The sequence below is a fragment of the Pseudochaenichthys georgianus genome, chromosome 5 (assembly GCF_902827115.2).
Source record: "Pseudochaenichthys georgianus chromosome 5, fPseGeo1.2, whole genome shotgun sequence".
In the NCBI taxonomy this organism is placed as follows: Eukaryota; Metazoa; Chordata; class Actinopteri; order Perciformes; family Channichthyidae; genus Pseudochaenichthys; species Pseudochaenichthys georgianus.
Genome location: NC_047507.1, coordinates 4,973,823 through 5,118,001, shown reverse-complemented (window position 1 = coordinate 5,118,001; position 144,179 = coordinate 4,973,823). Strand labels below are relative to the sequence as shown.

Sequence of the window (144,179 nt, the reverse complement as noted above, 5' to 3'; positions counted from 1 at the left end):
TTGGCCTTTCTTCTTCCCCTGTAGAATGTAATGGTGGTAAGCTGTGTGCACCCAACCTCAGAGTAAGTGTGTTCTCCAAATGTAACACTTTTAGGAATAAACTAAATAAGTCAAAACGTTTTATGTGTTCCAATGGATTAAGAGTTTAGTTTGTTCTCAATTTGTTGTACAGGAAAAATGGATGCAGCGCTGTCAGCAGAATGAATGGAGTGATGCTTCCTGGGAACACATCTGCTTTTACAGAGAGGTTTGGGACAGATTTAGATCCTTGAATAAACAGAAATCCGAGATATTACTTTTGTTTATTTTTTGTATTCCTTTTTGCGTGTTTTCCCTAGGAAAGTGAACGGTCCTGGAACTCCCCGACCGCTGAACCGACCAAAGTTGTCTCTGGCCAACTCACTATCAGCTAACGGCCTGCCAGACAGCACGGACAACAAAGACCTCGACACAGAGCACGAAGACGACAAAGACTCCAGGTATTTAAGCATCTACACCAGCTCAAATCTCATCACCCTGTTCCACATATGTGACCCGCTCTATCGAAATCAGTCGGAAGTCGCAACGGCTCGTTAAAAAATAACCGTGGATTTGCGTAAAATTTGATTGATAAACAAAGTCTTATTTCCAAAATCACACGATAAATACTTTTTTGAAGATGACAGCTCGCCACTCTGCTGTTCCGCAGCGCTGCTTCCCCTCCCTCGGGCTGAAATTACGAATGTAAGGCGTATAGTAATCATAGATAACACGGCAGGTTCAGTGACAGTTTGTTTTTCATCGCCTCCCACGCTGGGATTTGAAATCAGATGAAAACAAACTTCAGAAGGTTCGGTTTGCATTCACACGGGCGAAATTCAAACGGACTATAAACTTTAAACACAAGTCATGTGCTCGGAAATGCTGTTCAACCATTGGTCAGACATTAAGGGGGTAAAAATGCAAATCCCGGCAATTTCTACCGGAGCCTCGGCAGGTTATTTTCATGCTGCTGTTAATCTGGAGAGCATATCAACAGATTCTAGCAACGCCGCATATGATTATATAATCAGACAACGTGCGATTAAAAAACATTGTAACACATGTGACCTGCTCTATCAAAATCAGTCGCATTGACCCGAAGACACATTTTGAGTTGTATACACTGCTGGAAAGAGGAGATTCCTAGCTTTCTAATGATATCAGGAAAAAACCCTCACGAGAAACACCGGCTGTTGTTGTGCCTGCTGTGACGCCAAGTTACTCCGTTCTCCGCTTGTAATTATGCCGAAGCTTCAAAGTTGTATTTATCATCTGAATTTGCCGAAACAAGTTTAATATTCTGAAAGCCAAGACTTTGTTTAATTTAAATCAGATGAAAACAAACTGTAACGGACCCTGCCGTGTTATCTATGATCACTATACGCCTTCCATTCATAATGTCAGCGGAGGGAGGGGGGGCGGCGCTGCGGAACAGCAGAGTGGCGAGGGAGAGCTGTCATCTTCCCTTTACAATCTTCAAACAAGTATTTATCGTGTGATTTTGGAAATAAAAGTTTCATATTCTGAAAGCCAAGACTTTCTTTATTTAAAATTAAACAAAACACCCGAACCCCGAAAAACTATTTTTTTACGCAAATCCACGTTTATTTTTAAATGAGCCGTTGCGACTTCCGACTGATTTCGATGGCGCGGGTCACATATCACCGACGGCAGGTGGCTCTGACTTTTATGTATAGTTTTTTGTTTGATAGTTGTTTTTACTTTACACGACACTTCATTCTGCTTCACTCTTTCGCTAACGATTTCGAAGACACCCGCGTTCTTGTGACACGTAAATACTGCGCTTCCTATGTTTTGGTGCGGACTGCGTTCACACCAGCGATGAACCGCTCCAGAGTTCACTAGCAAGCGCTCCGAGAGCACCTCTTTTAGGCGGACCAGCGTCCGGTTGTTTAGTTCACTTCAGAAGTCTCGGGCTGCGTTCACACCGACCCAAACGAACCGCACCAAGCGGCTAAACGCACCCGGGTTCGATTCAACCGGACTATATAAGGCTGGTGTGAACGCAACCTTAAACTTGTTTCGGCAAATTCAGATGATAAATACAACGTTGTATACACACACACACTCGTGAGCTTCCCCCAGACCACTAATCCAAACGAAAATATCTTCCCTTCGTAATATTTGTATCATTTGCTCCGCTAATAATCAATCAGATCGATGGGCCTTTTTCTCAAAATGTTGACTCGGTGACAGTCATTATATAATGTGACATATTTTGCTTAATGTTTGGAGAACAAAAAGAATCGTGATATCATCAGAAAGCTAGGACTCTCCTCTTTCCAACAGTGCACACAACCCAAAACGTGTCTTCAGGTCACATGTAGCCTCTGCAAGAATCACATGTGTGTCGCCCATTTCTCGCTCTTCCAGTGAGGTGTCGGCGTCGGGATCCCTGCCGAGCTCGGTGAAGAACAAACACCCCGAAGAAGCGGAGGAGGACATGGAGGCCGAGCAACAGGAAGTGAAAAGACTTAAGTTCAGCAAGGACGACGAGGAAGAGGAAGACGAGGAGGACGAAGAGGACGAGCAGGAGGCGGACACACTGAGGCCTTTACACGCCACCTGCCAATCGAAAGAGGCAGAAGCCATGGTGCAGGAGGAAGACGAAGAGGACAAGGCCGGCTACAGGAAGGACAAGGAGGCTTCCAGCAGTGCTGCTCCTCCAGAGGACCAAGGTAGGCTGGTTTGCTTTTGACGAGTGTTTTTTACTTTATTATTTGCCCTGTTTGTTTGTTTGTTTGCTCACCATGTAAAGTGGTCTTGGGTCCCTTGAAAGGCGCTATACAAATGTAATCTATTATTATTATTATTATTAGTTGGTTTGTGTTTGTTTTCTTGGCTACCAAGGGGAAAATTGGCGTATTTGTAGTTTATGATTTACACGGGGGAGAAAAGAAGCTTAATTCTAGGGATGCTCCGATCGAGTGGGCGGGGCCTATGGGGATCTTCCATTTAAAGTAGGGCTGTCAAACGATTAACATTTTTAATCGGATTAATAACAGCTTAAAAATTAATTAATCTTGATTAATCACCATTCGAACTGTCTAAAATATGCCATTTCTTTCTGTATATTGTTGAGAATGGAAAGATAAATGAAAGAAGGCGGATTTATCCATTTAACATACATATGTTTATTATAAAAAAAAATCTGCGTGTCAAAATGAAAGACAACCCACACACCTATCAATCATCAAACCGTGGGGTCTTAATTCATTACGTGTTGATTTCTATCAACGGGGGAGTACTTCAGGAAAGTCGACAGAGGGGGAGGGGGGGGCGCGCTAGTGGAGTACTTCGTGACCACAGAGTGTGAACGTTGTGATCAGCTGTTTTAGCGCAGTTCTCCAGTGAAGGGGGGAGTCTCCCTCCGCAGCCGGTTGGCGTAGTTTTGGCACAGTTCCGTTGTACAGACCGACGTTAACAGCAGCCTGTCTGTGCACACGGAGACCGACTCTGTCGTCCGGTGATCGAACCGCCTTCTGGAAAAGCTTCACAAGTACGTCGGTACGCAAATGCGCTTTGTGACACAAGTGACGGTACGCATTTCAGATTGCATAACCTGTGTACCAGTTATGTGAAACCTGTACTACAGCAAAAGTATTCTCCGTCGGGACTTCCTGCAACAACACCACGCCGTTATCTTGATTCTGATTGGCCAGAAGACATTATCAAAGATGTTCTATTGAGAAGACGATCACTACGTGACAAAAGTTTTCAAAACCGTTTCTGGTCTTCGGTATTTCCAGACAAGCGGCTGAAATCAATCTGACTAACTGCTGTCTGTGCAATTTACTCCGCGAGTTGGCAGACTTTATTTTGCTTACTTTAACATCATTTTTCATGGTGGGGCTAAGCCATTTCTTGGTATGGGTGTAGCCTACCCCAGCCATACCCTGGCGCTGCCACTGGTGGCACGTATGGGGCGGGCCATTCTGCACATGCGTTAAATATTTTAACGCAATTAATTCAAAAAATTAATTACCGCCGTTAACGCGATAATTTTGACAGCATTAATTTAAAGTGATGTTTAAATCTCAGTTAATGCGTCTCATTCACTTTCACAAACAACGACCAACATAATTATTACATTCAAATGAAGTATATTATTCAAGTTTACATTAACTTGGGATAATAACACGGAGAAATGAGCGGAAGCGTTCTCTTTTCCTCTCTCTCTCTCTCTCTCTCTCTCTCTCTCCTGACAGCCTGTCAGTATCGTCTCATGCAGCTCACTGATCCAGTAATGAGTGACCCCCCCGACAGTGAAGAATAAACATGTATAACTAGTTATTCCAGAGGTAGATAAAATAGCTAAGTGTGTTAGTTCTAACGCTTAGTGTGTGTTCTGCTCCGCTCACGTTGCATACCGCTGTTTTACTGTCATTTTCGGACATCTTCAAATACTGCCAGACTGGTGAAGCCATTTTGGCGAGCTTGTTTTTTACGTCATGTGATCGGCTCTCCTGATCGGCCTTTATAGAGAGCACCGATCGATCGGAGCATCCCTCCTTAATTCAATCCCACAGGTATGGAAGGCAGACTGGACTAATAATGCAATTGCTGTTTTCTTTTGGCTGCGTATGACAGTCATTTTCCAGTTATTAGATACAGCACTATTTCCTCCACCCAATTAGGGCTGCACAATTAATATGAATGGTATTCAAATCACCATATGGACCAGTGCGATATCCAAATGGCAAGTAAGAATGTAAAAATAAGATATTTAAAGATAAAAAGTCAAGTAAATACAAATGATTGTTTATTACAGATGCTCATAAAACCACAAGACATATTGATTTTATTTAAATGATTGTTAATATCCTTGTAGGTTAAGTCAGTGCTGACTATATAATGTTTTTATCCTTTTTGTTATCTGAATAACGGCTCTAACTTTTGTGAATCCTTTTCTGAGTTTTATCCAAAGTAGTTTTATTGCGGTTTCGGTGACTGTTTTGATACTAGTACACGTTTGCAGACAGTTTTTTTTTGGACTGAATCGAAGGACGAGTAGTGACTATATTGGCATTTTCATATTGTGGCGACATATTACAGACAAAGAAAGTCTCTGCCGCTCTCATACTTAAAATGTGTCTCTAAGCTCCCGTTCAGGACGGGCTCTTCCCAGCCAGAGCTTTACGCTTACGTTTCCTAAAGCTCAGTTAATTTCTCCATCAAAACGAGCACAATTTGGTTATTCTTCTCTTGAAGGACAATGTTCAAAAGAACAGCAAAGAGGTTCATTAAGTCTTTCTCATAGTCTATGCAGGAGGAGATGGCTCCATAAGGCATGATTTGCAATCCTATTAAACATGAGATTGTATAAAAAGTTAACCAGTTTGTGGAAAAAATACATTCAGGTGGACTTCATTAAAAAAACTAACGTTGGCCATCTTCAAACTTCAAAGATGTTATATGTTAAGTGGCTTATTGTTATCAGTCATGTTATCTCTGTCATATAATTGACTTAAAATACCTATAATGTATAAAGCTTCTTGCAGTAGTGAAAGGAAGCATTGAGTCCATTTTGTAAGCTTTCGTGAGTAAATGTAAAAAGCTCTGTAAAAGAAACTTTTATGGAATACTTCCCCCCCCCCCATATAACCTCTGTTCCTCTCAAAATATCACTTTAAAATCTCCCGCCTCTCAACAGGACAAGTCTTTGAGGGGATGATGTGTCTCTTTTGAGTAGTGTTTGGTTCTTGAAGTTTGCTGGCCGACAAGAAAACCACTCATCCATCTTCAATCATGAAACTGTCAAAGATTTGGGTAATTTTAGTCTGAAGACCAGGTTGTCTAAATATGCGTTTGAACGTGTCTTTGTTCCTCTCGCAAGCCTCCCCTATGTACAAAGAAAAAAAGCTCCGATGACTTTTAAGTAAATGAGGGCAACATTCACCAACGCCAACAATCTCCCGCATCTCAGCGGCATAAATCACAGATTATAATTTGTAGGGGATGATGTGTTCTTTTTGAAGAGTGTTTGGTTCTTGAAGTTTTCTGGCCGACAAGAAAACCCCTCATCCCTCCGTCAATCATAAAGCTGTCTGGAAGAGTGGTTCCCAACCTTTTTCAACTCGGGGCCACTTAAGAATCTACATTCAACATTAAACAATACGGAGGCTAAATATTGATTGGTCAATTCAGAACATGTGACACGTTGCAGGGCTCGACATTAAAGAATGTCAACCACTTCTTGGCCTTTTGTTGCAATCAGTGGCAACCGGTTTTTAACTTAAAGAAATAAGAACAGCTAAATGTGCACTCCAAAATAGATCAATGTTAAATATTTGTTGTGTTAAGAGTGATATTTAATTATTGTTGTGACCAGTCGGAACCTGATACTTAAGTTGCACGAGCCTAAAGCGAAATATATATGTACATTATGCTCTGTTGTGCATTCACTTCCGGTAAAGGTTCCTTCAAAATAAGAGTCCCGATCTTATTACTACCAAAATAAAAGTGCTAAACGAAACTTTACCATAGGAAAATATTGGCATACAAATATAATCTCTTCTATAAAAAGGTTTTAAAACACATTTTAAATATAGTTAGACATATTAAAGGTAATTTACAGCATTAATAATTCATATCTAATTCTTAACTGTGAATGGTTTTCATGTATTTAACATTAGACATGTATTAGTCTGGCCAATGACAGAACCACAATCAAGACTTCAATGCTGAAGGGCCAGTGGATCTATGGTGGGGGTCAGCAGCACAAAGGTCAAGAAAACCCACATTTGAAAGGGAGACAACGGATGACCAAGAAACTAGTGACTTGCTCAATTCCTTTGTGAGGGATCTGTGAAGAACATGACAACGGCTGCACTACTGGTGTTTAGTATACCAGCATTGAGGGTGGACAAGTTTCCTACCACATGAAACATTTTCATTATTAAGTTGATGTATAACTGTATAGTAGCTTAAAATATAAGGTGACTAAAAATGGCAACCGTATTTTCAGTTTTGGCAACCAAAAGCTGATGCCTGGCAACCACTTTTAAAAGTTAGCGTTGAGCCCTGCGTTGTTAATCCAGTAGTACAGACCACTGTCAAGGACTGTACTGCCCGTTGCTAAGGAGGATCACAGGTTGGGAACCGCTGGTCTAGAAAGATAAGTCTGAAGACCATGTTGTCTAAATATCATTTGAACGTGTCTCCCCACAGAACCCAGTAGCAGCACGCAGGCCGAGGCGTGTTCGGGCTCCGGTGCGGAGGCGGAGCAGGCGGAGAGGGAGGTGCCGTGCGGCTCCCAGGAGGAGGGCAACGACATGGATCAGACGGAGCAGCAGGCGCCGGTCCTGGAGGGTCCGGAGAGCAGCAGGGACAGCGAGGAGAGCAGCAGCGACCCGGTGAGCAGCAGCAGCAGCGGGAGCAGCAGCAGCTGCAGCATAGAGGAGGGGGCGGACGCAGCCAGAGAAGACGTAGCCCCCTCCAGCAGTACCTCCGAACCCCCTACAGAGGGCGCCATGGAAAGTGCCACCTTGAACACTGGGACCACAGAGGAGCCCATGGAGCAGGACTAAACTCAACCCCCCCCCCCCCCAAATCCCCCTTCTCTACCTGCAGCCATGTGTGACCATAAACCAGCTTGTCCTTGATTCCAGCTTGACTGTCACTGGGAGCGAGGAGAACTGCACCTCGTACACAAAACGCCTCGTCCCGCTTTCTTTTTTTGGACACTCCTCCGAAAATACCTGGCATTGATGTTGGCATACAAATACAATTTTTTTCATTTGAAGTTTTATTTCTTAACTGGAATATTTTATTGATCTGTTTTTAAGTTGTCGTTAAAAAGGGGTTGGTTTCCGCAGCCTTGAGATTCTTGGCTGGGTTCTTCCTGTTTCTTTGTGTTCAGAAGTGGTCCGGTTTCTTTTCTAATACCACTCCAGTTATTTGGACATTGACGGGATTTGTAGTCGACGTTTTGTACCCTTTAAGCCCAGTGTACCACTACCAGGGTCCGAACAGCCATACCAGCCCCTGGTTATTTATAAAAACGTTACGAGCTACCGCCACCATTTCTGTTCCTGACTGAAGCTCATGTAAAAATGTGATTTGAAGGTAAACCCCCACCGTCACTGTATATTGTTACTCCACCATGTTCCACCGAGGATGTTGACAACATGCATTGTTTTTAAAATAATTTCTACATCCTTATAAGATGGATTTTTTTTTTCATTGTGTCCTTATAATATTATTTTTTGCAATGATACACTACCAATCCAACTAACAATACAATGGCCATGCTACAAGGCATCTTCTGTAAAATTATATATTTTGGATGCATAAAAACCCACCATAATTTATAAAAATAATTTAAATTAGTTCATTTTCGGAGTACGTTTTTGTTTCGTCTGCCAGTTGTAGTTTACAAAAACCAGCTGTAAGTACAAAGACGCTTTCTTTGTAACGTGATGTCACCATGTTGTTTCACCGGCCGATATCCAGAGCAGTTTCTGGTTCCAGTTCTACACCTGTTTTCTGCAGCTGTACTTTTTGATATTTAGAATTTTAAATTTCTGTAAAGTAGATTTTTGTAGATTGTAATACGGTATGTGTTCACTGCCTTTGTGAAACCATATATAATTGTATAATTTCTGTGTATACTCTGAATGCTTTTGCTTTCAGTGCGGTATTCAGAAAACAGCAATAAATGTTAACATTTTTATGCGTGGTGGTCTCGCTTACTTTCACACACGGCATCTTACTAGTTCTGTGTAAGGTGCGGATGGTAAATGTGGTTTAGGGTTATCTTTTTGATTTTTCTCTACCGCTATTTGGGAAATATATTGAACATAAGAGTCCATAATTATCAGCAAGTGTTTCGTAGTATGCATTCTGCTTTTTCAAAGCATATCTTGTCAAAATTCACTTCTTTAGTGCAGTGTGAATTTTGACGAGGTGTCCCCTGAAGCTGAATAATTAATACATATCTTAAGACTGGAAACGGGAGCTTAAGGGCTGCTATGCTTTATTCCAATAAAAACCTCACGAGTGGGCAATTTTCTTACATAGTGATATTTGATAACATAATTTGTTTGTATTGACTCTTTGTCCTAAAATCCCAGAAATCAAACAGTAATTATATAATCGTACTAGTTTGCTATCTGTAGCTGGTGTCTTTCCCATGATCTTTAACTTTCTTGGAAATGTAGCAATGGTTACAAATTGCACAATGGTTTACCTGCTGAAGTGAAGTTCACAGGTTACTTCATAAAGACTGAGATACTCAATATGAATAAATATAAGAAAAACGCATACTTATATACATTCATATAATCGCACAGGGCTGCTGTTCCCTCACAGCACGTGACTACAGCCCCTGCTAACTAGCTAACTAGCAGCGTTAATAATGGCAATACTGTTCAATTAGCCAAATATAAAATTGACTGGCTTCTTTAAAACCGCTGTATAGTGGTACGTGTATGTGATAGTTAAATAAACCCATATGAGAAGTGTTGGTACTCTGTAAGTACAGAAGCTCACACATTGTGACACAGCAATAGTTTCACAGCATTATAACTACACTATAAGTTAGTGTTTGATGTATTATGGAAATGAGATGCTTCAAAAATGCTACTGTACTTGTTAAGTCCAATTCACGTGCAAAACGGTCTCGGAGTTGTCTGAAGTCTCTGAGAAGCAGAGATGTTCACAGCACACATGTTGTCTTGTCATAGTGGGACAGGCACAGGTGTTACTAATCACACTAACGATGGCGCTGTACTATTCTTATTCTCCAACATACACAACACCAGGACTCTGAAATCAAAGCAGCTTAATTATTTACACCTGTGCTTTTCTACTGTGATGTGTCAAAATGTCCTCTGTGAAAAAAGCCTTTTGTCATCCCCGGAAAAGCGGTAGCTATCGCTCCTGTCCATTTCACGTCATTAGATATTTTCCAAAGCAGGCATTTTAGGTTGTCATAGTAGAAAGAGCACAGCTGTAATTCATCACATGAAAAAGGACTGCATTTAGCTTAGCTTGATCCAGGGTGCTAGTAGGCCTACTGTGCATGCTAACTTAAAGGTGGGGTAGGTACATTTGAGAAACCGGCTCGAGATCGCTAGAATTTGAAAATACACAACCGGAGAAAATCTGCCACTTCCTCTCAGAGCCCCTCCTCCAACACACACGAACGCGCACATGACCAATGAGGGCACGAGATAAGTTTGTGCCCCGATGGAAGGCTGACAGGCAGGTAGGCCATTGGTTGTACTTTTTACAGTATTACGGCTTCTATAGATGAATTTTTTTAATGGATTTTTTGTCAAAGCACTTAAGATACGTAAGTTTCAGAAACCGGCTCGAGATACACTTTTTGTTATATTCCATGGAATGCTCTTAACATCCCGATAGCAATGAATATCTGAAGTGCTTTGACAAAAAATCCATAAAAAAAATTGTAGAAGCCGTAATACTGTAAAAAGTACAACCAATCCGTTTAGCCGGGCCGGCCCGGAGATTTTCTCCGGTTGTGTATTTTCAAATTCTAGCGATCTCGAGCCGGTTTCTCAAACTTGCCTACCCCACCTTTAATGAAGCTGAGCCAATTTAAATTATTAGACCTGTGTTTGACAGGTTGTATTAATTAAAAGCGTGTTGCTATTAGCTATCTCCTCCATATGCACAATGTTTCCGAAAATAGAAATAGTGACACAAAACATATGTTGTAATGGAAAAAAAAACGTTACAATTTCTTTCAGCAGCATCTGACTTGTCAGAAGGCAAAGGAATCATTTGTAACAAGAAGTGTCTGGCAAACATATTCTGTGGAGGCGCACCATCTGTTATTAAATACACTCTTAAAGCCTTCCTCACAGCACTTTTTTCTGATGTGTGACACACTTAGGGAAAGCACAGATGTTACTAATAATGAAATAAAAGCAGCTGAGTTTATTTAAGTCATCATTAATGTTGTCATTGACACCTCTGCTTTTCCCTAATGTGACATGTGCTGTCTCTCTGGCCCAGGCTCTCTCCCCGCCGCACCGGGTTTAGAAGACTTGTCTCCAGGGAAACAAATGCTAGGTCAGGAGGGATATTAAAAGCAGCTTAACACACAATGACTTTAAATCTGACCCTAGCTTTATGAGTGGCAGATGATACGGACAGAGGAGGGTGGTGGCTTTAAAGGTGGGGTAGGTACATTTGAGAAACCGGCTCGAGATCGCTAGAATTTGAAAATACACAACCGGAGAAAATCTGCCACTCGCGCACATGACCAATGAGGGCACGATATAAGTTTGTGCCCCGATGGAAGGCTGACAGGCAGGTAGGCCATCCAGTTACTTTAGCCGGGCCGGCTCAGATGATTGGTAGGTCTTTTTACAGTATTACGGCTTCTACAGATGACATTTTTTATGGATTTTTTGTCAAAGCACTTCAGATATTCATTGCTATCGGGATGTTAAGAGCATTCCATGGAATATAACAACAAGTGTATCTCGAGCCGGTTTCTGAAACTTACCTACCCCACCTTTAATGTATTACAGACAGTTATACACAATCTTAGTTTCACCTTACTTTTATGTAATTACTACGATTTTAGGTTTTCTTATGGTCCCCTAAATGATGTCTTCGCTGCCTACTGTGTGTGCAGCTGCGGGGAACAGGACTCTATTACCAGGGGATAACATTTTAGGAAAGTAAATGCACCAGTCCGTCAGATGCTCTGTGAGGAAACGCTGCCTCGAGCCTCCCTGAGCAGCAAGAAATGAAATCAAAATGAAAGAAAACACTGCAGGGCTTTTTCTTGAAAGAGCGGCAGCACCACTTTTCTTTGCATTTTAATCAAAATTATGACAGAAATGTAGGAAAGTAGATGTTGGTATATAAGTCCTATAGATTGGCTGGAATTGTAAGTAGGTATTGCATAAACTGATATATCGTTTTAAGTCATCTGTTGTTGCAAAGGAAGTCGTTATAAATATATAATAGCTGCGCTGAGTAGAGTGAAGCCTTTGATCAAGCTAGTCAGTATATAATATAACTATGAATTAAACTCTTCTGACCCCCGTAGAGTCCTCTCATGAACCAATGGGGGCCTCTGGACTACGGTTAAACCCACTGGGCAGCTGCCTGTAGTTATAGATGGGTTTCTTGCTCACCAGAGAATAACTTTTTAATGGGTCTGTGCAGGGCAGTGCATACCACATGTAAAGTAATTGTCTCGAGTCATGGTGTACAGGGTGAGCACTGCAGTGTTGGACACACTTGGTGGCATTGACAGGATTAAGGGGAGAAATACATCAAGTGTTAAGAAAGTCATTATAACATTGGAAGAGTTGCTGTCTTAGTGCAAGAGTGTCAGTTGACAGATTTGAGCATCGAGGAGACACTAAAGGCGACTATGGGAATAATTTTAACTTAACAATATCTACATGAAACTGCCTTTTATTAAGACAGTCATTTGTTGTATTGCACGTTTTTTGAGACATGTTTAAATATGCATATGTGGTATTTATCTAATGAGAACTTCTGGTGAACTTAGTAGAAATGTAGGGAAAGCAAATATAAAAATTGTAAAATAAACACTATAATTGGTCTTCCTTTTAATTGCTGCAGGGAGAAGGAAGCAACATAGCCCAACATCTAAAAATAGACCAATGCATGAGGTAACAACATTGGTAGATACAAAGTGTATGATTGATGAAGCTGCAGCAGCATCTGGACCAGCCCTCACGTCTCCTGAGACAAGGTCACGCAATCTCCATGTCATCCAATAGAGGGTACTGTTTAGTTTCTGAGTCAGACCCAGCACCCTCTGCCCGGCCTGAAATCAGAATTCACTCCGAGTCCTGCTGCTGCTGCCAGTGTGACACATCCTCCTTAATACACCACATTGAATCGCCTGAAAACACACACACACACACACACACACACACACACACACACACACACACACACACACACACACACACACACACACACACACACACACACACACACACACACACACACACACACACACACACACACACACACACACACACACACACACACACACACACACACACACACACACACACACACACACACACACACCCTCGCTTGTGTGATTTTGTATTTGCGGTAGAGCACCTACAGCCGGTGACAGAATGCCATCACCGGTTTTATCTTCTTTGTCCAAAATCCAGTTCAGAATTGGTTGCTCCCGCTCAGATGAACCTGCCAATCATTTTGATTTCCCCCTCTTCAGAAACCATAATCGTAGGGGTGGAACGTACATGCAGTGTTATCATTTCAAGGTACTTATTTACATATCCTGCCACTTTATGCATCCGACTACATCTCAGAGAGACATTTTATATTTACTTTTTAAATCAAAATCAAACTCAACTAACCCTAACCCTAACCCTAACCCTAACCCTAGTCGAGTCAGTTGTAGACAAACTAGCTAAACGTTGCTCCAAATTGACAAATTACAACATTTAACAGGTCTTATAGGTATTCGTAGTGATAAAAACGGGATATTATTATGTTCTTGGGGTTAGTGTTAGGGTAAGGGTTAGATTCTTTGATACTTTAGGTACGTATTGCTGATAATATTTCTGTTAGACACGTCAGATCAACTCAGATCAGCATTTTTCTTTTTGAACATTTTTCAGAATGACATGCTGCTTGTAAATACTAGCGCAGGGGTGTCAAACTCAATTTCATCGCGGGCCACATCAGCATTATGGTTGCACTCAAAGGGCCGGTTGTAACTATATAAATATACATATATAAATACATAATATATATGAAATAATGTGTTATATTATATTATTGCCTCGGCATTGGATTATTATTGGATAGGGTAATAACTTCATAATTAACTATGTCTAAAAGCAGAAGTCGAGGGCAAACAATTGAAAGTCTCTTCATGTCACAACATGCGATGCATTGTGGGACATGTAGTTTATGGGCAACGTGCTTCTGTAAAATAAAATAAGCTAACCTTTATTAATCTCTGTGGGGAAATGCAGTAGTTTAACAGCAACAGGGTGAGATTGAAACACAGGACAGCACAGATTCACACAGATTAATAAAATTAAGGATAAATCAAAGATAAGAAAAGATAAATAAATAACTATAAAATAAGAAATGAATTCAAATGAACATAGATATACTGTAAAGTACTATGTAACCGTATAATAAACGTATTATAATATTCTTTGCAAGCTCTTGCGGGCCACATAAAATGAAGTCGCGGGCTGGATTTGGCCCCCGGGCCTTGAGTTTGACACCCCTGTACTAGCACATTACCTTACAGTGAGTTCCTACTCACGTGGTATTTGTTGTGACGATAAACAAGGGGAGATATTCTCTACATTGCATACTAGGTTATTTAGGGTTAGCAGAAACAGATCCAGGATCAGGTGTTGGTGTCAATGCCCAGGTTACATTATCTGGCAAACAGCAAACGGTCTGAGACACTCGCTGTTCAGTGTGTTGGCAGACTTTGAGAAGGTCGAGTGGGGAAACATTTATCTTCAAGAGAAACCAAGCGCTTCTAAAAACGGAGGCCACAGGGAGGCTCCACCCCAGGAGGCCTGCAGGCAGACTTCATAAGACTTCTTAAGCAAAGTGGTGATGGTGAGAAATACCACCTGATGTTCTGGAAATGGTCAGTGGTTGAAAAAAGGTACAGATTGAATTATGCTGACGTTCAGGCTCCAGTGGGTTTGAGAAGCGGATTTTAAAATGCGGCTCAGTGTGGAGGCGGCGAGCTCAGCGGGCTCCGACCTCAGGTGGCTGCTGTTTGAGTTTCCACTTCTCTGGCAGCGGGGCATCATCACGCACGGAGAGAGAAACTGTACGGGGGGGAGACTGCTTTGATTCAGCACTTGTATTTGTGTCGCTGACTATAGACGGCCTCCTTCGGATCGCCTTCAAGTCCTGTCAAGAATGTTGGGGAATTTGAAGACATCACACATTACATAACGTGTGGTCGGCAGTAACATCTTGGCTGTTAGAGTCTGGCTGGGGGATCAGAGCGGTGTTAAGAGATCTGAAAGCTAAGTGCGAGTTGACTCCCACTGAAGCACTTCACCTTATGTTTCACAGATATGAACCTTGGCCTCACAGATACTTGAAGATATACTTTCCAGTTAATTGGAAACAAGCTAGCGAAAAACACTTCAAAGACAAGATGACCTCAGATGCCTCATATCCAAGACTGTGAACATGTATTCTGATGCAATTACACACATCGTTTTAGGCCCTCTAAATAATCAGGCTCATGGTCAGAGGTGGGAGAAGTACTCAGATCTTGTACTTGAGTAAAAGTAGAAGTACCAGAGCGTAGGAATACTCTTTCACAAGTAAAAGTACTGCATTCCAAATGTTACTCAAGTAAAAGTACAAAAGTATTTTCATCAAATATAATAATAATAATTCCTTGCATTTATTATAGCGCTTTTTCCAGTGCTCAAAGCGCTTTACAGATACACATTACACAGATATGTTTTATACATGCAATGGTCACTGTGGACAATACCCACAGGAGCAAGTTCAGGTGAAGTGTCTTGCCCAAGGACACACCGGCTTTACAGACGCAGCAGCGGCGACCCCTTGATCTGATGATCATTGCACAGCGTCACACCGTCCATCTTCACGCCTCGAAGTCATCGAGGCGCTTTTACAAGTACACATTGGTATTATACATGTACTGTGGACAATACCCACGGGAGCAAATCCGGGTGAAGTGTCTTGCCCAAGGACACAACGGCCTGACGCAGTGGCGGCGGGAGCGGGTTTCGAACTGGAGTTCCCCAGCACTCCCCCTTGATCTGATGATCGGATGCACAGACCACTGCGCCACCCGTCCCTACGATATATAGTTAAAGTACCAAAAGTAAAAGTAGTCATCGTGCAGATTGGTCCATTTCAGAATAATATGATATGTTTTATAATTATTATTCATTAATTTCAAAACAAAAGTCTTTAACACGGGGATTATGTCCTGCAAAAAGAATAATCCTAATGAACAGGAAGGTGGTAATAATCCCCATCTTTACTAAATGTATCGCTAATCTTATTTGTATTTTTCTCTGCATCTGTAATGAAATATATGTGTGTGTCTTAATTACATACTGCTCTTCCGTGTATTCTGTGTATCCCTAAGGAGATCAAAAATATACCGTGAAGCCAGGTCACATGACAGGGGCCTGCTGCCATGGGTCATATGGGCTTTTTGTTGCAAGAATAGAACCTTGAATGGAACTTCTCCGAAGCCGAAGCAGAGATGAGGTGAAATAAGGTTGAATTAGCTTTGTCGTGGCAGATGTTTGAATTTAGCTGTCGACTGCCTTTTTAAGTCGAAGGGCAATACTCTATCCAATTAGAAAGGAATGTGTTTATTTGTTTTTCTGCAACTACAAAGCCAAGAAGTCTCTTACTTACTTTATGGATGGCATTGTCAGGCAGTCTACCACCTTGGTCCAGACTGCAATATATCCACAACTAATGGATGGATACTATTGATAAGTTATACACATAGGTACACAGAGGATGCATCTTAAAGACTTAAATACGTGTTCCATAGTGCCATGAGTGGATTACAATTTCCACTTAATTATAACCAAACTCCAAAGACATTCCCCTGCTTCAGAAACACATCACCAGATTGAGATTGTTGACACACGGGACTAAGATGTTCATCTATCCGTCCACAAGCTAAATGTAACCTTTTGAATGCACTCAATTAGCAAAACAATAAAAGTTTAACCACATTTTTGCCACCATTTATTCTGCCTCACCGACAGCTTTATAAACATAAAAAGGTGTCCCAGGTCGTAGCGTTTAAAAAAAATGGCCCAATGACCTCAATGTTTACTATATTCCTGATGCTAAAACAATGACAACATTTTTATTTACGATCATACTCAAATATGCCTCTAAAACCAGACCACTAGTCTTTAGGTCACAGCCTTTTTGCAAGTTTACTACACTCTAATGAAGTACGCTAATTGACTTTACTCAGCATGTTGGCAGGTCCGTCTGCTTCCCCCAGCCACTCAGCCTAATGGCACTGAAGGGTCTTGTTTATAGCAGCCCATGCTTTTAGAGGCCATTTCCACAGATGCTGCATGCTCTTTGCGCCGGGTTGTAAAAAGTGTGAATGGGAGACTAATAAAGGTGCAATTATAGCAATTGAGTGTGCATGTGTCGATACCCGCTGGTGCAGGGTATTGTATTCTTTCTGTCCCCAGAGTCAGAACTAAACATGGAGAAGCAGCGTTCAGTTATTATGCTCCAAACATCTGGAACAAGCTCCCAGAAACCTGCAGGTCCGCTGCAACTCTGACTACTTTTAAATCCAGGCTGAAGACTTTTCTCTTTGTCGCTGCTTTTAATTGAACTATTCACATCTTAAACTACACTGTAACTTTTATCCATGTACTTTTTCTTTTAATGTTTATTTTATTAGCTTTTCTTTTTTAATGCTTAATGTCTTTCATTTTTTGTAAAGCACTTTGAATTGCCTTGTGTTGAAAAGTGCTATATAAATAAACTTGCCATGCCTTGCGCATCCTGCGGCTGAAGAGGCGGGTTGATGCTTGATGATGATGATAATGGATGTTTGGCCACACTGGGAGTCTGCGCTGATGCTACCTGTCCAAGCAGACAAATGGTCTTTCTTCAGGTCTGTGGTTCAAGCCGCACATCAACAATTACCATAATGTCCAGGGACGTTTCACACGGAGGGATTTAAAAAAAAACATCCATACGAACACATTCAAAGCTTCATTGCATTGCAACAAAAGCTGTTATACCTGTGGAATAACGGTCATGATGAGCTGGAATATTGTACAAGTTCATCTCAACTAAAACTATTATTTAGAAACCAAATCATTAATGGTTATGAGCCGGACCTGTGAAGTCATACTTGTTATTTCTTGTCATTGTAAAAGTTATTTCTTTACAACATGACGAATTTGACGCTGATGACGATGACCTAATGTTCTATTTAAAAAAATATGTAATCTAGGCGGGGTAGGACCAGAAACGGTTTTTAAGCTTCTTCTTGCCCCTGTTGAACATGACAAAGACTATTTGAGAATGTATTTATTTAAAAAACAAATGTTGCATCTCTTTGTTATAATTATTATTATATATATTTTAAAAAACGTTTTCTGACATGTTCAACAAATTGACTAATAAAGACATACATAAAGGAGAAAGTGACCAGGCTGGTAACTTGAACTCTTTACACCAAACACAATGCAGTTTATTTATTTGAGCCCCTCCAAAGCAGCTACGTGAAATGGACTCTTTCGAGGCGGACACTTAGGCGTATTGATTTGACTTTCAGCCGGGAGAACATAAAGTTGAAATGTAGCTTGTGAGAACGGATGGTTGAGAACGGCGGCCGCAGGAGGCAAGACAAACCGTGTGGCATGAGCTCCGTCCATTCACAGCCACAATAGAGCGTTTGTCACATTTAGAGCCGCTTGTTGTGTTTTAAATCAATAGGCAGGAAATAAGAGTTACTCACGGAGCCTGTCACACGGCGGAGGGGTTTGGAGAGTCCGGCTTTTTATGTGCGAAGGACATGAATTACCGGTGATACGTCATGGCACATCCATTATAAATGAACACTAAGGTTGAGATAGTAAATATTAAAAGGCTGACATCTAAATGGTTAGAATCAAGCATTTCTTAACTTGTGCCTTACCTCATGCTCCCGAGGGATATTACGACAGGCTAATGGTCAATAAAAGCCCCACCACACACACATACACATTTATGGTGGCAACAGACACACACATGCCTTTTTGGCTCTCACTCACACGCAGAATAAACACACATTTCTACATTTCTGTCCATCGATGAAGTGCTTAAAGTAGGCCTATCGTGTGTTAAGGTAAAGTGTGCTTTTGTGTGTCTTTCAATTACGCCTCGTCTCACGCTGAGATTGTAATTCCTCACTCCGCTGGTTCTCGGAGTGGAGCCCTTGGCGGGGATCCTTTGAAAATGAGGAGCAGTTTAATTTCACTTAATTAAGCATATTACATCGTTAACTCGTAGAACTCTCAGAGGTGCAGCTGCAGTCCTTTTCATTAACACCCTCAGATTAGGACAACAAAAATTCAACATTGTCAGTTTAAGGCAGTCAAGGCACTAAATACATTAAAGTTGTGTGTGTTTTAAACCTACATTTGGGCAAAACATTTTACACCAACCAACAAAATGTCTTACGGCCCGTCCACACTACAGCGTCGACAGCTTCAATCTGCCCATTCACTTTGAATGGGGTGACGTCACGTTGCCTCTCTTTTTTCGCCGAACTGAATTGTGGGTAGCAGAGCGGTCGGAGTAGCCAGTGCCAGCCAATCAAATCCCGTTTCGGAAAATCTGACAGCTCAAGCCGTAGCCAATCAAACCGCGTCTAAACTGGGAGATATCCCGCCGTTCATTTCTATATTTCAAAAAAAGTTGGAGGAGAAACTAATTATCGCCGGAGCAAATCACCCGGTTTTGTATGACCAGACCCTCTTCACCTACCGGGATACAAACCGGAGGAACCAGGCATGGAGGGAGGTGGCAGAGACAGTGGGTGAAACTGGTAGGTTTTCGCCTGTTTGGGGAGTTTATATATATATTGCTCCCATACAATCCCCGGGGGTTTTTGCTTTGTATGTCGGGGGCGGGAGATTCATGTGATTGGTTGTTGGCCGTGTTGCTTGAATAAAATCCCCAAGCTTCAGACACGCCCAGCTCCAAGCTATTTTTGAAGCTGCCGTGTGGACGCTCCGTTACTCAGCGTCCACACGGCGGCGTGCGTTGAAGCTTGCCGGCGGGCGTGTCTGAAGCTCGACCAACAACCAATCACATGAATCTCCCGCCCCGGACACACAAGCACGCGGTTTGATGGCTAGAGCTTGTACTGGCATATGATTTGATTGGCTGACGCTTCCGTCGAAGCTTCAAAAGTTGAACATTGCTCAACTTTTGAAGCGAGCCACGCTCCCACAATGCAGTTCGGCAAAGTGTGACGTCACCCCATTCAAAGTGAATGGGCAGAAGCGTTGAAGCTTCAACGCACGCCGCCGTGTGGACGGGCTGTATGGCTACGTTTTATCACTCTACCTACTATATAGTTGTGAGATTAAACCAAAAAACGAACAGAACAAAGGGAAATGGCAGCTCAATCATGTTCCCCAATTTATTATCCTCGTAATATGACTCGGTAACAAGATCTTTCAAAAGGTTTAACTCAATAATGTATGTTTTTTCGACTCATGTTGAAATGACCTTCAGTTGATTCTTTAGTCCGTACACCTAGAAACAACCTACGGATGTGCGGGGAAAAAATGTATATCTCTACAGTGAAATAACATACTTTTAACACTTACAACACATTTGAAACACCCTTCTCCTTCTATTTGTTGGGACATTTAAACTACTTTCAAAGCTTTTACCAATCTTTTACAATTTTAGTTTATATCAGCATAAAACACTGGTTCACAGGGAGGACCCAGGGGAAACATCCTCTAGCTAACTAGCTGCTGTATCCGAAACTCAAAAATATGCTTACCATCCCCTCTCGGCTTATTGCTTAAAAATGGTGTGCTATTTTGTTAATCCTGCACATACTGTACTAGACATGTTAAAACAAGATGTGTTTTCCACACCAAGTGACACGGTGAAACAACATCGCGGTGACTAGCGTTAAGCTAATCACGTGTTAGCTTCTTGTTGTCTTTAACTTGCAGCACTTTTGTAAGCTTATTCAATAGAGCTTTTCAAATTGGAGTAGCATGAGTTTTTTATTGCAATCTGCAAATTCAATATTAAAGTTTCTTATTTATGGGCCCATTACAAACATAAGCACGACTGGTTGTTAATGGTCTCTGTCTTACATTATCTGCCCCATTGGACACCATATGTGTCTTTACTGGAAAATGTGAAATTAACGTCCTGCTGTTGGGATGTGATAAGGACCCCCCCCCCCGCAAAAGTATTTCTCGGATAGTGACAAAGAGTGAACAGCTCTGTTAAACATTGAACTTCAAAATGTACACCCATGATGTCTTTTTGATCAAAGCTCAACGTCTGCAACCAAAACTCCAATCTGCTCATCTCATGGCGGTTTTCTTACAGTCATGCAGCCAGCCTGTTGTGACAGTGCTGAGCCTAACACTTAATGGCATTAGTGTTATCTACCGCTGCACTCTGCCCAGTCTTTGAACGAGAGATACGCTCTGCACAGGGTTGAGGTAAATCTCGTGGATCCAGTGGGAAATGTGGTGGCACAGAAGAACGACATTGCGTTTCTTTCTCTCCGTCTCTCCTTTCTTGTTCAGTTGCCGCCATCCTGCTGACTGAAGCCTATAATTTGGAATGTGTATAATGGATAAATTAGCTGTCAAACAATAAATCTGCGGGAAAAGCAGCCATAGAGGTTCATGCAATTTGACCCACTGTGAGAATAGTTGAGCAGAGAGGGACGAGCTGTGGGAGGACAAACTGCTGTGAGTTATAGCTCCGCTGGGTCATAAACAAAACACAAGGAAAGGGGCCTTTGAAGCTAACAAGACCACGCAAGGGTCAAATACGTAGCTAGAGACATTTATGTGTCTTTGGCATTCAAAGAGTTGGCTCGCATTTTGCGCTCATCTGGTGGAAAAAAATGTAAGAAGATGAGACGAAAACTTTTTCATATAGAAGGAAAAAGCGAAGTTCAAAGTGAAGTTCGGTGTGCAGAATCTCGCGTACAATATTTCATACAAAAAAAGGTATTTCTGAAGTAATTATGTGTAATTTTTGAAAGTCCATCCTGTCTAGTTAAGGGGAAGGAAGCGTCTCTTCCATCTGACCGGACACTTGCTGCCTTATTTCCTCGCCTGACCTTAAGTTAAAGTGCAGAGAAATGTCTGAAAGATAGGAGCATCAGCCCCCACAGGCCTGGCTCCAGACAATAATGGTGGCACCCTACACATGTTTCACACCACTGTGAAGGTCGCTCAGCGTTAATGGGGAATCTGAACTTTCAAATCACGATTGCTTCTTTGACTTTTAAGTTTGACACCTTGTTCTTTTCTTTTCTCCTTCTGAGACCTTGTGGCTTTTAGTTTCTTCACAATTCACCCAATACATAGTTGATATCCAAATACCTGCAGATGAATAACATTCCCATCATTCTCATATGTGGTCAAAGCCAGTGGCGAGCCGTGACTTTTATACCTAGGCCCTCTGACCCCCCCCCTTAGGAGAGGAGATATTACGTCTCAACGTATACTTCAGCGGAATATCAAAACAGCGGTCTGGGGTGAAACGCATCAATGACAGCGACCCTCTACCACACAAAATAACATCATTTATACCTACACCTATCATGACAGGGCACACACAGCCAAGTAGCACTTACAAATGAATTAAGTCGGCACGGCGGCCCGCATTGAAAATGACTTAGGCCTACCTTTGATGATCAAATCACTGAAACACAAAGTCCATCCTCCTGTTCTTTTGGATGAAGCACTTGCGGGTCATGCAGCTGATCCTTTGCCACTCCAGTTTATCATTGTAACTCAATCTTTAAAATGACTCGGTTAATAATTTCGCAAAGATGTCCTCACTATCACTGAAGTGAGCCATCAAGAACGAACTTATGCTAATTATAAATCTATCGATCATAAATCTATCGATTAGATTTATGATTCGAAAATAATAAAAGTAGGGTAGACATGTGGATATTATCCGGCTGAACACAACGTGCATTTATCTAACAGGTTCGTTTTCCACAGACCTTATTTCCAGCTATTTTCCAAAACCTTATGGAGAAATCCCACTGCTTTCTGTCGAGGGAATCTGAGCGAAGCTTACTTCCGGGCTTTAGGACGCGTCACTGCACCACTTGCATAGACCTCACAGCGGGCGGAACCTGTCATAAAGTCCGCGAAAATAAAGCCCGCCCATTTAGAGGGAAGATATGATTGGTCAATTGTACTGTCATTTGACATTACTCTCTCATTGAGTTACTATAGCTGGCCCTCTGTGAATGTAGAGAGGGACCAACAAGCCCTCCGGTCTTCACATAACTCGCAGAGACGGCATTTAACCCTTCACATTCCAACAGAAACTGAACAGGCAGATTCGAAGGATTTATTTCTTTGGAAATATTATTTTAAATACAATTAAATCAAGTTATTTTGGTAAAACTAATGAAAAATGTAACAACAAAAAAATATAAAAAATAATATTTAAAAAAAAAAACGTTTTTTTTTTTTAATGTTTTCAAATATTATTTTTTAGAATATCTTAGGCCCTCACAGAGGGCCTAGAGGGCCCTGACGGCTCGCCACTGGTCAAAGCAAGGGTGACAGAGGTAGTTGGATGAAAGCCATAGATTGATGCATTGATGACATTATTTTGTAGAACGAACCTGAAATTAGCATCGCAAGGGCTACCTTAACAATCACCCTTTTCCATTTGATTTTGAAACATTGCAGATCTTTATTTTATGATATTTGCACGTTTTGTTCAGCAGGATAATTACTACTACTACTACTATTCAAATTATGTTCAAAGCCGCAAATCAACAATTACCTCATAATATCCAGGGACTTTTCACACAGAGAGAAAGCATACACATGTTGAGAGGAAACTGCATTTTCAAAAAAACCACCCGTACGAACAAATGCCAAACTTCATTGCATCTCATCAAAAGGTGTTAGTCTGTGGAATAACTGTAACGATGCACTGAAATATTGTACAAGTCTATCTAAAATGAAAGTATTATTTAGGAGTCAAATCATTAATGGTTATGAACAGGACCTGTAAAATCCCATTTGTTGTTATTTCTTGTAATTGTAAAAAGTAATTTCTTTCTGATTGTTTTGTAAAAAAAAAAAAAATTAAAAAAAAAAAGATGAACAAGACAAACATGTCGCGATGACGATGACCTAATGTTTTATAAGAAAAATATATGTTAGAGGGGGTAGGACCAGAAACGTTTGTTTAAGCTTCTTCTTGCCCCTGTTGAACATGAACAGAGACTATCTGAACATTATTATTATTATTTTTTGGTTTGTTATTTTTTTTTTTGTTGGTACTTTGTTATAATTATTAATCTGAGTGAAAAAAAGAGAATATATATATATATATATTATTGTTATATTTTTTTGTTTCTGACATGTTCAATAAATTGACTAAACTAATAATCTCCCCATCGACAAAAGTAAAAAGCGAGCTATATCATGGTCACATGACTTCACTTCAGCACCGCTAAGCTAACGGCGGCTAACGTTCGGCGTGATGACAGATAGTAGTCGATTAAGTCAATTCATGGCAGCCGCTGCTTTTGTGACACGAGGGACATTCTGACATTCAGGAGGGAAGTCTTTTTTATTACTTGGCGAAAACGTAACCGTTAACCACAGACCTTAATTATGGCTTCTAACCAAAAACACTTTCAAAAACATGTTGACTTTGAAACGAGGGAACATCCATCCATCCATCCATCTTCTCCCGCTTATCCGTGGTCGGGTCGCGGGGGTAGCAGTTCCAGCAGAGAGCCCCAAACTTTCTTTTCCCTGGCCACATCAACCAGCTCTGACTGGGGGATCCCAAGGCGCTCCCAGGCCAGCGAAGAGATATAATCCCTCCACCTGGTCCTAGGTCTACCCCTTGGTCTCTTCCCAGCTGGACGTGCCTGGAACACCTCCCTAGAGAGGTGCCCAGGTGGCATCCTAACTAGGTGCCCGAACCACCTCAACTGGCTTCTTTCGACGCGAAGGAGGAGCGGCTCAACACCGAGTCCCTCCCGGATGACCGAACTTCTCACTTTATCTCTAAGGGAGACGAGGGAACAGGGAGATGTAAAACGATATATCCTTGGGTTTTAGTTCTCATTCCTGCACCTCTCTATTGGGGCCATTGCGTCCCTGGCTTGATTTGATTAGCCGGTGTGAATCCATCGCATCATGACTTTTAGTTTTTGGACTTAAAAGAGAAGCAAACCAAAGAGCATTTTTACTAAACCCATTACGTGCTGCTGTTATAAAAAACGGTGTAACTTTGAACAGCTTTGGTTTGAAATGACTTGAAGACGGAGAAAACGCGTACAGTTGACAGGTCACTCATAAAGACAGCAGGATCAATAAACCACTGTTATTCTGACTGAGGTTCTTCTTATCTCCTGCAGGTAAACAACATGTTCCTGTGCTGCCATTCATCATCGTTATTCCTCTGTGTCATTCCCTACCGTTCTTGTGATAAATCCCAATAGCCTGTGCGTGTTATTATTCATTTGTATGTATGTGAAATGTTTAGCAGGCTACCTTTGCAGATTTGTTCATCCATCCCGGCTGTCACGTGCGATTTCACAGCAAACAAACCCGTTGCTCCAGATTGCAACGCGAGTGATGAAACGCTGTAAAATGCGATGTAGTTGTCACTTCTTCTAAACGATCCCCAGTTTATCAGATGCTTGTATTTCATTGTTTAACATTATTGAGATTTAGTCAAAATACAGAAGTGAGTAATATAGCCTACAGTTATTTGCAGAGTAGTGGATTATTACACATTGACCCAGTTCACAGCCCATTTTGTTTATCCACTAATCATATTTTGGAAGAAAATACACCAAACTACTTTGGTAGGGTATCTACATAAACACATAGGTAACTAATGAGCTGCAATTTTACATCAGCAATATTCTTTTGGGTTCGTTATTATTGTGAATATTACGTTTTTTGGAACAAAATATTCCGAGGTCAGACACTAAAAGCTCTGAGGACATGCCTCCACATCTAAGAACAATCTTTTTGACTGACGTTCAGACATGATGCAGACTGTGAATACGTGGTTCAGCATTTGTTTCTGTTGATCCAGCAGCTCGTCCTCTTTAATCAAAGATGTGCTAACACAGTGTCGGCACCTGCTGCACTTGCTGGAGCTATGATGCCTCCAAGGCAGGGGTTTACATGTGGGCGGGGACTATCCGAGGACCAGCCGCGGCACATCGACCAGCTCTACCATCCCCCTCTCGTGAATCTGGCATATCTTCAACAATGTATATCTTTACAGAAAAATGTATTTGCTGCATACGATAAATATACAAATATATACAAATAAAACGACATAGTATAGTATTTTTAAATTACCATAGAAAACACATGGTGAGTCAAAGCAAAGAAATTGACAATGACATAATTAGTAGCCTATCAAATATCAGAAAGGATGACACATCCAAATATATCGAAACAGCAAGAGAAAATGGCGTAGTATAGTATGTGGAACATATGAAAATGCCTTAGTTAAGTATATATGGTATAGTATGTCTTAAAAATACCAACAAAAGTCAGAGTATAGTAAGTTCAAACTATATAAAGAAATGGTAATATTTCACAGGTGTATGAGTACAAATATATAACAAAACACAATATAGTATTTCAAAATATTATGAATACGTGCATAAAAACAATCAGATTTTTACCCCTGCTGCAAGGTAAAGTCAAAATATATATATGTTTTTATACCTGCGAAAAATCCCTAAAAGTAGAATTCTCTGCCACAACTGGTCCCTTGGATTGAGCTTCACGCCAGCTGTGAAATGATCATGACATTCTACTTTTCAAAATGGCAATCTGAGGATGAAGTCTGTGCTTGTGGAGAACATCAGAGCTCCGTAGTGCTCTCTGTGAAGCAGCATCAGAATCAGCAGACGCCTCCTTATCAGCTAATGGATGAGTACACTGGAATGTCAGTCTGTTCCCCACGCTGACATTTAAAATGATGAGTCCCGCTCTCCCGCCCAAACACAGGACTGTCAAACGAGACAAACACTTTCATCCCCAGAGATAATAAAAATACATGGGGGTGGTGGGTCGACTAATCTCCCAGCATTCAGAGGGGCAAGGGGGAGGGGTGTATCCCAGAATTGATTGCGAGAGCTTTTTGTGTGCCTTGCATGCCATATTGTTATCTCCCATTAAAAGAGTGTGTACAGAGACTTGTACCCAGACATAAATCACAGGGCTTGGGTTCGGTCAGGCCTTCGGTGGAGTAATCAATTATTCTCCAGCAGACACAAGAGGAAGAGGCTGAGCTTGCACCCTGGCTGCTCTCATTATCATAATCACCCCCCTTTAGTGAGGCAGAGTCAAACATAGGAACAAAAGATAACTGTGTAAAATACCAGGTCAGACTTAAAAAAAGAAAAGAACCACAGACCTTTGAAATGTTTTTTAAGGCTTTCACATAATTAATGCAGGTGTGTGTTGTGGAAGAGTTGAACAAGGGTGGTGTTTCAAGGTTGTGACCATGACCAAGCTACTTCAAATAACCACTTCAATGGTTTTACATGTCGACGTATAATACCGGGAGTTATGCTGTGCTGCATTTCAATTGGAAAGTCGGAATTTATAGGTTCCCAGTTGGAATTTCAAGGAACGCCGCAGCTCAGATTTGTAAAGGCTGTATAACCCCAACCTCAAAAGACGGTTGCTCGCCCGTCGACATAAGTCAAAGCTGTAGCATTAAACCGTTTATTAGCACAATCAATAGTCTTATTTGTGTATTATTGAATCAGTGATAGAAGGTTACTGTCCAACTTCGATCTGTGGACATGATGTTACAATGTTTGTATGCAAAAAGATAGCATTGTTCGGTTAACGTATCTAGAACTAGTTTTCCTAATTTGCAGATTTTTTGAACTGAGAAATGTGGGTGTGATGTCTTAATGTAGCTCAGCGCAAGTTCAATCAGGACTCCTCTGGTGTTACCCGTCACTTCAATACTCTCCTCTCATTAAGTGATCAGGGGCGTTACTCCCCGGCTAGCCAATCACCACACCCGCTAACCCCTTTAAATCTGCTCCTCCCTCTCCGTCAGCTGTCATTTCAGGTGTCGACGCGCAACCCTCCTCCACCTCTTCGCCTCCTGTCTCCTAATACAGGGCCAAGCTAAAACCTTCTCCCTTCAGACCGGACCGAACTACTTATCACCACCACCAGTGTCTCGACCCCGGGGGTTCATCGGAGCGGTTTTCCCCTCCTGAATGATCATCCTGCAAACCGGGGCCAAAGTGTCAAACATCATTCCATTCACTTGTTGTAATCCGTCAATCACTATTCCTTCATATCATGTGTCCCGGTAATAAACATGTATTTCATACATCACGTCTCTCCGGATTGAACTAACTTCAACTTCTGAGGTCAATGGAACGCAGCAATAGTCGAGGTGCTTGTTGTTAGCCAAAACACTTACACAATATCTAACATGGGAGAAATGAAGAAATGGAAGTTCAATATTGATTTGCCTTTCGCTCTGTTTTTGGTCTCCACATTCTCCTGAGAAAAATATTGGGCTTTTGAGCAGCTTAACGCTTCATATTTACTAGCTAAGTGCTAACTTTGCTTGGTTCTGGCAAACAGTGGGTTAATCAGAGCCCAACACAGTTCCCGTATGCTGTTTAAACCGAGGTTGATTACAATAGTGAGAACCAAAGCAGTAAAGTTGCCGAAGTTCATCCAAAAGTATAGTTAAAAGACACAGTCAAGCGACCAATTTGTTTTTTTATAAAATATACAGCTTAAAGATCAACCTATTTTAAGCATTAAACGCGTGTGCGTTTTGATAAAGTCAAATTCCTAGGTCCTGAATCGTAAGTGCTTTATACTTTGCAAGCGTGTACACACTCTTAATGAATATTTATGCTGTCCTAATTTAGTTTACTCGTTAAAAAGAAAACAAAAGTTGCGTTTGATGGAGGGGAGATGACAAAAGCAGTGTATCAGCAGTCTGAGGCGCCTTTGTCCTCACTAATGAGGCACTGAGCAGCTAATTGAAGGATCATATGGGACTGAGGGGACATCTCGCTCGAACAGATGGTGGAGGTCTTGAGTCAGATAGATAAACCATTAGCGAGGACATATCGCCATGTGAGGGAGCCTCGTATCAGCGTCACCAGCAATCGGTTCCAACATATTTAGTTTTTAACTGAATGACCACTTTGAAAAAGCAATACAAGCGGATGTAGGGATGCTACAACTGTGAGGGAAAGACTGTCATAATGAGGACACAACCAAAAATACATTTTGTTTTTAGCCTTCAACCATCAGATCTGGACAGCAGGCGTCTTTCCTGATAGGATTGTTTGATGTCCATGCCAGTCGGACATACTGTTGCCCATCATGGGCTCTGACAAAAAACACAGCCAATAGAAGTGCTATCATTATCACAAGTTGGCACATGTACATGAACAGAGTGCCTGATTCTGTGTGGCCATTAAGAATGAATACCCTATCTTTACAAATGCATTAAACAAGAGGGCAAGGAAGGCTCTGATTAGCCCTACAACTGTAATGCTGAACAAGCACCAGATGGAAACATAACTCAAGCTGGATTGGAAGGAAATCCAACATTTACTTTCAAACCTCCTCTTCGGTATCCGGTACCATGGACCACCCTCTGACGGATTATTGGACTCTCCACGCTCAATACTTCTCCGTAAGACTCACATATGGAGAGTTGTGTGGTGTCATTATTAACAACCTCCCAGTGTACATCCTCGCATTAAAACAGATCATCGGTCATACTGGGAATCGTAGATGTTGAGGGTTTAATATGGAGTGTACAGTTAGCTTTTGTAAACACACATTTGCAGTGTCAAGGTATTAAAGTCCCAATTTATTGTGAAGGTCCTACACACATGGGTGTTTAATTATGTGCCTGATTGGACCTCTTCTGGGGACTGTGTGGGCTTGTATGGCTTTGTTTGATCGTCATCTCTCACACTGCTATTATTTTTATGTCACCCTGTTAGAGTGATATAAGTTACTCTCTTATCATTCTTATTGGCTCATGGAGTTTGGTGATATTATGCCATTCCAGCAAATAAAAGGAAAACATTAACCATGGAAGCCCATTACCGCCAATGTGAGGAAAAGAAGTAAGTATGCCCTCGAAATAATAAGGTTTTGAAAGTAATGTTATGTAGGTACTTGTATTGGGTGACTTGGTTATTATCCTCAGATACTAACTTATTATTTTGGGATAGTTATTCAAGATATGGAGATGCCAATATTTTGAGTCAAGTCATTATTTTATTTTTTGAATACCGTACTTTTCGGACTATAAAGCGCACCGTCATATGAGCCGCAGCAGCTACATTGTCCGTCTGTCTTGCTCTCGTTCTGTCTCTCGGTTCCACTTTTACTTTGGCGCGCTACCTGTGTCACTCTTTTCCGGCCTCCAACTTTTCCCGCCCCTTAAAGGTGGCGGGCGCGGACCGGTCATAGAGCCCGTAGAGTTAAAGGTGGTTAATTTTACCTGTAAAATCCATAGATTTAGGAGGTTCCCTAGTGGCCGTTAGCTGTACACAAAAAATGGGGGAAAAAGTCGCGGCTTATAGTCCGAAAAGTACGGTAATTTTTGTACTTAGATTCATTTGGAAGTCATCATTTGGAGATAGCAAGTCATTATTTAGCAATACTAACTCATTATAATGACTTGCAAGATATGTTTCACTTCCTAAAATAAGCTGAGCAAAAGGAGTTACCTTTCAGACTTCAGAAAAACAAAGTGTAACTAGTCTCTATATAGAACACACCTTGTGACAGTGTGTGCAGGGTTTACTTAGGATTCATCTTTCTATTGTCACGTCAGTACTCTTTTTGTCTCCCTACAATTCTTACAAATAACAAATTCCAACAACATTTGAAAGCTCATCATATATAAAACAATAATTTATTATTTCTCTCATTTTACAAGACATCAAATTGTGTGGCTAACTAAGGATTTGTTACACTGTTATTCTGTCCAATACACGAAACCCTAAGAAAGAAAAAGCGACTACAACGTGTGCTTGAACAAACACAGACGTTTACATTTTAGCGTGAGAAACTTATTTCTCTAAAGACACGTACATACACAGTGGTGTCACGTTATGACGTCCTCTACGTTACGTAACAGATGGTACATCGCTGACGGTATTAACTTTGGGGAATCAGCACCGTTAGAGAGAAATTAAAACTAAAAATGTGAATTTGTTACAAAAATGTATTTTTTAATTTACAAAAGTCCTTTTGAAAAGGATTACGTGTTCGACCTTGCAGGAACATAGCAGTGTTTCCATAAAAGCATTACGTATGCATAACAGTAAAATACTGATAAGAGATATATAGTACAAACAACATAATGTAATATAGTGTAAATGCTGGCTGTTTATTTATGTATGGCACACTGTCTTTACACACTTTCAAAACCCTCCAAAGAAAAGTCACCAACATTATTCAAAAGAGCAAGCACAAAGGTAGAAAAGGTTATTGTAAGAATTTGAAAAATGTTTCCAAAATCATCCTCATAGCCATGTCTAATTTGTGTCAAGTCCAACCATCATTATAAAGAACTTCTCTTCAAGAACTTCTGGTGGGAAATGTTCGTCCAGGAAAGGCGGGGCTTACTTCCTATTTACAAAACGTTGCCACATTGAACGAGGCAGGAATCTCTACACCAATCGGTAGTGTCCTATGTACAGTCCACCACTCAGAGCAGCACCTAGACTGTGGTCACGGACAGAATCGAGTTGTAAACCCTTGTGCCATCTGGCGACTTGGTACCGTGGGTCAGCAGTTCTTGGATGGTCATCCAGTTGTCAAATATTTTCTTATTCCTCTTTTTGTTCATCTTTTTGTGGCTGAGTTCGATGATGTTGGGCTCCTTTTTGTCCTCGGCTCCGGACTCCCCTTTGAGACAGTCGGCTCGGCTCTGCTTCATGAACTCGCGGCGCTGCCTCTGCTCTTTGGCGCGGGCGGCGTGCTGCTTCCTCTCCTCCTTGCTCCAGTAGCGGCCCATCTTCAGCTCGCTTATGGCGTCGTCGTCCGTGGTCATTCCGCTCCGTTCCTCGTGGATGCGCAGCGCTCGCTCCCTCAGCAGCTTGTCGCGCACCGGCCTCTTGGTGATGTAGCGCGTGCCGTCGCTGCGGATCTTCACCTTCCACTCCATCTTTGGGTCCAGGTCGCCGGGGCTATTTGGGTCCCTGCACAAGCTGACCAAACTTATCTGGCTCTGGGCGTACTCCACGGCCGACTTCTGCTGGATCAGCTGCATGTAACTCTGGTAGTGCTGGGCGTGTGCAGGGATGTGGGCGTGCTTGTACGGCGAATGTGGCTGATGCGAGCTTCGTCCGGATTTACTGGACTCTCCCGACTTCTTCTCCTTGCTCTCGGCCTGCAGGGATCCGTCTTGATCTTTTGAGGAACCTTTGCTTCTGCTGGGGCCAGGGGCTTCCTGCACTGGGGACTGGAGGGGTTTGACGACCCTACCATTGGAGCTTGTGGAGCCGGCCGCCACAGACGGACCCTGATTTTCTGCGCATCGACGAAGAGAGTTGTCCGGAGAAAGCTCCAACGTGAGCGGGGTGCTTCGGCAGCTCTCGCCAGTGTTGTAGGCGCTGGAGCTGTCTTTGTCCGATTTCTCCGGGAGCTCCGTGATGTCGGAGAGCTCGTGGCGCCGCGCGTCGATGCTGGTGTTGTAGTTGCGGAAGCCGCTGTTGTGGAGCATCCAGGACTCGCGGCACTGCTCCCTCAGCTGCTGCATCTTGTGAGCGTGGACGATGTTCAGGCACTCCAGCTCGATGGTGCGTAGCTCCTCGTTGAGCATCTCCAGCTCTTTGTCCACCCCGTCCTGGTCCTGACCTCCCTGGTAGTACAGACCCTGGGCTCCACTGTTCCTCATCTGGCACTTCAGCTCCAGGAGTTCCCTGAAGCGCTCGCACTCGTCCGCCGGGATGCCCAGGAAGTCGGCGTCATGGTAATCCGCGGAGATGAACGACTCCCCGCTGAAGGGCAGGTCGGTGCTGCCCAGCGTGTCCTGGCTGTAGGTGAGCTTCCTGCAGCTGCCCAGCGTGTTGGAGGCCGTGGTGTGGTCGTCGCCGAGGTTCTCCTGCTCCGAACTCTCGTCGTTTCGCGTGCTCTCGTCCGTGCGCCCGACCCCGCTGTCCTTCTCGTGGTGATTGGACAGCAGCGTGGCCGTGTCTGTGGTGCCTCCGTCCTCCTCATGCTTCTTCTGAGAAAACACAAGACACAAGGACTCAGAAATAGTGCTGCATACCAGGGGAAAGAAGAAGCACTGATTTTGAGCCAGAATACAGCAATTAACATGATTGAACATGTCATGTATTGTGTGTACCTATACAGGACTTTTTTACGTGACAATTATCAGAGCTATTGGATTCCTGCTAATGTCGGTAAACAATTTGACATTTTTCTATTGAATATATTCAATCTAGCCTTAAATCGAAAAGGCCATCATCACAAGCATCCAGTAATACAAAACAAATGAAATATAAAATGTTTTAATGTCTACAATACGACTTCAGCCGTTTTACTACTACTACTACTACTACTACTACTACTACTACTACTACTACTACTACTACTACTACTACTACTACTACTACTACTACTACTACTACTACTACTACTTCTTAAGGGAACATATTAGTGTAATATGTACCTATTGGCAGGGCTTTACCGTTTTTTTTCCTAATTCAATGAGCATGTGTTTTCCCATATGCCACTCTCTAAACATTATTTTTGCCAAAAGCAGTCGACAACACCAGCTGGCACTCTCGGCAGGATTGGCTCGACCAAAGAAAACCATAGACGAACATACGTGTTAGTGCAGATTGATTGTGCCAGTTTGTGTCTACACGCTGTGCGTATGTGTGTGTGTGTGTGTCTGTGTGTGTGTGCGTGTACCTGCTGCAGCATGCTGGCGGTGAACTGCATGGCCTGATGGTGCTGCTGCTCCAGCATGTCCATGTGGAGGTCATCCAGGAAGTCGTTCCTATCATCATCCATCCAGCCCTCGTCCAGCTGAGACGCGGCGAGGAGAAGAGACGCCTCATTAGATGCAGATATTTCAAACTTTCACTCGAAAAGTAAAACATCAACTATTGTTGGGAAAATACTGAATGTAATATCAGACTAGCACGATAACTAACCCCTTTACGTAGCTGTGTACGTGACAGGATGTGTGATTACCTAGAAGAGCATCAGAACTGTTTGAGGCATGTGATAGCTATGTGATTAACATGATGACTCAGCCTCTATGGAGAGAGACATGTGACAAGCATGCTCATTTCTGACGTGGAGCTAATCTGAAGTACACATTGTATACTGCTTTCTACTCCTCCATCTTGTGACTGTGTGACTCCCTCTCTTGGATATCAGCATGTGAAGGACGCTGCTCAGGAACCCTGTATGTGATGACTACTTCCATTCTTGAGAGGATAATAAATACATGTCTCCTGATTATTGAAGCTCAAGCCGGTGAAGAGAGATATTTTTCTAACAACTATTGAAAATCCTACTCTTGTTTGTAGACATATAATTGGAAGGCAACTATTTTGTTTCCTTAAGCGACCCGTTGAGGTTTTAACACCGTGTAGTTTACCTGGATCTCCGGTCTGGCCACCAGCAGAGTGATGTTCTGGTTCCCCTCGCTGGTCAGCAGCATGACAGCATCCTCCCGGTTCTGGATCTCAATACCATTGATCTGGTGGGACAGCAGGACATATTTAAATACCTTCTATGTTCAACATATAAGGACAGTCTGTCCCCTCTGTAAGGTGCATTTCACCATCTCTTTAAGGTCTTAAGACATGTTGTTTTTCTACATTAGTATTTCATTTAAACGCAAGCAATGGGGTTCTAGAAATATACATCAAACACATATTCAAGAGAAAAGGGAAACAGAGTCGGGCCATGTAACAACAACAACACATTTTGAATATTCAAAGAAATTAGATTGAGAAAAAAGCGTAAAAAAAAGAGTATTTTAAACAAACATTCCTGTTTTTTTTCTACTAAATAAACTACTTATGATTTCAGATTTGTTTATGCTAGATTTAAGACTTTATTAACATTATTTTTTATTCTACACACGGCATCTATTGCACGTCTGTCCGTCCTGGGAGAGGGATCCCTCCTCTGTTGCTCTCCCTGAGGTTTCTCCCATGTCCCCTTTAAACTGTGGGTTTTCTCTGGAAGTGTTTCCTTGTACGATGTGAGGGTCTAAGGACAGAGGATCTAAGGACAGAGGGTCTAAGGACAGAGGGTCTAAGGATAGAGGGTGTCGTTTTTTCTCATACTGATATTCTGAACAATCTGTGCTGTTGCTGTAAAGCAGGGGTTCTCAAAGTTTTGATGAGTGAGGGCCAACTTAGGTACCCAATATTGGATTGAGGGCCGCCCAAAAAAAAAACGGAACACAAAATAATTCCAAAACAAATCCTTTCTTTATTGTACTAACCAATTACCGCAACTCGCGAGATGCCTAGTTGCCATGCAACCAGTAGTCTAGCAAACTTTCCACAAGCTGTCATTCATAATTTAGGAATGACAACCCAGGGGGCGCAGTTTTACCATTCTTAAATTCCATTCTAATTCTTACTAGATACAGCCATGGAGGATTCAAATATAACGCATGCATTTCAGCGTGTCACATTAACTATCGCGGGCCGCCAGAAACATTTCCGAGGGCCGCCATTGGCCCGCGGGCCGCACTTTGAGAACCCCTGCTGTAAAGTGTCTTTACTGTAGGCTAATTTTATTATATGTACAGCACTTTGGCTCGACCATAAATCGTTTATAAATGTGCTATATAAATAAAACTTGATTTGATTCTGCAATATGACCTCTCTCCCCCTCTTATTTTCATTATATGAGATTTGACGAGACTTCAGTGACCTTACCTGAATGATTTTGTCGCCTTCTCTGATTCTGCCGTCCTTCGCAGCAATGCTGTGTGGATCAATCTAAAGAAAAGAAAAGATACAAATGATTGCTGCTGACTTTCACTCTGAGATAAACATTTCTACACTTCATATCTCACGGCTTCATCCCCGCTGACAGCGAGCAGTCGCTATCCACTTCCTGTCGAAGCAGATTTGAGCGTTCCCCCGTAACACATACCTCACTAATGTAAATCCCAGCTTCATCCTCATCATCAGTCCTGTAACAGATCGTCAGGCCCAGCTTCTCTTGGATATTGGCTCGGTACAAATCCACTTCCTGGAAAAACATATGAACAAATAAATATCCCACACATCTGAAATTATAGGATTTTTCTTTTTGTTTTACAAGATTGAGTAGACAATGGTTGGTTGGTCGCCGTTGTTTTTTCTGGAATAGACGGAATATATGGACTAGGAAATGGGTTCATGGAGCAACAGAGATCCATCAATCACTGTAATGGATCTTTCAGCTGGACGCGGGGAGCCGTTGGCTTTCCCTGACAGAATGAGAGATGACGCAGCGGACTGCAGACGGGCAGAGCGCCGTTTCTCACTTGTAATCTCACAGATACAGATAAAGATACGAGAGGGGCTGCTCTGGGAGGGCAGAGGACGGGCACCGTGAGGGCGAACCGCCCCGAAAATAGAGAATGCTGATCATTACAAATGTGCACCCTTTTTATGCCACAAGTTAAGAGTCTTTGGGCATTTTTTCATATACAGTCGAATGTTATTTATTGATTTAGGAAACAGAAACCGGTTTTAAAGTCTGTGTAAACATTGGAAATGTCTTATATTTTAGACTGCACTGTAACTTTATCCATGTATTTTTCCTTAATGTTTATTTTATTAGCTTTTCTTTTTTAATGCTTAATGTCTTTCATTTTTTTTTGTAAAGCACTTTGAATTGCCTTGCGTTGAAAAGTGCTATATAAATAAACTTGCCTTGCCTATACACACGTTTCATATATGTCACTTATCTTTTTGGTATGCAATTCAAATGTCTCATTGAAATGCTTGCTTTTGTATTTTTTTTTAAACGTTAAATTGTGTCTTATAAGCTGCTTAAAGCTAGTAGTAACTTAAAACACAGACCGTTCGCTCGGATTTCTTTTGTATATTGCTCTTAAAAGATCAAGTGTACCAGAAAGCATTTGAACGGTCTGTGGATTCCTGTCCGTTTTATACCTCGTGACACAGAAACGTATCAAACATGAGCAGAGCCGTTTTTTCACTTGTCCTTTTGACTAAAAGACGACAAAAAGTCATTCTAGGAAGACCCACAGTCTTACCCATGTGCCGTTAGCCGCACAAAGCTTCACCTTTCTGATCTCAGCCTCAACGCTCCTTCATAAAAAATATTAACATCAAGCAGTAGGTGGCCGGGGTTTGAGGGGAGGGGGTGTCCGGGTCGGCGGAGGTCATTAAAAGGAGCCCAACGGAGGCTTGATCGCGGTCTCATCCGGGCATTGTTAGTGCGCATCGTGCGATTCATCACCGCAGAGCCGTTATCTGTGCCATCTAATTATCCACCGGGCGGGGAAGACTTATTACGCCTTGTCACTAATAAGTAATGATGTCACCGTTGTGCATCTGCTGGAACAAACCAGCAACTCGATTCCTGTCTGGCCTACATGCGGAGAGAGAGTGCCCCATCAATAACTCTGATGCATGGGGACTTGTGGCTAGCAGGGCCATTGGGCTGGAGACACTGAGGCGACCTTGGCTCTGCTCGTGAAGCAATGATGCTCTGCTGTCTGGATGTAGATCTTCATTGAGAGGAGGAAGGAGGAAGATGATGTTTACCTCGTATTCCAGCTCCTCGCGCTCTATGTCGTGCTGAATGACCTCCAGGAAGTCATTGGGGTTGAAGTATGCGTGTTGAGGATGCCTGATGGAAAAAGAAAAGATTGTAAAACAGACCGGTTTTAAAAAGTCACACATTTATCAAACCGGATTTAATTTTGCCCCAGAGTTTAAAAAATAAATGAGAAGAAGTAATAAGAACTAAATGTAGAAATCACTCTTCAATCAGATATATCGAAGCTACACCCCGAGGGTAATAGCAAATTAACATCCCGAGTTATTCATTTGACTCGGAAATCAATTATAGGCATCATAATCATTTGTTAAAGGGCAACTGCTGCCGCCACAGGGTGGACCATGCAGCCAGACTCTCCTCGCTGCAGGGCCTAACACACACTCACAAGCGAACACACACACACTAAGAAACAAAAGATGTAATTTAGGAATATGCAAATACGCATAAACCATAATTTCAATGCATCCGTGTGCCCCGGAGGAGCGGTCGTCTCCAGTAAGTGACAGGGACGTCTTCCCTTCAAACTTCAGACACATCCTGCCTGATCACAGCGGTGTCGTCTGCAGCCTAAGATTAGATGTCACTCTCTTCATTAAGGGGACATGTCTGACTTCAGGCGCGTTCACACCGCAGTATTTTTCCCACTTTAGTTCCGATATAATTCCGAAATGTTGCGTTCACACCAAAAAGAGCCGGAACTAAAATGAGTTCATGAGAACCTTTTCACCCCCTTTTCCGTCCCTGCTAGAGAGCAGGAACTTTCGAGGGAGAAAAAGGTTCCTATGTCTGATTGGCTGGGCGGATTGCAAACCACGCCCCGTAAAACTCCCAAAAAGTTTTGTGAAGCCGCCATTTTATTATCCTCGCATTAGCATTATTAGCATTAGCATTAGCCCAGTGCAGAAACGCAGAGAGACTAACTTATGGCAACACAAAATAAAACATGGGAGCGGTGGAGATGAGGAGGTGTCGGCGTTCTGGCGATTTACTCGGAAGGCTTCAGTAGAAGCTGCTGGGACTCCCAGCAGCTTCTACTGAAGCCTTCCCCAACTCCGGGGACTTCCGGCCGGGGACTTTGGGCGGCAGTATACGCCGTGAAGTGGGTTGCGGCCTGCCAGTAAACCCAAAGCAGAAGAAGAAGAAGTGACGTCAGCGGCTTCATTTGCCTAATCCACCCCAGGGAGCTTATTCCGGTGTGAACGCGATCTGTACTTAGTTCATGAGGACTAAAGAGTTCGCATGAACCTTTGTGGGAAAAGTACTGCGGTGTGAACGCGGCTATTGAGTGAAATGAACTTTTAACATAGCCAAGTGTTTATGACACTTAAGAATTCCCGACTCATGTGCCACAAATAATGCCACGATCAGGATAGGTTTCGCATGTGTCGATTTGGGTTTACATTCTGAATGTATTTCAAACCAGAGAGAACTGGGAAGGCATGGGTGGCAAGGTGGGGACCATTGGTGGTGACGTTCCGCTTGAGGCATTAATATAATATTTAATACAATCTAGAAATGCAAAGATTAGTCACTTAATGTATTATTTATTTAACAAAGAAACATTGGCCAACTGTTAAATATCGATGAATCGTTACTTTAAATAATTATTTATGCAAAAATGGCAGATTTTTTGCAAGATTTCAGGATTTTTTACGTGTTTTTTTTAAATCATAATAAGGTTTCCACTATTTTCCCTTTAAACTGTGGGTTTTCTCCAGAAGTTTTTCCTTGGACGATGTGAGGGTCTAAGGACAGAGGGTCTAAGGACAGAGGGTTTCGTATTGTCATACTGATATTCTGTACAAACTGTGAAGTCCACTGAGAGAAATGTTTGTGATATTGGGCTATATAAATAATAATAATCGATATTGATCAAAAATGTTGGTTCCATTTCTATTTATAAGTTCAGTTTGAAAGCTTACGAGACACCACAACACTTCACCCTTTTAAGCTCTTATTGCAACACCTGCTGAATACGGGGGATTTGTTTTGCATGCATCCCTTTTGTCTCTCATGCTTCATTTATCACTAGTCTGGCAAGAAGTCACAGTGTGTCAGATTTAGGCCAACACACTTTGGCTACCTGTGAAAGCAAAAGAGAATATGTCTGTTTTCTAATTTCAAATACTTGTAATACTTGTTCCGTAGAACGTTAAGCAGGACGTTTGTCCCTTCTGCCATGGCAGCCCTAAATACACTTTCCTGATGCCTGGTGCAATGAGTGTGTGTAGATGTACTAACAAGGCTTCCTCTATAGTGGTTACTCACTCCTCTGGTAGCAGATACTCCCCCAGCTCCGTCATGGGGGGTGAAGAAGGAGACAGCTTTGTGAGGGCCATGATGTGCTGCAGGGTGATGTCCGTCTGGGTGCTGATGTCAGACACCTGGGAGTCACCCGCCTGGCCAGACACTTTGGGATGTGGAGATCGGCGCAGGACCTGCACCATGATGGGATCCTTGGCGGCACGAAAGGCCTCCACCGCCTGATCGTGGGTGGCCTTGGAGAGGTCTTTGCCATTGACCTGGAAGAAAGAGCAAAAAGAGGTTTGTTGATGGAGAAGAAACAGGGAGGTGTTGTAATCTGTGAAACTGAAGTTAGGGTTCATTGTTCCACACGGATGAAACCATTATCTGCCTCACATGAAGGTGAGATATTCTGTCTGAGAGATGCCTCATTACTGCCTCGGGGCCACAACCGGACCGAGTAGAATAAGACCCTAATGAGGACGAGTCTCTCTTGAGTTAATCAAGGTTATTAGCGGAGGCTGCACGGAGGAGCCCTCAGTTAGCTAAGTCATTTCTCAGCGGAGGATACATCCGACCTCCCGTCAGAGACAGGAGAGTGGGTGCCGTGCGTTAACCTGAGATTCGTTTGAGCGAAAGGCCGAGGCGTGTCGCGCAGACGGGGCTAATTCAGTTTGGTTGAGCCACTTAAATCCTCGGTGTGCCGACGGAAGACGAGCGCTCTCGACAGATTGGACAGCGTTACATAAAGGAGACTTTAAGTGAGCACCCTGCTGTCTAAAATGTAATAAGGGGCCAGGCCAAATAAGGGGATTCAAATTTGATTTAGCTGTCGCCCAAATGTCGCCGTTAGTTTACCGGCTACTGCGTAAAACCCAAAACAAGCATTAACCCAGAGTCCCCTGCAAGCATATTGCATCCTGGGTAATCAAACTCTAAATTGAATCAGGGTACACCGATCCACTTTCAATCACTGCGTCATATGCACTTTGTTGGTTTGTGATTCCTGGATGTGTGGAAAGCTCTGATCTCAGCCTGGGGCTTTTCTCCTTTCACACACTCCTTTTCCTCCTCATGGAAGACACACACACTCGCAAAGCTTACTTGTAGTGTCACAGATCATTAGGCATGGCATACATCGTTATCGTGCCTCCTCCTGACATCTAACATACATGCACGTCCATGTTTGAGCTTTAACGTTCCGATAACCACGTGGCTGGTTAGTATGTGCGCCTGCCTTATAGCTACCGTCGTCTCATTTGAATTCATGGCACACTTTGCAGACTTAACTGTGGGGCTGCACATAAGAGGCAGCAGCATTATTAAGTTTCCTCCAGGGATGAATGCTGTACATACGCGCAACCTGACTTTGACCCAGACAATGTGAAAGCTGAGTACATATTTCTATAAAGAAGAGTATATAGGAATCAAAGGCTCTTGGCTCGTGTGTGTGTGCTACGAGGAAGGACATGAACAAGGAGGAAACTTACTTAAGGCACGAGTCAGACGAGGCTACGTGCCAGCAGATTAATGCTTATCCTGGGCCTGCGGGATAATAGGATCATCTCAGCGGAATTAAACTTCGTCTACATCAAAATTAAATGGCTCAAATATTTGCATTTCGCTCCGAATAATACGACATTGAGGAAAAAGTGCGTTATCATATCGCGGAATACTGATGTAAGAAATCCAAGTGAAAAACCCCTGAGATTTACAACGAAGAAAAATACTTCACAAAACATCTACATTCCTGTCTGCTGGTAACAAGCCTTCTTAAATCACACCGGACCTCACATCACCACCATCTTTGTTTCCCACAGCGAGCCACCGTGTTGTACATCAGCCGAGGAATACAAGCGCCATTGTGCTTTATTCTCCCCGCATGCCGGCTCCAGCAGTCAAACCTGGTTGCCAGGAATCCTGAGGCTACTTTAAGGCAGTGAACCAGAGACAAAGCCTTTAGCCCCCGTCTTGTTGTGCCCGGAGCATTCTGCCTCAGTGCTCTCTATGGGGAGGGAGGGGAGGATGGCGGGGGGGGGACGTCTCCTCCCAGCTGTGGAGGGGGTCCCACGACCTCCATTCAACATGCTCACCTCTGACACAGAGCGGCCCTTCGCAGCACACTGGGAAAAAACACACAACACTTCCCTGACACAATACACAATGCTCCACCACCACTGAGCTCTCCAACTATGCCGCGTTAACCCCGGGCCGCAGCACAGCCGGCACCGAAACTCATGCCGACGTGCCAAAGAAACCGATGTTTGGTACTTGGTAAGTTCAGAAATGTTAAACCTAGATCCTATTAACCATGTTTTTGTTTCTTAGTAACTGATGGGGACTACTACCATTTAAAAAAACGGTCCAGTATTTGAGGAGAGTCCTGAACCTGACAGCCGTGAAGCTATAATGTACACACTGTCAATGTCCGTCAACTACAAGTGTTCTGTTTAAGCTACCGACAGCCTCAGATTGTAATGAATAAAAAATAATGACCTAATAATGGAAAAAGGCCTCGATGTGGAAATAAAATCTTTATCTTTCACCGACATGTTTTATATAAGGTGACTTGTCGCAGTAAGTCAACATTGGACTCGTGATCGAAGGAGAGAGAGTGGTGTTTGAGTGCTCAGTTTAGTCTCACCTAAATGCTTTTCAATGTCTGGGTTGAAGTGGACGCAACACGGTATTTCTGAACAATACTTTTTCTTGGACGGAGTAACTTAATCAAGCTAAAGGGAAAGAAAAACGTCTGACACACCCAAAAAGGAGCCAATCACCGCGGAAACAAGCACTTCCATTGGATGTACATTGATTGCGCAACAGTAGATAAGATTACATGTTAGCCTGTTGCTCTCAATAATCACTCGAGTCCCTTTAACTTAGACAACAAAGCACTGCACAATAAAGCTACCATTTCACTGTAAGAATGGATTTACCTTCGCAAACACTTCGCTGCTGTTCACGTTGACACAAAGCAATGATGACTGACATCCAGAAATGCCTCCGTCCACCTCTGGTGCGTCCTCCGAAAGGTTTCTGATAATCCGTTTTAATGACAAGACGGCAACAGGGCCCTTCTTAAAGGAACACTAATTAGGTTTCACACGTTTGCTTTGTCGGTGTTTGGTGTGGAATTTACACAGCTGTGGCTTTTGTTATCCACAGCCTTTTTTCTTTAATTCAAATATCACATTTGACCTCTAAAGCAACAGTGGAATGGGGAACGTGTATCCCTGCTCTGGGGTTTGGGTTAGAGTGTTTCAGGAGTTCACTTGTTATGAGATTTCCATGCTAGCCTTCAGCCTCTGAGTGGGCAGCAGGGTCGAGCAGTGCAGCGAGCCCCGGCACGCTGACTTCCACAGAACGCAAATCAAGCTGGATTTATGTGCTGGATTTGGAATCTCTATGTGTGTGTGTGTGTGTGTGTGTGTGTGTGTGTGTGTGTGTGTGTGTGTGTGTGTGTGTGTGTGTGTGTGTGTGTGTGTGTGTGTGTACAGTGATTGCAAACCTGCTGCCATAGATGCTTATCTGCCTGGCAGTGAGCCCCATCTCTTTCATTATCATCTTCGTATCGTGGTAAATTGGGCGAGGCTGCCTCCGCTCTTCACTTAGTCTTTATTTAATCAGGTGGTCTCGTTGACATTCCACTTCTCATGCATGAGATGGCTGATTACGAAACCAGAAAACAAATACAAACTTCAATCTTAGTTAAAATAAAGTAGAATTGACTGCATCGCGAAGCCTTGCACCGCTTCGCTGCCGTTGCTATTTCGGTCAAGTTTTTGTTCGTTGAGCAAAAGATGCTGTTTACGATGACGTCGTACAGATCATTTCTTGTGCACTTTTTGAGACAAAGGGTCCTCACTTTCATACAGAGGTAGTTAACAGAAGGTTACCAGCCAGTGCTGCTAGCTTACTAGCTATGTTTAGCTCCGAAGACGGGTGAACAATCCGTCACATTTGCATTACTTCCACTAACTTGGTTTTAGAACTGCATCTACACAATATAATGCTATACTACCAGTCTAAACACTTAAAGCCATGTATAGGGTCTATAGTTCAATTATTAGATGCTTACCTAGTTGGGGAAGCAAGTTCCACCTTTGATATTAAAGTAGAAAAGTATTTTATGAATGGACCATGTGTGTTCAGCAAGTAAACAGGGCTGTTATGCAACCTGTAACCCCACAGACTAATCTCATGAAAGGCTTCACAGCCATAGAAGGAATGCTAGGCTACCACTCTAGGACATAGCGGCCGTTAGCCAGACATGTTAATATGTTTATTGTACAGTTTTATTGCAGTACCGCGGTTAGCCGATTGGATAAATTGCCAGCATATCCGATTTGTTAATCCAAGGGAGAAATAAAAAGCTTGATAGTCTTGTTGTGCCTAGATACGGTTGCTAAGCCATGATTGGTCAATTATTGTTTCGGGCAGGGGTTAAAAAATAATAAACAATGTGTTTAATTATAACAATCAATGAAGCTCAGGGACGTAAATTAATCAAAAATATGTTTGTAATGGATGAAAGCGGAAAGGTGAGACTGCTAAAAATAAATAAAAACCGACTTAGGACAAAACTACATGTACTGTAACACCCCCGAGTTTAATCATGGTGATATAGAAGAGCTTTGCAGGGTATTAGTCAGTTCCCTGCCGGTGTTGTGTAACATTAGTCTTTGATACGGCCATTCAATCAGCACCTAATCCTTTAATAAAGAGGAGAACATCATTAGAGTGCCAGTGTTTCAGTTCCTCGGGGAGACGCAGCGATGTGAACAGACTGGACACTCTGCCAGTGAGAGGAAACCCTGGGAACTTCACTCTATAGACGAGTGTCTTAAAGCGCCGGGCTCTCGCCTCCTCTTTCTGCTCCGATACACTTCTTAGACAAATTCTTCAAAGTCTGTATTTCGGGAACAGAGAGAAGCGCTGACGTGATAGCCAGCATGAAGACTTGAAGGCTTATTTTCAGGGGGGCCTTTGTAGCCTGTGAGTGGCAGTCTGAATGTGGGTCATTCTGCTTGAAAAACACGGCTAATCCCTCTTTTATTTCACTTTAAACCATTTTCATAAGAAAGAAATAACATTCGAGGACCAACCAGTGTGTGTGTGGCTGCTGCGCATGCTTCCAAATGGGCTGCAATCTGCACACGTTCCTTTTAATTGACCGGACAGGAAGCTCTCCAAGGTTTGAGGCTTGAAAACACAGCAGTCTTTATTTGCCGCAGTGTGCAAGCTTACCGAGGATTACAGAACAAACGGCTCGATCTTAACGCGGACTGAAAAAGACACCACTGTTCGCTGCTATCAGATGTAAGCATGGGGCATTGCGGTATCCACAGCTGATCAATTAAAAACCATCACTTCCAGTTTGCTTCTTCTCAGTGAAGGTGTGGCGTTTGTCTCAGGGAGCGGCTGAACTTTATTTGACTTGGAACAACTTTTCTCTTTCCAGTTAAGCCCTTTAGCATCTCCGGTTTCATGCGTTGGGTTTTTGAATAATCCTCAGAGGAAAATGAAAAATGTTCTCTCAGGAACTTATCAGTGAAACACAAAAGGTAGAGAATTGAAAGCAGACACAACTCTAAAGTCTTAATTGGGTATGGCAATTACCCCCCCCCCTAACCGTCGAATAAGAATTCAATGTCCACCCTTTATGATCGTTATCAGTCCATTATATATATTGAAATTGTAACAGTTCAAAGCTTCTTAGCCTAATTTCTACTGTTTACATTCACATGCTAAATCATCATTACAATGCTAAGCAGCTTATATCAGTCCTTTGTTAAAACTGTATTGTTCCACAGTTGAAGATAAAGATTGCGCAAGAATAATATTATTAGAATTAAAAAAATTTGAACAATTTGATTCCAGCGATGGCATCGATTCCTGTATGTGTGTTACGTAGCTTAAGTAACTTATATAAGTTAAGTACATTATGTTGCACCAACAGCTGTTTCGTGGGTAATCCCATCCACCCCACTTCCTCCCGACATGGACGGTTTCACTCACTCACCATGTTCATTATATTATGTCACCTCAGTTCCTTCTTTGCTCTTCTCACAATTAATACTCCAACTAAAGTACACACACACACACACACACACACACACACACACACACACACACACACACACACACACACACACACACACACACACACACACACACACACACACACACACACACACACACACACACACACACACACACACACACACACACACACACACACACACACACACACACACACACACACACACACACACACACACACACACACACACACACACACACACACACACACACACACACACACACACACACACACACACACACACACACACACACACACACACACACACACACACACACACACACACACACACACACACACACGAGGGGCTCCTGGTCGACACACTGTTGGAGAGGCTCAGCCTAATGGGACATCCAGGCTAATCATCCTTAATCAGTCAGATGTGACCGCTCGTACACCACATGTTGTACTCGCAGCGGGGTGCATACAACACAGATATAAACAGTAACAATGTGCTTGTTAAAGCTAATTCTTTAATCAGCAAACATTAATTATATACCCACTGTGACAATCAAGTGAACGCACGGCTGCTCTTTCATAACAACAGCTGATGAATGCATATTAAGAGCATTGAAACAAACCTCTTATGTGGGGTAGAAATCTGACGATGATTATTGAAGTCATCCCAACTCAAGCCTCTTTCTAATCGTGAGCAGAAGGACTCAAATCAATTGAACTAAACTTCATGTTAACTTTGGAGGAAAGCGTATTTTGTCCCAGATTACGTTTTTCACATCACAAATACCTTTCTAAGCGGTCTGCAGAAGAGCGTTCAGTGAGGAGGTTCGGTGAGTCCAGCAGCTGACTTCTTACCCAGAAGACCCAATGAAAAGAGGGTGGGTATAATTTGAGAGGAAATCTACATTTTAAACAACTCAAGGTCAGAACAGCTCTGAGAAGTATGAGTTTAACAATGGTTTGGAGCAGGAGTTCAAACAAAGCATGATTCAGTTTAAAAGGATGTACAGAAACACTTTTTTGGAAAAATATGAGAATGAAGAAAGGATATTGAAGATGAGAAATGATTGTATATGTATGTATCAGGTTCAGGTTATTTATTTGTACCCGTATGTAGATTCTGTTTGCAGAGAAAAATACAAGGGTTCCATCCTGACACTAAAAACAAACGCAAACAACAGACACATCTCTAATAAAGGACTAGTAAAAGTACAAGTACACCCTGCTCAACCTGCTGGATACATGTAAATGTAGGTAGGAATAACTTGCATAATGATTTAAAGGACAATCATTGATCGAGTAAGGGGTGGGAATTAATAAGCATTTGCTTCCTGCTGCTCCCTTTCGGACACATGTGATTTATTATTATTATTAATATGAAGACTTTTTTAGTTTTTTTGTTGAATATACAAATTATTACCATGAATGTGGATAAATACTGAATTATAACAATACGGTATTCTGTTTTCCACATTTGTTATTTTTTAATCTGTTCGAAATAAAGAAAGAAAGAAAGAAAAGGCAATGTGGACTTTCTTAGATGTGTGTCTTTCATTTGAATACTTAGGTCAACCCACACCACGATTCTTTGACAAACAAAACCAAGATGCACCGGTCTAAAGCTTTGACTGTTATCCAGGAGAAAATACTTTCCCCCACACAACGATAAGTTAAAGTATGGAAACTTTGTTTCAGAAGACAGGGTGGGAGCACAAACTTGAATAACTTACACTCTAATAAGTGTTTAAAGATGTGCAGACGGTCATAAAGAGGTTATCTTTCCAATAGGGCCCATGGGACGTGATAATTATGATCAAGATCCAATAGAGGGACACTATCGTTTCTCCATATGAGTGGAGTGCGGTGGGGGGTGTTTGATGTTGTTAAAATCTTTACCATCTAATGAGCAGCATCAATGTTATGTTATGTTTGCACCCCCCTGCTGGCTTCTCTTAGTCCTGCCCTGCTGGATTGTCGGGACGTTGTTATATCTCTGCCGTGCCCGTGATCTCTCTTTGTCTGAGATCTGACGGCCTGCGACGGCTCCCCTGTGACGGCCGGCCACCTGCTCCAGAGTCGAACAGATGTGACTGCACACCAGGGCCGATCTTAGCCGTTATTAAAAACACACAGCGTCTCGGAGCCTGTGATCCCGGCTTTGTCTCTGTACGCCGTCTGGCCTCATTACGGGGGCTCGGGACGAAAGTGCATCTTTCGCAAGTCCCTTTTTTCTGGCGACCGCTTTGATGACAGGGGTCTCTGGCAGCGGGGGCGGAGGATTTGAAAGGATGACGGGCCGTCTTGTATAAATATTTTCATCTAATTTCTCTGTCCTCCTGACCCAGAAGGCGTCACGCCGAGACCATCTGGCGCGGTGTCAACTTGGCTTCTTGAGTCGAGCAAGACATCTTTGCAGCCGTCAAATTCAGAAATAAGGCTAATTAGGGAGTGGCACTCGAGAGATTCAGAAAGGAAATGTTCCAGAGGGCTGATCTCTAAACTACATTGCTCCGCAGATAAATCAGTTTCAGTTAAAAGGGCCTGACGCACCCAGGCAAAGGTTGGCTGTAGGCCAATATCGGATCATTGGTGGGCGCCGATTGCCCTACTATTGCCCTAGTGATTGCCGTGTGTCCTGGACCGTCTGCCCTTTTGAACCCTTGCCTGCAACCTTTCAGCATTTTTGATCAACGAAAAAACGATGTCAGTAACAGAAATAACTCTCGTCTGTTCAGCTTAAGGATATCAGTGCATTGGAATAGAAGCTGAAGTGAGAACGACTTCTAAATTCAAGAGCGACAACAGAGGATCTTTTCACGTCACATCCTCATCGCATATTTATTTGGATATCTGGAATGAAGCTGTAAGAAGAAGTTGTGAGCTAGAGTTGTGTTGTAGCTTGTAATCCTGGGGTCTTACGTCTTCCCTTTTCTAATGACAAATATCGACTTCTGCCACCTGCCGAGTTATTTCCTCTCATGCAGTGTCGTCTTTGTGGTGTGTTCAAGTGCCACGGGAACGCAAACAGATACGAAACAAAGCGAATACGATATCAAAAAAGTCTTCCGTTCACACGAGACCGCTCGAAAGCGCTGGAGACGATGTAGTACATATGCCGGGCCTGTAAGTGGCGCTGTACTTCCGCCACAAAATACACCAAAAGCAGTGAAGAAGACCCCCGAGCATGGTTGCCATGGTTGCCCTTCTGTTTATTTTCCGCGGTGGATTTAGCAACATGTAGTTCATGTAGTTCTCCATGTCCACTTGTTGCTGATGGTTGTGGTAGAGGAGCTGTAGATGTTGCACTAACATCTGTAGCATGCTCAGTAGCACTAGCTACTGACCGTGCTACAGCCGTGATCAGCGGAGGTGGGGAGAGGCGGGGCTATGGCTTCATCGTCATCAGGAAAATGATCGTATAGGACGTACACACGGAGCCGTTTGGCCCTCCAGAGCGTTCCGTCCGCAGATCTATCCACCTTGGGACCCGTTATCGTTTTAGGGGTCCTTTTCCGCGTTTCCGTTACGGCCTCGTGTGAACGAACGGGCAATACGCGAGAGAAAAGTAGCGGATACAACCGTTTTCGTTCCCGTGTAAACAGCAAGATGCAGGCAATGTGAGCAGCGCAACAATTAGCTTCCTTTGCCACCATTTCTTTAATTTCAGGTTTGGTGTGTCGGGAACAGAGAAAGATATCAAGAGAGACTGATCCACAGACCTTGGAAAGCAACGGACTTAGAAGACGAACAATAGTCCGGATCGGTTTGGCATGGCTCAGCCAGCTTGTGCCGAGGCTCTAATTAAGCTCTGGGTCGAGTACGAGCTGCTGCGCGGCGCCACGGCCATTACAGAGCGCTTCTCGAGAGATTAAGAGCTAGGACTGTCAAACAGAGTTTCCAAGGCCTCTACCTTAAAGTCCCTGACAAAAGCAGCTGGGCTTACATCTCCACATGGTGCTTACCTTTGGCTTTGAAGAACGCACCGAGGGGTTCGCTGCTGTCAGAAGGATCAAGTTTAAAAGGGAACGCTGAGGAGCTCGCTGCTGCTCAGGTCTTTAATGATCATAACAAAAAGGGAAAACGCTTATCGAAAACGCCACGTTGCTGTGTGTCTCAGACCTCAACACCGTTTGATCAGTAAATATCTATCGGAACTCAGTGCTTTGAGTTTTCCTTTTAAAAAGAACAAGTGCTTTTGAGAAAATCTTAATTAATTCTCTCCAATAACATTAAAGTCATCAAGTCACGGGAGTATTTATAATCCTGCCTTCAGTTAAAAATAAATAATGCGCAGTCTGTTGACTTTCACAAAATGGTAGAAAGCATATTTTTCATGCTTCCAACATGGGATTTTGGAGCTTAGGTGTTTGATGAACTGGAAAGATTTCAAGTGTTCGTGGATTATTAAGTCCTCAGAGATGAAGGCGAGCGCAGAGTGGGCGCCTTGCCAAGCTCGCTGAACAAGAGATGAGACCTCAGAGTACCCCCCCCCCCCCAGAGGTACAAGCAAAGGATGTGCTCACATACATTTCATTCAACACCATCTGTACCATGAAAAGGCACAACATACATGCTTCATAAAGTAAAGAAAAGGATTACGTCCACGTTCTTTGGCCACAACCGAAAAAACAAGACACAGTGGCAATGTTTGATAGTATATAGCACTCATTGTCACATCCGTCAGAGCAAGAATCAAGATACGAGTCCTTGAGGGTACGTCTGAGTGTTTCGCACCCATCGCTGAGACCAATCGGTCCTTAGAAATCCATCACATTGTTAAAACAAATATCAAAGGCTGCGCACCACACCACAAATGCTTGACCAATGACGAGTTTGTCATCATTAACCCGTGCTAGTAGTTGTACATTATGGATGCACCGTGCAGTCGGACATATGTAATGATTAAACAAAGAGTGTCAAAGAGTTGGACTATTCGCTTCTGCTCCATAATGTGTCCGGTCCTACATAGGTCATCGAAGAACTCGCCAGATCTCGTCATTCTGGATAAGTAGACGAACTATTAAGATTTGTTATATTTTACTGTAATTCAGTCGCTCTTTGTGGTAAAGGCACATAATTACATTTGCAAGATGATCCCTAAGAACTCATCCAGGTCATAAATGATCAAGGTTTTGCTTTCAAGTCTAATGTGAGTCAAATCTACAAGCTACAGGGCTACATGGCTTCAGGGCTACAGGTCTACAGGGCTGCAGGGCTACAGGTCTACAGGGCTGCAGGGCTTCAGGTCTACAGGGCTACAGGGCTGCAGGGCTGCAGGGCTGCAGGGCTACAGGGCTTCAGGGCTGCAGGGCTACAGGGCTGCAGGGCTACAGGGCTACAGGTCTACAGGGCTTCAGGGCTGCAGGTCTACAGGTCTACAGGGCTTCAGGGCTGCAGGGCTTCAGGGCTACAGGTCTACAGGGCTACAGGGCTTCAGGGCTACAGGTCTACAGGTCTACAGGGCTACAGGGCTTCAGGGCTACAGGTCTACAGGGCTGCAGGGCTACAGGTCTACAGGGCTGCAGGGCTACAGGGCTACAGGTCTACAGGTCTACAGGGCTACAGGGCTTCAGGTCTACAGGGCTGCAGGGCTACAGGTCTACAGGGCTGCAGGGCTACAGGGCTACAGGTCTACAGGGCTTCAGGGCTGCAGGGCTACAGGGCTGCAGGGCTACAGGGCTACAGGTCTACAGGGCTTCAGGGCTGCAGGTCTACAGGTCTACAGGGCTACAGGGCTACAGGGCTACATGGCTACATGGCTACAGGGCTACAGGGCTACAGGGCTACAGGGCTTCAGGGCTACAGGGCTACAGGGCTACATGGCTACAGGGCTACAGAGCTACAGGGCTACAGGGCTACAGGGCTTCAGGGCTACAGGGCTACAGGGCTACATGGCTACAGGGCTACAGAGCTACAGAGCTACAGGGCTACAGAGCTACAGGGCTACATGGCTACAGGGCTTCAGGGCTACAGAACTACATGGCTGCAGGGCTACAGAGCTACAGGGCTTCAGGACTACATGGCTGCAGGGCTACAGAGCTTCAGGTCTACAGGGCTACAGGGCTTCAGGACTACATGGCTGCAGGGCTACAGAGCTACAGGGCTTCAGGACTACATGGCTGCAGGGCTACAGAGCTTCAGGTCTACAGGGCTTCAGGGCTACATGGCTACAGGGCTTCAGGGCTACAGGGCTACATGGCTACATGGCTTCAGGGCTACAGGGCTTCAGGTCTACAGGGCTACAGGGCTACAGGGCTACAGGGCTACAGGGCTACAGGGCTTCAGGGCTACAGGGCTACATGGCTACAGGGCTACAGGGCTACAGGGCTTCAGGTCTACAGGGCTTCAGGGCTTCAGGGCTACAGGGCTTCAGGGCTACAGGGCTTCAGGGCTTCAGGGCTTCAGGCCTTCAGGGCTACAGGGCTTCAGGCCTTCAGGGCTACAGGGCTGCCTGATGAGTTTTAAAGACATCCAAACCAGAGCAGCTGTGCAGAGGGGAACCTTTGCTCGATATCCCTTTCAGTTGTGGTTTGCTACAGTAGAAGAAACATTGGCTGGCAAATTACAACAGGATAGACAGATGATTGGTCGATAAATTGACAAGTTGAATAAAAAACAATTCATACATTATTCATTATTCGATTAATTATTATATCATTTAAAGGTAGGGTGGAGAAACCAGCTCGAGGGCACGAGATAAGTTTGTGCCCCGATGGAAGGCTGACAGGCAGCTAGGCCATCCAGTTACTTTAGCCGGGCCGGCTCAGATGATTGGTCGTGCTTTTTACAGCGCCACGGCTTCCACATTTTTTGATGTATTTTTTGTCAAAGCATTTCATGTATTCATTGCTATCGGGACGTTAAGAGCGTTCCATGGAATATAACAAGTATTTCTGAAGTGAATGACCTACCCCACCTTTAATGATATGTTTTCAGTTGGGTTGTTGGGTCATTGGTTCTTTGCTTCATAAGTCTGTTTGTCAGAAGGATTACTGTAACATTTCAGGAAATTTGGTGGAAGGGTGGGGCCAAGAAAGAACCCATTCATCTTTTGAGGGGATCTGAAACACAGAGGGCACACACACTATGTTTCCCATTTGAAGACTGTGTTGGTGGACGTCTCCACTCTGTGCCCTTTTACTTTTGGTACCTTATCAAACCCAACTTCTTTTTTTACCAAGGTTTTCATTTGCTAGTATTTGAAGTGACATCTGAAGCCAGTTGGGTTGGACATTTAGTTTATCACTATTTAGTGATTTCATTACTCAAGAAAGGATTTGCCAGATTGTTGGATGGTGAATTTATTTTTTAGCTGCAGCCAAAACGAAAAGGCTGCCATGGTAGAAACCAAACCAGGCACCAATGAAAAGAGAAAGCTTCCCATCCAAGATGTGGGTCAAATGTTGGGTTTAATTCCTCCATTGACTTCCAAAAGCATCAACTTGGTATGAAAACAATATACATTCACCGAGCATCAGAAAGGACCTGCTATATCTCAAGTCGTGTCGGGCCGGGTGATGCTCGACTCGTCTCAGGGCAGCAACGTGACGAATGACTCTCTCTACAGAGCCTCGGTGGCAGATGTAGTAACTGTCAAAATGAAAGACTGCTGTGATACGGAGAGAAGAGGAGCCTGCCAATCCAAGAGACTGACAGCAGCCATGACACCGTGACAGCAGAACAACACAAGTGACAGCTCTCTTCCAACCACCATGTTTTTGCTTTTATTATTGGTCTGCTGGGGGTTTGAGGAGTGGAGGGCTTTCTGACCCCAATATCAGCACCCATAATTCACTTCGTATGTCACTTCGCTACTAACTACTAGTACTAACACCCCTCTTTTTGGAGACAAGCAAAAACCTTTTAGTGTTTCGACCCAACTATTCTCGGGCACAATGTCAGTATTCTCCCATTATCTCCCCCTGACGGCAGGGAGAATAACGAGCGAGATCCACAGAGAGCTTTATCATTACGTTCATTTCATGCAGCCACGCGGCACCCTGCGCAGTAAATGGAGATGTAATTTAGCGTGATTGAAAGATAACACTTGGCCGGCGTCCATTACGGATGAAAAGAGCGAGGAACAACAACAGATTGGAGCATGGTATAGAAACCCGGTCCTCCAAAGATGTGCCACAGACTGTCAGAGTCTTGCATTGTCTGCTGTCAGGATGTTTTTCAGTCATTAGATTGGACTGCCACTTGAAACCAAACGCACTCGGATAAATAAACCGGAGTGAGCCGTCTCAATTAAAGTTGACGGCGCAACAAAGACGTCGAGAATGGAAACATACCGTGGGGCATCACAGCAAGTGATATACCCACGTGTGTTTCTACTGGCAGAATATATGATAATTCCAGTTTCATTAAGAATTCAATATCAAACATGTTCTTTTTTTTGCAAACTACAATCCATTTTGAGAATATAGCGGGAGAAAGTGGGTTCATGCCGAGTTCACCTGACGGCAGAGACGATACAGACGAAGACGGTTCCTTGCTTTGACGTTTTTAACCATGTCTAGGGAAATGGGCTTAAGGAAGAGTTGCATTTGATTTTTTTCAACACAAGTCCATCAAGATCAAACCTTAGGAAACAGCTAGGGTTTACTTATCCTTTCCAAATACATCCTTAGCCAAGAATGTATTTGGAATTTCAGGAAATGGTGCGACGAATTATAATTTTCATCATCCATTCAAATATCCTATGTCAATTAATATTAAAAAGACTCTGTTTAAGTCTTGAAATGGCTGTTTTGTCTTTCAATCCAAAAAAAGATATTCAATTTACATTAAACAAAGACAAGTAGTACATCTTCACATTTGAGGAACTTGAATACGATGTTTTTGTAATCTTTTCTTTTAAATGTCAATTAATCAACTAATCCATTAACTGTTTAAGCACTAACTAGGCTTCTACTCAAGTATTGTTTCACATAACCAGTTCTGTTATTGCCTTTGTGAAAACATTCCTCCCGCGTGTTAATGATGCATCTTTAACACGCCCGCTCTATTTTCTTTGGTGTCAAAAAAAGTGCTAAACAAGCACCGGAGTGTTAAATATAAACTTTAGTAAAAGTCAAACAGGGGTGAAAGCGGGAAGAAGCTCAGAGTCAGCATTCAGTTGACAATGAGGAGGTGGGCAGTGATCGGCACACACACTAGCAGGCACATTGAGTGAGCTGTCACCTCTTCATCACCCCCCCCGCCCACCTCCTCTAAGCAGCCACCTCCCGCTGACCCCATGGCCAGAGTTCAGGCTGCTCAGCTGCGGGAGAAGAAGCCCACAACAACTCCACTCAACTGACCACAGACACACAAGCGTAGCAAAGTCGCAATCAAATACTGAAACTGAGAAAGTGCAATAAAACAACCTCAAGTATACATGTGCAATTCAGAATATTTTCCTTTCAATACATTTTTCACTCTGTAAGCAGTACCAGCTACTTCCATTTTAATATAGTCATTTGTGTTAACTATACTGCGACCTCGTTTTTTACTTATGTTATTTAGTTTCACATATTGTGTGCCAACTTAAGTCTACTCTTGTAAGAATGAATCTGCACTCTTGCAGCAACTCCACTCAACTGACCACCGAGACAAAAACAAAGTCACGATAAAATACTGACACTGAGAAAGTGCAATAAAACAACCTCAAATATATACTTTTTTCAATCTGTAAGCAGTTCCAGCTACTTCTATATATTTAAACTACACTGCTACCTAGCTTTTTTAAACCATGGTTTACTTATCCGTTATCTTTTTACATATTATGTTTTTATTATTAACAGCATGTGCCAACTCTTTAGAATGAAGCTGCAGTCTTGTATTACTAAATGTTACTGTGTATTTGTACCACCACGGGGTCACGAGCCTTCAGCCACTCTGCCCCGTCTCTCTCTCCCACAAGACATCCGCAATATGGACTCACTCCCAACCTTCACATCCAGCCTGAAAACACACCTTTTTAAACTTTTAAACGTATTCAATATCTTAATACTTTTTCTAAACTGATGGTTGTTTTTAAGTCTTTGTTTTAAAGTCTGGTATTACTGTGTGATCTTCTTTGTTGCTTGTATTTAATTATGCTCTGTCAGGTGTCCTTGAGAGCTTTGAAAGGCGCCCATAAATAAAATGCATTATTATTATTATTATTATTATTTACTTGCACTATTTTAACTATTGCTAGTGTTGCACTGTTGGAGGAGCCTGTGACCTAAGATCCCATCGACATATCTCCACTGTGCACACATGACAGTACAAGCCTTGAATCTCGTTGCAGGACAAATAAAGGAATTCGGATAAAACGAGTGTGAAAAACTCTTCTGGAAAAGGTCCGCTCACAGTACCTGAAAGACTTCATAGAGTAGTTTGTATTGCTCCTCAGGCTTCTGCAGGGCACAGAGGCTGCATCCCATGGTGGAGCAGATCACACCATCCAGACCCCCCCTCCAGCCCCTCGGGACGGGAACAGAGCAGCAATCTTCTTCTTCTCCTCCTGTCTGAACTGAGTGCCTTGACTTCCCCCCAGCTTGTGGCTCTATCTCTCCCCGCTCAGCCTCGTCTCTCTCAAACACTCCCCCCCCCCCCGTCACCTCCTCGCCTCACATGCTCCCTCCCTCTCCGACGCTCTCCAGCTTTCTGCTGAGCTTACGGGCGCGCCTAACATACACCCCCTCATGTTTATTAAGTGGCCCGCTCATTGACTATTCATGAGGGGCCCGCTCATGAATGGGCTTTGCCGACGGGGTTGTGATGAAAACTTATTAATTAATAAGCATCATTAGGTCCATTGTGCAAAACACAAGTTGAGTCTCATGGGCCCCAACATCTTGTTTGGTAACAGATCCAGACCTTTAATTTGAAATCAAGGCAGTGACAAGAAGACATGGATTTATGACTTTATATATACAGTCTATGTATTTAAGGCAAGTTTATTTATATCGCACTTTTCTGTACGTGCTTTACAAAACAAATTAAAAGGCTTTTTAGGAATAAATACAGTAAAAACACATAATGGCATTTTACAACAGGCATGACAAAGCAAAGATAATAAAATAATAAAAATAAACACCACAGGTATTCGATACATGTTTAAAAGGCATACTGGAGTTCGAATATGATCATCTCAATTAAAAGCAGCGGCAAAAGAGATATGTTTTTAGACTCGATTTAAAAATAGTAACCGTTTCTGCGGACGTGCACGATTTGGGTAGTTTGTTCCAGAGTGTCGGGCATAACAGCTAAATGGAATACTTCGCCCCCAAAAAGACCATTTGTATATCAATTAATCATCACCTGTTTTCTCGAAGCTTAAAAAGAAGACTTTTAATCTGAAATCCAAAGAGCATCAAAAAGACTAATCTATGAAATGTATTTAAGGAATAATATTTGTTTATCAATGAGCACCACATCACAACATTTTGAATAATTCTCGCATGCATTTTCAATAAAACCGTATTGTTTGCTTTAGCTGTTACCATTTAAAACTCCTCCACATAAAGACTTTTACAGAAGGGCAAGTAGCTTGCTCCCCGAGGTTAACATTGTTTATTAGATTAGATTCACTGTATTGTCATTGTGCAAAGTTCAGGTACAAGCCAATGAAATGCAGTTAGTGTTAGGGCTGCTCGATTATAGCAAGAATCATAATCTCGATTATTTGTGTTAATAATTGACGATTATTAAAAACGATTATCCATTTACTTTGAAAACATCAATTTATTGGAGAAGAAAAATTTGAACAGTATGTTTTAACAGTTGATTACCCTGAACTTTAAGTATAATTAAACTGAAAATCCAATAAAAAAAAAAATTAATAAAAAGAAAAAAGAAAAAAAATTATTAATAATAATAAAAAAAAAAAAAATCGTTGTATTTCGATTACGTTGTTTTCGTAATCGTTGCAAGCCATAATCATAAATGCGATTAAAATACGATTAATTCAGCAGCTCTAGTTAGTATCCAACCAGAAATGCAAGATGTGCTATATAAATATAAACAAGGTGCATTTTATAAATACTGACTATACAGGGAGCATTGAATGAGGATAAAAACTACAATATACAGATGCAAGTATTGACCGAATATTAACATAGTAGTGCAAGTGCAGATTGTATGTACACACAGTAATATTATAATGCAGAAGTGATTTGAAAAGTAAGGTTTTGGTAAGAACGCATGTGTTTGGTAAGTCGAGATCATAAGACTGTGAGACTTGGATTATACGTGACGTGTCGCGAGAGATTGTTAAAGGTTATTTTTATCATAAGATAATTATTGTTATAACCAAGCGCCAGTACAACTGAACGGGAGAGTGGCTATTTCTTTTCCATTTTAAAATGTCGTATTCATCTTGGAGCGTTCCAAAAACATTTTTCTTCCAGAATTCGAGGCAACACAGGAAGAGTCATTGGCGTCACCTGTTGTCCCGTTGGAGGGGAAGTATTCCTTTAACCGCTAACTATCCGTGATTTAGTCGTCCAAATCCATGCTCCGTCTGCAGCGTTGTTGCAACACACCCGTTCCGTGCCCCAGTTAAATTAGCACTTGGTGACCTCTGGTTTACTAATCCAGCGGCAAGAGACACTGAGCATTCTTTCCTCATGTAAGTCTTTCCAAATACACAGACCCAAAGCCAGGGAAACCAAATAACCCAGATACATATTTATGTTGGCGCTCTCCATTGCGACCATACAGACTCCTACCCAGAGGACAGTCTTATGGGCAGTGTCACACAGTACAGTTCTTGGTGTAGAGTATGGTTTTATAAGCCTGACTTGGCATCTGTCTCTCCGTTTGCTCAAAGCCAACCAAAGACAAATGTCCATTAGAGGCCAGAAGGGCAACACATGTTGTTGCTGGCTACAATCTGTTGGTGTTAAGGGTCAGACACGGCAAGCTTTCCCAGGCAGGAGACGAAGCCAGAGTGTATTTAAACGTCACCGCCTCCCGATTCAATCTTACTATCGTTGCGAAATACAAAAGGATTGGTTCAATTAAGTCCATTCTGGTGCTAAGCCACATACCTGGATGGATTTCATAGCAGGGGGGGTTGGTCATGAGGGAGAAACCCTGCCTGCTGGTGATAGTGGTGTCCCCCTGCCAGATGTGTCCACTGATCCCTATCTACCAGCAGTTCCACACTTCCTGCGCTTCTCCAAGACGGACGCAATACTAGCGCCGCTCGAAGGTTTCCAGTCAAATGTCAAAGCAAATTCTATGATAATTTCCTCAAATGCCACAGAATAAATAAACATCAACACAAAGCAGAATGAAAGCTGATTATATTTAATACTATGCAAAGATGGAGACTTTAAAATAAACTACAATAGTCCTGACCTCTACTATGTGTACAACATTTTGGGGAAGTTTGATGAGTCGACAAACAGTTATTTTGTAAACATCTCGTACACTGGTTGCCATCTTTTATGTATAGGCAAATCAAACTCCTGCCTCAAGCAAAGTGTATTTTACTTAAGAGTTTTCTTTTCAGCTTCCCCAATTTTCAAATTTACATAAAAACATTTTGGATAATGAGATTCCACTGTCTCATGTAATCTCCGTTTGTCTTCTGTCCAACAGCAATTACCCAAAGACTGTCTTCAAATACATTCCCATCTCGTTCCCGTAACCACACAGAACACTGGACACACTGAGAAACACGAAAAAGAGAGAACCTTCGGGCAGAACAATATGGTAAACTGTGAAGGTATCTGTGTGAACTTAACAATCATTCATAATTACTGCAGGCTTTGCTTGTCTGGATTCCAGGCTCAAACTTTTATCCGGATGGGCATGAAACACGAATTCTACGCTCACATTCGCTGCGCTGTCGCTGCCCGGGGCTGGGATCAGTGGAGAGTTTCAGCCGGCGCTCTCGCCCGCCTAATCTTTCTTTCACACTGAGATTATCCCATTCACAAAGTCAAAACGCAGACAGTGCTCTGATGTGAACAACCTGGTAGTGGTTGAATAATGAGCAGCTTGAAAATATGGAGCGAAGAAGTCAACTGTGTTCAACCACAGAGTTTCGGCGATCATTGTGTTTCGAGATTGCATTGTGTCGGTACTGATTACATGTCTTGCCCTCACTGGGGACAAAACCTTTTCTCTCCATCCCTGTGGTTTGGTTTGCGTCATCAGCATACACGCACGCACTTCAGCTTTTATTCATTTCTGGTCGAGACGGTGACCAAGCGATAATAGTGTCACGCTATTTGTTATTATAAACATCAACATTTGTGCTTTTTTTCCCAGCCACAGGAGGTCTCGAGGTTACCACATCCCGTACCAATTAGCAATGTGGTGCTTGGATCCCGGGCACTTGATCTTTGCATGGTTGGATCATTCATATTCATCGAGGCCATTGCTTCAACTCGAGCCACAGTGGGATCAGGTGGCGATGGCTGCAGCGTTCAACATCCCTATGTGGTTTAAAACTGTGTAGTGCATCGTCTTCACACCCTCTGAGCTTTTTATTCACCTCGCATCAATTAAAAATGGACCTAGAATTCTAGAAGGAAATGTCACAGTTGTTATATTGGCAGCAAGTCATTACTAGTTTCATTATCTGTTTTGGTTAGTTGTCTACTCAACAAATACTTGAAATGGTTTATTTTCTACAACCAATAATCCATATTTAATCAATTATGATGTAAAATAGTGAAAAGTGAAAGTTCTCACATATGAGAAGCTGCAATCAGCATTTATAAATATTATTTCCGTTTTTTCCCGGTTTGGATATTATGTTTTTCAGCAAGATCACAGAAAAACCACAGGACCTATTTACATGAAACTTATAGTGCGTTTCCACTGCAGGCCTCGCTTGGTTTGGTTAGGCCTTATTAGGCCCGGCTCACTTTAATGCTGTGCTTCCATTACAGTTTAGGAACTGGGGCAGTTACTATAGTAACGCAGTGTAGGCGGAGCCGTGACGTCATCTTCAATGAGCGCCCCAGAAAAACAACACAGCCGTTAGCTCTTAGCACTCAGAGCTCACAGCTCCTCATATCTGTTCAGAAACTAGACAAAAGCTAAACAAGTACAAACCACAGACTGTCTGTGTCATGGCGAATACAGTCGCTGGTTTATTTATGTCTGTATAGGCCGTTGTTGTGAGTGTGGACGGTCGGAGCATATATAACGTTAGCTTAGCCGATCTCCATTTAGAAAACACGCATTTTAAAAAGGTTTTTCGCCTGCCGTCTGTCTGCAGACTTGTCAAAGCATTAATTCATGGCTTTTACTAACCGGTATCAGTATGTTGTTACTTCGGCATCATTTTGAAACGTGTATTACAATTAAATCACGGTCAAATATGTTCATCTTGTTGTAGTCGTAGCCCCCTTGCCAGCGATTTTCTATCTAGTTTAGCATACTCAGCCCGACTCAGCCTGGTTGTTCCTGGCCCTAGAACCACGATTTAGTCGGGCCAGAAAAAAGGTGAAAAAGTAGCCGCGGGCCAAAACTAGGCCAAGTGGAAACGCAACCAAAAACGGGCCCCGCACGGCTCGGCACGCTTAAAGCGAGCTACCCGCTGCAGTGGAAACGCGCCATTAGTGGAGGCCTGTAGCGTGGGCCAAAGAATAATCTATTTCATTTTGGAGTGGATTGGCCCTAGTGGAGGTCCACGCCTTTCAAATGCCCTTCCACGACTAACGGAATAGTTTTACATCTTGGGAAATATGCTTACAAACTAAATAACTGACTTATAACTTATAAAGCCTGGACACAGAAGATACAACTAGCCTGGCTTTGTCCGAAGACCGACAATACAGAGCTATCGGCACCTGTTTATCCAACAAATGAATGCGTTGAATTTCATTTATCATTTTATGAAGAAGAAGAAGAATAAGTGCATTCCCCAGAACTTTCTCCTTGACTTTCTGAATGTGTACAGTGAGTGTCTGAGGAGTAATTATATACATGACCCCGATTGTCTTCAGTCCACATGATGGAGTCGCTGCAGATCGACTGAAATGAACGTAACCTGACCTCGACATTTATCTCTACATCGTGGGAATGGAGATCTTCGTGATGAAAATGCAGAAAGAATTATTTTGAATAGCTGGACTTAACAGGGTGTGGAGACAAAGTCTGCAGAAGGTGACAACGTGGCAACATGTGAAGAAACAGGACACCGACGGCTGATAGTGATAACATAAGGAAAAGGGATGACGTCCACATCCTCTCACACGATTCTAATGCAGTGTCCAGACGGCAGGATGGGGGGGGGGGGGGACTGGGGATGATAGACAGGACGGGGGAAGACCACATTGAATACATGAGGAGAATGTTTTAGTGTGGCTTGTTTTTTTTTATTGAGTCAGGCACAATGAGTTTACTTTTAAACAGTCAATATGTGTTTTCCCTTACCCCCCCTCCCCTCCCGGTCCTAGTAAAGTAAATAACTAAATAAATAGATAAATGTATAGGTAAAATAAAGTAATGTAAAAGATAATATTAAAAGAAAATTAATAGATAAGAAAATAAAGAATAGTAACAACAATACTATTGTATTGTACAGAGTTCCCATTAGAATATTTTTTCGCCGGTCAACATGTCCGTTAAAGTTGAAATCTTCCGGACAACATTAGTGCCGGTCAAAGGTCTTCTTTGTTATTTATTGAGCTTTAAAACAAATTGATATGATTCGATATTAAACAAACTAATCATAGTAGATTAACTATTCAAAAGTGAACAGTAATTTACAATAATAAACGGAGCGCTCTCTCCCTCTCCTGACAGCCCGTCAGTATCATGCAGCTCGCGGATCAGTAATGAGTGACCCGACAGTGAAACTAAACATATCTATAACTAATTCAGGTAGTTTGAGAGGTAATTAAAATAGCTACGTGTGATATTCTAACCTGGTGTGTGTTTTGTCCGCTCACCGCTGCAGGTGATCATGCAGAGCTGCGTGTCGAGTCTCGACTCGTCAGCAGCAGCTGATCTCTCTCTCCCGTCAGATTAGACTTCACTCGCTATTGTGTCCATATCGATCAGATCCAGCTAGTTCTAGCTAATGATATGACTACCTGCTTATTAAAACTAAAAGACACCTAAACAATAAGCGTCGCTATATGCAACCGGGTGAGGCATGGATGTATAATAAGAACTGGATACAGCGTGGGAGGCGGGGCCTCATTCATTCCTATGAGAGTTGCTCATTGGCGCATGATGACAAAATGGCCCAACTTTTGAGAGAGTGAAACGTCACAGATTACCCAGCATGCCTGAGAAGTACCCGTATGTGCGCTCATAGAGCATGCGCAACTTTCACCACGCCGCCCAAAAGGCTCGTTCACATTAAGCACGTGAATTTGCGTACACGTAACAGCACCGCGCGTTCATGACAGCATAGTACTGGATTTATATTATCGAGGCGGCAGTTAGCAGCTAGCAGCTAGCTAGTAAATTATGCTAAGTTATACACATCAATCGTTATGTACTTTTATATTACGCTGACATCAGGATCTAGTGATATCCAAGCAACAGAGCTTCATTTAGCATGATACTTGTGTGGGTTGTTCATAAAACCACTTGGTAATATATACAAATGTATATGTTGAAGCCTGTTATGATCAATTGTGAGTTAAAACTTTATCTAAAAAGTAAAGCTGATGATGGATTACTGTGGTGGAGTTAAAATAACAATAGCCTATTTCTTTTTGAAATGTGATGGAGTAAACGGATAGTAACTGTGATTATTCATGTTAAGTAGCCCACAAGTAACTAAAACAATTGCAAGTGCAATAAGAAGCTACAGGGACGTTAATCTACGTCGGTAATATATAACTCAGAATAACGTTATTAGCACATTTTTACAATTTGAAGAACGAATGTTTTTAATAAGGGCTATACAAACGTTCATACTGGGTTGTTTATTTAGTTTAAAAAAAATTATCCAACGAGTTACAGACCACTCTTTCCCCATGTAAGTCAATGGGAAAAAGTGTTTCCGGGCCCAGCAACCTAAAGGAAGTGTAGTACCGCCGTTTGACCAGCACGAATATTCTCATCAGACTCCGGCGCACTTCCTGGGGGCTTGGGGTGAGGCCGCAAAGCATCCATTATGCGCAGCATTATGCATTTGTTTACATGCCCACCGGAACCCCGAGGCATTACCAACAGATCAACGCACAATCAACCCATACAGGACATCTCTTTCACCACATTAAGTGTTAGACATTAGAATGGACTATTCTTGTCTGTCATATGCTCTTTTGTCTGTTACATAAGTGGCGCAAATTGCGTAACTGATGCAGTATTGTGCTAAAGGGAAATTATTTTTGACTGGACACTTTGACCGGAGAGTGCATCAGCAGAGGCTGCATTAACGTCACTCTTAAGTCATGTTACTTGGCGTCTGAAATAAAAAGAAAGACATTTCCACCGTCCTTGATGGATCACGCTTCTGTGAGAACACCAATGGAAACGGGCAGAGAGAGTTACATTTTCCTTTTTCCGAGATGACAGAGTTCTCTAAAGCAAAGGACACCACTTTTGTGGCATTAAGTTTGAAAGATGTAATCATAAGTCCTTACAAAAAATGCTAGTAAGGAGGATTTATTCGGGGAATATGGGCTCCAGCATCTTTGGAGCTTTACACAAACTACAGATCACAATGGCACTGGGAGAGAGCAGACCTCCAGCAATTAACCTGCACTCACGGAGATGGTCCCACTCACGGAGATGGGAGTCGTTCTTCTAACTTTGGTGTGCTGATGAGTTTCTGAATCTTAGAATGAAAACTTTATTGATGCTATGAACAACGTATACTATATGGAATTGCTTGTAGCTTTTAAACAACATGTCGATATCTTTTTCTGAGGTACTGCTCTGACTTCCGGGGGCCTAAACATGAATTTGACTAGTTCTCACATATCTTTATCTATCTTGAAACATAACGCATCCAACCTGTGATTTTGAATCTGCATGAAATGTGATAAGCGCATACTACAACCTGCCACCAAGCAGTCCTGCTCGCAGACGGACACACCAAGCAAAAACACAGCCTCCTTTGCAGACATGTATATTTGGACATCTGCTGCTTTGAACGTCATCTTTACAGTAAGTGTATCCTTTTGCAAGTACCTCAACTTTATGGAAGTGCAAAACTAAAGCCATAAGGTAAAATGTATACAACATACACAAGTTTATTTTAATTTTAAAGTAGTACCTAGTAAAGTATGCTTGAGACCAGAACTACAAGAAGATGATATTATACTGCTAAAATAGAGACTTCTTTCTATAACATGACTTTTCTCAGGCAATGGTACAACGGGTCTGGTCCTCCATAGACGGGGATTAGAAGGACTCCTAAAGCGATCTCGAGTCTCCCTTCATATGGTTTGCTTTGAGCCCTGCTATCATCCGTCTAATCTGCAGAGGATATGGGAGGAGAAGGGAGCTACCATGCCACCGTGCTAATGGAGATACCAGATTCACGAACCAGAGCGACAAGAGGGAACAAGAGATTCCACAAAGGATGTAAAAAAAAAAATAATAGGTGTGAAAAAGACAAACGCACACGAGACGTGAGACACACACAGAAGCCACAGAGGAGGGAGCGGGGCAGAGACAGAAACTACATGTGTGGAGGAGTTTAACGAGTCCCAGTCCCTCAACTGTACCGCTGGGGATGCGAGGATCAGTGACTTTTGTGGGTGCGAGTGTGCGAGTGTGTGTGTGTGTGTGTGTGTGTGTGTGTGTGTGTGTGTGTGTGTGTGTGTGTGCATCCACCACTGAAACACTGGGCTGTGCATAATTCATCAGACAGCTGTCAGCTTTGTACTCCTATTTACTCTGCGAGCCAGATCCAGTGCCAACAGGGAGCCCCGCCAGCAGAGCGACAGCCACCGAAACAGTTTAATTGGAGACTCAAACAAATAATAATGCCGTAACTATCGCTTCAGTGTAATTACTCCGTATGAGGAGATGTTAACAAGACTGATATGATGACTCAAACCGCTGTGAGAATGCTCATTTCACACCAACCCTAATGTATGACAATGGGCCTTTTTGGACTTTTGATTTGGTTAACAGACGATGTAAACTGGTTTCCTTTTATTCAAGCTCCCCGAGGCCGTTTCCCATCATCAAAAGCCTGACAGCGAAACACACACACACAAAATAAAATGATCTGGATTTCTTTGGGACTTGGGGAAGACGCAAAAGTAATCAGCAGTGTTGTTGCGTGTTCACGAGACACGGCCGAGTTGTGGGAACCACTTTCCAAAACCGAAAATTCTGTCGGGTTCTTCTGGTAAAAACAAACCTCATCCTCAAAGGAGTATGGACGACAGCTTTCTGGCTTCCTAAATGAGCCGGTAATGGTGCCAAGACGATGAAGGCATGGGCAGGATGAGTTGAAGTGTAAATTAATTGGTGCTGGTGTAGACAGACAAGCTCTTGGAATAATTATCTTTGGCCTGGTTCCTTTCAGCCCAGCATCACTTGAGAGAGACCTGTAGTTAGCTCCATAATAACCCGAGTAAAATTACCACCTAACCTTTGCTAATATAAAAACCTCCCCACCACTGTTTGATGGCAAGGTGTAATAAAAGAGTATTTACAGCTCATTATCCAAATGCCACGACATTCCCGCAGAAGGTAACTCATGGAGCTTGTCAACACAGTTATTAAACGGAGTTCATATTTCACCCCCCTCTCCCGTACAGAGGATTCGAGTCCGCTCTCCACTCCTCTGCCAACGCCAGAGTCCCTGTCACCAGCTAATTCCCTGAGCATTCATCGCTCACGGCGCCTCCAGCACTTCGGCAGCCAGAGTCACCGGCCTTAAGACCCTCTGCTTTCGGCAGGCCTTCCAATAAACTTTGAGCACGGTACACCTGGAGTACTGCCATTTTTATCGCTATGTCCGACTTTTATTTTTGTACTCTATTTTATATTTTTTATTTCTTATTATTATTACAATTATTTATTATTAAATTATATCAGTATCCCTTGTTGTGAAGCACTTCGAGATTTGTCTTGGCAGATGAGAAGCGCTATATAAATTAAATATATTATTAAATATATTATTACCAGAGTCGCAGAGTGAGGACGCGTGGGTGCACACACCGATGATACAGTACGCAGAGGTGAGCACGCAAAGCGGACTGGCTCTGGACTGAGACTGTATGAAGGAAATCAGAACACGTTCACACACGAGCACCAGAAGCTTGAGAATAGAGTTGACATATTCACATTTTTGACAGCTTAAAAGTTGTATTCGTCAGTCGAGAGTTGAACCAACATCTCATGTATAGCTGTGGTTGAGTGGCAGCAGGAACGGTTTGTCCAATGGGCGCAGAGTGGGCATTTTGATCAGTTATTCCTCCCGCTGTCGGTCTCTGAGCGAGACACCCACTTTTCTAGATGTTAGGTGTGTGAATAGGCGAATACAACGGAAACACAAGTTATAGAAATGAAGTCATTTTACATTCCCAGTAACTTAACTGGACATTTCCAAGAGTACCAGTTTGATACCAGTGTAAAATCAATAAGCTGTACAATTCAATGTGTGGAAGTGACTGGCATCTTTTATAAGGCAGAATGAAGCTCGACAAAACAAAATGTCCTTGCTTTGTAAAACACATAAACAACAACTGATACATAGATTTAAATGCCTTGATTTGGTATTTACTAATATAGTGGGATCCAATTCCCAAATTGGCCCATTGTCGGCAATACCCCGTTCAATTAGGGTATTTAATCGTGTGGGTGCATTTCAAGCAGGAATTGATCGGGGGATCGGAGCTAGAGACACGGATAGGGGGAAGTCATTCAAACACCTGGTTCTGTCAGGGTTTTCTTTTGACTACTTTCAACATTTTCACCCATTCAATACAACCTGAACGGACGAGAGAAGAGCGGACTGCACAGATATGGAGGACGCATCTAGAGACCAGTTCTGTGGGAACAGATGAGTCAAGATGGGACACACAGATCTACATGAAGGAGACGAGGTGTTCCCATTCCCCACAGCCATGACACTCCTGGTTATACTGAAGAAGCGAAGTGTAACCTTCTGTGCAGGGCTGACATCTGGAAGGTCTCCCAAAAGCAAGGACATCACTGGAAATGGCGGTCCCCTCGACAACGTCTACACCTTACAGTGTATGTAGTTTAGTCGCTGTCGTGGAGATCTGTCAACCTGTGTGAGTGAACGGTTCTGAAAAGTGAGTTATGGCCCAGAGGTCTATGTCCAGCCTTCAGTCTCATTACATTACAGCGCTCTTCTAAATGAAACCCCGAGTGAGAGCTGGGTTCACCGAGAGGTAACTGACTGACATGTTGGTTGACATCACTCACATGTCTCGATACCCAGACGGAAAGCCCGGTTTAACTGCCCACAAGTCAGCTGTGATGAATGAGCCCACCACCCTGGAGGCTATTTTTACACGAGTTCAAGTCTTTAGCACTTCATGGCAATTTATGAAATTGCTAGCAATGCTAACTGGATGTCTTGACCAGTCAGTAAATCTCTTTTCGACGCGACCCCCGTGGCCCATAAGTCAGGTCGAGTCAACGACCTCAAAGGCCTTATGGGCAGTAAGGGACGACTCACAGCCTCCCTGTTGTTTTCTCCGGAGCCAGTCAGTCATCTGAAAGCGAGACGTCCACTCCTCTTCAGACAGGTCATGCTCCAGTGGCTGAGGCTTATTCTAAACATGACTATGACTGACAACTTCGTACACGGCTGAACAACCTCTACACAAAGAGATTAAGATGTAAGAGCTTTTAGCCATTTTTTTGTTTTACATGTTCCCCACATTGTTCACACCATTTAATTTCCATGCTTTTTAATATCCAAATATTGGAAGTCTCTTTAATCATTCCTGATTTTTAAGAGGTGTAAAATGACAAGTTGTACATCGGCCATCATCATTAACCGAGAAATCCCACAGGACACCAAAGACAATCTGGTTCGACGATGAAGGCTGACCTTCCCGATTAGACAAACCACAGAATTCGTTTTTCTCTGCTACTGGCAGTGTCAAAGTTAAATTATCTTTGAGCAGCGCATTCAGCACTGATATGGTGGCTTCAGCTTATCTGTGCTTGCTCTTATACTTCCCATACAGCCCTGGGGTTGGGTTTAACAGATTGTGGTAAGATTGCATTGTTCTGATAGAAAATAACCAATTTCAGATTGGGAGATACATTCTTTTTCAGGATGGGCACATGACTGTTTTCCCTGTGAACTTGTAAGCTGTAAATATGCATAAGTGCCATAGAAGGAGGCCAGTTTTGTATGTTTGAAGGACTGATTATGTCAACAGTCATTAGTAGTCTGTACTGAATTAGATTTGGCCAATAAACCCCACTGTAATGCTTCCCATGACACATCTGCTCATGACAATACAAACTTTGCCCCAAGTACATTTAATTATCAACTCCCAGGACATCCAAGTGTGTACAATGTTCCCGTTCTCACTATGATCCGACGACTATCCCAAACAGTGGGGCTTTTAACCAAGGAATTACTAATGCTATTAGCCAACATGGAAAATTAATTAGTGATTGCATATGTCAATAGATGCACTGACATGATTAGCAGTTGGTGTGCCATCATGTTATTCAGAAGGTGTCCTAATGCTATGCAGAGTTTCGAATAGCGAGGGAAATATGAACGGCAAAGCAAATAAATAGGGGCATGTCTGAGTAGTTCATAATGAAGCATTTTGTTTTGCATGTACGTTTTGGTAAAATGAAAAACCTGATGTGCTCCCATTACGATGGAACATTTGGCTGCCAGGACAACACGAGGCGCAGGCTGAACACCTTTCTGATTCAGTCAGTGGGCTCAATTTATCTCACATCAAACTGGGAATTGGAAAATGGCGCAAAGTGCAGGTTTCGCCTTTGATGCCTTGAGCATAATTTACCGAAATATAATTTGTCGAGAACCGTATCCACCAACACATCTTCAGAAGGAGTGCGTTTGGTTGAAAATAATAATAATTGAAAACTCAGCATCCGATTCCCCCCCCACTTCTCCTCCTTCACACCCCATGTATTTCCAAATGGAACAAGAGCAAAATAGAAGCATGCTTTTAAGGAACCCAAGCCTGTCATTTCCATCTCGCTCCAACTTCATTTGCGCTAAAGTACCCCTGCGAATGCTGCCTTTACAGAGCACGATGCTCCGGTGATGCTCAGAGGACCCAGTCCATTAAGGAAACAATAGAGAACTATCTCGTCTCTCGAGGAAAAAGAGCAACGGACAGGGAAATGGTGGATGGAGTGACTCGGGGTGCTAAAGGAGTGAGAAAGGGAGGAGAGAGAGAAGGCTTTGGTTTAATGAGGAAAGGGTGATTTTAGGAGCGGGGGATGGGTTGATCTTTGACCTCTCAGATCCCTTGGTGCGTGTGACAAGCCTGAGTTCAGACGGAGGATTAAGGTAATCAAGGGTAGTAATGAGAACAGAGCGCACTTTCATGAGCCCAACACCCCCCGAAAGCAACAATTATGCACCTTGTCTGATTTCTCCTGAGTCTGTACGTCGACAATTTTGCCTGTGGGGTTTTACTTCACGACAGAAGGGGGCCACTGCGGATAGATATGTGAAATAATAGCAGTGAAACTCTCCCCCCCCCTCCCAACGCGCACCATTAATCGGATACCTAGCCTTTGTCCCACTTTCCAAGGACGTGTCTTTGAAGTGGTCCTGACGTCACAGGCTTTAAAGGCTGAATGTGCCATGGTATAAAGAAGGTGTAAGAAAAGCTCAGTTACTGTGGAACATTTTTTCCGCAAATCTTGTGTCGACAGGAATGAACCGACCGAGTGTTAAGAAATCCTAAAAACATTGTGTTGGCACTTAAAACTAAACCAGCATCTGTAGTTTAGTTTAGTTTTGGATTTGCAGGTAAGGATACTTTATAAAGAACTAAGGTATTACAGAAAAGCCAACATAAGTTACGGGACTTTGTAGACCTTCAAGTCCGTGAACTCAGCAAAGCATGTGAGAAGAGGTATAACAGCCTTTCTGTATCCCAGCAGACTCCCTGACAAGGCCGAGAGTGAGGAGGCTCCTTAAAAGGCCACGCTCTGTCTGCAGCCGCATGGTGGAACATGACTTCATCTTGTGGTTGGCACAAGCCCTTCAATAACTTCAAAAGTCCCGGCTCCGGTCTTAACACCTACAAAGGGGACGTTTAAGTCCTCACAATGAGGATGCCACATGCCGATATCATCTTTCACAGGCTCCATTTGACCGGTGCGAGTTGGATGGAGTCTCGTTCGGTGGTGCACATCCCTGACTTTTTTAATCACATGTTTTCAATTACTCAGAGAGTGCACAGGACCAACTTGTTCTGTAATTCAATAAGGAGACAAAGCAGCAGGTCGAGAGGGAGGGACAGTCGGGCTTTGTCCGGGGACAGCTGAGCGACAGGGGTGAGGTGAGGACCTCAGAGCACACAGTGGTTACTTTGTACCCGTCAGTCAGGCGGTGACACGGACAGCCTGCCGGGGGACATGGGGGACGCCCCGAGGTGATAGGTCCTCCTCCAACGGGGCAGCCCCCCCACCAGCAGGTGACTCCTACTCTCTGGGTTTCAAAAACTTCACATAACACTAAGAGAAGCAGAGCAGCTGCAGCACGACAGTCCACGGTGTCGGGATGAATATGCAGTACGGGTCATAAAAAGGTCTTCAAGAGCAGCCAGGACAACACTAGTCAAACACGGCAATTAAAAACATTTCAAGAACTTTCCAAGGTGTAATTGGGATTTTGCGGCACATCTCTGAAGCCGTAATTTGCTGATTTTGATTCAAAGTTTTAAAATAAACTACATTGCATAAGTAAATAGACATTTCTAACAGCAGGTCTTTCAATTGTATACTTATATTGGTATTTACTGACCAAAACACACCTCTTCAGACTGGCTTTTAATCTGTGAATTATGCTGTATTGCTGTTCTAATAACTTTTAAATTCTATTTTATCATGTTTTATCACCACTGTAAAGCGTCTTTGAGCACCTGGAAAAGCGCTTTGAAATGCAATGTATTATTATTATTATTATTTTGACAAGAGTCGTTGAGTACAACACGTTTTGCTAATCCATCAATAATTTGTTAAGGAATAAGTAAAACAAGTTTGCTGGTGGTGCGAGATATAAAGTCACGGCACAGCCCTCCACTAAAATATAATAGTTTGCCATATGTTACGTATTTATACTTTTCTTTATTTTGAATGTTTGTAGAAATGGGGTTTTAGGGATGTTATGGTCAAATGTCCACATATGTACGGTCACATAAAACAAGTTAATTGGTAACTACTGTGGAGCGTAGCACAGTCCAACTTAAATATACCAAACAGAACTCTTAAGCAAAGATGAATCAAACGAATATTTCACCCCTGCAGTCGAACATGACGCTGTTTGCACTTTCCAATCCTGCCAGAAGGAAGTCAGATTTCCTTTCCACTGAGGCTCTCGCTCAGAGCTCCTTTAGCCCCATCTGTCTCTGTCAAAGCTTTCCACTACAAAGCACTCCTTCCTCAGTCCACCATCACCGACTACTTTCTTATCTACCTCTCTCAGCTAATGCACTATTATTCAGACTGCTTCCGGGATAGTGGACGTCCCTCAGCCGAGGTAAAAAATAAGATTGATTTCTGCTGCTGAGAGGTAGAGGTACGGAGGTGACAGTCACGGCTGGCTGTGCTGCCAGCTGGAGGGAACCGCCGCAGACAGCAGATCGCTCAGAGAGGCTTCTGGGTAACACCAACAATCCTGCAGATCAAAACTGAATACCAAACCCAAAGGTTAAGAAGACAATTGTCAAGCGGAGGCACTGGCTGATTAACGGGCGGGGATCCAAGCCAGCGAGATGTATTCTATCGTAGAGTATTGGCATGAGAAAAAAACGAATTGTTGATCGTGTACTTGACAATAAAGTTATCAATGGAAACATCCAGATAAACGACCGACAGCTGAAATAACCGCCGTTGAATATTCAGAACATTACAGATGACATTCCTTTAAAGTGCAACACTTAGAAATAAGGGCTTGGAAAGACCAACCCTCTCTTTCTGGGTTTAACCCATGTGCCTCCTCGAATTTTCAACCGTTCGACCCCTTCGTGGCAAAAATGTACACGCCCATAATAACTGCTATTAAATCATCATCATACATCAATATCTTTTTCTACTTTTTTTTTTTCATGAATCACTTAAACAACTTATATTAAGGGTTAAAATCCTGAAAAATATCGAATATTTGATAGATTTGAGTACGTTATAAGTTGTTCAAGTGATTTATTAAAAGAAAAGTAGAAGGAAATATTGATGTATGATGATTTAATAGCAGTTATTATGGGCGTGTACATGTTTGCCACGAAGGGGTCCAGAGGGGGCAACATGCATCACGAGAGTATACAAAACACGTAAGAGTAAACGACAATGGATTTAAAAAATTTGACTCAAAAGACTTCTTACGGAATTCCATGCGAAAAGCTGAAATGATTACCAAATCAAAAAAAAGTCAGAAAAAATGTACAAAAATGCCCGTGGAGGGCACAAGGTTATCGATGGGATTTGTTGCCAATATTTCTTTACATCAAAACAGACTTCAAGGTCTCAGTTTAGAAAGATTTGCAGAACCGATACAGACGATCAGACCGAATTAAGCAGATCAGATAATCGGCTGTTACAGTACATAGTAAATACAGTTACACAGTTAAGGCCAATATCACTATCATGTTTCAGATATGTATTCAGGCAGTGGAGTCACATCGGTCTCTGGCTCGACATTGCCCACATACAAATGATCTCACTGCCGTGTTGCACACAGATGTCGATCTTGGGGAATCAGCGCTTGTATTGGACCACTCTTTATTCTGATGTTCTAAGTACAGGTTTTGCAACTCGAAATAATTATGAAGTTGTCTTCAGTGTTTTCTCTACAGCTGTCAGACGGAACAATCCTTTCACACAGCTCTAAAGACAACGAAAGCACTGAAGCGTACTTAAATTCTTCGAGCGTAAGCACTTACTCCTCGTCACAGGAAACTAGCATTTATTCACAAATAAATACCTGCAATTTAACTAAGAATGTATTAAATAGTTGTCCAACTGACGGAGTATGCTAGGAAGCTAGTATAGAAGCCTCAACAAAACCCCTAATCAAAACCAAGCCATGCAGAAAAGCAGGAAAGTGGATTGGATTTATGACCCCACATGTCTCTTCCCTCTCCCCTCGCCCAGGTCCCAGTGGACCGGCATTATCCGTCCCTGGGTAATATGTCCCCCGGCCCCTAATTGAGAGCCACAGGTTGACATGGTGTCCCACTAACCCCTCTGCTTTGATGTTGTCATTTCACCTTCGCCTGAACACGCGGAGGCTCCTAATGGGAGGAACGGGGCAGCAGGAGAAACCATCGAGCAACCAAAGGATCGCTCAAAGAGACAGACAGACCGTCTCGGGAAGAAACGATCAAGGTAAAGAAAGTGAGAAACGAGCAGAAAGGGTTCGGAGGGTTCGGACTAATGCAGACTGGAAGCAGAATGATCTTGACCTTGGTGAAAGAAAACCGTGTGTGTGTGTGTGTGTGTGTGTGTGTGTGTGTGTGTGATTGGTATGAAAAGACAGGCAGTATCAGAGCTAACAATGAAGCACATGCTGGGCAAGACCCGGGTCGCCAAGGAAACACAACCTGCTTCTGGCCGTCGTCATGGCAACCCACATCCGAAAAGTGTCAAGGGCTCTCTGGAAGGGAGCAACGTTTCATTGTGAAACATTTCTCTCTCGAGGACACGCGTCTTCATCAGAGCGTCGAATCAAATTGGGCTGTTAAATATTAAAAGATTAATTATTGTGCCCACTCGACTAACCCTCGAAGGGCACAACACCCTCTCCACTCTAACTTGCGATTACATCACAAATCCGCCCCGAGCCGCCGTCCTCTGCCAGAGAGCTGAGATTTGGACACACACACACACACACACACACACACACACACACACACACACACACACACACACACACACACACACACACACACACACACACACACACACACACACACACACACACACACACACACACACACACACACACACACACACACACACACACACACACACACACACACACACACACACACACACACACACACACACACACACACACACACTTCGGCTCTCTGGCATGCACTTTCACTCACATTCCAGCACCGATGGGGACACAGCAAACAGCCTGCCCGTGCAAAACACACATAACAAGTGAACAACACTCACAGAGAGACACGTGAGGCCACTGAGAGGTCAGCCCTCGAAGCGGCGACCACTTCATCCTCTCATGTGACAGATAGGTCGTTGGAGAGGGAGTGGAGGAGATGTCCACCTCGGGGTTACATCAACAAGGTCAGATCCTTCACAGGCGGCGAGAAAGGGAAAGGTTGCCGTTTAGGGAAGTGGCTGGATTTCTTGTACAATCGTCAGAAGTGCAGAACATGCATGGGGCGGATTACGAGACGATTGGCTCCTGGGCACAGACATAGCAGCCAGACACTCAGACTTCAGTTGTTTAGAAATGTTTGTGTCGCTCTTTGTGTGTTACGCATCTGTTGTCATTTTGCCCACTTGAATCTCGTGGGTCTTTCTGAAGCTGCTTTGGATCCATTGTTGTTGTGTTCTGTTTCTCTGTGTCCTTCTGGTCGGTACTCGTCTCATTGAGTAACATTTGTAGCTGAAGGCCAAGCACCTGATATTCCTCTTTCGTATAACGTTAGATGTCCAACTCGGTGTCGTGTAGCCATGCCCGCATCTCTGGTCCTAGGTCGAAGAGGCTGGCTTCCGAGGGCGGTCTGTATAAGGGGCAGATGGTGATTATATGGACAGCGGTCTGCTCAGGGTCCCCGCACTCGCATGCCGCACTGTCCGCCAAGCCCCACGTCTTCATCGAGGTTTTAAAGCGACCGACCCCAGTTCGTAGGCGGGTCAGAGCGGTCCACTGCCGGCGCTGTAGGTCGTCTCCTCCAATGTACCTGATATTCTGAGCCAGCCTGGTCGGCCTGTTAAGTGATCCATCCATGTTCCACTAAAGGACACGTTATGCATTCCTGTTATCTGAGAGTTAGGAGATGGGATTGAACCACTGACCGTCTGATTGGTCAGCAGGGCATTAACCCCCGAGTCAAAACAGTCCCCCCTTCCTATAAAGTGTGAACATCTCCCAATACAGAGTGAGCATATCCTTTAAATAATTCAGTTTCAAAAGCATATTCATATTTCATTAAAAGCAGCCCAAAAAAATAGTTCCGAGACATCTAGGAGTTGTCTTTAAAAGAAATCAGACAAAGCAGTAACACGGGTGTTTTGCTGAAGAGAAGTGGGATCAAACGAGGACAAGGTAGAGAGGTAATCTATCAAAGAGAGTTCTGAAGGAGCTTCTGAAGAGCCATACCGCCACCTGCTGGTGAAGTCTGGGAGTGAACCCACTGAAGCCGAGCAGCAACGGAGCCTCGAGGCTTTTCTGCTCTGCTTTCATGTCGCGTACATGTTAAACAGAGAAGCTGGAATGACTTCCACAGATGTTCAGCACGGGAAAGGAAAATGAAACGAGCGGAGGGATAAGGGGAAGGAAGTGGAAGAGAAAAATATAAACAAGGAGACAGACAGAAAGCGAGAGTGGGGAGGGGGGGGGGCGGGTGACTTTTCTGGGGAATTTGTGGAAATGGCTTCAGCAAGTGTGCCGCATCCAAGTGTGTGTGGGGGAGGAGGGGGGGGGGGGGTGCACTGGTGTTTACCTGCTAGATTCTACAGAAGGCCATCAATCTCAATGTGGGCCTCAAACCGCCCGCCCTCACTACTCCTGGCATTTCATCACTCCTTCTGTCCTCCTATCAAGTGCCTCTCCAACGTGTGTGTGTGTGTGTGTGTGTGTTTCGGGAGCCCAGCTGGTTGTGTCAGCAGTGGGAGGAGAGGTAGGGCGGAACAGGGGGAAAGGCGCTCAGGGAGCCGGAGCCATGGAGCCAGTCTAGCATGACTCAGTCTGGGTGCATCCGTGGCCCCGGGGAAAACACACAATACATGTACCAAAGCACACGGCCCCCCCCCCATCATCACCCTCTGTAATCAGCGTGTTCAGAAGCTCTCCCCCTCTAACAAGCATTTCCACGTCTCTTAGCCCAGCTGCTCGGAGCAGCAGCAGCAGCAAATGACAGGAGGGAGACTGACAAAGCATTAGTGCAGTCTGTTTGGGAGTGCGGCTGAAACTAATGATTTGTTTTGATTATTGATTAACGTCCAAATTACTTGGACTGTAAAATGTCTAACATTTCCATCATGGTTCGTAATATCCAAGATGATGTCTTTACATGTCTTGCTTGTCACTGTAAGACCCAAAGAAATTAACTTTGATGATATTTAACAGAGAAAAGCAAGATATCTCCATATTTGAGAGCATGCATATCTTCCATTTACTTTATGGTGTGGACTAACATGTCAGACAATTGTGAAAAATATCTATTCCAGCTTCTCAAACGTGAAGGTGTTGTCCTTAAATGTCTTGTTTAGTCAGTCCAAAACCAAAATAAATGAACATTGATATGCTATAAAACAGAGAAAGTACAACTCAATCTAAAAGGATAAAATCTGCATTTTCCGCCATTTTGGCATCAAAAATGACTAAAGATGAATCAATTGACAAACAATGGCTGTTGGTTTTTCTGTCAATCCACTACTAGATATTTCGAGTAATCCTTGGAGCTCTCCAGGGAACTCCAGAGGCTGAAGAATGCGACGCCACCGGGAGAGAGCACTAACTGGACACGAGAAGGGGCCGCGGCGTTTTACGACCCCGGGGCTGGCCCACCTGTTCAAACAGCCCGAGCTATCCCGAGGAAATGAAAACTTCCATCTCTGCAGAGCTGCACAGCAAATCCCTTTCACTTCCTCACTCGCTATCTTCTGTTTCCACAGCTGCTCCCGGAGCGTCTCTCCCCTCTCCCCTATCTGCACATCTAGCCTGGCTCAGAACCAAAACAAAAATCCCTAAACTCACTCGGGTGGAAAATTAAAGCCTTTAATGTCAACATTTCCCAGCGGTACCTCACATATAAAAGTTGGAAGACAGCCTTAAGGTGGGTCAGAGGTCAAAGTCCTGAACAGAGGGCCATGGATGGGCCGCAGAGAGGAGGACGGGGACAAACGTCCTTGGCCAGTCACTGCTCAGCTCACACCAAGGCGTATGATGACTCGGGGTCAGGCAGGGTATGACCTTAAAGAACCACTCTGTCGGCGCTGCTTTTAGACGGCACAGAATAGGCGCTTTATGGAGCTCTGACATTTAGTTTCCAAAGAGAAACAACACTTTTTATTTCATCATTCCTGCATCATTTATTGAGACTATGAATCATAATAAAATACAACTTTATCTCTGACCCAACCATGCACTGAACAGTGAATATTATTGTTCCCATCAAATCCGAGATACGGGGCCCCGAGGTTTCATAAGGTCATACTGAAGCATTCTTTTGTGCGCCAGTCAGTCCTCAAATTTAACGCAGAGCTTAGGTCTAATATACGAGAGGGTCTTGAGCATGCTTCTCTTCAGTGACGGTGACGTTTTGCTAAGGTTTGTTCCTCTTGTATTTAGTCTTTAATAGTTGTCCTGCTGTGATGCGAGAAACAGTTCAGACTCTGAATCTGACAATAAAGTATTATCGTATCGTCAGTGCTCCCGCCCCGTAAACAAGTTCACAAGGCTTTCGGGCAAAGCAGACACTGACTTTGCTTTTCCAACGGACACACAGGAATAAAGTTTCTCTTGCGCAACTTCACCCTGAAGCAAAAGTCTCCCAGACTGTTGGTATTAACCCAGAGTCCCTGTCTCGGCCTTATCAGCAGACGCAGACTCCTGGCGTCGGACGGGGGCAGACGGAGGTACCTGGGAATAAACACCACCTTAACTGCACCTGATTGGAGGCCAATGAAATACCTGACAATACCCTGCCTGCTAGTGCCATCACATCTTTCTTTACGAGCAACTAATGTACTGCCTTGCTTCTACCGCCGTCCTGTCAGACAGACTCTAAATATCCTTTATCTAACCAGGTAAAAAGTCTCATTGAGATCACAATCTGTTCTTCAAGGGCGAAATGGCCAAGAAGGGCAACATGAACAAAGTTACAACAGATAGAACACAGACCATACAGGCAGACAAATACAGCGGTCGTAAAACACAAATTAAACCGGTCAATATGCAAATAAAAGAAATCATTAAAAAACGACTTCAATTATGGGTTATACGAGGAATCGCATCGACCAATGGATTCTTGTTCTCCGTCCTTTAAGGCGGACTTGAATTCCCCCGCAGTGATCACATCTGAGAGTTCCAGCTCCTTCTGTATGTTACTCCAAGCATATTTAAAAGCGTGTGAACAAAGTGAATAAAGTCTTGGGAGCGCAGGCCATGTTTTTGTACACATTTAGTCTTTGCTCTGATGACTCATGGTGCGCGGTGAGCGAGGGGGGGGGGGGTGTCTATGTGTTCTGCCACCTCCTCTCCTCACCACAGGTATAACAGTCTGAACCTGCGGGTGTCAGGGGGGGGGGGATGCAAATGCTCACAGCTCCTCCTGGGCCCAGCATGATTTGACAGCAAAGAGACACCCACATTTTTTTTCTCCTCCAAAACTTCCACCGGGAACCGCAAATTGCACCTTTCAGACTCGTCGTAAATCAGAACGTGTTGGTTAAATGCTTTTGCGTCGGGCATAAAACACAAGCATGACAGGAGGGGGGAAAGCGTCGGCTAGTAAAACGAGGGGAATGAATGCAACCGCGGTGAGGATCCATCCAACAAACAACATCAGCCACTCGTGACAGGTTCCTTTCACTTGGACTTATCTTTTCTGAAAAGCTGCTTTGAGAGAATGGTTGTGCAGGATGCATACCCACGCTGTGTCCACCAGGGGTCGCTCTGCCCCTCCCGAGTGTGCTTTCCACATGAGGGCAAAGCCAGATGGACAGCAGTCAAGAAAGATGTTTTACAGATATGAGCCTCGATCCAGATACTAACCCCGGCTCTCTTTGAACAGACAACAGCTCCAGTTACATATAACATGCATATTTTAGGGAGCACATAAATACTTTATGGTGCTGCCACAGCTGGCACTTCAACTTGTAAATCCCTTCTCGCTTGTGAAAACATCTGCCAGAATATTCCTTTGTTTTGGGATTATTTTGTCATGTTCATCTCCGGGGCTGCTTTGGAGAACAATGCAGAACAAAATTAAGCAAACACAACAATATTAGCATTCGTGTTGCAACGGAGCACACCTGAGAAGAGGGGGGGGGGGAGGCACACGATGGAATAATAAGCTTAGCCTTTAACTCTCTCTGCAGATGGTCGGGACAAATGTATCTACTTTTCATTACAAGAGAAAATCAAGAAGCGTGGGAGGTGGGAAAGTCGAAAAAAGAACTTGTTGGATGTTTGGAGCCCTTTTGCCGGTCCCACGGGGCATTGCAGGAGAAGCAGCGGCACACAGCTCACGGTTGACTGGGTCCACCATTAGTGCATTACCCAGCAGGCAGACAGGAAGCACCTGGGTCCGAGGGACGGAGAACGGCCAGCCGCCCCTTTCCCATTGGCCACGCCCAAACGCAACACATCATCAGCTCGACTTGAAGGATCCTGTGCTGGCTTTACACGGCACTCCCGGCTGCCTTTGTGTAAACAAACATGCCTCCTCGGCAACACGGGGGAGATCCCTCTTTCAGTCTGCCTCTCCCCTCCGGCACAGAGACCGCGGATGTGCATTGGAACCATTAGCTCGGAGACCTGCCTTTCGACACTCAAACTAATTAAATGCTTTCCCCGAAGCAGCCTGAGCAGGAATGGGGAGTAACGGATTACATGTAGCAGGATTACTTATCCATGATGCAAAAGAAGGTTACTGTATTCCCTTACATTACAACAAGAAGTATTACTGTTTTTAAAAGATGGGGATAGCTAGGATAACAACGCTACGTACTGCCTGCATGTTCTTTTTTGTTTTCATTTAGGCTACTTTCATTTAAATATCATTTATTTTAAAAGCAGTTTGTGATACAAATACTGTGTTTGCTTTAAATTAATTAATTACCGTACTTTTCGGACTATAAAGCGCACCTGCATATAAGCCCAGCAGCTAAATTGTCCGTCTGTCTTGCTCTCGTTCTGTCTCTCGGTTCCACGTTTACTTTGGCGCGCGACCTGTCTCACTCTTTTCCGGCCTCCAGCTTTTCCCGCCGCTTAGAGGTGGCGGGCGCGGACCGGTCCTAGAGCCCATAGAGTTAAAGGTGGTTAATTTTACCTGTAAAATCCATAGATTTAGGAGGTTCCCTAGTGGCCGTTAGCTGTACAACAAAAATGGGGAAAAAAGTCGCGGCTTATAGTCCGAAAAGTACGGTAATCTAAAACATGTGTAGACTTCTTTTTTCTAAGGTCACATACACTATACATGCTATTGTATTTACTTTCTCTTGTATGTATTTGCATTGCAATCCACAGAAAGTAATGAAGTTAGAATACTTTTATATTGTGATACTCAGATGACTGATTACATATTTTGTACAGGCAACTAGAACATGTAATTGTAAGAGTGCTAGAGATCCACACTGCCACGAGAAAGAGTAGGAAAGAGAGGGGCTGGGTGGGGTGTTTTTGGTGAGCCGGGGCTCATGGGTACTGGGTCGCTCCTGGTGACGGTGGCTACGTCCACTGGGCTCAACTGAGGAATACGAGGCTGGCCCCAGCAGCCAGAGGCAAGTGGCCCAGTGTAAACAGCTCATTCTGCCGGTGGAGGCTGAGCAGCTGCTGTAATTACCGCTGGTCGTGAGAAGACGAATAGAGATTTAGAGAAAAGGGTGGAGAAGAAGGATACAAAATGAGGGAATGAGTGCCGGAGCAAGAGGTTAGGGCGGGTGCTGAGAGGGGGGGGTGTGGTTCCAGCCCTCCCATCGATCTTTATCTATCACAGATTCCCAGGGAAAGAATTACACAGCAGAGAACAGCCCCATGCAGTGCAGTTCACAGCGGCACTGTGAGGCCAAACACTTCTCTGTCCCAAAGGCCCTCTGCAGTTCAATGCTACGGCTGCGGAGAGCCAGATCGCCCAAAATGAAGTTAGTGGAAACAATGGACCTAGGTTAAAAACAAGTACACATCTGTTCCACGTTTTGCCTCGTGCTGTGGTTGTAGGCATGTGACCTGATGCGCATTAAAGACGGCTCCACGTGGGCTTGTCGCTGAAACATGCTGCAGTAATCCCAATCTAAAACGCAGAACATCAAAATATTATATTATTATATATTATATTAATTGAGAGAAATGTAACAGCAAGGCCTAAAAAAGTACACTGACTTTTGCTCTTAGGTTGTTGCCCTTTCTCAAACCTCTCAATGCGAGCCAATTAGTGGCTTTTTTTGCAGCATGCAAACCTCCATCTGAAGTGAGGGGGCTACTACTATTATTTGAAGGAGCGTCGACAGCCGATAATCGTGGGTTACTCTTTGACTCCGAGTAACACGGTACAACTTCTGTGGGAATGATAAAAGACGTTTCTCTGAAACCCTGAATGCGTTTGAAAAGCCGTTAAACTGTGCGCCACATTCAGAGTTTGCATAATTAGGATTCTGCATTCTCATTGGGAACACAACTGAATATTACCTTCCTAATTGAACACATTGTTGAGTCTAAGAAAAGACATGAGTGGAAAATGCCCTTCAATATTTTTGACGTTTTGCTATCAACGTATCAATAACTAAACTGATCTTGAAAAGTAGCATAGAGGCAGGATTGAGGTTATTTTATTTATCCGTTTTAGAAACAACCACTATTTATGTCGCTATATGTCATAAATGCCCTAGGTCAAAGTTTGTAACTGAATCTCTGACTAACAACTTCTCTGACTCATCCTCTTATCCCTGCTAGGCCTCTCCTCAAACGCTTCTCTGATTAACAAATTAACAAGCTCAGGAATGCATCCAGGCCTCAGGTCGCCGTGCAGGAGTATACGAGGCCCGACTGCTAAAGGAATTAGGGTCTTCTCATACCAAGATCAGCCAGCACTTAGCTCCACCGGCGCAAAGAAAAGGAGTTGGAGAGGGGAGGGGCATCAGGTGTGCTCATCGCAGATTAACGTACAACTCCCGGTAATGAAAGAAACGTTGACCACCATTCCCTGCGTCGCCTTTGAAGTCTGATCTGACGGGGGAATAAAAGGCATCCCCCCCAAAAAGGAGGCCCCCCGGAGGATAAGAATCCACATCCAGACTCCCAGAGGTCGGCACTGATAAGCAGCGCCGGGATTAGCCCCATCCGGCCTTGAGTTCTCTCCGTCTTCCACCCTCTACCCCCCTCCTGCCCTTGCACCCGCTAATTGAATTAGATTTTTTTTCATCTCAGAGCAAGAGAGCAAAAGGTGACGAGGGGAAAGTCTTGTTCTTAATTTTGTCTAGCTGTTGATTGAGTTTGCCAGTTCCAGAAGGTTAGCTTCCACGGCTGAGATGTAGTCGGGCTAATGAAACAACAACAGTGCTAGGATGTGTGAAAGGATGCGATAGAACGTTTGGGATCACACGTGTTTTTCAGCAAAGCAGCCATACAGTACAAGGTCGAGAAAATATCTCCCACTGCGTGCGTATACACATTAAATACGGATTTAAAATACAACAGCTATAAACCCAAGGCTCGCCTACGGAGCAGCGAGGGATGTCACCGATGGACCCGTCTGACATTGTACTAACAAGCAGCCTGTGGATATGCAGCACATATACACACCGAACCACACGTGAGAGCACACTGTTCACGGCCCAAACACATGATTGTATTTCTAAGAGATATTATCTAAATGCATTATGGGAGATGTGGGATGCAGTGTGTTTGGCACTTTACCAAAAGCAATTAAAGATCAGGAAATTCTCACCTCTGCCCTCATCATTTCTGGCCTGGTTCAATATGCCTCTTGTAACGCCCCAAATCTCATTTAAGTACAATACTGAAATGCTTGAATGACTCTTTAACATAAAAACTAAGATATATTGATAAATATGAATTATAAAATGTTTAAACCAAGTACAACGGTAAAGATATCCTAACAAGGCCTTAACCCAAAGACTAGGGTTAAGTTCTTCAGTCGGGTCAAACTTGGTGAACGAGCCATGGTCCTCCTAAAGACACATTTTTCTGCCTGGGCAACTTCCACCTGATCCAAAGCATGCTCCATGAAGGGTTTTAAATAGGGTTAAGGACCCTCGGACCAATCCCTGCCCTGGGTTAGAGGAATGCACCCTTGTGTGTTAGCTGCTCTGCGGGGGGGGGGGGCTTACACAATGTACGGGAAGAGGATTTGTACCCTGCGAACGGGGATCCCTCCAACCGGGCGAAATTAAAAGGCAGGCCGCTCACTGTGCTAAACCCAGACTCTCTTAGTTACTACAGTCTGGCTCACTTTCAAGTGGTCTTCTTTCAGATACGTGTCGGTGACCGCACATTCATTTCAGAAACGCTTACACTAGCAACGCGTCGCTGACTTTTGAAGCTTGATTTGGCAGATTCGAAGGCTCAAGTGGCATTTGAGCCAGAACCGTCAGTCTGCTGCCAGCTAGTTATGACTTGCTGCCATGTCATGTTGATGCCGAGCCCCCCACCTCGACCGATGCCAATGCGCCGCCATCATTCACCCCCGATGAGCTCATCACGAGCCAAGCTGAAAACCCCGTTCCTCTGACCCTTTTTGAAAGTCATCAGCTGATCAGCCAACGCTCCCCTCTTGGCGTCTTCACTGGACTCCGGCTGATTGAGGGGATTTGGTGAAAGAGAAAGAATAATGGAAGGAAAACTGGGAACGAATACAATGGAGTAGTAGGAGAGAGAGGTTGATGAAGAACACATGTTTATTCGACGAGACAACCCGGAGTAGAGAGGAAAGGCAGCCAGCCAGATCGTCATTGGTACTGTAGACGAATCAGAGCAGCAGATGGCACTGGTGGCGTGAAGAGTTGGCGAGGGGGGAATGTGGAAGGCTAAAACGAGGCTCATTATCACCTCGTTCTGTATCACATGGCAAATCAGCCCCCGACTCCATCACCACCCTCACCTCTCGCTTCTCGTCTCATAACGGGGCATTGCTCTCCCAGCACGGCCTCTCGGCTTCAAACGGTGAGCGACACAGAGTCTCGACCCACTCTGTGTAGCTTAGAAGTTTGCCCAAACCAATTATAAAAGGAGATAAACAAAGTAAACACAACAACAACAAAGCTATTTCAATGTGACTGGCTACTTTGACAATTCATAGCCGATTTCTTCTGGACTGATGTGCCTCTGAATTTGTTTCTCTTCTCCAATCTAATAATACATTTGTCCATCTGTTTTTCTTCACATAGACGTAGAAGTTGCACAGCATGCATCCTCATGTGGTACAATTATATTTTAAAAGACCAAAAACTTGCACGACAGGATCTCCGATTCCACCATGACCGTTTTTACACAACCACCGCCACCGCCGCCATTATTGGTTGGCCTAACGGCCCGTCCACACTACAGCTTAAAAAAAAGCTTGGAGCTGGGCGTGTCTGAAGCTCGACCAACAACCAATCACATGAATCTCCCGCCCCTGACACACAAGCAGCGGTTTGATTGGCTCGAGCTTGTACTGGCATATGATTTGATTGGCTGACGCTTCCACCGAAAGCTTCAGAAGCTTCAAAAGTTGAACATTGCTCAACTTTTGCAGCCTGAAAGCCAGGAAAGCTCCGCTCTGCTTCCCACAATGCAGTTCGGCGAAAAGTGACATTCAAAGTGAATGGACAGACGCGTTGGAAACCGTTTTTGAAGCTGTCGAAGCTGTAGTGTGGACGGGCCGTATCACCACAAAAGAGGCCTGGATGCATCAGTCCTAAAAGGGCCCGGCTTTGCACTTTACCAGCTGCCCACATGACGTTGTATCAGGGCCTGCTGCAGCCCTTCGTAACCTTCTGCTCAACTCAGTCACTGAGCATATTCTCTGGCAGCCCGGCCTAAACCAAACCGCAGAAATAGCATGACTTTAAAAAGTGCAGTGCAAATTCGATGTTTCTGTTGACCTTCCATAAAAATGATTTCAGATTATTTAATTGAGCAAATGTGATCATAACTGTTTAGAAATACTGAGGGGTACCTCAATTCTGCTCGGTCGTAACCCCTAAATGCAATTGAGGGTGTTTTGCAGCCAAGCGAGGCTGAATGCGATCCCTATCTGAGGTCGTGACTGCGCGGTCGCATGTGGAGGATAACATAAGCAAGCCAGCAGAACTATCAGCGGCTACGGATGTGTGGTCTGGCCAAAGTGGATGAAGGCTTGGAAGGGAAATGAGGTTGAATGTGAGACTGCACAACATGCTCCGTTCCTCGATCCCAACGGTCGGGCTGGCTCGCCCTCTGGAGAGCCGAGTTCAAATGTTCTATTTAACCGAGGAACCGAAATACACCCTCGACGCGGTCTCTGGGCGATGCAGCTGTTTCTTCTCAAGAAACCTAATGGGCAAAACAGTGACGACGTCAGCCATAACGGGCAACGCAGGGATAGAATATGGTCGCCGTGGAATGTCCTCGGCAAGATGAAAGGTCAAAATGTCGAATATTAACGAGGGGGCTTTACAAGTCGCGTGTCTTATTCCTGCGCCTGGCACCTTATTGAATGGAAAGACGTGTTCTGGTAGAGCAGTCATTTCCTCTTCAGCTTCTGAGGTTATGCACAGACGGCACCACGGGGATTTACAGCTTTGCCTGCGATCTGCCACCACGTCATGGTTGAATCTTGACCAGCCACGCTACTGAGCTGTGCAACAACTGCATCTGCCTGTGTGTGGGAAGTATTCAGTTTGACTGTTGCCATGGTGATAACAACTTCTTTCTTTGTTCCCTATTTATTTTCTAAACATGGATTCCTCCTTTTGTATTCCTTGTTGTCAGACAACTCTTCCCATTGTTGACTTTGTTCCTTGTTAATGATAAGGATGTCTCCAACTCCCCCCACCATGTTAGAGTAAACAGGCGTATCCTTTACAGCCCCGTGTCACCCAGCCCTCCTCCGCTCCCTGTCGCTGCCAAGATGTGGCTGAGGTCGGCGAAAGGCAGGTGGGTTATGTAAGCGAGAGTTAGGGTTCACTGGGAAGTGTGTGTTGGTGCTGATGGAGGTGTGTTTCGGTATTAGTGGTCTTCGGACAACAACAGAAAACCCAGCACCCACCTCTCTTTAACTATTTAAAGCCCCCGTGTCCTTTTGTAGGGATACAGTCTGTGTTCCCTTTACCTTTAGGACATTTACAGCTGACGAATCTCTCTAGACCAGGGGTATCAAACTCAATTTCATCACGGGCCACATTCGCATATAGGTTGCACTCAAAGGGCCGGTTGTAACTATATAAATATATATATATAAAATTACATTATTGCCTCTGAATTGGATTATTATCGGATAGGATAATAACTTAGTAATTAACTACGTCTGAAAGCAGAAGTCCAGGACAAATAATTGCTAGTCTCTTCAGTGCATGTCACAAAACGAGATGCATTGTGGGACATGTAGTTTATGGGCAAACCTGCTTCTGTAAAGTAGCATGTAACCGTATAATAAACATATTGTATTCTTTGCAAGCTCTTGCGGGGCCACAGAAAATGGAGTCGCGGGCCGGATTTGGCCCCCGGGCCTTGAGTTTGACACCCCTGCTCGAGACTGAGAAAGAGTGATAGTTTCAGGTCAGGTCAGAATATGACAAAAGGAAGTCAAACACACTTTTGACTGACTGTAAAGACGATTTCATTAATTTCTTAACCTTGTTATCTCTCTTAGAGCCTGAGCTCGCTGCCCCTCAGTCAGGATTACAGCCACGTGTCACTCATCTGTTTACCTCTGTGCTGATAACTTGTAATAGTCACACGCTCCCAACTGGAAGTGACCACGAGTTTAAGGATTATGCAAAGCAGTAAATCAATACAGGTTAAGTCTCCATTATCGCACAGCCATTCATATTCGCCTCCTGGCGCGAGATTGCCACTTGTAAACGTCTCCTTTTGCACCATAGAAAAAAGACGGAGAGATAGCACCGGCTTATGGCTGCAATCAGCGGCCAGGTTTGACTGACGCACTGCGTTATTAGCACGACACAGGGTAAGGAACGGGAGCTCCCAGATTACAATTTAAGCGCTATCTTCTAACGACGCTCAAGTCAAGAGCCTGTCACAACAACAGGTACCCTGGGGATCGCACACACACAGCGAAGAGATGGCAGGAAGTAGGAGGACAGGATCGAGAGCCTCGCATTGAGGCACTTTACTTACATGGCAGATCACAGAGGCTTTTTAGCACACAGCACATCTTTCTTACCTGCGGAGAGGGAGAGAGAAGAGAGAGAAGAGAGAGGGAGAATGTTAAGTGTGTTTCTTTAGCGCAGAATGTTCATGTCGCTTGTCGGCCAGTGGCTTTGGGTTCATTCATCGTCTCTCAGGGCGACGGCTGGATGTCCTTATTTGGCCACGTGGGCTCTCCTCCAGACGCTCTCTGTTTAATAACAGTGCCTGGTCTCAGCTGGTTGGGCATAGCCAGCCACACACACACACACACACACACACACACACACACACACACACACACACACACACACACACACACACACACACACACACACCCCCCACACACACACACACACACACACACACACACACACACACACACACACACACACACACACACACACACACACACACACACACCACACACACACACACACACACACACACACACACACACACACACACACACACACACACACACACACACACACACACACACACACACACACACACACACACACACACACACACACACACACACACACACACACACACACACACACACACACACTACTATTATTACTTTCACTTTTTCAAAGTTACTGTTAGTGTCCTTAGAAGACATTACATGGAAAAAAGCACGGCTACATCTATTTAAATTCTGGATAACCAATAAATTTGAAAAGGAAGAAGAAAAAGCGCAAATTAATTAATTATATAATGTTTTTAAACACATGGAAATTGCTTTTCAGATCCATAAAATATCTTCTTTTTTATAGCTAATAAAAATATTCTATTAAATATTTAATTCCGGTATTTAATTCAGCTATGCATTGCCTCGATGTGTGTCTGGTGTATTGGTTCTGCCGCCTTACAAAACAATAAAAATGCTACTTGTCGAATGAGACGGCCCCCGCATGGTTCCACACCACTCACGAGACACGCAGAGAGAGGGGCGGGGCTTCCTCTTAATTCCCTGTCTAATTACTCGTCCCCGGCTCACCCTGGGTCAAACACCCTGCAGGTCCCACTCTAATCCGTCTCCTCGGCCCACTTCAAAGGGCCCTGATTACAGGGAGGAGAGGAATGAAGCGAGAGGAGGATGGGACCGAAAGACAAGAGGCTTGAAAGGAAGGAAGGACAGAAGCGAGTTGGACGGAGTCAGAATGGAAACATATCTCGTCTGCCTCGTGAGGTCCCAGATGATGCTTTCTCCACGGCGTAGCTAAGCCCTGCAAGGCACAAGCCATGTGGGACACTAGGAAGCACTCAAAGCTTTTTTTCCAGTGAGACACAAACGGCATCGATTCTCAGAGCGCCAATAAACCCAAGTAGACAAATGTAGCATGTAATAGCAGCACTGCTCTGTGAACATCTGTGCATGCTTTCAATCTTCCACCCAGACTCGCCCAACTGTTACATGATGTGTGGAGCCAAAGCATTCAGAGGAGAGATAAGGGAAGGCTGTGCGAGTACCTCAGGGGGAGGGAGCCAACATGTTCAAGAAGGACGTCCAGTCTGTCATCAATGTACTCATACTTCAAAAAGTAGAAGCAAGTCATTGGTAAGGACATCATGTACTGCAAAGCTTCTTTCTTGATGATATTTTGGTATCAAATCTTTTATTTCGCGACGATTACCGCTGCTGCTAAAGTACATATTTTATTTACTGCCGTTCCAAAGAAACCATTGTGCTGCAGCTGAAACCATTAAACGCATCACTTGCAGTGCGCCCGAGGTTTTCGGTGTACTTTTCTTCTGGGACACATCCTCCCAGGTGTTCATACAAGCATTTGAAAACGGCTTTGGTACAAATGGAACCACTGTTATAAAGAACGAAGCCGAGTGTATTTGTTGTGGATAATAAGTTAAAACTGACAAAATACAATCAGTCCTGAGACATTGAATAACGCCGAAGCACTATCTTTCCCCTCTAAGTGTTCTAATGTATACAGCTGGTTCCGCCCACTCCTGGAGAGTCTGCAGGAGGACACAAGTTATAGAGAATCATTTCAGAGCAGGGAGAAAACAGGAGGGAGTGAGAGAAGTAGGAGGACAGACTACACAGGCCCGAGTCTCACCCTCCCTCCCTCCCTCTCTCTCCCTCTCTCTCCCTCTCCCTCTCTCTCCCTCTCCCAGGGATGATCAGCGGCTGGAATGAGGCCGGCCGCTGGCTAGACTCGTCTGTCCACAGGTTTAAATTTAGGCTGGATCAGACGGCCCTCGCCCTCGCAGCGAGTCGGCGAGTTCCTTGTGGAAGCCAATCGCTGACCACATTATCATTCCTGCTCACCTCTCAGACAAAAAGACACTTTGACTGCATGCATTCCAAAGTCTCTGGATTTAAGGACTGGTGGTGAATTTAAAGAAGACATATTATGCTAATTTTCAGGTTCATATTTGTATAGCGTCTCTACTGTGACATGTCTTCATGCTTTAATGTTCATACTGCCCGTCTCATACACCTCTTTTCACCCTCCGTCTGAAACCAGAGCCCAGTCTAACTGCTAAGATGTGTCATGATGGAGTGCTAGCCAATAGAAGTACAAGTGTTACATCGTGATGTCATGTTGCCTTTGCAGACCCTTTAAATGCACAACAACCTGTATGACACTACAGGAAAGGGACAACTTCAAAAAGCATAACAGGACTTCCTTATTATTAGTATTACTTTTTTATTACATTTATCAAAAGCCACATTCACTTCAATAACCATAGACGACATGCCTCGGGGAGACATTTTGGGTTTAGTATCTTGCCCAATGACTCTTGGCTGCCTGAGCTGGGGATTGAACCACTGACGGCCCCTACACGCGGCGGCGTGCGCTGCCGCTTCAACGCTTCTGCCCATTCACTTTGAATGGGTGACGTCACGATTCGCCGAACTGCATTGTGGGAGCAAAGCGTAGCTTCTCTCGCGGTGCTCGCTGCAAAAGTAGAGCAATGTTCTACTTTTGCCGCCTCGACGAAGGCGTCAGCTGACAGTACAAGCGCTAGCCAATCAAACCGCGTGTATGTTGGGAGAGCCAGACCGCAGTTATTTCCCATATGTCAACAAAAGGAGGAGAAAATGATCGTGGCGGTAGGGAATCACCCGGTACTCTATGACCAGTCCCTCTTTACAGACAGGGATACAAACCGGAGGAGCCAGGCATGGGGGGAGGTGGCAGAGACAGTGGGGGAAACTGGTAGGTTGTCGCCTGTCTGGGGAGTTTATATCCAGTGCACTTCGTTTGAATGGACAGCTAGCAAGCATAGACAGTATATTTAGCCAGCATGGGTGGAGCATGAATGCTTTGCTTTGTATGTCCGGGGCGGGACATTCATGTGATTGGTTGTTGGTCGCGTTGACTCCCCAAGCTCAAGACACGCCCACCGCCACGCGGCAACGCACGCCGCCGTGTGTAGGCTCCGTGACTCTGATGGGTAGACTCCCTTACCCCCTGAGCCACAGCCACCCCAGTGCCTTTACTTTTCGACAAGACTAACTGCTTAGGACTTTTAAATAAGCATTTAAGGACAATGTTTAACTCTTATTTTTGAGTAATTGTGGTTTCAAATTACACGCTTCCCACCTACAAATCTTAACACACTGTATACATGCTACTCTTTAAATTCTAGACCACCAACTGCATTTCCATCTGTATATATAAACAGACAGAGCAGAGCTTTCTTTGCCAAACGTTGTCTTTGCATTCACTCTGGAAACGACAGTCCCCACTAAGGTCTAGACAGACTCATGGTTTGATTCTGCATCGGGCAGAGTGCAGCTCAGTCAGAGCTAATGATAATAGTGATGTGTGTTATCGGAGCTTCTGATGTGGAAAGTCGAACCAGCATTCAAATCAGCAAATGGCGCATAATTACGTACGGGCTCATTCAGGTCTTTTGAGGTACATCTTTTCCCATCAAAGACCACGGGCCAGAGAGTATCTGTTTACCAGCCATTACTCACTTCCCCCTCTTGCTCGGCTTGTTGTCCACATTATGCTATCATTTCTGTAATTGCGCCTTATTATGCCGGAGCGATAAGGGAGCGATGAAACGCTGACGCCGCCTCTCGTGTAAACATTTGGATGTGATTCTAGTTGGCGCTATCTTAGCTGTTCTGTGTCAGTGTCTAATGTGTGTCGGGGTTGGGGGGGGGGGGGTGCAAACCTCCGACGGGAGGCGACCTTCCTGGCAAAAAGTGAGGAGAACAGACAGCCTGGAGTCTCTGCAGCTGCTCCTCCGCGGCCGCTCAGGGGAGCTTTTAATTGAATGTGAATGCAAGTTGCAAAGGCTTTTAATTTGGCCTTGGCTGGAGAGGAGGGGTGGGTTGTAGGTTGAGAAGACATCCCACCCATCACATGCCACCTTACACCCCTCCTTTTCCACACACATCACACGCCTCTAATTAATAGCCATGGGAAGGCTGCAAAACAACAACATTTTACAACGAGACGTTGTGATGTGCAAAGATCAAGCTGTAACATCCGCTGAGAACCAAATTAAATTAAGGAGCATGGACCAAAACAAATGCAGTGCCAGACGAGGAAAAGGAGGCTCAGCTGTATCCTTGCATAATGAGCAGAGAGGCGGACGGACACGTGATGGCTCCGGCGAGGCGGACGGAGGTAAAGACTGTGGTCGGTGTGTGTCAGCTGCGTTACAAGGCATGTCTACGCTGAAACAATGTTGACTTTAATTACATGCGTGTCAACAGATTCCACATAACGGTTTGTCGAAAGCAATAACATTAAGCTTAAACACAAAATATACGGTCCAACGTAATATAATTGCTTTCAACTAACCTAATACAGTTATGTGACACGTGTTGACAGAATACATGTCAGTGTGATTGTGTGATAACCGTCTGCCATGTGGTGACGTGGAGCAAAAGGACTGCCCTGACTCCTCTGCGGCAAAAACAACATTGCATGACAAATAGAAATCACAGCGCGTTGGTTCAGTTTTTTTTATTCGGTGACTCACAACGCCTGTGCGACTGGCATATGGGTTTCATTTGGGCTCTGCTGTAGGTTTGAAGAGGAACGCCTGAGATAACTAAACCTCCATCAGGGGCTGGGATGCCCTTGTTGGTTTGGCTGACTTGCGTGCACTTGCAGTAAGTGCAAATGCGGGGCAACAGCCAGTTGTGTTTGCTTTCTTCCCGAAATACGGGACTGTTTAATGTCACTGATGAGCCCGGTTTGTTGTTGTAGTCCTCCCCCCTTCACTTCTTCGCTATGTGCGTACACACACACACACACACAACCGCACAAACACAAGCAGACAGGCGGGGGGAATGTGAGCCTTGTGTACCCATCCATGAAAAGCACACATACTCAGCGCTGCTCCACGAGACAGAGCACCTTTTCAACACACGGCCCTAACTCACGGCTCCGCAGTTAAACTGCCTCGGGCCGTGGCCGTGGTGTGAGGGCCGAAGGCATGTAAACACCAGACGACAATGAGCACACTGACCAGAGTGCACGCTTCTGTCATTCAAAGCCTCTTTACAACCCTGTTCCCACAAGCCGCAGAGCCGTGTTGGAAAACAATGAGCTTGCTTTGCATCGCTCACATGCCGTCATGTTCGGGCCGAGCTGACGGATCGTGAGGAAGTGAAGAGAAAAACCTGTGTATGAACTCGGTGGAATGCTGCCCTGCCCGACCAAGACGAGCCTGAAGCTGAAAGAGAGAAAATGTACCGTACGACTTATCTCTGAAGCAAGCTGCATCGCTCCTCTGCAAGCAAGGGGAAAATATCATCTTAAAAGCCTCATTTGTTTGGACCTCTTTCGAATTACATCTGGAGATGCTTAAATGTCATTAAAATATGTGCTGGCTGAACGGCTTGGGCTCAAATTACAGCCCCGAAAAATGTCTGGAGAAACATGCGAGAAGTCTAACATCAATCCTCATATCGCAAGTTTTTCCAACACTTTGTGAGCCATCAACCACGGCTTTATCAGTCAGACTCTGGTGGTGGTGTGAAAAACTGGTTTGCTGGTGGTGAGGAGGAGGGGGGGGGGGGGGGGGGTTTAAAGGCCTAGTTTCCTTTTACATTTATAAAGACGAGAGCAGAGGTGGAGAGAAGGAACGCGGGGGGAAAGAGAGAGGTAGTGATGGTGGAAATGGCCTCAGTGCTGTGTGAGTGTCTGTGTACGGCCCTTGCCAAGAAAAACAAGGCCTGGAAAGACGCTCGGATCTGATTTCAGCACGGAGGCACAGCAGGAAACTGGTTCCTCTGGGTGGGGGGTGGGTGCGCTGCTACACTTCATGTCCTCCCAGAGAAAAAGAGAGAGAGAACAGAAAAAGACAGAGAACCGCCATCCTCTTCCCTTGACAGCCATTCGGCTATGACGGCCGATGTCCAGTCACTATTTGTTTCGGTCGTTCGCGTCATAGGCGTACCGCTCCCGTCAGTGATGCGTTCACACTGAGCACAGAGTCGGGCACGAGTCGATCCTTGTGCCGCCGAGAGGTCAGGCCAGTTCAGAGCTTTGTATATCTGCATCTGGATCTACCGCTCGGGGATACTTCTGGGCACATATGCAGAGAATTAGCATTGTCTACGCAGCGTTCGGAGGCTTAGAAACCCTTTGTTACTCAGCCTCCATGTAACACACTTCTCCGCACTACGGTCTTGATCTTATTTGTCACCGGCTTTGTTTTTACTGCTTCTCGGCAGCTACGCAACGACAGAGACTGTCAGTGCGATCTGTGGTAGCAGCTGTTGGCACTACACCGCGGGGGCCGGGTTCAACAAGTGGTACAAGAGGGAAAGAAAAGGAAATGGAGACGATGGAAAATGAAGGTTCTGTGTCTCTTTGGGTGCGAGGTATGGTGGGGTTTCTCCGGATATGAAGACACTTCTGTGGGAGGGGGGGATGAGAGAAGTCCCACGTCGACAAAGCAAGTAGACTCTTGCTTTTGTTGCACCATATTCCAGTTGAGAGTACCAGGGTTTCTTATAATTAATCTCACTTCAGAGATAAATCAGAGAGCATAACCATGGGAAGGTAGCAGTATGGCTGGGTATAGTTTCATTTTGTTTTTATATTAGTGCCAATGCAATACCGGAGTTTAATTCCCAATACAAAACGATGCCTTTCTTATACCGTCAACTTAGAAATCTACCGTTATTTCTCGATAAACCCTGTTGGTCTTGGGTTACACAAGCTGCCGAATAAGAGCATTGCCGAAGAAAATACACCAAGGCAGATGAATCATGTATTTTTAAATGCAAGAAAATATAAATATAATAATTTTCAAATACTCAATAAAGTTTCATCCCACAGGCAATAAGACTGTTACACACCTGAACTGTTGTAACAACATCCATAACATTCATCTGCTACTTAGTAATTATTTATCTAATATATCATTCCAATAACTCGTATTGCACTATTCCACTTTTTTCTTTCCCTCACATTTTTTAAAACTATTTTTCTTTTTGCATTACTTTTAATATAGTATATTTTAATACTATTTTAATATTGTCTGCTTATCTGTATTGTGTTGCATTGTTGGAGAAGCCTGTGCCCTAAGATTTTCAACGACATCATTACTGTAGCTATGTTAGTTTGAACCTTGAAGCTATCCACACCATACAAAGTTGTATTGGTTGAGAAAATGAGTCGAAAGTCGAAAAGGAAGTATTGATCGAAATATAAGTAAACATGGCTATAAAATCTGACCACGCAATGGATCAGCTCTCAGAACTGTGCACGTCTTTGATACAGCACTGAGGCCAACTGTCATCTTGGGATTAACGTGTTCTACTATAACTCTCCTTTCATAAAAAAGTTACAACATGTGAAAAGCTGATGAGCACAAGCAACTACAGTAGAAAAGAGCGTTGCTAAAGAGAATACAGTACAATTCAATATAAATGATTGAGGCAGTACAGATTCTCCTTTCAATATTTATTTGAGTGTTGGCATGGATCACTGCAGACAAACACAAAAGCATTTTTTGTTTTGCCGTTCTGATTGACTAGGATCAGAAACTTTTTGTCTGGATAAGATACCAGTTTTGGAACCGATATCAAACAGAAAACAGATTTTGTCTTTGTTATATATGCCAAACTAAACATGCCCATAAGTCTATCAAATACTGCCTTCTTAATTAAAAAACATTTTTGTTGACACATTTTCAGAATCTGCTTCCACAAACTGATGACTTAAAGGTGGGGTAGGTAAGTTTGAGAAACCGGCTCGAGATCGCTAGAATTTAAAAATACACAGCCGGAAAAAATCTGCCACTTCCTTACAGAGCCCCTCCTCCAACACACACGAACGCGCACATGACCAATGAGGGCACGAGGTAAGTTTGTGCCCCGATGGAAGGCTGACAGGCAGGGAGGCCATCCAATCGATTGGTTGTACTTTTTACAGTATTACGGCTTCCACAGATGCATTTTTTTATGGATTTATTGTCAAAGCACTTCAGATATTCATTGCTATCAGGATGTTAAGAGCATTCCATGGAATATAACAAAAAGTGTATCTCGAGCCGGTTTCTGAAACTTACCTACCCCACCTTTAAAGAGAGTGCTAAGCTCTCTTAAGACTTTAAAAGGTTTGGCATTTTATTGAGGTTTGGAAAATAGCAAAGATCATCGGATAGCTATTCGTATTTGTTTTTAACGCGGCTTAGTTGAATACTCGATTCTTATTGGTCAATTTGGACATTCCAGAGGTTGTCGATTCTCGCTAACAACCCGCCGCTAAGGAGAACCGACCGTTGCTAAGGAGGATCAAGGGGTTATGAGCAGTGATATCAATCCGCAGAAAGGTACTTTTAACATCAGCTGTGGACACAAATGGCACCATGTTCAGTTTTGTGCATTAAGGACCGCCTCCCCGTACATCAATCCTTACATAACGAACTGCACCTTGGCCAATACAAAAACAATTAAAAAACGTGGCTCATTGAAAGCTTTTTTGAATTAGAATCTTCTTGGTTGAATGCATTTATTGTAAGGAAAACATTAGTTTGTGTATTCTTATCATGTAAAATGGGCATTTCCCCCACCCTCTGTGTGTCTGACCCTGGGAGAAGACCCCTCTGAGTAAAGAAATCGAGTTGCACTGAACACTGTTCTGGGGCCCGGTGCGCCGGAGGACCTCGAGGGCACAGAGAGTAACAACAAACAGTGGGGGCCCGACCAACCAACACAAACAACAGAGCCATGTGGCTTTCAGCTAAAGCCTAACATCAGGTACCACCGCCCCCGGGAGCCCACTCCACCCTCGACCTCTACCCTCTACCCTCCACCCCCATCCATCCTCCTCCACACTGGACAAGGTGGAAGTAATGACACCACATGTGACCAATCAAGCTGATAAAGAGCAGGGTCTGCTGCGGGCCGACGCACAGCTGTGGCTGCAGCTGTGCGCCGCTGTCAGGGCCAGAAACAGAAAGAGAGGAGACGGGGAGGGAGAAGAAACAGCCGTGCCGTCCTGGAAGAATCCACGATCAAAGCATCGTCTCCGACAGATTCATCACTTTAAACCCACAAAGACTTTATCACTGTGTTCCTGACTTCTCCTTCTCCTTCCTGCTCTCTACGCTTTCATCCACCCTTTCTGTATCCCCTCCTCTTTTGGTCCAGGACAGGGCCTGCTCAACACATTAGCACGATATCCTGTTCTGACAGCAGCTTTAGCCCAAATCCAGCCATCATGAAGAGTTATGCCGTCGTAGCGAGCTGCGGATTTGGAAGATATAATACGGATCTAACCTCCAGGGACTTGGGGAAGGGAGAAGGAGGAAAACTGTTCTTGTAAAAAAAAAAAACAACGACGGAAAACTGGAGGAGACGCATATCGGAGGCACTGCTTACAACGTGCTGACTGTGTCTGCAAGTCGTTTGATCTGATCTGATTAAAGATTGATACATTCCTATGAATAATGCATACAGCTGGGAATGATATGCACAGTGACAAGCAAAGTTGTGTGTATTTGGTTCTTACAAGATTCTACTTTGAGAAATTCTGTAAAAAGAGAAGAATTATTCCCGTATACCCAGAGCAGTGCCACATCACATCGGGATCGTCTAACGCCAAGGGACAGAGGAAGCCAGATTATTACATATTAACAAAAATGTCACCACAAAAACCTACTTAAAGAGGACATAATTATCATGCTCATTTCAGGTTCATATTTATATTCTGACAACTCAAGGCCCGGGGGCCAAATCCGGCCCGCGACTCCATTTTCTGTGGCCCCGCAAGAGCTAGCAAAGAATATAATACGTTTATTGTACGGTTACATGCCACTTTACAGAAGCAGGTTTGCCCATAAACTACATGTCCCACAATGCATCTCGTTTTGTGACATGCGCACTGAAGAGACTAGCAATTATTTGTCCTGGCCTTCTGCTTCCAGACGTAGTTAATTACTAAGTTATTATCCTTTCTGATAATTATCCAATTCAGAGGCAATAATGTAATACATTATTTTATATATATATATATATATTTATATAGTTACAACCGGACCTTTGAGTGCAACCTATATGCGAATGTGGCCCGCGATAAAATTGAGTTTGACACCCCTGCTCTACTGACATGTCTCCGTGCTTTCATGTTCAAAAAGCTCTTTATTGTTCTCATACTGCCTGTGCTGCAGCACCTCTTTTCACCCTCTGTCTGAAACCAGAGCCCAGTCTGCTCTGATTGGTTAGCTGGTCAGCTCTGTTGTGATTGGTCAACAGCTTGGAGATGTCCTGTCCCTTAGCCAATGTGTTGGAGTGCTAGCCAAAAGAAGTGCGAGTGTGACATGATTTCATTATATCACGGAAGTAAACAAAGGAGTGCGATCGAGGCGTTTCAGGCAGAACGTATAACACTCAGGAAAGGGAAAACCAAAAACAGCATATATAGTACGCGCCCTTTAAAATAAGTTTGCATTGGGGTTTTCGACAGACAGATTTCTTCACTTGACAGAAATAGGATTTAACAACTGAGATGATGTAAGATGTATGGCTTGCAGTGCGCTCACATCTTCCCCTGCCTTTAAAAAAGGAGAGCAGCACACGCTTGCTTACTTTTTCTCCTTTTGTTTATTTTCCTCTAGCCTTCAACCATCAGTCTCTCCCCGACTGCGTTCCCTTCCCTGCCTCGGAGTTCAGCCAGTCTTAAATTAAGACATAACTGCAGCGATCAGACACTGCAGACATTTTTGATAAAGTCGTGTGATTTTTCTTGGGGCTGAGAATAACTCAAAACAGAAATAAATCGATACTTCCTCGTGCTATTCGAGGCAGCCATGTTTCTGTCCTGACTTTGTAAATTAAATCTACTTAAAACGGATGATTGTATTGATAGAATCTCTCCTAGCCTTAAAAGGAGTATTTCACAAGGTTGTTTCCACAGTGTGAGGTTTTCAGGATCACAGGTTTTTATGTAGTAATTATGCGCTACATCTTCAAGGCAATTACAGTGGTTTTCATGTTGCTGCTTTAATCTAAGTAAGGTAATTATTTGGCGTGAAAACAACCTGATTAAAAACACCCACTTTCTGCTGCATCAAGAACTATTCACAGACCCTCCGGTTTTCTCCTGACAACATGTAACTTACATCTTACACATTTTGTGTAGCTTCTTCAAAACATGTCAGCATTTTTACGAGTCAGCGTAATCCATCATGCTAATGATCGCCCAGAGGGCATGTCGATTTAATCAGTTAAAATGCTCCTTTTCCCGAGGCTTGGCATCAGGGACGAGTGGTAAGCATGCTTTAAGACAATACAACCTTTTCTAAAGAGCACAGCTATTTAGTTTGAGGGCTTTTGTTAAGTCTGTGCAAACACACACAGTCAAATGGCTCACGCTTGACTCAGCATCGTCAGAATCGGAGCTTGGGGAGGACGACATGTTGCACGCAGAAATTGGATTCATGTCCGAGGCATTTCTTTAACGTCTCTCCCCGAAGGAGCAGCTCAGACCAAAACACAACAGGCGCTCTGTTGTACACTTGGCGAGCTGCTGGCCACCACCGGGCCTCCGTGGATGAATGTGGACCTTTAACACACACACACACACACACACACACACACACACACACACACACACACACACACACACACACACACACACACACACACACACACACACACACACACACACACACACACACACACACACACACACACACACACACACACACACACACACACCACACACACACACACACACACACACACACACACACACACACACACACACACACACACACACACACACACACACACACACACACACACACACACACACACACACACACACACACACACACACAGCGAGAAAGACCTGAGCGACTAACAGCAGCCACACACCGCGTCTTTCACCGTACGACAATTTTTGGGACGGGAAAATACTTCAGACAGGGCCCTCTCTCACTTTCAGCCTCGCTGCTAAAAGCAGGCCTCCGAGGTGTAAGGATACAAATGACCGAATGCAGGATAAACACATGGCTGGGCGGTTGAGGGGAAGGTTTATATGTCTGCGCGATGGAGCGAACAGCATGCCAGTGTTTTAGGAGGCAAACTACCCAGAATACCTCCGGGTTGCATCCCATGCAAATTAAATACAGACATCTGAAAGTGCCGGCTATTAATATAGACCGTTTATGAGCCTTCCGCAACGCCTCTTGGATATGTGTTTTCTCAATGCACTCGGCACTAGTTTATGAAGGTGGTTATCGGGGTAAAACCCCAGCAAGGCATGTGCAGGCTGGAGATGAAGTTACACGGCCATGCGCTCATCAATGCGATTAGTTTCCATCATCGTTGATTGCTTTGACACCTCATGCCGCCCAAGCGTGGCGATAAAACAGATCGGTTACGCTCGTGCCCAATTAAGGGCTGATATACGCCTCTTCTTACGAGACGGGGTATCAATGCCAACCGGAGAGCGTGCGAATCAGTCGCGACTTGTAATTTCAGGCTCGGCGGAAGATAACTGACGTCTGGAAATGACAAAAACACACCCAGGGACTGAACACAGGGCTCTGTTGTAACATGCACTCCTCGTGGTGAAGGGGCGGTGTGCACAGAGAGTAGTGGCGGCACCTGTTGGGGGGGGGGGGGGGGCGCTTGGAGTTGTCCTGCGAGGGTCTTGACAAAAACAGAACAGCAGCCAGACGTCACGCTAATGTGTTGCATACATGTCATGTTTCTGTCAGGGTTTAAAGCAAGACTACTTTACGCAGTAACTTTGACAAGACACCTTTGAGATAGAGCATAGTGCAACTTCCAGTTACTAATAAAAAGGTTGAGATCATTGGGAATACAAACTCATCCTTGTACAATTGAATACACTAGGAACTGTTGTGTTGCTATAACCCTACTTGGTCTGGTATGACCAGTCGAATATGGTGGCACATGTTAGTAGGCATGTCACAATAACTGCTTCTGATGGATATCACATATTACACCAGAAAAAGATGCAATACATAACATTATTGTAATTTAAAGACCCTTGTGCCATGGATATAATATAATTGGATAATAATGTAAGAAAACCCCTTCCATCTTTTTACAACTAAATTCAATAGAACCACTCAACCTAAATCCATACATCTTATGATTAATCAAAAGGAGGGCCGGTCCATATATCATACACTAATTAAATACAGTGATTATCGTGAATGTAAGCCAATGAATGCACATTTTGGGTAATAACTGCATTCCTGAGTTAGTTCATGGACTCAACTCACGTCAAACTATGTACTTATTTTCATGTATTTAAGTTTATTGGCAGGTTTTAAGAGTTTCCGTGAATTTAGTAAATTATTTGTAGGATCGTTTACAACCAACTGGCAAACATCCCCAAATCAAAGCAGCAACATTCCTATATTTTTTATACTAACGATGGGTCAAATGACTACCGTACTTTTCGGACTATAAGCCGCGACTATTTTCCCCATTTTTTTTGTACAGCTAGCGGCCACTAGGGAACCTCCTAGATCTATGGATTTTACAGGTAAAATTAACCACCTTTAACGCTACGGGCTCTATGACCGGTCCGCGCCCGCCACCTCTAAGCAGCAGGAAAAGCTGGAGGCCAGAAAAGAGTGAGACAGGTCGCGCGCCAAAGTGAAAGTGGAACCGAGAGACAGAACGAGAGCAAGACAGACGGACAATTTAGCTGCTGCGGCTTATATGCAGGTGCGCTTTATAGTCCGAAAAGTACGGTATGTGAAGTGTGAAAGGTACCATCACCATTATCACCAAACTCTGCAGCTGTGTGGAGCTTTTTAGCCTTTGACCTTTGCTTTGGTTTTCCAGCCCAGAAGCTCTGTTCCCATGCCGATTACATGTCACTGTCATGCTTACATCTTGCTCTCCTGCCCCCGAGGGACCTACGAGTGTTATGCTGGCTAGGTGTATCTTTATTTGATGAAATAATCAAACATTAAGTTGGAAAACACATATTAAGACAATTGTAAAGTTTGCCGAGCTAGTTTTCATCAGGAATGTGAGGGTAAAAAGTAAATCTTGTATTGTTGACATTTTGAATTTTTCTGATTGGTGTCATAAGCTTTTCGATCAGAACTCTGCCCACTTCAATGAGAAAAGCACTTAAAATCCACTATTTAGAAATATCTAACAAACATTGTTCTGACAGGATCTTGCTCATGTTCTACTTTTGGCTTTGACTGTTGAATTATGTTAGAGACTATCTCTAACAGTCAGAGCCGGCAAACAACCTTTATTCAAAACAGGTGATGAAAACACTTACCGTACTTTTCGGACTATAAAGCGCACCTGCATATAGCAGCAGCAGCTAAATGGTCCGTCTGTCTTGCTCTCGTTCTGTCTCTCGGTTCCACTTTTACTTTGGCGCGCTACCTGTCTCACTCTTTTCCGGCCTCCAGCTTTTCCTGCTGAAGCCAAGCCCCCAGGAAGTGCGCCGGACTCAGATGGAAATATTCGTGCTGGCCAAACGGCGGTACTGCACATCCGTTTGGTTGCCAGGCCCGGAAACACTTTTTCCCATTGACTTACATGGGGAAAGAGTGGTCTGTAACTTGTTGGATATCAGTAGATCCTGATGTCAGCGTAATATAGTACATAACGATTGATGCCACATTAGCATAATTACTAGCTAGCCGCTAGCTGCTAACTGCATAATAACAAGCCATTACCATGCTGTCATGAGCGCACGGTGCTGTTACGTGTACGCAAATTGACGTGCTTGATGTGATCGAGCATGTTGGTTAAAGTTGCGCATGCTCTATGAACGCACATACGGGTACTTCTCAGGCATGCCGGGTAATCTGTGACGTTTCACTCTCTCAAAAGTTGGGCCATTTTATCATCATGCGCTCATGAGCAACTCTCATAGGAATGAATGAGGCCCCGCCTCCCACGCTGTCTCCAGTTCTTATTATACATCCATGGCTGGAGCCCGCCGCTTAAAGGTGGCGGGCGCGGACCGGTCATAGAGCCCGTAGTGTTAAAGGTGGTTAATTTTACCTGTAAAATCCATAGACTTAGGAGGTTCCCTAGTGGCCGTTAGCTGTACAAAAAAAAAAATGGGGAAAAAAGTCGCGGCTTATAGTCCGAAAAGTACGGTACTTGACAACAATAGATCCAACATTTGAGCGAGCAGCTAGCAGAAACTGTGCTTAGTATGTCAACGTTTTGTTTGTAGTTAAGAGCATAATCTAAAGGGACAGTCTTAAAAATGCTAAAAGAGATTTGGGTCACGACTCAAGCCACTAAGCATCGCTCTCCCTGATCTGGCTGATGATGTGTAACTCCAACAATGTGACCGCACAGGGCACGGAGATATTAATGCACCTCTCCCGATCCCTCACACAAACGCATCATCTGCTTCTTCGCTCAGGCCTGAGTCGGAGCGGGGAGATGAGCTCAGATCCAGCTGGATGCTGAGGCAAGCTTTAAGTCAGTCAGTCAGTCAGTCAGTGCCTCCCCCCCCCCCCGCCCAGAGCAGCTCAACACTGAACGCACTGCCAAGTCTAACATGGCAGCCTGTTACCAGTAAATCAGAACCGCTCTAAACCGCAAAACACTCCTGAGAAGATGCAATATTTCATCATGTTTCCAACCGGATTGACGGAGGGGGAAACAGCGGTTGTTTACTTATTCTGCAAATGAAATTAGCAATTTGTGTGGAAGTAAAATAAAACGCTACAGTACACGGACCTCTGCGAGCCGGCCCCGCTCTGACTGGGTCGGCTTTAAGCAGATTTATGGTCTCCGGTGGGGGAACAGGGGGATTTGGGGTCCAGAACTAAATCACTACAAGGTGCTAATTAGGAGCAGTAAGGGGACAGTGTGGTTTTCAAATCGCTCACCCACTGAGCATTGTGCCACATGCAAACTGCCTCTTTTTTCACCTTACATGGTAGCAGTGTAAAGCGTTTTAAAATCCACGCTGGGGTTTTGTTTGGAACTCGAGTGCTGATTCACCTCCAAGTCGGATTTTCCGGTGTTTATCAAGTACCCATCTGGGCAGCTTTCAGTAGGCAGAGTGGTACCCAGGGGGCTCAGGGCTGCTGGCTGTTCGTGGTTTTGACAAATGTTTAATGTACTCCGGGACTCATCCCTGCATAATTTCTAAATGGCAAGGGGCCTCTTCTCAGCTCTGCCATCTGACTGAGAGGAGCAGTTGTTGTCTGCACTGTGACAGATCTTTCAAACCTGCTGATTTTCTAAAAGGGAATGTCAATCAACTTTATTCTGCTATTTTTTTTAGCAATAGCAATACAAAAATGGCTGAAATTACAACAAGCCGTGAGTGCTTACGATACAAATAAAAAGGTATTGATTGCATGTCAGGCTCTGAAGAGTCTGTCCCCACCTCTGGCACTAACCAGGCAGCATGTGTTGCTAATTTGCAAGCAGTTGATGTTGATTAGCTGGGTTATGACACCCTGCGACCTCGGCTGTAGCCAAGTACATAGACACGCATTCTCCAATTAACCCCGTGGCGGTCGGCTATCAGGCTTTACGGGGCCATAAGAGGGACTTATGTGAAAAGTCCACAGGGCTTTAGTTGCACCCTCACACACACAGAGGAACACCCACATGTACTGAACAGTTGCACACACTGGAAGAAGTGATACTGTTATATATTCACGTATTTACACGGATCATTTCAGCAGCTGCTCTAATTTAACTTCACAATTAACTCTTCCTCTAATGATGTGTGCAGCATAATATGCGTTTTTTCCTCATTAGAAGTTTGGCTACTGCTGGCATCTCCTCATTTGAACTCATAACAAAAAAAATTGTTCTTGAGTACCTTTATTTTTGCATGCATACTGTTTGCCGGGAGGGGGAAGTAATTCAATCCGTCAGGTGGAGTAATGGTGTGAACATAAGGCCAAGCACCACCTGCTTCTTCACGTCACCTGCTGTGTGTAGTAGTGGCACTTCAATATATAAATGCAACAACTTCTGTCACAAGAGTTTCTCCGGGTTATATTCAGTCTTCCGTCGCTAAAGCTTCCCTCGATGGTACATTTTTATCAATGTAGATTGTTTTCGTGTGAGTGTCCAGGTGTTTGAGATATGGTCTGGAAAGATGTCTTCCTGCTAATGTATAAAATAAAATAAAATACTTAAAGGGGCCCTATTCAGCTTTTGGGGGGTTTCCTCTCTCATCCATTGGTAGATGCAATAATCCTCCGGTGCAAGGGTACAGTACATCTGGATTATTTTTGATTAACCGTGTGAGGATTTTTTTAAAGTTTGAAAATGTATTTTTAGCTCTAAAAGCCAAGTGCCCTCTGAATCTGTAAATCCAGCAAAAGGCAGACATCTCCGACGCTGATATTTCCAACCCTTAGTAACTCACACCAAAATAATTGACATGTATACACAACAGGTAAGAGGAAAGTGTTTATCATCTTAGGGTAAATAGTATCTTCAAAAAATAGAAGGAAATTGTTTTTTGATGCACATTAACCGCCTCATTAGTCCAAATGGTTTCCAGTGTTTCGCTCGGCGATGTCCCGCCCTTTCCGGGGGAGCTCCATGGGACCTTATTTCGGAAAAATCATGTATTGAAGTCAATAGAGAGAGAAAGATTATCTTTCGATCCCGTTTGAATTGTGCCACGAATTACACATATGATGTTTGTCAATTTAAAAGATACTTTTGCAAGTCAAAACAATGTAAATGTGTCGTAAAAATGTAAAGTAACACTTTTTTTGGTGTGAAACCGCTCAATGAACTACATCTCCCATCTCGCACCACACACCAAGATGGCCGTCACGTTGGCACATCTCACTTCTTTCTTTCAGAATGAGGCGGAAAGTATTAAAAGAGGTGGAAATCACTCCAAGTCTGGGCATGTTGAGAGCTGCACATACACACAAGGGGAGTTAGTCGGTTCCGTAAGAGCCAGCATGCGGGATCGGGATTCTGGGATTCGTAGTCTTTCTAGTTGCGTATTTGTCATAGTCTTATATTTCAACAGTTTTACGACAAACGGTGACTTTTTTGACATGGAAATTATTTTTTAAGATTGACAAACATCATGTGTGTAATTCGTGGCACAATTCAAACGGGATCGAAAGATAATATTTCTCTCGACTTCAACACATAATTTTTCCGAAATAAGGTCCCATGGGTTAGAAGTAGAAGGGCGGGACTTCGCCTCTCTATTGGCAGAGATATTCAAATAGCATTAAATCTTGTTGTGATATCGTAGCAAAAACAGCATATGTGATGGCAGATAATGGCTAGGCAAAACACAGACAGCAGTTTAGATTGGAGAGTAAAACCCTTTCGAGCTAAGTCCAGCAGCAAACTCCCGGCCTCGATTCACTCCCTCAAAATGACTCCATTACCGTGACACAAGGTAATTATTCTAGCAACAGAGCTCAATACTTTCTTGGACAGCGCACGTTGGGGTGACAGATTTAGTGCTGTTCTTGGATCCCGTGGAGCTGAAATGACTTAATTAAGTGAAGCTGACATTTTGAGTATAAAAGTAGAAGCCTGAAGAGGATGGACTGTTTCCTACCCAGTTGGACATATCCGTGAATGAACAGATCAGCAGAAACAGCCGCAAACCTGATGGACCGTGTTCTGTCTCTTCTACTTGAAAGGGAGGACTTTGGCAAACGCCACCATGTTCTCAAGTCAGTTTCCTGTGTTGGAAGCTAGCAGCAGCCGGAAAGACTCAAATAAAAGTTGAGATGGTTTATCACAGTAGCCACCTCAACCATTTTGGGTAATATGATCTAATTCACTGCCACTACAGGTATACAAACATGAATTAGTATACATCACCATAAAGCATCCGCGGTTGATTACTTGCATTAAAAAGGCAATTTATTTTAGATGTCAGAGAAACATATTTTCACTTCTAGACCAGAAATCTAACCGTTGGATAAAGCAAGGTTTAATATTGTTGACATATTTTTAAGGGATTATTAAAAACAGTGATTTCTGAAGAAAAAAGGGCTTTGAACGAATTGTAGAATTAAATGATTTGCAAGAAACTACAAATGAATAGGGTCAATTTATAAATATCATCCTTACAGTTCCCCAGTTGATAAGTTCCATTAAGAACATTTCTTATATTACATTTTATTTGAAAATGTTAAGATTTACTGTGAAAATAAGTTGTTTTAAGCCTTGAATCTAAGACAAGATACGGTTGCACAGAGACAGATTGAAGTTAACACCTAAATGTGATTCTTGGACATCGTTTTATTTCCGCTAATCTGAAGAGAACATGTTATTGAAGCAAAATAGCCACTCAAAGCCCGTGCATGTTGTGTCTCGCCTTAATTCCCTATTCTATGGTAAACTCTTAACCCAGAGCTTAGTCTTAAAATAGAAACCTCGCAGGAGTGGGAACTTGCCCAAATGACTTCAACTTAGAAAACTTTCTGACCTTAAAGTTCTTAAGCCCAAACTGGCTCTCACTTTGATGAAATCCCAAGAACACACGCGGACATAAACCACACTAAGAAAATGTAATTCCTCAGGGTTACAGACTCGAACGCAAATAAAACAGCAGAATAATACGAGGTAAGTTCTGTGTTTTTTTTCTTTTCGCTCGCCCAACAAGCTCGACCAGTTCTTTGAGTGTGTGCGTGAGATTTGTACCCCTCACCCCGTCCCTCTCTTATGTCCCACCACTCCTCTCCCTATACCAGACATGCTCAGATGGAGAGATAAGTTGAAGGTCATCCTGAGAGAACAGAGGCTCCACTCAGGAATGTGTGGAATAACACTCTCTTGTTCTGCGGACAGAAAGGCATATCAGAGGCTGGTATGGAGTCATATGGGCCCATGTCATCACCGCTGTCAATATGCGCCGGGGACTGATGACTTGATTTGGGCGAGAGCTGAGAGTGGGACACGCAGTCAGCAGCTGGTAACAACCCCAATTTTCTGTCATTATTCTCTTTTACTATGTGAACAATTGAATGAAAATGAGATGAAATGAGACGTAATTTAGGATTAAATGACTACACTGGCAAACCATCAATCCAAAATTCAAATAAATCCAAAGCCTCGTCTGGTGTGTCGCTGTTTATTCAACCATAGAAATTGTTCTGGTGCTAAAATGCTCCAAAAAGCAGCGAGAGGCAAACTAGTAAATAAGATTTGAGTGAAAAAAATTGGACGTAGTTCTGAAAACCCTCTTGAAGGAGTCTTGTACAAATTAAATCCCTTTTTCTTTTTGCCAAGGAGTTTGGTTTCCAAAGTAAAATACCAAATCGTGATTTCACATGAACTGAATGAGAACACTGACATCAAACTTATGAAATGTGAACTCTAATCTAGTTTGAAAACTGATGTTTGGATAAGCATCAGAACAAGACTTTTCACCCCCCGCAACATCCATTAGTCTCAGGCCTCGTGACTCAAAACCGTGAAGAGATCCAACCGACACATCAAGGATATAGACACAATGGTAACCGAGATCTCTATTGGCAGCGTTAGCCTTGCTATCAACATACACATTAATAATGTCTTCGCAACATGTGAGCCTCCCAGCTGCTCCCCTCCAGAGCGGTGAGGCTGCAATGAAATTAATACGGCTGCAGATCTGTCGTTGATCATGAGCGTAACCTTGCCAAGCCCATTGCAGACATGTTAAGATCCAATACTCACAAGTGTGGACATTGTCCTTTTAGTTTAGGCTCAGCAAGTGCACGTGTATCTGGGATAGGGAGGCAGACCTTTGAGCAGCTTCACATTTGAACACTAGGGGCATAATAAGAGCCTATTGGGTACAATGTCTCGGAGCACTATGGAAGCCCGACTGTAACATCGTAATGTCATCATGTTACAGAAGATATCAATGGAGTCCAATTGAGGCGTTTAAGGCTGGGGGATGAGTGTGAACCTTTTGAACCTTTGTAGACCAAAGCATAACATAAACTACAGGAACAACTTCCAACAAGGCATTGCCCCAAGTCAGGGATCACCAACTACATTTGTCCAAGGGCCAAAATGTATCCAATAGACACAATCGCGGGCCAGTGATTTTTATATAGTCCACAATGCTAGTGGAGCACGCTCAGGTACTGCGGACCTTTAATTTATTATCTGAAACGATGTAATAACTTTTAAAACGTGTTCCAGTCACTTGCCCCATGCCTTCAGCAGCAGCAGGCCGTTCACTTTGATTTCATCCCGTTATGAAATGTCATCATTTCGACAATAAAGAAATGCTACATAAACGTTATCTTGCACATTTTATCCAACCATCTCCGTTTCTAACTTTCAATATATTTTAAAAGAGATCTCTCTCTCACTGCGTGCGGGGGCGGGGCCTCACAGACACGCTGCATCTCTCTCTCTCTCTCTCTCTCACTGCGTGCGGGGGCGGGGCCTCACAGACACGCTGCATCTCTCTCTCTCTCTCACTGCGTGCGGGGGCGGGGCCTCACAGACACGCTGCATCTCTCTCTCTCTCTCACTGCGTGCGGGGGCGGGGCCTCACAGACACGCTGCATCTCTCTCTCTCTCTCTCTCTCTCTCACTGCGTGCGGGCGCGGGGCCTCACAGACACGCTGCATCTCTCTCTCTCTCTCTCTCTCTCACTGCGTGCGGGGGCGGGGCCTCACAGACACGCTGCATCTCTCTCTCTCTCTCTCTCTCACTGCGTGCGGGGCCTCACAGACACGCTGCATCTCTCTCTCTCTCTCTCACTGCGTGCGGGGGCAGGGCCTCACAGACACGCTGCATCTCTCTCTCTCTCTCTCTCTCTCACTGCGTGCGGGGCCTCACAGACACGCTGCATCTCTCTCTCTCTCTCTCTCTCTCACTGCGTGCGGGGCCTCACAGACACGCTGCATCTCTCTCTCTCTCTCTCACTGCGTGCGGGGGCAGGGCCTCACAGACACGCTGCATCTCTCTCTCTCTCTCTCTCACTGCGTGCGGGGGCGGGGCCTCACAGACACGCTGCATCTCTCTCTCTCTCTCTCTCACTGCGTGCGGGGCCTCACAGACACGCTGCATCTCTCTCTCTCTCTCTCTCTCTGCGTGCGGGGGCGGGGCCTCACAGACACGCTGCATCTCTCTCGCTCACAGACATGCTGCAGCGCTGTGCTTGTGCACACAGTTCTGCCGGTAATAGATATTACATTTTGTGAGGAAACTTTTCCACCAATAACTCCAATAAGTATTCCAAAATGTATTCACTTCAGGTTTATGAAAGTAACTGTAATCAGATTACTCGTTTTTGAAATGTAACGCCAGCTGAATGCAGTTAGCCTACTTGATTTTTATATTCTGATTACGTAACACCGTTATGTTTTCCGTTACAACCCAACCCTGCTTCTAGGCTACTGTCCCGCAGCTCCTGCCTCTCTGTTGGACTCCGTCGCAGCGGGGCTACTGCTGCGCGGAGCGCACAAAGCAGACTCTTCACAACGAAGTGTCACTTCTTCTTCAGGGCAGGGAAGGTTTCGCAGTCTACTGTCCCGCAGCTGCTGCCTCTCTGTTGGACTCCGGTACTGCACCTTACTCACGACGGTGTAAAAAAACCGCAGTAACCACTCAGCTAACGCCACAGTCACCCCTGTTGTGCGGGCCGGATGAGAATGTCTGGCGGGCCGGATGTGGCCCGCGGGCCGCCAGTTGGTGGTCACTGCCCTAAGTGAAACATAGAAAATATTCTAAGCTAGCTAATCTTTTTTACGTATCTTATGCCCTATAATGGTTCGATCCATCAGACACAGACTCTTTGGTGCAGAACTGTTAACAAATGGAAACAATTATGCTGCTGGTCATGAACAGTGAAGTCAGTCCTTAGCACCTCCTGCCATCTTTATATGTCATTAAAGATTCAAGCTGGGATAAGGTGGGTCTAATGGGAAGCCTGCCATGTGTCTGGTCAAGCTAGGATGATTCCTTATGACTTTATTATCACCGAAAATGATATAGCCACAATCTTGTCAGTGAAAAATATGAAGTCGTCTGATACCAGCATTACCTCAGTGGGAAACATCCCAATGGCTGCCAGCAAATCACCCATGTAATGGAATTTGCTTTAAAGATTGTTCTTGTTTATCGACTGAAACGACGAGACATCCATCAGTTTCCGAACCATGTGACTGTCAGTTAACGGCAGCACGAGAAACATAGCAAACTATTCAACATGTTTATTTTGACACATGTATATTTTCCGTTGGGAAGATTATTAATCTAATTGCATCCGTTTTGGTTTCCCACATACACGTACGGAAAGGTCCATGGGATGTGGTTCGGACGCAATTATTCTTGTCGCTAATGTTTTTTTGGTTGCAACTATTCTACCCAAGACATATCAAGAGTCTAAGTATAAATAGGGTGTTTATGTTTTGATGAGAAGCCTGGAAGAAAAAAAACTCCACCAGGCTACTTCAGATATTCAGGACATCACTAAAGCTAATGGCAATGTGCTTTTCAAAGTAGATGGATGGATAACTAGCTGGAGAATGGTTTTTAATAGCATGACATTTGGATTGTGGTGCAGGCGCCTGCTGATAGAGGCTATTGGACATTTCCTTAACTTTGGTGGTCCCTGTGCTGCCAGCCTTTTACCACACTCTCAATGGACCACACATCCAGCTCACAGGAGAAAACATCGGGCTGAAAGTGAGCAGCGGGTCAAAAACTGGACCAGACTGGATGTGCTTAGATAAGCACAACTGGAGGGATCTGGCCCTTTGAGCAATACAACAGACAGCAGACAGCCTCCAGGCGCAGCAGCTTTTGGATGAACCAGCAGGAATAGGGAGATCCTGTTTTAATTCCACTCCCCTCTTTGTCTTCTTCATATTTTCCTCTTGCCAATATGTCTCTGCAGCCCTTTTTCTGTGCTTTAGATGGGAAGCTGTACACGAATACATTCTCAAGCCTTACACACTGACCAGACATTCAACATTCCTTCTTTTGTCCATCCTTACTTTACAGTACACAAAGCTCCTTTCAGTACCTCAACACAATCTAGTGATGTCACTCTTGCTAATCAGTGTACAACCTGACCAGTTAGCACAATCCCTCACAGCGGAAATGTTGCACCTCAATAAACCTTTTCCTGTTATTCCTGACAAACAGCCAACACGTTTTGTTCCCCTTTATTTCCTCTTCAGAATAACATTCTTAAAACGATGTTAACAAAGAAGAACAGGCCTCTCAATCTCTCATCTGCAGAAAAATGCAGTTTCTAATAATTAAAAGCCAAAAGTATTTATATTTTCAGTGTGTTCCCTTGCAGAAATGTGGAGAAAAGTGACTCTTGAAAGACAACTCATCTTTATTAAACTAACAAATCTAGGCCACACACAGGCTTCTTTATAGTTTCCAAAAGCCTAAATTATCTAATGGCGCATTTCCACTACAGCGCGGAGCTCGCTTTAAGCGTGCCGAGCCGTGCGGGGCCCGTTTTTGGTTGCGTTTAGCGTTGAAACCGGCTAGCGGGTACTATTTCACAGTTTTTCTGGCCCCATATATTCGAGGTTCTTTCCGGGCCAACAACCAGGCTGAGTCGGGCTGAGTATGCTAAACTAGAGAGAGAATCGCTGGCAAGGGGGCTACAACTACAACAAGATGAACATATTTGACCGTGATTTATTTGTAATACACATTTCAAAATGATGCCGAAGTAACAACACACTGATACCGGTTAGTAAAAACCATGAATTAAAGCTTTGACAAGTCTGCAGACAGACGGCAGGCGAAAAACCTTTTAAAATGGAAAAGGTGGTTTGGGGCGGTGGTGGCGAAGTCGATAGGGACTTGGCTTGGCAACTGGAACAGTTCAAGTCCCGGCAAGACCAAGTGCTACCGAGGTGTCCCTGAGCAAGGCACCGTTCCCTACACTGCTCCGTTCAAAATGGCAGCACACTGCTCCTAACACAAGATGGGTCAAATGCAGAAAAACAATTTCCCCACGAGGGATTAATAAAGTATATCATCAAATGCGTGTTTTCTGAATGGAGATCGGCTAAGCTAACGTTATATATGCTCCGACCGTCCACACTCACAACAACGGGCTATACAGACATAACTAAACCAGCGACTGTATTCTCCCTGATACAGACAGTCTGTGTTTGTACTTGTTTAACTTTTGTCTAGTTTCTGAACAGATATGAGGAGCTGTGAGCTCTGAGGGCTAACCGCTAACGGCTGATGTTGGTTTGCTCATTGAAGATGACGTCACGGCTCCGCCTACACTGCGTTACTATAGATACTGCCCCAGTTCCTAAACTGTAATGGAAATGCGCCATAAAGTGAGCCAGTCCTAACCAGGCCTAACGAGGCCTAGCCATACCGAGCGAGGCCGTGTAGTGGAAATGCGCCATAAGTGATGCATTCCTCGAGCATACCTGCACTACCTTTGGGTTAAGACATGCACAAATAAGTAATTATACTTAACATGCCACGATTTGGGCCCCAAGACTTAAAGGGTATGTGCCCAAGAGGAAGAAAAAGGTTTAGCTTCTTATCCTCCTTTGACTCTTAGCTCCAAAGTTTAGTCCTGCTGGGTTTCTTGATCACTTTTTTCTTGACCTGTCCCCTCCCTCCCTCTCTTGTCAGGGCCCATGGGCTTCTCCTTTAAGAGGTGCTTGTTTACGACTTAGAGATAAAGCTCTGGAATGAACAGCACAAAGGCAAGATATTTCTGAAGAGGTACACAAAGCTTTGTTGAACAAACAAGCTAATTGACTAAAGTGAATCATGTGTTCCTCCTCCGGTTCCAGCTGGACGATTCTTGTTCTTGTGATGAGGGGAGTGCAGCTTCTACTCTGTGAGTTGCATTTTCCCCTCTGCGTAGGAGCTGGATAAACAGCTCAGTCAGCTGTGAAAGCCCATGTAACCGTTTCCTCAGGAGACACAACAACGAGGAGAGCAGGGCGACATTACAACCAGGTGATGCAAGTGGAAGATTACCGTAATCCGTCTTTAAGCGATGTAAATTATAAGCAGCAAAACGTTTCTTTCTAATCGAACATTCGCTTTGGCCCTTGAACTTCTCTCATGCAAGTTGTTTTCCCTACACCACAATATGTAAAACAGCGAGCTTCATGTGGAGTGCGGAGGTGCTAGCCCGCAGACACACGCTGAGAACATCACACTACGCTGCACTTCATTACCACGCTGTACTTTTTAACGTTCAGCTTAATGGCTCGGTTCGACTGTTTAACTCGTAATGCTTCGATGGAAGATCACAAGGATACTATTCACGATGGACACTCCACTGGGATGACACTCACTTTTCCCAAAAGTCCAGACCTAATATTTAGCTAAAGAACATTCCACACCGACAAGAATCAAAACCGCAGAGTTGCATTTTTCCCTCCGAGAGTCATACTTGATTAATCAGAGGTCGGGGGAAGAGAGAAGCAATGTGTGCTCAAGATGAGGAGAGAACCATCTGAGAAAACAAGGAAAGAGACACCGAGAGAAAGAGCGAGGCTATTAGAGTCAGGAAGGGCTTCTAGTCATTTAGGCTCTATGGTACGAAATCCTCTCAGAAAGGGGAACCAGGAGAGTAATTTCACTGCCACTCACCGCTGAGTAAGTGGAGTCTCCAGTCTGGCCCCCTAGAGTTTCTGCATCAAGTAATTTAATTCATGGGCCATGAAACACAGCCGAGCGAGGCTCAAACAGAAGACACGTAACCACGGCAGACATTTATGAATGGCGTTTATTTTGTGTTTTTTTACCGCTTGTCAAATGAGCGCAAAAACATCTGAGTAAACATTTCAAGTGATCCATTTTCTTGTCGACAAGAAGATTTCTGTAAATTCTCACAGTTACATCATGCAGCGCCGCTACCAGTTGTGGCCAGTGTTATAGCCCTTGAGCTCAGTGTGCTGGCAGGCTCTTCTCAACACAGAAAGGTAAAGATTTGTTTTTCTAATCCTCCAGAGCCATGTTTTAGTTATTCTTAGATACGTTATGGTTACATAAATGGATGTTACGTTAAACCTAGCAGCAACTGCCAAGACATATTACTTACAGCCATTGTATGTACGGCAGCACATCCAGCTGAATAATTGATTAAGAAGCCGTTGAATCCCACGGCAGAGGATCTGGGTAGCACCATGTGTTCTCAATGGATTTGAACGCTTCCATCCTGCAACCTTTCATTCCTTGTTAGGTGCTGTACTCTGAGAGGAATTTAACTTCTGTCACTGCAATGCGTCAGGGTGAGATGAGAAGACGAGGGCAGTCGGCTAGGTAGGCCACGGGGGGGACGTGCTGAAGCCTTGGCCCCCATGTCTGAAGCCATGCTCAAGTCCCTGGCGAACACCCAGCCTGACATCTGATTACCCCCAGCCTGGTGAGAGGCTTCTGTGAGACGAGTCAGGCGAAGGTCATGGATAAAAGAAACGTTTGATCAGAGCTCCGGCGGACTGCCCCTAATGTACACCCTTACATAAATATTGACTAGATTCGGAGGGCCATGTAAATTGTCCAGCGGTACAAAGGCAGGGAGATAGCTGCAGCATGTGTGAAGGAGTCCGCCGGGCTTTGAACATGTTTGAAAGTGTTGACTTTTCACCACTTGATGAATCACTCGCACTTCAAAGGAACCCCGTAATAATGAACTGTGTTTGCTCACTTGAATGGATGTGTAACATACATGCTGATGTCCACAGTTTCCATACAGCCGCGGGCGACACGACTGCACTCATTTAACACTTTGGCAAATGGAAAGTGATGGATGAGAAAGGCATTGGTCTAGACACATTTTGAAGGAGCCTTGAAAAGGTTGGCTCAAGGAAGGATTTGTATATTTGTCTAAAAAAGCCTGCCTAATGACTCCTTGACAAATGAGGTCGTGTAAACAAACCAAGTAAGCCAGTGAATGGCAAAGTTCTCACTTCTGGAATGTTCTGCCTGAGAAGAGCTTAGTCTGACGGCGATAGTGGGAGGAAGGAAATCTATTGTCGCCCATGTTTAGCCACTAGTCTTTCAACAAAGGTCGCCAAGTGCAGCCCATTTGGTTCGGACCAGGGAGGTCACGACCCACACCGGGTTCATTTGGACCTTTGCACCAAAATAATCACAAGCCTCTGACTCGGCTGTGACAGACATGAACAGTCTGGAACCACTTCTCTTTCCAAACCGCTACCTGCAACGAGAACTTAGGGGGATAGTCACTGCCACGGACGTGTCCTAATTATTGTTTGAATTATGCGACTTGTGGAAGTGGAAATGTTTCTTGCAGGACACAAAAAGGATTTTCCGAGCACAGGAGAGTATACGTCGGTATTATGCGCTGCGGTTGTGGTTAGTGTGCAGGAGCGAGTCGGCTGGAGGGAAGGGACTGGGAGGAGGTCCAGCGGAGACAGAAGAGCTTTCATTTCCCTCAACCTATACCTTTATGTACAGACGACGGCCAGACATGTGGTTCTTATTTTCACAGCGAGTTAAACACGCAGTGATAATGTTGGAAAATATTATTGCAACCATCAAATCTGGTAGCTTTTTAAGAGTGAAAACAAGTTGTGGCGTACAAAAAAAAAAAATCAATTTTAAAATGTTGGTCTGGTCCTGTGTGTCAAGGGTGGCTTTCGGTTCCAGCAGCGGTACCGTTTCAACAGAACTAACGCAAACTCTCCAGAAATCAGATAATAAAAAAGGTCTCGTCTTGATGCGCCAAGGGACAGCTGGGAGAGGGCTAACATTTCTTTGGCTCCAATTCAAGGAATTTGACGTTTGGAATAACGCTCACCATTTACCTGAGATACCTTGTTTAAATCTCAGTAAGACTACGCAGACAAGACTACATCTTATCCCGAGAGTCAAGCTTTCCTGAATAAATGTTTTCTCTTCTTAAAAAAACCCAGATAGAGATGGGGTCGTGTTCTTTTTATTTAAGTCGTAAGCCCAAAAATAAAGGGCCTTGTATAAGATCCGGTGTGTGTGGAAGCCAAGCCCCGGCAGTCGGCATGCCTTCGCTGAAAGACAGCAGCTGCTGGCCTGATATAGCACGGAGAGCAGAGAGGCCACCGTTTTCAACGAGCCTTGTTCGTTCGCAATCTCCCCCTCGGTAGACAGTCTGGATGGAAAATCAAAGAGGAAGGGATTTCAAAGCCAAACAGATCCTTACCGTTTCACCCTCATTGTGGCCAAATTCTGCCTTATCGACATCGGCTCTGCTTCTGGTGTCTGAATTCCTGAGTGCTCACATTTTCCATCTAGTATTCTTGTTCTGTTATCGCCAAGAGTGCATGTCCTGGCAGAATAAGGCTACATGATGCCATAAGATATGAAAACAGAAAGAAATGGATATCTGGTGTAAATTTAGGTTGCATGTAAGAGATGGCGGGACCTATTGTTTGCTAGACAGAGCATACATCAAGGATTATGTGGGATATTTCTAACCCCGACACTGACAATAACTCATAGCAGATAATCTGAGCAAACGGACACAATCAAAACCAGCCTTCTTTTGGACCAGAACCTTTGTGCCAAATACATGATTGCATATCAGTTAAACCTGACAAAACTATTTTATAGCATCAGTGAAAGTCCCCTCTGACTTTCACTGGTGCACGCATGAACTGAAACACGTCAGCACTCTGCAGGAGAAAAGGCTCCCTGCTTTATCCTACAATAATGTTCCATCTCCTCTCTTGGCTCTCGCAGCCTCCTTCCATTTATTTCCAGGGTGAACTGTCACTGACGAGTGGAGTGTGGAAACTGTAGTGACAAAAAGGGCTAAATATCCTTGTATTTAAAAGTAAGCCCAAGGCAGCCGACAATGGACTTACAAAAGGCCTATTGTCCAGCCAGTGGAGGCATGACGTTAGAGACATTAGACAATAATGACACTTATTTTTTCTTTTCCTGGCCTGCCTCTCTGCTTTAAGACTTCTGTTTTCATAAGATGGCAAAGAGGGGAAATACTCTGGGGGATATCCTTTACCACCTGCACATATCAATCACACATTCGGCCAAGAGCTCCGGTGGAGTACGGAGGGCAGACGGGGGACATTTCTTTGCATCTCACTCCAAGACTCAGACAAAATGGCTGCCACTGTGCGTCCGCCGGCATACCTCTCTGATTAAATGCTGCATATTCCTGCAGAGGCTCTAATCAAAGCACCCCTCTGTTAGCGGGGAGTAAAGGTATCCTTATTGACACCTTGGCGCTGACCTTGGCACAGGCTGTGTGCTCTCAGCCGGTGGTCCTGGGCTTCTCCTGAGCCTGCCAGTTATTTTCTCTGCCTAAGCACTATCGTATGACATGATCTACACAAATGTGTGAACACAACCTATTCAACCCCAGGTACAAGGTGTACCATTCTGATGAGAGGACAAGCGAATGGGAGAGAGACGTTATTTAACATGTGTTTTTCATTAAGCAGTTTAATAAAACTGCAGGCTCATGCCGAAATACCGAAATTCAGCTATTCACAGGTGGGCTTTGAAAAGTGCTATTCAAAATGATAGTAGCTTCTTTCAAGCTATGTCCAACAAAGTTCAGTGATGCGAGAGGCTATGTTATTTCTACTGATTGCTTAGTAATAAAGAACATGTGGCATATATCACTGAATATATGCAGGGTGAATTCGAAGGAAGAGAAGTAAGCACTTGTAGGAAGAGCACCTGTATACATGTCAGAGAAAAGGGAGTACTGGGAGGGAGCCCACTTTACTTCCCTCTATAGAATAACTCCTCATATGAGGGGAGGGGAAAAATAAGACATGAGCGAGGATGTCTGAGCGAGGCGCCTGCAGAACATCTCCGTCTGTTTTTCTCCCTATGCTTGATGGCTGAAAAGCTTGCTCAATGAGCCGGCGACGGCCAGTCCTCCAGGCTGTTTGTCAAAAGGAAAGAGGAAGTCTTGAATGAGGTAGAGAGGTAACACTTGAAAGGGAACATCTCTCTCTGGGGAACTAGAGAAAGGCCAGCGCAAAGCGGCGTAACAGAGACGCAGAACCACGCTGAAGAACAATGTTTTCTATTTGCACACATTTGCATGAGAAAAGGCGGCGCGGCATCCAATAGTTGGCTGGTGAAAGGAGGGGAGCTCTAAGACGTCTCCCAAAGAGGTACAGTAGGGAGAATGGGAAGATGGTAGAGTGGAAAAAAACATTTTGATAAGGGAAACGGTCGCTTCTTAGCAGTGGCACATTAATGCCCATACCTCATAGGCTTGTAGTACCAAGAGCTACTAGCATCTAATAATAATAATAATAATAATAATTCCTTACATTTATTATAGCGCTTTTCCAGATGCTCAAAGCGCTTTACAAATACACATTACACATATGTTTTATACATGCAATGGTCACTGTGTCTTGCCCAAGGACACAACGCCATTTTAAGAACTTAACAGCAATGTCTCTACAGAAATCATGACTCGATAGCTTATAGTATAATCCGCAGATCTAGTTGTGAGCAGTTTCCTGTAGGAACTATTTTGTTCTAGTGCATCATCTTGGGTAAAAGGGACAAATTAATTTTTCATATACATATTTTTTTCTCACCCTTCGGCAAACCAAGCAGAATCCCATCAAGTCTCATTATATTTGACAGAAAGCCGATATCTTCACATCCGATATCTACAAAACTCGGCAGATCACACCAAGAATAATCTATATTGATGAATAGAATTACAGGAAAACATGTGAGATTTGAGGGTTAGCTGTCCCTTTAAAGTAGAAGAACACATGTTTGTGTACTAATAAATAAAGTCACGGCACATGTGCAAAAGTTCTGTGAAGAAAATGTGTGTTGGTGTTTTCCAATTAGCTCACATATTACCGAACATCTGTTCTGTACAGGAGGGACAATTATGTACAGTGATGTCAACCCCGTGTGCTTTGCATCTGTTAAGTCCTAATGGGGCCTTACGAAATGAAACCCAACATCTGTTGGCAGCAACGTTGGTCATAGCCGCAGTGCTGCAGTGTGTACGGGCTGATGAGAGCTGTTGTTTCAGACTTGTTCTGAAGGTCAGAGTAGAACTTCGGATTCGGAGTGATTGGAAAAAGTAATGTTTACCTGAACCACAAATGAGAAATAGATTTCAATCAGGAGAAGTACTTTGCCTGTCAAAGTCGAAAATGCAAAGCAGGAGAAAGCACGACTTTCCGTCAAAGAGGGGGTTGGATGGACCTTCACACTGCAAGTCTTTAAGTTATCGATATCATCCTTTCAGATATTCTTCTGCTATCGTTTGGGGTAGTAAATAGGCCATGACTGGCTACATCTTTATCTAATTATGATCTGAAATGCCTACTCGAGGCCCACACTCACTTTTCAGGTCAGATGTATTTGCATTAGTGTATTATACAGCTGAAAGGGCTGCATAGCTCACGAGGGCACATTCATCACGGGTGTCGCCTGCTCTGCGGTGAAGACAGCAACTTGAGGCGTGTGCCCTTGCCTTGCTTCGAATGTAAAGTACCTGAATGCTAGGAAGCAGAAAGCATTCATTCTAAAATCAATAGCTCTGACCCGGCATTACTTTTTATTACCCCGTTGCTTGTTGATAGTCAGTCTTTCATCTCCTTAAGCTTACGGGAACAATTAAGTTTCGTGATTTTAGAAGTCCCGTTAGTGCTTCAGAACGGGATGAATTGCGACCTTAAGGGCTGACAGAGTTAGGGAAGCGTCGGAAAGAGCTACTGTATATGATTAACGGCAAGCAGAGATTAACGTCACACAGGGCTGTGGGTAACGAAATGAAGACCACTTCATCATTTCACTGGTGCACAAACGGCAATGGTTCCATAGAAGACTAGTATATTCGGCATTTTGATTGATGAGGGAATTCTTAAGCCTATAATCTGCTGAGGGGACCAAAGTTGGATCCTACAATGCCTCACAAAACCATGTCTAAATCACTGTCAGCCTATAGCCATTTCCGTAGAAACAGATACACGTGCCACAGCGTCTGACTGCCGCCGACTAGTGAGGGATGGAATCTGTGTAATAGAAACAGGAAAGTCCCTCTGTGCATCACCGTAACGCTGGCACCGGTCATACAACAGACTCACAGTTGTTGTGTCAAAAGAGATATGACTGTAGGTGTTCTCTAACTTTCAGGGTTTTTTGTAATCTTATAAAATGTACCAACAACAACAACAACAACAACAACTCCATACCCAGAGCAGCATGCACGTCAACATCTTGTGATTTATTTGGCCACATAGTTGGCAGCCTGTTCCTCCACTTAATTGATTTCCCATCATGGAGCATACTCTCAATCACCAGCCCCCATTTAGTTGTTATGTTGGCCAAATTGCCGTCATCCATAAGCTCTCTGTGGAATAAACTACCTCCATATACCCCAGTTCATTTGACTAAAGCACCATAGTGAAGTATTCCCTGTTCGTCAACGAATACACTTCAAAATCCTTCTGCTAACACACAAAGCTCTCAATAACCAGGCTCCCCCCTACCTCTCCGACCTGATCCACCACTACACCCCTTCCCGCAGCCTTCGCTCATCAGAAGCGAACCTCCTCTCTATCCCCAAGAAAACCAAGCTCCGAACCTGGGGGGACAGAGCCTTCTCCATCGCTGCCCCCACCCTCTGGAACTCCCTCCCACAACACATCAGAGACTGCACTGACCCCCCCCACTTTCAAAACACACCTCTTCAGACTGGCTTTTAATCTGTGAATATTGCTGTTCTAATAACTTTTAAATTCTATTTTATCATGTTTTATCACCACTGTAAAGCGTCTTTGAGCACCTGGAAAAGCGCTTTGAAATGCAATGTATTATTATTATTAAGAAATGAGGAAGTCAGGCCTTCAGGATTCCTGTCTCCTCTGCAGCAGGAACCCATGAACACAGATGTAATGTCTTTAAATGTAGAAGCATAGGAGTTTTAACCTGTGGTCTACGCAATGGGAATACATCTGGTAAAGACTGTCAACACTTTGATTAAGTTTATTAGTTTTAGGACTTTGCCACAGTTTTCCATTTCTCTCAAGCTCCCCGGTGACTGTGTTCATGTTGAATATTGAGAAAGCTACATTGAAATACCGAGTTATCTTTGGTACAGTTGAACAGAAATCTGCCTTGGGACTCAAGAGTAGCACTGATGTTAAACGGTCGCAGAGTATCTCTACCCTGATCTTCAGATTGTTTGTTGTTCAGAATAATCTGAGAAGCTGTCCTTGGTAACCTTCTGGAAAGAAAAAAAAAACTTCCAGAAAATACTTGGCCATGATTGGATCTGTCTCTCAGCTTCTATCAAAGACTTCAACCAATCTGATCTCTTCTTTAAATAAACCGATGCTAATGCAGAATCTATTCGTCGCACATGCTGATTGGTCACAGATGGTTACTTGAAGCTGGACTAGATTGCTTTTCATGTGATCTGATGATATCATTAGCATTTAGGCGTCATGCCAGGTCAGAGTATCCCAGTCTCATATAGGGTTCCTTGGCATGGTGAAAGAGCGGTGTCGATCCTCGAGAGAGATACCGGAATTTAGTATATTCGTATCTACTGTAAAATACACATTGAAATAGTGGAGGCCACCGTATATCGAACTACGCCACGCCAACATTCACATGAGAACTTAAAGTCTCTACTTGAAACCTCAAAGTTAATAGCCTTCAAAGGTTGTCAGGATTGGAGCCAACACGACAAACAGTCCTTAAAGTGCTCTGAAAATGTCATGACAATTTGGAAAACTACTCACTCATGAAGTGTACATTTTAAGAACGACTTAATGGAAGCTAAGGTGATATTGTTGAGTCAAATAATGTTCTACGGTTAAGACTTACTTAAAAGTAATTTGACCACTTGCTGATCTACTTGTTCCATGGAAAATGTTTCTACTTGTAATTGTTATGTAGATCTTAAATCGATCATTGGATGAAACGGAAAGAGACTCACTTTTTGTTATTAACTGAATGTCAATCTGTTAAAGGTGGGGTAGGTAAGTTTGAGAAACCGGCTCGAGATCGCTAGAATTTGAAAATACACAATCGGAGAAAATCTGCCACTTCCTCACAGAGCCCCTCCTCCAACACACACGAACGCGCACATGACCAATAGCCGCGTTCACACTGCGGTACTTTTCCCACAAAGGTTCATGCGAACTTAGTTCATGATCGCGTTCACACCAAAAAGAGCCGGTACTAAAAGTAGTTCATGCGAACCTTTTTACCCCCTCGAAAGTCCCTGCTAGAGAGCAGGGACTTTCGAGCGGCTCTTTTTTGAGAAAAGAGCTATATTCCTGATTGGCTGGGCGGATTGCAAACCACGCCCCGTAAAACTCCCAAAAAGTTTTGTGAAGCCGCCATTTTATTATCCTCGCATTAGCATTATTAGCATTAGCATTAGCCCAGCGCAGAAACGCAGAGAGACTAATTTATGGCAACACAAAATAAAACATGGGAGCGGTGGAGATGAGGAGGTGTCGGCGTTCTGGAGATTTACTCGGAAGGCTTCAGTAGAAGCTGCAGGGACTCCCAGCAGCTTCTACTGAAGCCAGTCCCCAACTCCGGGGACTTCTGGCCGGGGACTTTGGGCGGCAGTATACGCCGTGAAGTGGGTTGCGGCCTGCCAGTAAACCCAAAGCAGAAGAAGAAGAAGTGACGTCAGCGGCTTCATTTGCCTAATCCTCCCCCACGGATTTATTCTGGTGTGAACGCGATCTGTACTTAGTTCATGAGGACTAAAGAGTTCGCATGAACTAGGTTTGCATGAACCTTTGTGGGAAAAGTACCGCAGTGTGAACGCGGCTAATGAGGGCACGAGATAAGTTTGTGCCCCGATGGAAGGCTGACAGGCAGGTAGGCCATCCAATCGATTGGTTGTACTTTTTACAGTATTACGGCTTCTACAGATGACGTTTTTTTTATGGATTTGTTGTCAAAGCACTTCAGATATTCATTGCTATCGGGATGTTAAGAGCATTCCATGGAATATAACAAAAAGTGTATCTCGAGCCGGTTTCTGAAACTTACCTACCCCACCTTTAATGTTAAAGAAATGCTTCAAACTTGTTGTGGCAGTAATTTAACCAGATGGAAACCCACTGTCTTTTCCAGAGAGAGAAAGTGTGAGGGAGAGGGAGAGGGAGAAAGGGAGTGGGCGGTCATTAACATGCTGCCGTCAAGATACATTTCAGAGGGGCACTGGGAGGAAACGACGGGCCATTACAGCCCAACTAAGGGTCTGTTAATCAGCTTATTAGGGTTTAATTGAGGGTAGTTAATTAGGAGTCGGTGGGTAGTCTGTGCTTGGGGGCCAGGCTGACACGAGAAGCAGCTGGAAGAGCAACCTGAGACGATTGTTACTGATCCATTTACGCAAGGACAGTGATTGACTGGCAGGAAAATGTGCCTTAATCACACCTGTCTACTTCTGCCCTCTCCAGACCTTTTAGGAGCCGTACATTAACCCCAGAGAGCAAGGGGGCAGGAGTGAGACTTTGTTGGAGCAGAGCAAACACACTTACAGTAGGCCCAGACTGTACGTCTCCACATAAATCATTAGGCGCGCGGACGGCCTTTGAGGACACAAGCTGTTTAAACTGAGTGGAAAATACAAAATGCTGTGTGTGTCGAGCGGGAGAGACACAAAAGCAGCTTTCTGGAGGCAGCGAGGCGTAAGCTCCACTCACACCATCTCCAGACTGACACGACTCCACATCTTAAAAAACGTCCCCTACCCCCCCCCCCCCCGTATGGAGCAGTGGAAAACAAAGGTGTGCTTGTCCTCACTTCTTAAAACCAGCTCTGCATAGGGCAGCGGCTACCACCAGAAGCTGATTATGGACTCTTTAAAGTTAGATTTGATTTAATGTCCTGCTCCTGCCTCAGCTGGACCACGGGGCACAGGAATGTGGCTCGCTGCTAGGATTGGCCCGCTTAGCCCGGGGTGGATTCATCGTGTCTATAAGGCCAGACAGGAGAAACAGAGCGGTGCCACATTCAGCTTGCCCATCTGGGGAATACACACGCCGCCTGCAGAGGGGCCACCATCCAATAAAGAGCCTGACAAAGGCCTGCTTCTTGCCTAAGAATGCCGAACAACATGCGACCCCCCCTTAGGGAAATAAATGCTATGTCTGTTCCTCGTAGCCCTCCGGGTCAGAAATAACACCTGGGGAACTTTTGCCACATGTCCTGCCAACGATGTCATATGCTGCGAGAACTTCTTAGTGACAGTGAAGTCCGAACAATCGTACGCTTCAGTTCAATCTGACAGTGCTTCTCCAGGAGGACTCGTGACATGCACCTTCGGACACGACAACTCTCCAGATTCAGTGACACTACATGCGCCGACTGGAATGGCACTCGATCGATGCCGATGATGCATTCACATGCTGCTCGGATTGTCCGTGTCCCCGAGTTGGGAAGTCGTTTTTCGTTGTATTGTCGGGCCTTACATCGTAATGTTGAAAGAGGATGTGTTGTATAATTCTTCTAAGGGGATTCAAACAACACCTTGATATCCATGTTCAAGTTGTTGAGACTTGAAGGGCGTTTTTCTTAGTTGGGAAATGTTGTGGGTTTTTCGACACCACGTAATTGCAGCACAAATGCCCCATCTTGCCATTGTAACGAACGCCGTAACTCTGTTATGTCTTGGCCCATGCTACAATATCCCACCATGTTGAATACAAACATTGGGCCAAAGGTTTGTCCATAATCCTGCTGACAGACAAACCGAGCCGAAAACGTAACCTCCTTGGCGGAGGTAATAATAACAGTGTGAACTAATCAAGTATAGCATTTCATTCAGGGCTTAAACACACGGACAGTGTAGAACTATCCTTGAGCGCATTGTACAACATGCCATGTAATGCATAGGGAACATTAGGGAACACTTACTGAAACAGCTGTAATGAAACCAACCTTTCTGTCGTCAGGATTTTATTTGGAATTACCAAAGGAAACATTAATGCAGCTAAAAATGCAGCAAAGGGCAGCGTTTCTGCTTCCAATTCCTACCTAAATTGTTCGGTAATCGTACTTGGCTGCCCCGACACTGAAACAGGAATAATGGCTCATTGACATGCATGCTTCGGACCCACCTCAAACGCAGCTCACTTCACATTTCTGTCAGTCACTGCCAAGTGCTATCTGGCTGGGGCTCGACACCTAAGGAACTGTGGGGTGTTCAGTGGCTCACCGCGGGTAACCTCGCAACTCTTACAGCTCGTGACTGACAAGTACGAGATTGCATATGTGCATCCTTAAGGGGTGTCACTTTTAAATATAGACGTGAAATCACTCTTGGCGGTTTAGGATCAAATGTATTCATTGGAGTACAAAGTCGTTTTTCTCATGTTTTAAACATCGACAATGGAGTTAACTTTCGCCACCCATTGATACTTTGGTAATTAGTATAAGCTGCAGCAATAAGGCCATGGGAACAGGTTGCGTCAAACACAATAAAGCTGATATGGACGTAGGGAGTTACAAAGTCTCAGGACGACGGTTCAACTTTCATATTCTTTGCCAATAAATAATACAGTGCTGTTTTAAGAGCAGCCTACATTCCTACCGCTCAAGCTACTCACCCTAAAACAAATCATTATGCATCTCAACAGATTAAAGGAGCAGGGGTTGCTGGCAGCTAATCCAACTTGCATTAAACTTTACCGGCGCAAATATTCCTTCTATTTTTGGTCCATGCATCACCAGGGGTTACGGTTGTATCAAGCAAGGCAGGTTTATGTATAGAGCACCTTTCCGCACGGGGCAACGCAAAGGGCTTTACGAAATAAGACAAAAGACATTTAAGAACAGTGTACAGATGAAGCACATTATTAAAAGGCATTTCAAAAGCAAAGATAATAAAATCAACAGGTATAAAATACATGGATAAAAAGCCATACTGCAGTTACAATGTGAACAACTCATCCAAATGCAGCGTCAACACGTTTTTAGTCTCGATTTAAAAATATCAACAGTTGCAGCTGACCTGCCGGATTCAGGGACTTTGTTCCAGACGGTCGGGGCAGAACAACTAACCGCTGCTTCTCCTCGTTTAGTTCTGACTCTTGTAGCAGAAAGCAGACCTGACACTCCTGGATGGTTCATATTTTAGCAGGAGCTCGTTAATATAAGTTGGTCCGAAACCATTTAGTGCAGGGGTGTCAAACTCAAGGCCCGGGGGCCAAATCCGGCCCGCGACTTCATTTCATGTGGCCCCGCAAGAGCTCTGAAAGAATGTAATATGTTTATGATACGGTTACAGGCCGATTTACAGATGCACGATGTCCATAAACTACATGTCCCACAATGCATCTTACATTAGATTATTTTAACTGTAACTTTTTTTCAGAATTTGGCTTTTCTTTTAAAATTATTTTGTGACATTCTCACTGAAGAGACTTGCACTTATTTGCCCTAGACTTCTTCTTTCAGACGTAGTTATCTATGAAGCTTTTACCCTATCCGATAATAATCCAATGCAGAGGCAATAAAGTAATAGAATACATTATTTTAAATATATAAAATATTTATATATGTATTTTTATATAGTCTTAAAGTTACAACCGGCCCTTTGAGTGCAACCATAATGCTGATGTGGCCGTGATGAAATTGAGTTTGACACCCCTGATGTAGTGCTTTAAAAACCAGCAATAGTACTTTAAAATCATTCAAGCAGTTGAATGAAAAGGTTTTTCTACAAATTCTACCGTTTATCCAGAGAATATATGCATGCAAACATTGTCTTAGCAGGGGCACATTCCTTCCCTCGCCTCCATCCACAAACAACCTCCATATTCCAACCGGCTGCTCCCGATGTCAGTTTATTTTAAAGTACTTGTTGCCGCTCACCCTCTGCGACCTAAGAATGTTTGCCGAGGATTTACAAGGCGACGTTAACAACAGCAGCCCAGGCGTCTCCATTCTCTTCCTATTTTCACACTCCAGAGCCTGCACCGAAAACATCCCCTTCGCTTTAAAAGTCCAGGCACGCTCGTTCGCGGATTGTGACATTGGCTTTGCATTGCACAAGCCAAGAGGCCTAGGGGAAGTGGAAGGTCAGGATTGTTCCAGTGTTGCTCATTGTGTGGAGACATCGGTGGCAAAAAGATGGGATTCCATGCATACGTAAACACTTGACTTTCTAAATAACATGTCAATCAGCGGTGTGGAAAGCAGAGCTGAAGAGCAGAGGCCCTTTTTCCACGGCGATCCCCTCGTAGCTCGGAATCAGAACTTATTTATGAAATCCCCGCGGCACACACGGGCAGCAGATCCTGACCACAGTGCTAAGAGTTTTCAGCATGCAGAGAGGCGAGCGAAAGCAAACACGGCTCCAGGTTTTTATGAGGAAAATGTCCGGTTGAACAAGGAGGCATTCATGTGCTGATTCATACCAGCCTATAGCTCAGTGAGAGGACAGCCATCTGCTCTCACACTCCCCCGCTAAGAGCCTGTTATAGAAGGGCGAGCCGTGGATCATCATGTACATGTGACATCCATATAGACTTACTGGAACCAACACCTCTACTACAGGAAGAGAACACAGCTCAGGTTTTCTGCCTCCTCAGGTGAACTTGCTCTTCAGCGCTCCATGTAATATGATTGTTCTGTTACAGAGCGGTCGATCCCCCGCAGCGGGGTAATGCTATGGCTTGTGAGGGCTGTCGAAGAGATTGCCTCCGTAAGTCAGATTTCACCTGCGAGGGAACAAAGGAAGAACATGCCTGTCTACTGCGATGTCAATGAGGGTGGTGATGTGGTGGAGGATGCTAAAAATAACTCGTAGTGGTTCATAGATTTAGACTAATTTATGTTTTCGTAATTCCAGCCCACTCTCCACTCTATTTAACCTTTTTACCGCAACAATAAAGCAGATATTTACGCTATGGACAGACAAAAGTAAAAACTTGTGAACATGTGTGAATAATTAAACGAGCTCATCACATGGCCAGAAACCCCAAATGAATGCTAATGGGATAATAAGTCTGTGTCATGTTGTTAGTTTGTTAACCCTAAGTCAATGCAGCTTTAAACAAGGAACATTAAAACATACACCTATAAAAAGTACATTTAAACTCAAACCAAGGTGCAAAAGGATTTATTAAAAAAGTATACAGCGTGTTTTTTCAAGCTCTCTTTTTGGCAAGAGGTGCTCTGAAGCCGCTGCCTTTTAGAAGTACTGTTGCAGCCAACACCTTAAAGGTAAATAGGAAAGATTAAAAGGAAAAACTTGAGAGCTGAAGAGCTGATTGAAGCTTACTTTTTAGATTCAGGGTATACGCAGGAATCCTGAAGTCACATGTAAAACCTTTTAAGACCCTTTCCGTACATTTTAAGACCTCATCGCCACTTTGAGTTCTAACCGGTTACCTTGGCGACACACTTCACCTCACATTGACTATATACAGTATCGATTGTCCTTCCTCCTTATCTTCCAACCGTTTGGACGCAGACTTGCATTTCCCCATAACGATGTTGCTTAGCAACCGGCGTAAACGGACCCTCGCGCGCTATCAAGCAGTGAGCGTGCGATGTCCCGTTCAGATGACGTCAAACCCAACGGGATGCCATCAATAAACTCCACAGAATCACAGAATACTTTTTAATTGCCTTAATTTTCGCTAAATTGATTTATCAACTTTTAATACTTTTTAAGACCCCGCGGACACCCTGAGATTGCACATAACGATTACCGTAATTTTCAGACTGTAAGCCGCGCCTTTTTTCCCATTTTTCGACCCTGCGGCTTATATAACGGTGCGGCTAATCTACGGATTTGTACAGCTAACGGCCACTAGGGGACCTCCTAAATCTATGGATTTTACAGGTGACAGTCCACCACCTTTAACTCTATGGGCTCTATGGCCGGTCCGCGCCCCCCACCTTTAAGCGGCGGGCTCCAGCAGGAAAAGCTGGAGGCCGGAAAAGAGTGAGACAGGTAGCGCGCACAAGTAAAAGTGGAACCGAGAGACAGAACGAGAGCAACACACACGGACATTACGAGAGCGAGACAGTTTGTGCAAAGGACGTTTTCATGCACAAACCCTTCGTTCAGTGGGAGGCGTGGAGGACTAGCGGCGATAAATCATTCACCAAAACTGGTCGCATGCGGAAAGCAACTTTCGCTCAAGTTCGCGAGTGGATCCTGACGGCATGGAGGAGTGTCAAAACATCCACGATCACCAACGGGTTCCGAAAGGCTGGACTGCTTACATATGGTAATTCAACATTAAAACACCTGCGGCTTATAGTCCGAAAATTACGGTACTCCATGAATTGCCTTGTTGATCAATTGTTTCCAGGTTTGGTCATTTATTTGGGAATCAATTTGTCATCAACAAACATCTCACTATTTGATTCAGGTTTTGCGCTTTAATGACCGTTTGAGGTTTTGGACTAAATTGAAAAACAAGAAAATGGTCACCGATCATCACCTCTGGTTCATGGATCTTTTTAGCCATCCCAAAAGCACCTATTTTTAAAAAGGTGTACCTTGAAAATATAGCTTCTGCAAAGATCGTTACACATGTACTAAAACGTGTCCTATAGATGTGTGTGAATGCCACTGATGCCAAATCCTACTTCATGAGATCTGATCAGATTCAAAGGCTTCAGCGTTTCCACACCGGATGCGGGAGAAGTTGTTTCTACGATCCGGATTCAATTCCGTTGATTCACCACCGAGAGTTCACAGCCCAACGGCCCGGGGTTAAAGAAGCAACCGGCACAATCGCAAACATGTGACGTTGAATTTCTTATTGTGACACCATGACATGGAACCTTTGTTTGACCCAGCGAACAAAGAACGAGTCTTCGTAATGTGCTATCAGGTTTCCCATCCACAGTGGAACAGCATCTCTGAACTGCCCATTTCTATTTCAATGGCTGGATGATTTATTGTGATGCTATCTGTCAAATAATCTCTCACCTCTTGAAAAGAAAAGGTCACTTAATAGGGTGCTTTGCTAGCTCCTTAGGCTCTTCCCGTCCTTTCAGCACACACACACACACACACACACACACACACACACACACACACACACACACACACACACACACACACACACACACACACACACACACACACACACACACACACACACACACACACACACACACACACACACACACACACACACACACACACACACACACACACACACACACACACACACACACACACACACACACACACACACACACACACACACACACACACACACACACACACACACACACACACACACACACACACACACACACACACACACACACACACACACACACACACGATATCTTCTCCAGTAACTAAATACAGCAACATCTGGCCCGTTAATATGATTCCCAAACCTTCACACACGCCGTGGCAAACCCATGGAAGAACGCTCATAGAAACAGCCGATGCATTGCAGAAGACACACACTCAAGTGCCACGTTCATGAGCTCATGTCTCTTCGCTCATCATCTTGTGGCCCACTCGGAGTCTCTTGTTGACCTCAAGCCACCAGAACGGCCCGTTCCGCCGGCCCTTTGTTGAGGGATCTCGGGTCGCAGAAAGCTTAAAGCCACTTGATTGTGATACTGCAAGTGATTATACCTGAGGACCAACATGTCACATCTTGGTTATGGTTCTGCCGTACTTACAACCACATTATTTAGAGCTGTGGCACGAGGCTTGTGCCAGAGTGCTTGAGGCGTTTCTGCCTAAATGACAGGATAGAGTGATCAACTTGGTCCAGATGTCGAAGTCTTCTTTTCTTGTAAACAAATATGTCCGTCTGGTTAAAAAGCTCCGGGGCGATTTCACTGAGGTTTGACAATAAAGCCTGCGACAAACCATATTTGTCATCTTGCGGCAGGCGGCGATACACATTCGTAATGCACATGAACCTCTCCGCTCAATGAAGCCAGTGTGTGGGATTCTGCTTGACAACTGTTCTATAAAAGCAACCTTTGTGACGCAGAGTTCTCAACGCATCCCTCAAGTTGACCTCAGGGTGAGCCGACCTTTCCACGAGAGATTCCGTTTAAAGGCGAGAGGAGGATCCTACACGGCAGCTCTGTCATAATGGATTCGTCAGCTAGGAAGCGAACACTGGGCTCTTTTTCACTCAGACAGACAGCTTCGCCTCGATCTGCGGCGACGCCCCACTTAACAAAGCCTTTGCCTGAGTGTTGATTGGCAGAAGTATCAGTTGGAACATTTACTGTCAGCAGGATTGAGCTGAAGTAAAAAGCGAAAATATATATTCACCGTGTCACTCGTGCTGCTTTCCGCTGGAGTTTAATTCTCTAAAGAACATAAATATTGCCTCCTTGCCGTCGTCATCTTTATAAGGTAGACGGCAGCTGTCACATAACCCAACCTCCCTATCTCCAGCACATCGACTTCCTCCATATGAAACACATACCTCTATTATTCTGTCGTGGATTTGAAGGCCTTCTCCCTTGTCCGCCGGTCCTTCCTCGATGATCTTGGATACAAAGATCCCTTCATTCGAGGTGCTGTCATTGTCGTCCTGTGAGAATACATTTAAATTAATGTCTTGCCAATAAAAAACCGCACAGTGCTACGATTGTCAGAGGATAGTGGTGTACATACACACTTCTCATAAAGTCTGAAACAAATCCCAATAAATCTCTCAATAAAAAGTTGCACGCTACTTCTTGAAACCCTGGAAACATTGAGCAGTTGCCGCCACCAGGAAAGGAAGAATTGTTTGCCTTTAAGTAAAGTTGAGGAATCTCCTGAAACTTTTACCAACTCAATAAACTTTAATAGCAGTTTTTTCTGAAGTCATTTAAAAAAACTTCTCGGATCAATCGTCATATTTAGCTGCAAGCTATTTCCAGGAAGTAGGGCTGCGTGATATAAAGGACGTTTTGCATTAACGATATATGATCGGCAACCAACACAATATTGTTACGGCTAAAATACCACAAAATGACTTCCGGCATAATGGAACAAAAGACACATGTATTTAATACCATTGAACTGAACACAAAAGGCACCAAAACAAGTTCAATTCTTAAGTGCAGTTTTCTACTGAAAATGTATTTCAACTAATTTACGACTGAGTGCAAAATCCCACTTTTGGGGATAAACAAAACACAATGAAAGCCCGAATGGGTCACAACTATTTCATTCCAGAATCTGAGCCAATGTATTCAAATATATCCGAGGGCTGGATACCAGTCGGGGTGAAGGAGAAAAATAAGTCTATTTATAAATGTGGGTGAACTGACCCTTTAACCCAGCCCGTGAGTGTTGACTCAAGGGTTAGCTTTAATTTCAGATGCTTCCCAGGCCTGAAGGGACATTTCTGGCCTGCAAAAGGGCATGTGGACATGTTGGATTGATATGAGGTAGATCTGTCGCCATGACACCAGGGTCAGAGCTAAGACTGCTTACATCTCTATCAGCACTCTCTTTAAAACCAAATGTAAAACAGTCCTGCAACACAACTGCAATGTAATGGGATACTTCAAGAAACTTTAGAAGTCACAGTGCTAACTCCAATTAATTATTTTAGCTCTGCTTCCTCTCTCAAGAGGCATCGTGTACAGTGTTAACGCAGCAATGCTTTGCGACCAATTCGTACTTCTTTGCTTTACAACTAACCCCCTGTCTTCAGAGTTGTAGACAAACTAGCCCTTACACAGACCACAGAACCTGGCAGCTGATTGCTCGTACCAAGCCATGCCAGAGTTACAGCCACATGAAACGATGTCAAAGGCTACTGGTATATTAGGTATTTCCATTTTAATGAATAGCTTCATACACAGACTGTTGATTTGAGGCTAGCAGGAAAGCCAAGTATTATATCTGCGCTCTTATGGTTTGGCTTGATACATGGTGCTGTCACAAAAGGTTGCAAATCTAGGAGGCTCCAGTAGAAAACACAGCTTTTTATGTGGAGATGTTTTTATAGTTTCCCGCTATAAAAAGTTTTACTATGATAATCTATGTCGCTGCAGAAAAGTGCGTCACTGTGTCAGTGAGGAGAAAAAGCCCTGAAACCATTCAGTCCAGTCCCAATGAAGCAGATACGGGAATAGGTTTCAATAGGACTTCTGCTGCAGAAAGAGGCTCCATGTATGGAAGATTGGTAACCAGTGTTGAGGTATTTTCAACCCTTCACTCAGCAGAGCCTGTGGCATCATTAACGATATTCACTTCAGAGCCCCCAGGGCGGAAAAGTGGCCGTGAAAGGTTCAGGCTGGGATAAAAAGACCCTTTCCGCTCCTCTGTGTTTACCTCACCACCAAAATCCTCTCAATTAGAGACAAAACAACTGCGGTCAAAACCATAATCCCAGATTTAACTCTCATAAAAGTAATTATAGTTTTTTTAATCTGTAATGCCAAATCCACGAAACCAGACCAATTTATAAACACAATAAAACGTAATAGATGCGGTGCATCAATCCACAGACTACAAAACACATGCATGAATGTCAAAGATGTGTACGTCAGTACAGAGAAAGTCTGTGGTGCTTCAAGTATGTGCTATTCATTCCTGCGTTGCTATATGATACTTGGCTGATCACCGGGGGGAGATGAAACCTCCAAGACGCTCGGCTTTCAACCTACCGCGCATGGCCTTCCTCCTACGATGTTAAAACCCAGAGATCCGCCCTCACGAAGAAGGACAACCGTCACGCTTTTTGTCTCGCCTTCCTAAAGACAGACAGAGGAGAGACACGTGAACAATGAGATGGTAGGAGGTTATGACATAACAATCCTTGATTAGCTCCAGGTGAGCTAGAGAATGATTGCATTTATAGAAGAACAGAGCAGGAAAATGCCATTATCTTATGTATTAAGGATAACAGTGTAACACATTGTATTGAGTTAATTAATGATAGCTCTGCATGAGGTGATCTGAAAGTGTAAAGGTGAGAACTCACATCTTTACTAGGGCTGAAATGAATTGATTTTATATTAAAACTGTTTGAAACAGTGCCACTTTCAAATGTAATGGGCTTAATGATAATACATATTTAACAGCTGCTTCCAAGGTGTAGCAAAATAGGGTTTTACACACTGCTGGCATTTTGCTTGCATATTCGTGGTGTAAGCCATAAAAAGAGACTGAACTTGTTATTGACCGTTCTCTAGTTAACAATCTGTCTGAGGTCCCGTGTCTGTACGATTAACATTTAGATAAATAAACATTTTAGCTAACCGGCTAACAATAGCTCTGTAGTTGTTGAGTATGATGAATGGCAGCGTGCGAAGTTCATGGTAAAACTCTCTGTCTTATACTATGTGTTAAGTTTATCACTCAAAAAGCTGAGTCTTGACTTCCAGGACTCTATGAAGTAGTTCATAATGTAGGCCAAGTCTGTGAAGCTAAGGCTAGTTTTAGCGGTTACAATGCTAAACTGTCAACAGTATAATTAGTGGTCGTTAGCTGGATATCAAAACACTGTTGGGTGTGACATACCATGGGTTTGTCATTAACCAAGTAGTTGATATTAAATAGAACATCAAAATGATATCCGAATGTTATTGAGAGACCGATGTTATATTAGTAAATGGGATTAATTATTCAGGGCTTCTATGGACGACTCGACAGTTTAACTTAAAGGAGACCTATCATGCTATATTTTAATAATATATTGTAGGGCCATTCCTATATAAAAAAGGTATATTTATACGTTTTCTTTTTCAAAATACCAAACAGATCATGCATTTTAGCCATGCCCCATTTAGCTCTATTTTCCTCTCCTCCACCCCGTCTTTGCATGCGCTGCAGCCGACCACGCCCCCCTGCAAAGGAGGGGCAGAGTTAGCCTCATGTTACCATGCTGTTACCATGCTGTTACCATGCTGTTACCATGCCACGGCAACCTCTCATTCCCCCGATTGGTGGAGAGTTGGCCATATAGGCGGAGCTTCTCGTCACTGACGTCAGACTATTTTCAAATCTGTATCAGTCTGTATCAGATCCGTTAAAGCCCCGTTTTTACAGATTTTGGGCATGGAGGAAAAGAGAGAGGGTTTTATGCCATCCCTGACACATATTCATGTGTAAAAGAAGTACAACGGTGCATTTTGCATGATAGGTCCCCTTTAAATGGACATTATTTTCTAAGGACCTAAAGAACAAGAATCTGATATTCAATGAATCTAGACACAAGACAAGTTTGTGATTATGCTTGGTACAAATACCCTCGTTTAAAACTGTAAGCCTCAAATTGAAATTATAATAAATCTAAATGTAATTTCCCAATTCTGCTGGGCTCCAAAAGATAAACAAACTATCCATTTCATCCATTCCGTGGCTTTGAACCATAATATTAGTATTTGGCTAATATTGTCGGAAAAATAAAACAATAACTGAATATTTGTTCTCAAATCATTCAGCTTTGGCTTTGGCCACTCCCTGAAAGACCAACAGTGACCATTCAGAAAAGCCCTTCCCCCTCAAAAACTGTTGTCCTTTGTAATTAATACACCAGAGGACCTCTTACTCAGTGACAACATGACATGAAAACCTCTGGGAAACCAGCACAGTCAGCTCTTAATAGTTGTTTTCCAAGCAGGACTTAAAAGGGAGTTATGAGGAAACATAATTTCAGCTGCCACTCCAGTATGCTGCTACATACTGCAGAGCGACTAAATATAAAGCTTGGCATGTACAGTGTCCTTACTGCCCTATATTCTAAAAAGACCATCATGTGCATGTCAGGCCATTCGGGAATGTGTGCTCCTGCAATGTGTCACGGCACAGCATTAGCGACACATGCCTCCCCATTAGAGAGACTACAGCCGTTACTGTCAACAAGAAAACAGTTGGGCGTCAAGTGAAAACGGATTTGACAAAAAAAGAAGAAACAGGTCCTTCACTGGAGTTAAACTGAATAGCCACAAGCCCTCATAACAAATTAGAAGAATTTTAAAAGGTTGTCCTCGAGAACCATTAAAATGAACTCGGAGTAATTAAGGAGTGTTTTTTCCACATCTGTGAACGCTCTAGCAAGTCTCTAATCCCTAAAAAATGAGGTTAATCTCTTCAGGAGGTTGTGTGTTTACTTAAACAAAAAGGTATGCCTGGGTGATAAAAAATAACACCACCAAAAAGGCAAAACATGATCACACTGGAACACATGGAAGAGATGCCAAGTAAACATTAACTTTAATGGGAAAAGAAGAACAAGACGGCGAGGAAAGAGAGCACACTGGCAGAGAAATGTTGGTCTGCTGCTCCCTTGGCACACTCCTCAGCAACAGTCACACTTTCCGAGTCTGTCCTGCATCAAACTGCTTCCCTCAGTCTGCCTCTTAAAACTGATCTTATTATAGTGAAGGTACTGTAATGCAGAACAAAATGTTTCATTTGCCTAGAATTGAAGGGGATACTTCTCACCCCCAAAACGACCATTATCTATTGCAGTGTTTCCTCTAGGTTTACTGCTTTGGGGGGGGGGGGGGGGGGGGGGTGCTGCCTGAGCGGGGGAGGGGAGGCGGGATATATATTTTAAATCCTCCGGAGCAGAGAGAGGAGCTGTGGATTATTGTTATTGATTAATGCATCAGTGTTTCTTAGGGTCAAACACACTAAACTCACAACTTAAAATGAAAGCGTTTAGTTTATTTAATAAAAGAGCATATGTTCAATGTGAAAAGTGACAGTAGAATATGGATTAGTTGCAATTTGGTGCTAAATATATATATATACACCGTACTTTTCGGACTATAAAGCGCACCTGCATATAAGCCGCAGCAGCTAAATTGTCCGTCTGTCTTGCTCTCGTTCTGTCTCTCGGTTCCACTTTTACTTTGGCGCGCTACCTGTCTCACTCTTTTCCGGCCTCCAGCTTTTCCCGCCGCTTAGAGGTGGCGGGCGCGGACCGGTCCTAGAGCCCATAGAGTTAAAGGTGGTTAATTTTACCTGTCAAATCCATAGATTTAGGAGGTTCCCTAGTGGCCGTTAGCTGTACAAAAAAAATGGGGGAAAAAGTCGCGGTTTATAGTCCGAAAAGTACGGCATATATATATATATTTAAAAAATAATTATAATTATTTATTTTTTTAAACACCTTGAATTTCAGGGGGGGGGTGCGGGGCTCCGTTGGCGGGGCGCAGCACCCCTCCAAGACAATGGTAGGGGAAACGCTGTATTGGATGCCTGTTTATTGAATGAAGAAAGTCCCATTTATCCAGTCAGATGCTCGCTACTTTCCAAGCACATTAATGTTTGCGACAATTATTTAGACGGCACCAGTTGCTGTGTCTGAGTTTATTAACTGATGTGTTGATATAGTGTAGGCCTAGTTGTTGTTAAAAAAAAAATTATGTTTACTTCGATCCAATAAGATTTGTTGTATTTTTAATTACCAAGGTAGTATCTGAGAATGACAACGTTAACTTAAGGAATGGAATTGGCAAAAGAGGACTCGAATCAAAACACATTTGAGGTACCTGGGAAGTCCAGTGCTTTGAATCGCCGACGTCGTACACTCAAGATACTGCAGCGCTGAATCAAAGTGACGCAGAGTGGGTAATTGATAAACAAATGATCATGTTGGGATTAAAGTATTCCTTGAAGAAGCAGAAACTCAGTGGCTTGATCATGGTGGTTAATTGATAGCAGTTTGTGTCTGATGATGTGATGGATTTCAAATCGATTAGATCATCAGTGAAGCTAAAGTATGTATACAAAGGAATCAGCAACCTAATCAATTCCTTTATTTTAAGGTTTACTTTCAAATAAAATGCCCAGAACTCGTGTTTTCAGCGACTTCTCGATGTGATTTATGACATATTAAATTGGCACCAATGAATATGTGATAACTAATGGGCTACATTATAGTGTTAAATTAGGGCTGCTCGATTATGGCAAAAATCATAATCTCGATTATTTGGGTCAATAATTGTAATTGCGATTATTCATTGACTTTGAAAACATCCATTTATTGGAGAAAACATTTTGAACAGTATGTTTTAAACAGTTGATTACCCTGAACTTTAAGTTTGAACAGTTGATTACCATGAACTTTAAGTATAATTCAACTGAGAAAAAAAAAAAGTACAAACACCGTCTTCCACGGCAGCTGAAGAGGAACTCTGTACAAAAGCAGGGATGAAACTAAATGGAAAGTGTGAGAGCAATTCTAGCAGCCCTGAAGTGACCCGGAGGAAGATCCGAGCTACTTTGTTTTGGCTTTGTTTTATTGCTATGGTAGACAAGACATTTAAAAAGTGTCAGGAGGACTATTATTGGAAACTCATGTCAGTAATTCCACATAGCCAGGTCAGCTTGATCTCCTTCATAGTCGCTTCCTGGTTATTAAAAGAAGACATTAAAACCCTCCGTCTGGCTCAGGAAGTCCAAGCCGAGAAGCGACGGAGTTGCAAAAACAAACAAAAGTAGGTTACCCGTAACGATAGGCCCCGTATTCCCTCTTCCACAGTAAATCGAGGAAGAAACATGTCACAACAAACCTGCACTTTCACCATGGAAATGTACCTTTGTGCAACATGGCAACGGATGCACTCCATTTAGCTGTTCCAGGTTCATGGCATTATGAGTGCTGGCTCCCTAGCATGGATTCAAAAGAACGGAGCCATTATACATGTCAGTAACCTGGGCTTTTCCCGCTTTGACAAATCACGATGTCCCCCACGAGAGAGGCAATGAGTGTCACCAAACCTGATAACATCACTGACACCATAACAACAGGAAGTAATGCTTTGAGGGGGCTTCAGTAGCAGTCTGCAAGTGGCCCGCCCACCACTGCTAATCCCACTTGTTATGCTCCGTTTCATGTAGCCATGTGTGTTGAGGCTCTCCCACCAAACAAGCCTGCTCTCTGCTTGACTGGACACAATGAATGAGTCTTTCTAAAACTATTTCAATAAGAAAAGGTTTCCAACCAACTACATCATCCACAACATGTAGTTTCATCAACTCTTATGTGAATGGGTTCTGGAACAATTCCTGCTTTTTTTTAATGTACATTTCAGAACAAAGCACTTCTGTTACCTTTGCACATATCTCAGTGGTAGCAGTGGAACACAGAAATGAACTATGATAACCAGCTGTGTTTCAGGCCCAGCAAGCCCCTGTACGCCAGCACGAGCGATTTCACCATTTCCCCGGATCGGTGATTTTGATGCGCAATTTGCCATTCTAGCGGAAAATGTTTTTTCTGGGTATTGAGTTCATAGCGAAGAAATGAAACCACCAAGGGAAAAGAGGACCAAAACAAAAGAGAATAGAGGTTTTTGGAAGATGTCACTTAAACAAGATGTGCAGTTGAGTGAGAAATCGAAACTTCAATGACTAAAAAGAGAGAGTTAAAAGGTTGGTTCGGAAGTAGGGTTGTATAAGGTCAATAGTGAATGTTTTACCTACAGTATGGCGGGTAGAAAACCCCCAGTTTGAAGGAGCAGACAAAACTACTAAGCAATGTACTGCTATGGGCACGGGAAGAAGCTAAACATAAGCCACCTTAAAGAAAGGCCCACCTAAAAAACTTGAGTTCAGAATATCTTCATAGCATTGACGACATTTTTTATTTTACCTCGCAAAACACTGGCGCTGCTGGTCTGCCTCAATCGGTTAGTGTGCTTGTGTTACCGTGTGACTTTGGTGTGTTAAAGAGAACAGACACAAACCGTGAGCTATAATAACTGATCAAGGCAGCGGAAGAACAATAACTCTGACTGGGGGAGTTTTAAGACAGCTTGAAGGAAAAGAACAGCTTCAGTTCCCAGTCAGAGAGGGCTCTGTGTTTAAGGTAAAGCGGTGAAAATATAATAAATATAGCATCGAAAATTGCTTTGCATTCATGCCAGGACTAAGGTCTGGTTTTCCTTTAGACGTGCTGACCGCCATCTCCTGCACTTCAACACATCCAGACTTTCCCGTTTAAGAGGTGTAAGTTTAAAGAGCAGTGTCCATGAAGGTTCCCATTCATCCACATGACTTTATGTAACCCTGTCAGCAGTGTGCGCCCAATCAAAAGCTCCACCTCCTGTTCTCGGACAGATTGTATAATTTAGCCTGATTATTACAGGAGGACCCCTCCCCTCTGCCGATCACAGCAGCAGTGCAACCACCATGCACTAATTCAATTCATTAAGTTACTTATGAACTACTCCATCGTTTATGATGTTGATAATTGGTTGCTACAGGAGGCATTAGGGGTTTTTACATTTGAGCCATAAAACACCCTTACACCAGGGCTCCTGGACCCCAACAGGGGCCGTTAGCCCACAGATTTAGACACACTATTAACCAGCAGTGACCAGCAGGAAATACTCCACCTTTTATCCATTATCACAGTATCCACAGAACATGGGGACTTTTAGCTCTTCAAATGGGAACTGATCTCTTCAACAACACATACAACTTTAGTGCCAGTAACTTTGCTACATCCATGGTTCTAATTTGTTATGATTGTCTCAGGGGGAAAGGGGCTAACACCAGATGACGGAGAGCCTCAAACAAGCATGCTGCGAGGAGGCAATATAACTGCAACCTGGCTCTTGTTGTGTACAGAACTGCAGTAAATATGTGGCCCTCCCCCATTGACTGCCAGCTGGCCACAGGCACAGCTGACATCCATGTTTCAAAAACAGACAGTGAAGAAAAGGCACTGGAGGACTCCTGAACACTTTGAAGGAGGACAATCCCTTAAATCCTCAAAGTTCTATTTTCATCTGGGGAGTAGTTCAAAGCTATCCAAACAACATGGAAGCCAAGTAAAGGGAAGAGTAAGTCCAAGATAGCAAGCACACATTTTGAGGAAGATATTTTAAATAAAGTTGGCACAGAAACAAGGATTAATGAGGAGGAAAATGCAATGTATGCAGAATGAACAATCAGAACCAACAATTTAGAAGTATAGATGTATTCTTTGTACTTGTTTTAAATCAGAATGCAGGTTATCCCTCAGTGACAGGGAGAAAGTAACAGTGTACAAGAGGACAAAAGTTGCGTGTACTCCTTAAAAGTAGCCTACCTTGCATGAGAAAGCCACGGTCTTGGTGAGGGAATCGATCCTCTCGCTGTACTCGGTGAATTTCTTCTGATATTTCAGAGCTGTCATCTGCAGCTCGCTGTGCACTTCCGAAAGTTGAGCCAGCAGTGCCTTCTCCCTCTTGTTGGCTTTAATAGTCTGCTGCTTGAACTCTCTGTCCAGGCTGATGATTTTGCATTGCAGTGCGCTGTTGTGCGCCTTCAGGGTTCTCAGGCAGCAGTGGCTCTGTAATCTCTGCTCTCTGAGAGTGAGCATCAAGCCGCAGCCGCTCTCGCACAACCCCACCGGTCTGCAGTCGCACGTCTCCCGCATGTGAGCATCCATGTCCCCGAGGCTGAGGACCTCCGTGCATCCTTTATTCCTGCACTTGGCCGGGGTGTAGTCGCACATCTCGGTGTGCTCAGGCAGATGCTGCAGCTTCACCACGGCATCGCAGCCCCTTGCGTGGTTGTCACATTTGATCTCCAGCTTCAGGATGAGGTTTTTCAGGGGCAGGACGTGGTTCAGCTCTTTGGCCGAGATGCGCTGACATTTGACGGGGCAGCTGCTCTGCTGGACGACCCAGGGCAGCACGCAGCCGGAGCAGAAGACGTGACCGCACGGAGTCGTCAGCGGGTCCTCCAGCACTTTGTTGCACAAGTTGCATTTAAAATCCGGGTCCACGGTGCCCTTGAAGCGGTCCAGCTCGAATCCCATGGTTTCCGAAAGTCCAAAGCCAAACTTTTTCACTCCCCACCCCCGCTGTTCTGAGTCGGAGCAGTGGGGCGTTTTTAGCTGGTCATTGGTGGAGTGCTCACAGACCCACTACAGGCTCTCCTCACTGTCTAAACTCAACTAATTGACCGAGACTTTTGGTGCGTTCAAGTGCACCTCGTAAATCTTCTCCAAAAAGTTTGAAAAGTTTTTAATCGTAAAATATAATCACTTGAGTTAATTTTTTAAGAAGACATATACTTGTCGTATAACTTTTAAATACAAAAGACAACATCTGGATGAAGTTGATTGTTATTAAAAACAATGAAACCTAAAAGTAGACATCATAGATAATTATAAAGCTACAGTTGCAATCTATTCTGTAAAATGTCAACATTCTATTTGCTATTAATGACTCTACAGACGTGGTGATAAAAATAACACAATTCAAACTCTCTTAAACGATGTTCATGTGACACAAAGCGGAATAAACAATGATTCCAACAGTCCCTGAAGGCAGCATTTTGAGAGGTGAAAGTATGGATGACTTCTCTACCGTAACTACTCTATTAAATGCGCATTTAAGGTTGTGACTATGGTATTATAACGCTTTTTTTTAAGTCTGGGGGCAAATAATTGCAAGTCACAAAATGTCACAAAATGATTTTAAAAGAAAAGCCACATTCTGGAAAAAAGTAAAAAATAAATAAATAATCACATTTAAAAAAGAAAAAGTGACATTTAAAAGTCTAATTCTGAGAAAAGGGCACATTCTAAGAAAAAAGGCATATTTAGAAGGAAAAAAAGTCTAATTTGAGATGCATTGTGGGACATGTAGTTTATGGGCAACGTGCTTCTGTAAATCATCATG

The 144,179-nt window shown here is 43.9% G+C and overlaps 2 protein-coding genes across 5 annotated transcripts in view; one reads left to right on the top strand and one right to left on the bottom strand.

The window, feature by feature from the left end:
• Positions 1–8,716, top strand: part of ppp4r2b (protein phosphatase 4, regulatory subunit 2b) — a 12,949-nt gene extending 4,233 nt beyond the window's left edge. For both annotated transcript variants that reach the window (XM_034083282.2, XM_034083283.1), the window contains 5 exons: positions 25–62; positions 173–247; positions 339–479; positions 2,416–2,720; positions 7,213–8,716. In XM_034083282.2, the coding sequence (XP_033939173.1) occupies positions 25–62; positions 173–247; positions 339–479; positions 2,416–2,720; positions 7,213–7,571 (918 nt within the window). In that variant the 3' untranslated portion in view covers positions 7,572–8,716. The remainder of the gene's footprint in view (positions 1–24; positions 63–172; positions 248–338; positions 480–2,415; positions 2,721–7,212) is intronic.
• A 21,985-nt stretch (positions 8,717–30,701) lies between these two features.
• Positions 30,702–143,421, bottom strand: pdzrn3b (PDZ domain containing RING finger 3b). Of its 3 annotated transcripts, XM_034083351.1 has the most exons (10): positions 142,598–143,421; positions 135,213–135,299; positions 133,031–133,138; positions 39,876–40,129; positions 37,592–37,676; positions 35,964–36,062; positions 35,744–35,806; positions 34,444–34,545; positions 33,747–33,863; positions 30,702–33,051 (listed from the first exon to the last, which is right to left on the bottom strand). In XM_034083351.1, exons 1-10 carry the CDS (start codon positions 143,309–143,311, stop codon positions 31,543–31,545), a joined length of 3,138 nt encoding a protein of 1,045 aa, XP_033939242.1. In that variant the 5' UTR covers positions 143,312–143,421; the 3' UTR covers positions 30,702–31,542. The 3 variants fall into 3 exon arrangements, with proteins under 3 accessions (XP_033939242.1, XP_033939243.1, XP_033939244.1); XM_034083352.1 differs by lacking the exon at positions 135,213–135,299; XM_034083353.2 differs by lacking the exons at positions 133,031–133,138; positions 135,213–135,299; positions 142,598–143,421 and adding an exon at positions 56,262–56,461.
• Positions 143,422–144,179: the final 758 nt, after the last annotated feature.

Excerpts from the sequence above, each read along its gene's own strand:
- pdzrn3b (XM_034083351.1), bottom strand. The coding sequence starts at position 143,311 with ATGGGATTCGAGCTGGACCGCTTCAAGGGCACCGTGGACCCGGATTTT. Across the intron at positions 37,677-39,875 it reads GAGTATCTGCTACCAGAGGA|GCATCCTCAACACGCATACT; the intron begins GTGAGTAACCAC and ends TTTTTCCATCAG. Across the intron at positions 34,546-35,743 it reads AAGGCGACAAAATCATTCAG|ATCAATGGTATTGAGATCCA; the intron begins GTAAGGTCACTG and ends CTGTCCCACCAG.